General features: G+C 44.6%; 2 protein-coding genes across 7 annotated transcripts in view; both read left to right on the forward strand.

The window, feature by feature from the left end:
- The first annotated feature begins 8,409 nt into the window (after positions 1-8,409).
- On the forward strand, positions 8,410-84,812 carry ANXA4 (annexin A4). Of its 2 annotated transcripts, XM_062209581.1 has the most exons (14): positions 8,410-8,528; positions 47,997-48,050; positions 52,023-52,145; positions 55,184-55,271; positions 59,604-59,698; positions 63,139-63,252; positions 64,012-64,102; positions 66,135-66,214; positions 67,986-68,042; positions 71,548-71,641; positions 76,214-76,309; positions 76,888-76,946; positions 79,135-79,257; positions 83,763-84,812. In XM_062209581.1, the coding sequence occupies exons 4-14, from the start codon at positions 55,259-55,261 to the stop codon at positions 83,820-83,822; spliced, it is 882 nt and encodes a 293-aa protein (XP_062065565.1). In that variant the 5' UTR covers positions 8,410-8,528; positions 47,997-48,050; positions 52,023-52,145; positions 55,184-55,258; the 3' UTR covers positions 83,823-84,812. The 2 variants fall into 2 exon arrangements, with proteins under 2 accessions (XP_062065565.1, XP_062065564.1); XM_062209580.1 differs by lacking the exon at positions 52,023-52,145.
- Positions 84,813-87,932: 3,120 nt separating this feature from the next.
- GMCL1 (germ cell-less 1, spermatogenesis associated) overlaps positions 87,933-143,621 on the forward strand; it is a 59,528-nt gene continuing 3,839 nt past the window's right edge. Inside the window, exons 1-14 of one of the 5 annotated variants that reach the window (XM_062209583.1) lie at positions 87,939-88,403; positions 98,480-98,603; positions 102,264-102,360; positions 103,962-104,059; positions 107,080-107,192; positions 107,817-107,882; positions 110,696-110,780; positions 113,315-113,405; positions 115,991-116,128; positions 120,070-120,139; positions 123,894-123,969; positions 129,216-129,361; positions 132,685-132,772; positions 136,581-137,674. In XM_062209583.1, the coding sequence (XP_062065567.1) occupies positions 88,147-88,403; positions 98,480-98,603; positions 102,264-102,360; positions 103,962-104,059; positions 107,080-107,192; positions 107,817-107,882; positions 110,696-110,780; positions 113,315-113,405; positions 115,991-116,128; positions 120,070-120,139; positions 123,894-123,969; positions 129,216-129,361; positions 132,685-132,772; positions 136,581-136,709 (1,578 nt within the window). In that variant the 5' untranslated portion in view covers positions 87,939-88,146 and the 3' untranslated portion in view covers positions 136,710-137,674. Of the gene's footprint in view, positions 88,404-98,479; positions 98,604-102,263; positions 102,361-103,961; positions 104,060-107,079; positions 107,193-107,816; positions 107,883-110,695; positions 110,781-113,314; positions 113,406-115,990; positions 116,129-120,069; positions 120,140-122,212; positions 123,329-123,893; positions 123,970-129,215; positions 129,362-132,684; positions 132,773-136,580; positions 137,675-143,621 lie in introns of those variants that run through there. The other 4 variants (XM_062209584.1, XM_062209585.1, XM_062209587.1 and 1 more) reach the window with 4 other exon arrangements.

Raw genomic sequence — 143,621 nt, forward strand, 5'->3', positions numbered from 1 at the left:
GGGAGCCATCTGGCCAGGAAGGTCACCACTGCAAGCTTCTCTGTTCTTTGCAAAGTCACTGTCTTGAGGGGCCAAGGGCCAGACTGCAGGCCTGGCCATCCTCCTGAGACTGAGGAGACCAGCCACTCAGCCCAGGGTCAGAATTCCATGTCTTGAAGTGCCTTGTGCCTCACACCGTTTCAATCAATGTTGGGAGGGGAGAGGCAGAAGTTTGGGCTAAACCTCACTTTCACGCGGAAGTGTCCTGTTTGTGTACTGTGCCATAAAATAAGCCTTGAGATTTCATGGTATGAAATAACAACCACCATTTATTACCGTCATCTGCCATGATTCTGGTGAGCGAGGTGGCTCTTTCTGGGATTGTCTCCCTGCTGCCACGAGACAAGGGAGGATGCTGGAGTCACCTTGAAGGCTTCCTCGTGCCTGTGTCTGGCCCTGGTGCTGGAAAAATCCAAACTGCTGGGGGCTGGAACAGCCAGAGCGCCTCTGAGTCTGTCTTGACCTTCGTGGGGGTCTGTCCACATGGTCCTTGCGGCACAGTGGTGTCTGGGCAGCTGCGCTCACACATGACAGAGGTACACATTCTGAGCAGGAGAACTGGGTGGAAACTGCTTCACTTTTCAAGATCCAGCCTTGAAGGTCATGTAGTGTTGCTTTGATAGTGGAGTCACAGAAAACAGTCCAAGAAGCCCACCCAGGTTGAAGAGGGGAGGACATAGGTGCCATCTCCTGATGGGAGGAGGGCAGCACTTTTGGAAGAGTAGCTGGGACTGAACATGTTACAGCCAATTTTGAAAAAAGCCACAGGCCTTCCACAAGTTCATGGTGAACATGCATTATCTTTTTTTTTTTTTTTTTAAGACTTATTTTATTTGAAAGGCCGAATGACAGAGGGATAGGAGAGAGAATGAGAGGTCTTCCATCTGCTGATTCACTCCCCAAATGGCTGCAACAGTCGGGGCTGGGCCAGGTGGAAGCCGGGAACTTTAAACTCCGTCTGGGTCTCCCACACTGGGGCAGGGGCCCAAGCACTTGGGCCATCCTCCACTGCTTTCCCAGCATTGACCAGGGGTTGTATACCCACTAATGGTAATCAGCATTGTCATGGACACTGTAAGTTATCTGGCTCATGGGGCTGTTGTGAGGATTAACTGATCAATGTTGTACATTGCAAGCACTTGGAAGAGTCATTGGCACATAGGAAGTACGTGTATGAATGTTAGCTACAGATAGGAAAATTAGAAATGCACAACTGTCTTGTTAACAAATTACCCTTCCGTACCATTCAGTTTTCATTCATTCTGCTATTCTCTAGTTCTTTTCTTTTCTTTTTTTTTAAGAAAACCTTGGTTTCTGTCCTTTTCAGAGGTACACCCTATCTGAAAGCTTTTTGAGAAGAAGTCCCTGGGAGAGAAATAGTTGAAGGTTGTGCATGCCTGAAAATATCTTCGTTCACACTTGATGGCTAGTTTGGACAGATGTGCAAATCTAGGCTGGAAGTCATTTCCCCCGAGCATTTTTTTTTTTTTTTTTGACAGGCAGAGTGGACAGTGAGAGAGAGAGAGACAGAAAGGTCTTCCTTTTTCCGTTGGTTTACCCCCCCCCCCCCCAGTGGCCACTGCGGCCGGCGCGCTGCGGCTGGCGCACCACGCTGATCCGAAGCTAGGAGCCAGGTGCTTCTCCTAGTCTCCCATATAGGTGCAGGTCCCAGCACTTGGGCCATCCTCCACTGCCTTCCCGGGCCACAGCAGAGAGCTGGACTGGAAGCGGAGCAACCGGGATAGAATCCGGTGCCCTGACCGGGACTAGAACCCGGTGCGCCGGCGCCGCAGGTGGAGGCTTAGCCTATTGAGCCGTGGCACCGGCCTCCCCTGAGCATTTTTAAGGGCACTATTCCATTGCCTTCCAGGTCCATGTGTTGCTACTGAGAAATCTGATGGCATTTCTCTAGGAAACCTCATTTTCCCCTCCGAGTGCTGTTTGTAAGACTGCTGTGGCCGCGTTGTCTGGCATTCTGTCTCATGCGCCTCCCGGTGGTCCTGGTTTTATCCGCTGTGCAGGACTCAGCGATCACTGTCAGGGTAGAAACTCACACCCTTGCGTTCTCAAATAACACAACTGAATAATCTAGTTGATTTCTTCCCCGCTGTTTCCCAGATGTCCAGGACTGGCTTCCTAATGCCCTGACCCTTTCTTACCTCTTTCCCTTCTCCGTGCCTTTTGTCCGTACGTGCCAGGTACTTTCCTAACCTTATCTTCCTACCACCCTACTGAGCTTTGCATTCTTGCTTTCACGTTCTTAATTGAAAAGGGTTCTGTCTGGTTCTGAGTCTTCCCTTTTAAAATTTATTTTCTTTTTTATTTGAAAGGAAGGGAGGAACCGGGAAAGAGAGAGAGACGTCTTCCATCTTCCATCTACTACTTCACTCCCCCAAACGCTTGCAATAGCTAGGCCTAGGCCAGTCTGAAGCTAGGGGCCCAGAACCAGGAGCCCAGAACTCCCATGTGGTAGGCAGGGGTCTGAGTACTTGAGCCATCATCTGCTGCCTCCGAAGGTGGTGGGCATTAACAGGAAACTGGATTGGAAGCAGAGCAGCCAGGACTCAAACCAGTCCCTCAGATATGGATGCAGGTTTCCCAAGTAGCAACCTAATTGCCTGCCCCCCGAGTATTCCTTTTATTAAAGTACATATTTGGCCAGTGCCGTGGTTCACTTGGCTAATCCTCCGCCTGTGGCGCCGACACCCCAGGTTTTAGTCCCGATCAGGGTGCCGGATTCTGTCCCGGTTGCTCCTCTTCCAGGCCAGCTCTCTGCTGTGGCCCGGGAGTGTAGTGGAGGATGGCCCAAGTGCTGGGCCCTGTACCCGCATAGGAGACCAGGAGGAGGCACCTGGCTCCTGGCTTCGGATCAGCACAGCGTGCCGGCCGTAGCAACCATGTGGGGGGTGAATCAATGGGAGGAAGACCTTTCTCTCTGTCTCTCTCTCTCTCTCTCACTGTCTAACTCTGCCTGTCAAAAAAAAAAGTACATATTCTATTTTTAATCTGTTTTTCCTATCTTTATTTCTCAAAGGAGACCTGCAATGCATTTTTCAGTTTTCTTTTTTCCCTATAGTCTGTTTCTTCCAAATATCTTTTATTCTATATATTGGGGATTCTATCTTTCATGTCATGTCCTTCCCTTAAATTCTGGTCACTTTTAGCTGTCTGCTCTCATTTAAGTGTGCCAGATTTGGCAAAACAAAAGACATCTAGTTAAGTTTGAATTTTTTAAAATTAATATTTATTTGAGAGGCAGAGAGAAAGAAGACTTTCATCCACTGGTTCACGCCCTAAATGCCTGCAACCACCAGGCTGGTTCACTCCCCAAATGCCTGAAATAGCCAGGGAACCTGGAACATAATCTGGCCCCCCATGTTGGCAGTAGGTTGCCAAGTATATGGGCCATCACCTGCTGGAAGCTGGATGGGGAGTAGAGGCAGGACTCAAACCCAGCCACTCCAGTATGAGATGCCGGCATCCCAAGTAGTGGCTTAACAGCTGCACGACAATACCTGCCCCCAGATGGGGGACTCTTATTTGGGATCTTAACTTCTAGGCCAAACACCACCCCTCCATTTGAACTTTAGATAAACAACAAACAGTTTTTGGTGAAGTATGTCCCAGGCAATATTTAAGACATTTTTATGTATAGTTAAATATTTGATGTTTATCTGAAATTGGAATCTAATAAAGTGTCCCGTCTCTTATTTAGCAACCCTGGAAGAGTGACATCTACAAGGCTGTGGGACCTGTAAGTGGGTGGGGCTCCATGGGAGAATTCACTGACAGGTTGCTCCAGTTTCATTGAGTAATGGATTAAAGTCCTGTGTTTTTCTTAGATTCCCCTGCGAAGAGTATTCCCAGCTTGCCATCCTACAGCGTCTAATCCTGGCTGCCGGCGTTCTAGGAGCCGAGTGGAGGAAGGATACCCAGAAGCTCAGTTTTTGCCACATTAGTGTCAAGGTGGCCGTTCCAGTTTCGGCACAGTGGCCCTGGTCTTGTGTCAGTCTAGAGCCTTAGATGAGGGACAACTACAGATTCTTTGCACTCCTTTTTCTCCTGTTCAGGGTGGGAGTCTAACTCTCCTTCCCTTGACTAATGGTGTGCATGACCTACAGAACACAACAGAAATAATGTCCAATAGCTTCCAAGCAGAGAATAAGAAGCCTAGAAACTTCTGCCTGGATTCCTTAGCAAATCCTTGCTGAAAACCCTGAGCCTCCACATAGGAATCACCCTGAGCCTGTGTGTGGAGAGGGCCTACGGAGGTCTGTGCTTGGCCGTGCTGGCTGGGACTAGCCTTCCCTCTCCCCTCACCATGGTGTCCATCTGTCAGCTGATTACCACTATGTGACCTTTGTGGGTGCCACAGGGAACAGAAGAATTGCTCAGCCAAGCAAGCCCTGTTCAATTCAGATTCACAAAATCATGAGCTCTCATAAGATAGTCAACATTCTGTAAGTTACCAAGTGTTGGGATAGTCGGTTAGGCAGCCATGGATAAGCAGAACACCTGGACTCCATCTGATGCCCCATCGCAGAGGTCCGCTGCTTTATGCTTTCCTGGGAATGTGCTTCTAGTCTTGTGCCCACGTAGGAGAGCAGTAAAGGCAGCTGTGCAGCGTTGGGGAGCAGGTGGAGGACGCTCTCGTACAGACTTCCAGCAAATGCCCAGGTTTCAGTCTTACCTGTACACCATAGGCACCTGGTACTGCAAGCTCCTTCCTCTCCTGAGAAATTGTACACTGTCGTGTTGCTTCCTGGCTGGCTCCACTCCTGGCTAAGGAGTCAGCTTTCTCGGGTCTGTTCAGTTGGTTACCACCTGTCTCTCTGCTTTCCAGGCTCCAAAGTTTTGTGTTTTTCCCCCCTCCTTTATTTCTTTGTTATTGTGAGAAGTCTTTTTTTTTTTTTTTTTCAAACAAAAACCCAAAAACTCCACTCTTGCTTTAGTTGGATTACAAGAGGGAGCTGAGATAAATGAAAGTGTTCATTCTGGCATTTGTAATTTAAGGCTCCTTTGGGTCTTTCATTCTAGCCATTATATTAATTTTTAAAATACTCTGTGTTAGATCAGGGGTCTGAAAGAAGAGTCTAACAGAGGGATTCTTTTTTTTTTTTTTTTTAAGATTTATTTATTTATTTGTTTGAAAGAGAGAGAGGAGAGACAGAGATCTTTCATCTACTTTGTTTATTCAGAGGGCCACAACAACCAGGGCTGGGCCAGGCCGAAGCCAGGAACCAGGAGCTTCTTCTGGGTCTCCCATGTGGGTGCAGCAGGGTCCCAAGCATTTGGGCTGCCTTCCACTGCTTTTCTCAGGCCATTAGCAGGGAGGTGAATTGGAAATGGAACAGCCAGGATATGAACTGGCACCCATAGGGGATGTAGGCAGCTTTACCCACTGCACCACAATGCCAGCTCCATACGGGGATTTTTGTGTAAGCACTCTAGTGAGGGTGATCTCAAGAGAAAGCTGTGAAGAACTGAGAGAAATGGGATGGGCTGAGGGAGAAGCTGAGCAAAGATCTTGTATCTGCTAAAGTGTTTTTATTATATTAAATTTAAAACTTTCATTTACTTGGGAGAGAGGAAGAGAGAGAGCTAGCTCCCATCAACAGCCCAAATGCCCACAACAGCAGGAGCTGAGAACTCCATTCAAGTCCCTCTGGTGGGTGGCAGAAACCTAATTGCTTGAGCCATCACCTGCTGCTGCTGCCTCCCAGGGTCTGCATTAGCAGGAATCTGGAACTGGGATCAAAGCTGGGACTGGAACCCAGGCATTCTGAATGGGACACAGCTGTCTTAACCATTAGGCTAAATGCCTACCTCTTGGTTTCTGTGGCAGTTTTATTTATTTGAAAGGTAGAGTTAGAGAGAGTGGAAAGAGATCGGTTGATTTTCTATCTGCTGGTTCACTTCCCAAATGGCTGCAACCAGGGAGCTTGGAGTTCCATCTGGCTCTCCTATGGGGGGGTGGCAGGGACCCAAGGACTTGGACCTTCTGTTGGTGCTTTCCCAGGCACATTAGCATGTTGTGTTCCGGATTGCCCAGAAAGAACCAGCGAGACTCACTGAAATGCAAAGAACAAAGGGACTTTATTTGTAGGTCCAGCATGCTGGGGCCCTGGCCTCCTGTGCAACGCAGTACTGGGAGACCAAGACCCCCTATCTTTGTTCTCGGGGTTTTTTTGTTTGTTTGTTTTGTTTTGTTTTTTTGACAGGCAGAGTAGACGGTGAGAGAGAGAGAGACAGAGAGAAAGGTCTTCCTTTACTGTTGGTTCACCCTTCAATGGCCGCTGCGGCCGGCGCACCGTGCTGATCTGAAGCCAGGAGCCAGGTGCTTCCTCCTGGTCTCCCATATGGGTGCAGGGCCCAAGCACTTGGGCCATCCTCCACTGCACTCCTGGGCCACAGCAGAGAGCTGGCCTGGAAGAGGGGCAACCGGGACAGAATCCAGCTCCCTGACCAGGACTAGAACCCGGTGTGGCGACGCTGCAGGCCGCGGTGCTGGCCTGTTCTCGGGGTTTTTATAGTTCCCAGGCAAACGAGTATTACGAGTATTACGTCCGCATTCCTTCCTTCCCCTGGCCCTGCAGAACCAAGGACGGCCCACCTTATTGGTACCCGGTCCTGCCGGATTGGACCAAGGACTGCCCGGTGTCAGGTTTCATCTTCTCATACCAGGCGCATCCTGGGCCTAGTCAGTTCTCTTGTGAGAAACCTGCCGTGGCATGGCTCTGGCCTCTCACAAGCAGGGAGCTGGATTGGAAGTGGAGCAGCTGGGACACAAACTGGTGCCCATATGGGATGCTGGCACCACAGGCAGCAACTTAACCTGCTGTGGCACAATGCTGGCCCCAGCTTTCTGTGGAGGGTTTAACCTCAGTCTGATCCCATGGGAGCTGTGGGAAATGAAGGGTATCACAGATTTACCCCTGGTCTTTTTATCCCACAAAAGTTAGCCTCCGACTGGCTTTCCCACCTGGTCTGAAGGTAGTTGTGGGAGGTGACAGCTGTGAGCCAGGGACTGGGCAGGCCCAGCAGTGAAGGTTGTCTCAGAGGGTGCCAAGAGCGCCTTCCTGGCCTCTACTTTCTGAGTCACTTAATTGTCTTTTTTTTTTTTTTTTTTTTTTTTTGACAGGCAGAGTGGATAGTGAGAGAGAGACACAGAGAGAAAGGTCTTCCTTTTTGCCGCTGGTTCACTCTCCAATGGCCGCTGCGGCCAGCGCATCTCACTGATCCGAAGCCAGGAGCCAGGTGCTTATCCTGGTCTCCCATGCAGGTGCAGGGCCCAAGCACTTGGGCCATCCTCCACTGCCTTCCCGGGCCATAGCAGAGAGCTGGCCTGGAAGAGGGGCAACCGGGACAGAATCCAGCACCCCGACCGGGACTAGAACCCGGTGTGCCAGCGCCGCAAGGCGGAGGATTAGCCTGTTAAGCCACAGCGCCGGCCAGTCTTTTTTTTTTTTTTTTTAAAGAATGCAATAGTCTCTCTAATCTGAGGAAATGAATCATCCTCATTTCATTCTTCTGCTGTTTGCCCTGTTAATTCTGCTTCCCCAATGTTCATTCATAAACTGAAGATCAGAAACGTTTAAGTTAGCACACAGCTGAAAGGGGCAGAACCAGGCCTCGAGATGAAATCATTCTGGATCCTAAAACTCATGATCTGGACAATGTCAAAATGTCTCCTCCAGCTGCGTCTACATGAAATAGCTTCACATTACCTCTCCAGCTTAGGGCATACACACACTTTTTTATTACCTAAAATTGAAATTTGCCTGCAGACTCAACAAAATCATTTCACTTCGATTCCCTGATCACCTGTGTTTGCTGGATACAGTCAGTACTAGATGCAGAAGTGAAAGACGACGTTGACCTGGTTGGCAGTTGGCGGCTAGACCAGCTAGCGGGTAGGAACAGGCCTAGCCGCACTACAAGGCCGAGGCCTCCCTGGGGGCTGCGGACAGGTACTAAACTCAGGTGAAGAGAGAACGGCGTGCTGCAAGGGGTTCCTGGACCCCTTCCTGGACCCCGCACAAGGAAGGGGTGGAAGTGCTGGCAACTTTGTTGGAGTGTGTGCTCCAACTTGAAGGCCACGGGCCCGGCGTGGGCCTGCCGTGGGCCTGCTGTGGACAGGGAGTGCGGGGTGCCAGGAGGAAACTTTGATTCGAGGGTCCCAGAGGCCACAGCGGGGCCGGGCGACTGAGCGATCCTGGCAGAGGGACGAGGCCCGGGCTCGGACACATGCCAAGCGGAGCCATGAGGGGCCCAGGCTGGCCCCTCCCAGGGCTCCCGGCAGGTGCGCTGCTGCTCCCGGGAGGGACTTTCCGGTCCCGTGAGCACAGGGACAACCAGGAACTCGGGCTCAGTCTCCACCCAACAGTGGGGCGGATCCGTCCGGGATAAGACCCGCTGCCAAGCCCCGACGAGGGTGTGATTTGCGTGGAACCGCAGAGGACCGGCGCAGCCCCGTCTCCGCACCAGAGGTAAGGGGGCTGCGGGTCGCGGCGCAGGGCTCAGGGTCTGGGCGCCGCGCGCGGGAGCGCCTCGCGGTGGCGCCCGGCCCGCGCCGCGCCCAGGAGCGGGTGCCCGATGCCGGCCTGCGGGCGGGCGCGGCTGGCCCGGGACTCGCTCCCGCGGACCAGAGCGAGGCGAAGGCGGCTCTTACCCGCGGGCACCGTCCCGAGGCCCCCAGAGCAGCCCCCTGCGCTCGGGACGCCAGTCGGAGAACACAGCGGTTGTTTATTGAGTCCGCATGCTGGGCTGAGGCGTTTGAAAAGAAAGGCTTGCGTGTTTTATATTAAAATCTGTTCTTTGCTCCTGTTAGGAAAAGCACGCCCTCTCCTAGTTTCTACTCGCCTTCACTCCTCCCCTTTTATTTAATGCCTCCAGCCCAGGGCCTGGCACAAAGGAATCTCACTGTTAGGAGGTCCTTAACTTGCCAGGGGAGCCATCTAGCCCTTTTGTCCTGATTTTGATCAGGTGGAGACTTGGGGACCCAAGAAGGTTGGTTTTCAACCCTCTGTCGCCATCAAGTGCTTCCCAAGTGGATGCCTGCCTTCCGTGAGCTGTTTGGAGCGTTGTAGGCCGGGAGTAACTGGCACCATTCGTCAAAACTGGGCGTCTGCTGGCTCCAGCTGCCGGTGGGGAGGATGAGTAGGGTGGGGAGGATGAGTAGGGTGCTGTGTTCTGAGTTATCCACCCCACTGCCTATCCATTCCCAGACACCCACTTCTCTCTTACATTTGCAAGAAACTCTGTGGATGGCTCTTTAGTTGCCAGGGAATTCTCAGATGACAGAGAGCCAAGTGAGAACACCCACACTGCTGTAACTGTTGGGCAGGGCCCAAACTGTGCAGTTTCCTCCTAGGCCTCCTTGTATTGGGTTAGGGAGCATTTTTCTCTGAAAGCAGCTGAGAGAGTAACAGGCACAGTGAAGCCAGACCACACCCATCCATGGAATAAGATGAGCCTCCCAGCTGTCCCCGGGTTCCTGTCCTGTGGCATGTTTTCTTTGTTTATGTCCAGCCACTCATTTATTGTAAGATTGATTGATTTGAAAGGCAGAATCTCACACACACACACACACACAGATGCTCATCTTCCCAGTCTCACCTTGTGGACTAAGCCTGCTCTTCACCAAGGGAGGTCAGGGGGCGTGGCAGGCCCTGGGGATGGTGGATGAGCCAGGGAGAGCCTGAAGCTGCAGAATAAATCAGTGGGGGGGGGCTTTTTCCTAAATATTTGAGGTTAAAAATGCTTCTATAAGTAAAACAATCACAGATATATATGATGGAGTAGAACCCAAAAATTCTATGCATTACAAATCTAAAACGAGAAACTGCTGCAAGTTTTGCGTGGGCTTTGTGTTGCCCTTTGGACCAGACCTAGCCCTTGAGGGTTTGTTTTCCCTGCAATTAGAGTCACAGTGGAGGCAGTTTGATAGGTCCTCCCTGAGGGACTCTGAGTAACAGTCTTCTGGGCACTTATGAACCTTGCCTTACAGAGGAGGATCCCAAGGCAGAGTCACGATCCTTGGTCAAGGTCAGACCACTGGGGAACTGAGGCTTACATCCAGCTGCCGGGCACTGTAACCTGTTCTCTTAGCCTCGCTGTCTTACTGTGACTCCGTCAGTGCTTGGTTCACAGTGATTTGGGATTTGGATTTGTGGCTCTCTGGTTTCTTTATTTATTTGCAGTTAGCTTATTTGATGGTAGGGGGCTGAGGGAGAAGATCTCCTATCCTCTGTGATGGCTGAGCCTAGGCTGAGGCCAAACCTGGGGGCCAGGAGCTCAGTCCAGGGCTCCCAAATAGACGGCAGGAACTCAATGACTTAGGCCATCACTGCTGCCTTCCAGGTCTCATTAGCAGGGAACGGGGCCAGGAGCTGGAGGTTTGTATCAACCAGATGCAGATGACTTAACCAGCGTTTTACCGTTAGGCCAGCCGCCTACCCTGGCTTATTAACTAAAATTTGATCAAATGTTTTTCTTCCCCTCCTTAAATTTCTTTTTGACAAGCCAACGTGTGGAATACGGTTGGAAGAGTGCAGCTGTTTTGACAAGAAAGGGAAGGATGATGGGGAGTGTGGGGGTGCACCTCAGTGGTCCTACATTCTTGAGGGACTTGGCATGCAGGCAAAGAAATGCACTTACTCTTTGTAGTGTTGGGCAGAGCTGGGTAGGAGTTTTTTGAATGGTGGCTTCTAGTTGAATCTGTGGAAATGGCTTTTGAACCCATAGGCTGGGTGATCTTAGTGCTGGTGAGAGCTGTCTTACCAGAGGGGTCTCTGCAGAGCCCCAGCAGCCCTTCTCTTTCTTTCTTTTCAGATGTTTAATTAATTTATTTTTATTTGTTGGAAAGGCAGAGTGACAGATATCTTTCATCAGCTGGTTCATTTTTCAAATAGCCACAATGGCAGAGACTGGGCCAGGCCAAAGCCAGGAGCCTGGAACTGAACTTTGTCTGGGTCTCCCACACAGGTGGCAGGGACCTGAGTACATGGACCATCTTCCACTGTTTTCCCAGGTGCTTAGCAGGGAGCTGGATTAGAAGCAGAGCAGCTGGGATTTGAACTGGCGCTCCAATTTGAGATGCCAGCATCATGAGTAATAGCTTAACTCACCCATACCCTAACACTAGTCCAGCATATGCATTCTTGATAAATCGAATAAAACAGTAGCAAAAACGTGACCTTTCCAAGGAAACTTAGGCCTGTCATTATGTTATACACTCTAAGTAATGGGGTAAGTGCTAAATAAAGCCTTCCAACTCTCAAGAATATTTTTTAAAAAAATATTTATGTATTTATTTGAAAGAGTTAGAGAGTAAGAGATCTTCCGTTTGCTTATTCAGTCCCCAGTTCCTTGCAGTGGCCAAGGGCTGGGCCAGACCATAGCCAGGAGCTTGTTCCAGCTCTCTTATGAGGGTAGCAGAGGCACAAGCACTAGGACCATTCTTTGCTGCTTTTCCTAGGCTATTTTCTTGGTTGGAAGTGGAACAGCTGGGACCTGAACAAACACCCATGTGGGATGTGGATGTTGCAGGCAGCAGCTTTACCCACTTTGTCACAACGCTGGCCTCTGAAGAATAGTTCTTATTGTACTGATTACCTCTCCTTTGTGATTTGATTGACAACAGTTTTTTCTCTCTGCAATTCACTGCATCATCTTACAGTATTTAACACCTCTAGAGTGACAGCTCCAACTAAAGAGTTTTTGTTTGTTTTTTAACTTAAACAGAAACCCCCTTAGGATTTAGGATTTTTTTTTTTTTTTTTTTTTTTGACAGGCAGAGTGGACAGTGAGAGAGAGAAACGGAGAGAAAGGTCTTCCTTTGCCGTTGGTTCACCCTCCAATGGCTGCCGCTGCTGGCGCGCTGCGGCCAGCGCACTGCGCTGATCCACAGGCAGGAGCCAGGTGCTTCTCCTGGTCTCCCATGGGGGTGCAGGGCCCAAGCACTTGGGCCATCCTCTACTGCACTCCCTGGCCACAGCAGAGGGCTGGACAGGAAGAGGAGTAACTGGGATAGAATCTGGCGCCCCAACCAGGACTAGAACCTGGGGTGCCGGCGCCACAAGCCTGTTGAGCCACGGTGCTGGCCAAGGACTTAGGATTTCTATCTGAGGCCTATTGTTGGCGTTTTTTTGGTTTGTTTGTTTGTTTTTAAAATTTATTTGTTTACTTGAAAGTCAGAGTTACACAGAGGAGAGGTGGGGGGGGGGTCTTCCGTCCGCTGGTTCACTCCCCATTTGGCCCCAACAGCCAGAGCTGAGCCCATCAGAAGCCAGTCTCCCACGTGGGTGTAGGGGCCCAAGGACTCAGGCCATCTTCCAATGCTTTCCCAGGCCATAGCAGAGAGCTGGATCAGAAGTGGAGCAGCCGGGTCTCAAACTGGCGCCCTTATGGGATGCTGGCACTGCAGGTGGCAGCTTTACCCGCTATGCCACAATGTCGGCCCCCTGTTGTTGGTTTTATTTTATTTTTGGAATTTATTTATTTGTTTGAGAGGTAGAGATGTGGGCATGGGTATGTGCTAATCTTTCTCCAGCTCTTTGCCTCACACAAAGATAAGCATTCTAAGTGCAGACATATAAAGTATGTACAGTGGTAACAAGATGTATTCACAAGGGGAGAAAGTGAGCACATACATGCAGGAGTGTGGGTTGCCCCACATGGAGAAATACCCATTATAAGGATTGCCCAAAAGGATAAGTGGTGGGGAGGGGGAAGAGAAAGAGCACCTGAATAGAGAATCTCCTGCTGTGGTCCCCTGGGAAAGAGGGGCCTCTCCCCAGTCATTGCCTCTTTTGAGAGGTAGGGGATATGGGCCCGTGCTGTGGCATAGCAGGTAAAGCTGCCACCTGCAGTGCTGATGTCCCATGTGGGTGCCAATTTGAGTTCCGGCTGCTCCACTTCTGATCCAGCTCTCTGCTGTGGCCTGGGAAAGCAGTAGAAGATGGCTCAAGTGCTTGGGCCCCTGAGCCCATGTTGGGGACCCAGAAGAAGCTCCTGGCTCCTGGCTTCAGATGGGTGCAGCTCCAGCTGTTGTGGCAATCTGGGGAGCGGACCATCGGATGGAAGACCTCTCTCTCTCTCTCCCTGCCTCTGCCTCTCTGTAGCTTTGCCTTTTAAATAAACAAATAGATCTTAAAAAAAAAAAAAAAAAAAGAGCGAGGTAGGGGATGGTTACCTCTACATGCATGAAACCACCCGGGAATCTTATGATACCTCCATAAATTCCATGTAGAGCTTAATATAGATATTTTCATTGCATCCTCCCTTGTAGGTCCTGGATGAAACAGTGTATCCTTGGAAAGGGAGTGTTTTGATGGACAGGTACAGGGATAACATTAGACTGAGGGCTTGCAGGGGCTTCCAGTGTACTCTGTCCTACACTAACTACCTAGTTACACCACGTCAGAGAAAGAGAGAGACAGACAGACAAACAGAGAACTCCCATCCACTGGTTCACTCCCTAACTGCCTGCAATAGCTGGGGTCAGGCTCCATCAAAGCTGGGAGTTGAGTCAACCCTGGTGTCCTCCATGGGTGGCAGGAACCCAATCACTTGGGCCATCACTTGCTGACCCCCAGCATCTGTACTAGGAGAAGCTGGAATCAGGAGCCAGAGCTGAGACTCAAACCCAGGCACTCCAGTATGGGACATGGGCCTCTTAAACCAGTGTCTTAATCGCCAGGCTAAACACTTGCCTCTGTTGTTGGTTTTAATGAGAGTGATTTGTTAATGTTTGCTTGTGTTTGGACTGGACTGAGAACTTTTGCTATGGGAACGTAAACCACCACCTTTGAAGAATTATTTTTGAAAGTTCAGGTTGTTTGAAGTCAACAAATTGAGTGCTACTTCTTGGTCCAGACTGCTTGACATGAAAACTAGAGGAGAACAGGTGCAGTCCTGACCGCTGAAGCATCTGGGGAGTGACCCCGTGGATGGGAACTCGTGTGTGTGTGTGTATCTGTGTGTGTCTGTCTTTCTACAGGAACAAAACCTCTAGAGTATGTATTTGAGAGACACAGTTACAGATAGAGAGAAGGAGAGACATCCTCTGGTTCACTCCCCAAATGGCTGCAAGAGGAGCTGATCCGAAGCCAGGAGCCAGGAGCAGGAGCCAAGAGCTTCTTCCAGGTCTCACTTGCAGGTGTAGAAGCCCAAGCACTTGGTCCGTCTTCTGCTTTCCAGGCCATAGCAGAGAGCTAGATCATAAGTAGAGCAGCCAGGACTTAAACTGGTGCCCATATGGGATACTGGTGCTGCAGGCAGAGGCTTAGCCCACTACACCACAATGCCAGTCTCCAGAGTAAGCATGTTATTCACAGTCAGCAGCAGGGATAAAGGACAGCTACAAGGCAGACAGAGAATTACTGTGTAAAAGATCTTCCCCATCCCGCCTCCCCAGCCCCTGTCCCCATGAACTCTTTAGGCCTAGATACAACACAGAGTGTGAGAAGAGTGACCTGTAACAGAGCAGGAGCATCACTCCACCTGACTCACTGTGCAGGTCCTTCCTGTAAGCCCCTTGCTCCCTGGAGAGGTAGCATATCAAACCATGACCAGAAGCTCCCACAGAGGGGCCCTGTGCCTACTGAGAACAAGTTCAAGTTCTCATTGTGTGTGGTTGAACCTTCTCTCCGGGGAAGGTGAGTAGCAGCTTCTAACTTTTTCTTCCTTACTCCTCTCCACGGTGCTCATGAAGGCACTTAATGAGCACTGCTTAGCTTCCACTTCTGCTGTTACTTCATTTTTTTTTTAAAAAAAGTTTATTTATTTATTAATTTTAAAGGGAGAGAGAGAGGGAGAGAGAGGTTCAAACATAGAGACAGAGAAAGATCTCCCATCTGCTGGTTCAGACCCCAGATGCCCTTAATGGCCAGGGCTGGGCCAGGCCAAAGTTGGGAGCTGAAAACATGTCTTTGTGCTTCCTTGTCCTAAGCTTGGCCAACTCACTAACATTCATCTTGACATTGTCTCCTTCCCTGATTGGCTTAACCTGGGTTAGGGGCCTCTGCTACGTGCACCTGTCGCTCTCTGAGATTTCCTCACCCCAGGAACATCCCTTTACTGGTGTCTGATCACGGCCTGTCTCCTCCATTTGGCTCAGTGCTCCCCTGAGGGCAGGTACCATGCCTGCCTATCCTCTAGCCAAGCACTGTGCTGAGCACATAGCAGGTTGCTCACCAAAGGTATGCTGAGCGAATGGATCATCTTCTATAGCCTGCGAATTGTAATCCAGCCTCGGTATTTGTCAGTGCTTCCCAGGTGACTTTTGTATGCTTTGAGTTTGAGAACTTTTCTAGGATAGCATGGTGGGCATTTATTAATTAGAGTCATTTTGAGGCTGTAGCTGCAGACATTGTGTCCTGCCAACATGTAAGGCCAGAAGAAAGGGGGCACTTGGCAGGCTGAGTCTCTTTTTGACCTGAGGGCAATTCTTTCTCAGAAGACTCTTGGCAGGTTTGTTCTTTTCTCTCTTTCTCTCTTTTTAAAAAAAACATTTATTTATTTATTTGAAAGGTAGAGTTAGAGAGATGAGAGAGAGAGAGAGAGAGTGAGGGAGAGAGAGAGTGAGAGAGAGAATGGTTGCAATAGTTGGAGCTGGGTGCAGGGGCCCAAGGACTTGGACCATCTTCTGCTGCTCTCCTGGGTGCATTAGCAGGGAGCGAGATCGGAAGTGGAGCAGTTGGGGCTCAAACTGGTGCCCACATGGGATTCCAGCACTGCAGACAGCAGCTTTACTTGCTATACCACAGTGCCAGCCCCATCATCCTTCATTCTCTTGGCTGGCAGTAGTCACATGGCCACTCTTCAGCCCTCATGGGTGTTGGAATGGGGTTGCCTTGGACTAATCATTATTTCCTCCTAGTGACTGGCCCACCTTCATGGTTTACGAAACCCAATCCCAAACAGAAAGAAAGTTATCCTAAGAAGGGAGGAGATGATAGTGGAGCTGTGATTACTGCTAATTCTCCCAGAAGTCCTGCACAGTAGTGATGCTATCCCAGTTTTGTGCCAGAATAAGCCAGCTCTCCTAGCTTGGGGCAATTCTGGAGGCCAGAACAGCGACTGAAACTCAGCACTTTTTCTGGATTCTCAGCTGGCACCATGACACTGAGTGACCTCCACTGTACCCCATGCCAGCTCCATGTATGGGGACAAAAATTAACTTGGAAGTTGACAGATACTGTAAACTAGCAGGTGCAGCCTGCCCAGAATAATGCATGCTGCAGTGGCTGGTTTTGAGAACTCTACTGCTTACATGACATATGGCAAACACTTTTCTGGAGTCAGGTTGTACTGGTATTTTTACAAAAGTGTTATGAGCCGGCGCCGCGGCTCACTAGGCTAATCCTCCGCCTTGTGGCGCTGGCACACCGGGTTCTAGTCCCGGTCGGGGCACCGATCCTGTCCCGGTTGCCCCTCTTCCAGGCCAGCTCTCTGCTGTGGCCAGGGAATGCAGTGGAGGATGGCCCAAGTGCTTGGGCCCTGCACCCCATGGGAGACCAGGAGAAGCACCTGGCTCCTGCCATCGGATCAGCGCGGTGCGCCGGCCGCAGTGCGCCTACCGCGGCGGCCATTGGAGGGTGAACCAACGGCAAAAGGAAGACCTTTCTCTCTGTCTCTCTCTCACTGTCCACTCTGCCTGTCAAAAAAAAAAAAAAAGTGTTATGACCCCCACCCTCTGATTATGTAATTTCTCCTTCTCTCCCTTATTCCCTTATACTTGATGTAAACTCACAAATGGCAGTCTACACTTATGAAACATCCCTGGGGTGGTTTGGGACCTTTTTAGGCATCAATAGTTGGAGTCTAGAATTCTTAACATAGAACCGGGGTTCTCAAGCTACAGAATACATCAGAACCACCTGGAAGGCCTCCTAAACCCCGAATCACTGGGCTTCACCCACAGAAGTTTTAGATTCTCTAGGCCTGGGTTGGGAGAGAGCCAAGAATTTATTCTTGGAACAAGGTCCCTGGGGAAGATGATGGTGTTGGTGTTGGTCTGGGTAGCACACTAGCATAACTTCTCCAGAGCACATGAGAGTCACGTGAACTTCTCTGGGATTGAAATACTGATTTGGATTTGTGGGAGAGATGATAGGGTTGGATTTCTGTTGTGTGTGGCACAGTTCACCCCTTCCGGGTTCTTTTGTGCTCCCTATTAAAGCTGCCCTACTGATCCCCGCTCTGTCCCTTTCTGGGTGGAGTCACCTGGTCTTCTGTATGTCAGTGCCTGTGGATGGGCTTGGTTTTTGGAAGTGGGAAGGTGGAGGGAGGACTGTGCACCCTCCCTTACATGCCAAGGTTGTTGTCTGGGCACTAGTGGTGGCCCTAAATGTTGGTCTTAAAATCCTACAGTCAGCTTAAAAAGGAGCAAAGTTCTGATATATGGTACAGCATTGGATGACCTTCCCATATGGGAACCAGTTCAAGCCCAGGCTGCTTCACTTCCAATCTAGCTCCCTGCTAATGGCCTGGGAGAAGCAGTGGAAGGTGACCTAAGTGCTTTGGTCCCTCCACCCACATGGGAGACCCGGATAAAGCTTGTGGCTCCTGGCTTCTGCCTGGCCCAGCCCTGGCCATTGCAGCCATCTAGAGAGTGGACCCGTGAACCTCTCTATGTAACTCTGCCTTTCAAATAAATGAGTAACATATTTCAAATAAATAAATAAACAAATCCTTAAATAGATAAATAAATAAATTCTGCTTTCCCTATTGTCTGTCTCCCAGCAGTGTCCTGAAATGTCTGTGTGTCAGCTGTGAGAGCTGATTTTTAATTTTCTAGAGGTTTCTCAAGCTGATTGTTAAATATAGCCATTATTTAAAATTAAATTATGTGACTTTATGATTTAAAAAGTCATATTAAGTACAACTATTTACAAATAAGTTATATTTAAAACAGCTTACCAGGCCAGCACCACAGCTCACTAGGCTAATCCTCTGCCTGCAGCGCCAATACTCCAAGTTCTAGTCCCGGTTGGGGCACCGGATTCTGTCCCAGTTGCCCCTCTTCCATTCTAGCTCTCTGCTGTGGCCCGGGAGGGCAGTGGAGGATGGCCCAGGTGCTTGGGCCCTGCACCCGTGTGGGAGACCAGGAGGAAGCAGCTGGCTCCTGGCTTTGGACCGGCACAGTGCGCCGACCGTGGCGGCCATTTGAGGGGGTGAACCAACGGAAGGAAGACCTTTCTCTCTGTCTCTCTCTCTCACTGTCTAACTCTGCCTGTCAAAAAAAAAATTTTTTTTTCAGCTTACCATTGTCTAATTTTTTTATTGCCTTTTACATGATCCATGCTATGGAGGTTAGTTGTACTATTAGGTCTGTGTAGTGGCAATAGTGTAACGTGATATGTTACTGCCCATCTGTTTTCAACTCCATGTTCAGTGCCAGCCGTCAGCAACTTGAATCAGTCACGATGGAAACATGTATGCCAGAGAATGGCTGCACATCAGGGTTTTCTCTCATGGGAGAGCCGGCTGTGGACGTTTCTCAGTGCACCCTGGCCTGCCGTGTGGTATGCGGTAGGGTGGGTGTGAGTGTGTAGGACTCGGTGCCAGGCACCTGGGATCTACCAGCCTGGCTTTCTGTGATTCAGTTCTAGCCCTCCCCAGCTAGCCCTGCCTCTGGGTGTTTTACCATGTCTAAAAAAGAACAGGCTGTAGCTAAGTTTAGTTGGAGGAAGGGAACAAGATGACTCATGTGTAGCGAGTTACTTCAACCTCATAGGCAAGCGTTTCCTCCATTGTAAAATGAAAGGGTTAGGAGGAAAAACTGGTACAGTAACACAAAATAAGTATTCTAGCAATGGGGCAGAGAGAAGCTTTTTAAACAGTTTTTATGATGGACATTTTCCTATATTCTTCCCAGTGAAAGATTAATAAAAGGAACCCCTGCACGCCTAATCACCACTCAGCTCAAAATTATGAGTGTTTCACCAAAAAAGAGATTTTCTAACCATTGAAGGAATAGGAGAAGGAATACAAAGGGAAAGATATAGAGGTAAGATTTAAAATATTTCTTCCAAATTGAGGCTTTATAGAACTAAAACAAGAATATTAAATTGGAAAACATACTTATAGTTAGCTTTAGATATAAAGTATCAAGTTTTATAATATATGTAAAATTTATAAAAATGTTGGTAAAGCACCAAAATCCTAAAAATGGGCCCCAAATGCAAACCCACAGCTCACGAAGAATACCAGTAGAAAAGGCAGGGAGCCGGTGTGGTGCAGCAGGTTAAGCCGCTGCCTGGGACACCAGCCTCCCGTATTGCAGTGCCGGTTCCAGTGCCTGCTGCTCCACTTCTGACTTGGCTCCCATGAGCCTGGGATGGCAAAAAAAGATGGCCAAGTGCGTGGGATTCTCCCACCCACTTGGAAGACCTGAATGAAATACCAGGCTCCTGGCTTTGTTCTCACCCAACTCTGGCTGTTGTGGTTACTTACAGAGTGAACCAGCAGGTAGAAGATTTTCTCTCTGCCTCTCCCTCTCTCTCTCTGTCACTCTGCCTTTCAAATAAATAATTTTTAAAAAATATTTCCAGGGATGAATCAAAAAAAGAAAATGTCTACAAAGCTAATAATAAAGATTGTGGTCATGGCATAAAAATTCTGGATAACCAATAGTAGGGTCAATGAGGAAATGTTATCAGTATGATAGGAAGAGTATAAATTCAGTGAGATGTTAAATTTGGTGATCGTGAATGTAAAATTAAGTGGAGGCAGTAAAACACAAAAATGTAAAACACACACACACACAAACTGTGGATATCTATAAAGCCATGCTAAACGACTGGAACAGACAGAAAATGAAAGTTAATGGTAAGTTTACATTGTTTTAAAGTTTCCTTTTCAGTATTTAATGTTGATTTAACATTTCACAAAGTAAAATGAAAGGAGGAAATAGAAGATGGCGAAGGCCTCCCAGTCTCTAAATCCTGTGCAAGTCTGTTTTTCTCATTGGTAGATGGGGGAATATGTGTTATTTTTAGCATTGCAGTAGAAAATCCTACGTTTACTAACATTCTGTGAGGTCTGGGAAACAAGTTTCTCCATCACCCAGGCAACTTACTGACAAATGAATTAGCACTAACTGCCAGGGCCCATGCTTCATTGCTAGCATGATAAAAGCCTGAGATTGCTAAAACAGAAATAAAGCCAGATGCTATATAGATCTACATACTCAAGTTGTTTGGAACATCCTTAAATTTTTTTCAGTAACTGACTCAAGTACCTCAAAATAATTTTCTTTTAATACTTGCATTCATTTTGAAAGACAAATTCATTTTTTTGGAAGAATTTGACTTTGAAGCAAAATGTCACTTTTTTTTAAGATTTATTTGAAAGGCAAAATGACAGAGATCTTTGATCTGCTAGTTCACTTCCTAAATGCTTGAAGCAGCAGGGGCTGAGCTAGGCTGGAGCCAGGCTAAAACCAGGAGCCAGGAACTCCATCTGGGTCTCCCACGTGAGTGGCAGGAACCATCATCTGCTACCTCCCAGGCACACTAGCAAGAAGCTGGATGGCAAACGCAGAGTAGCTGGGACTGGAACTGGCACTCCAATATGGGATGCAGGTGTCCTAAGCGGCAGCTTAACTTGCTGCCCCAAAACGCCACCCTAGTCTAATGCTTTTAAAACTGCATTTGTCCAAGTTAAATAAAGTCGCTACCTCCCTTGGCAATTCAGTCTCTTCTTCTTTACTGAGCCAGACATAATGCTTCTGCCATTCCACTCAGTTCCTCTTCAGGAACAAGCTTAGCCTTAATTTGAAAATGTTTCCCTATTTGTTTTTTCTAACTAGAAAATAATTATAATTAAAATAATAAGTAAATGTAATTCCAAATAATTTAGGCAGATAACACTATAATTTATGCTGTGTGTAAACTGTGTTCAAGTTAAACACATTAAAATGTTGCATCTAGGGTGCCAGAGTTGTGCTGCACCAGGTCAAGGCCACTACCTGCAATGCCGGCATGCCATGTGAGCCCCCCTGGAGTCCTGGCAGCTGCACTTCCCATCAGTCTCCCTATTAATGCACCTGGGAAGTCAGCAAAGGATGATCGGAGTTCCTGGCTTCTGGCTTTGGCCTGACCCAGCCCCAACCATTGCAGCCATTTGGGATGTGAACCAGCAAATGGAAGAACTCGTTTTCTTTCTTTTTGTTTTTTCTTTTTCTTTTTTTTTTTTTTTTTTGACAGGCAGAGTGGACAGTGAGAGAGACAGAGAAAGGTCTTCCTTTTCCATTGGTTCACCCCCCAGTGGTCGCTGCGGCCGGCGCACCGCGCTGATCCGAAGCCAGGAGCCACGTGCTTCTCCTGGTCTCCCATGCGGGTGCAGGGTCCAAGGACTTGGGCCATCCTCCACTGCACTCCCGGGCCATAGCAGAGAGCTGGCCTGGAAGAGGGGCAACAGGGATAGAATCCGGCACCCCAACTGGGACTAGAACCCGGTGTGCCGGCGCCACAAGGCGGAGGATTAGCCTATTGAGCCGCAGCGCCGGCCATGAACTCTTGATCCCTCTGTCTCTCTTCTTTCTATGCCACTCTGCCTTTCAAATGAAAAAAAAAAAAAAGAGAGAGAGAGTCTTTAAAAAATATTGCATCTGGGATGGACACTTGGAACAGTGGTAGACAATATTTGGGATATTCACAACCAGAATCAGAGTGCATGGACTCGAGTCCTGGATCCACTCCTCATGCCAGCTTCCAGCTTCCTGGGAGGCAGCAGGGGGTGGCTCAAGGGCTTGGATCCCTGCCATTCACGTGGGAGACCTGGATGAAATTCCAGGCTCCTGGCTTTGGCCTGGCCCAGCCCTGCCTGTTGAGGTTGTTTGGGTAGTGAACCAGCAAATGAAAGACCTCTTTATTTCTGTCTTTGTCCCTCTCTCTGTCTCTGCCTTTCAAATAAATATAAATAAACAAGTTATTGCTTAAACATGAAATAAAATATCCCCTTAGTGCCCGAAAAAATATCAAAGTGAACAAATCTCTTGGCACCAACTAGATTAGTGATTACGTGTAATAGAAAAGCTGCCGGAAGCTTGACATGCATGCTATACACACAGCCATTAAAGTGAAATGTAGCCTTGCCGAAGCAATGAAGTTGTGTGTGTTGTGGAAATATTTTATACTGCACCAACTATAACATTTGAGTTTAAGATATGAAATTTAAAATGCAGTTTCTCAGTCTTTCTATCCATATTTCAGTTGTTCTGTGACCACATGTGTCTCTGTGCTGCACAGTGTGGGTAGAGACTGTCAACAGACAGGGTGAACAAAGCAGCCCGTCCCACTCTGGGCAGCGTTTTTGTGTCGGCATCAGCTTTACAGCAAGAGAGGTTGGTCGTACAGCGCATGCTCTCTGTCTCACTTCCCAGCTTTCCCCTCTCTGCGTCTTTTCTTATTTCAAATGCCCGTTCCTCTGTGTGTCAACAAAAAATGTATATAATCTACTCCCAGCATGCACTTCTGTCAGGGTTCTACCCCTGAGCCCCTCTCCCTGACTCCACTCTGCCACCATGGTTCCCACCCCAACACCTTGTGGCTGGCGAGGGGAAGAGTGGGACCGTAATTGGCCCACCTCCCAGCTCCCATGTCAGACCTCACTGACAGAGAGCTAGAACTCATCTCCCTGCTATCACACACACACACACACACCACACAAAACACACACACGCATTACATTTGCCTTAACTTAGTTTCACTTCCTATTAGCTGCTGATGTTAGCTCAGGCAATCCTAGTCTTTTTGATTTTTGTCCTGATTTCTTCTTTTTCTTCCCCATGGCTTCATGAGGTTTTGAACAAAAAACTGGGCTCACCAGAAGTAGCAAGTTCCCCTAGTGAGTCACAAGTTCCCTGCGGAAGAATTTGAACAGTTGTGTTTTTGTGTTCTGCCAAGGTCAGCCTGCGTTCTGGAAAGATGTGGGGACCAACCCCTGTCCTAGCCCAGTGAGGGAAGAGCGCTGATCCAGGGTGAGGAGTTGCCCACGCAGCTGTGACTTGAGTATTTACAGGGCGCAGGCGGCCTCAGAATAAAAGGAGACACTGATGAGGGCGGTGTTCACTCCTTGCCCCCTTCCAGATCACCGAGGTGGAGCCTGTGTCCATCCGTAGGAAAACCAAGCCACACTTCCTGTTCATCTGGGGAGAATTACTTTTCCTCATGGCTAACAGGGGTGATGGTTTTGTGCATTTAGAGCCAAAAGGAAAGGATAGAGCTGCCTACTGTGTCTACTCCTACGTACAGGCAAAACTGCCGGCACCCCTGGCAGCCGGGTTACTGTCACTTTGTCACTGACTCAGTGCAAATTCCTGTCCTCCTGTGCTTTCTTTTCTTTTCTTCTTTTTTTTTTTTTTTTTTTTGACAGGCAGAGTGGACAGTGAGAAACAGAGAGAAAGGTCTTCCTTTTGCCGTTGGTTCACCCTCCAATGGCCGCTGCGGCTGGTGCGCTGCGGCCAGTGCACTGCGCTGATCTGATGGCAGGAGCCAGGTGCTTCTCCTGGTCTCCCATGGGGTGCAGGGCCCAAGCACTTGGGCCATCCTCCACTGCACTCCTTGGCCACAGCAGAGAGCTGCCCTGGAAGAGGGGCAACCGGGACAGAATCCGGCGCCCCGACCGGGACTAGAACCCTGTGTGCCGGCGCTGCAAGGCGGAGGATTAGCCTAGTGAGCCGCGGCACTGGCCTGTGCTTTATTTTCTATATTTTATCTTAATATTTAGAATTGTAAATGGACAACTTGCAGTTGTATATATTTATGGGTTACAGGCTGTGTTCTACCATACGACCACCATGTAGAATAATTAAATCAAGCTTTTTAACAAATCTATGACCTCAGATACTTATTTTTTCCATGAGAATGTTTGGAATTTATAGTCTTAGTGATTTTGAAGTCTGTAACACATTATGGCTTACTGTATTCACCACACCGTGCAGAAGATCTCAGAGAATAAACCCTGATTCTTCCTGTCTAAGTGAGGCTTTGTGCCTGTGACTTCATCTCTCCATTCTCTCCGTCACTGCAGCCAATCTACTCTCAGCTTCTTTGAGTTGGATTTTTTTTAATTAAAATTTTTTAAAATTTATTTATTTGAAAGTCAAAGTTAGATAAGGAGAGAGAGTGAGAGAGAGAGAGTCTTCCATCCTGTGATTCATTCCCCACATGGTTGCAATGGCCAGGCCAAAGCCAGGAGCTTCATCCAAGTCTCCCGCATGGGTAGCAGGGGCCTAAGCACGTGGGCCATCCTCTGCTGCTTTTCCCAGGCCGTTAGCAGGGAGCTGGATCAGAAGTGGAGCAACCAGGACACAAACTGGCGGCCATATGGGATGCTGGCATCACAGGGAGCTTTACCTGCTATGCTACTGTGCCAGCCCTGTTTTTATTTTTTTAAGGTGAAAAAAAAATCCATATATTTAAAGTTAGCCTACTGGAATAAGTTTGGGTGATCCCGGTTTTGTTGGTGACATCCACAGCTGCATAATCAGGAGCCAGTGGAACACATGCCTTCTTCTCTCCATCAGACCTGACCAGGGTCTCGGCCTTGGCCACATCAGTGTCATAGGGTTTCTTCACAACCTGTTGCATTGGCTGCTTGTTGGCATTGACATCCGCGATGAACAGAAGGGTGTTGTGTTCTGTATTCTTCAAGGCAGACTCAGTGATCAAGGGGAACCTGATGGCATAGCAGTCAAATTCGTTTCTCCTAGGGGCACTCTTCTGAGCATATTTGGGCTGCTTCTGGGGGGTGTAGTTGCTTGGGCCACTGGAAAGTGGGTGATGAATAGATCTTTTTTTTTTCCTATGGATGCCTTTCAGCACTGCCTTCTTGGTCTTCAAAGCCTCTGCTTTGGCTTCAGCCTGGAGGAGGAGCAAAAGTTTCCTTCTTCCCTTCAGTGCCGTCTTGGAGTTGGTTTGTTTTAGATTCCACATATATGTGAGAACTTGAGGTGTTTGTCTTTCTTTGCTTGGCTTACATCGCTTAGCATAGTGGTCTTCTATTCCACCCATGTTGTCACAAATGACACAATTTGTTTTTTTAAAGCTTAATATTCTGTTGTATAGACGTACCAGATTTTCCTTATATATTCCTCTGTTGATGGGCAGTTAAGTTGATTCTATATCTTTTTTTTTTTTTTTGGACAGGCAGTGTTAGACAGTGAGAGAGAGAGAGAGAGAGAGAAAGGTCTTCCTTCCATTGGTTCACCCTCCAAATGGCCGCTACAGCCGGCGCACTGCGCCGATCAGAAACCAGGAGCCAGGTACTTCCTCCTGGTCTCCCATGCAGGTACAGGGCCCAAGGACTTGGGCCATCCTCCGCCACCTTCCCAGGCCACGGCAGGGAGCTGGGCTAGCTGTTATGAGTAGTGCTCAATGAACATGGGAGTGCAGGTATCTCCTAGAGAAACTGATTTCAAATCTTTTGGGTAAATACCCTGTGGTGGGATTGCTAGAACTTAGAGTAATTCTACTTTTAGTTTTCTGAGGAACCTCAGTACAGGTTTTCATGAGGCTGTATTAATTTACATTCTCATCAACAGTGTACAAGGATTCTCTTTTTCCACACCTCCTGTATTTCAGGGTCTGATTCAGAGCCAAGCTATTCCGCGCCCTTCCTGTATCACAAGGATTTTGGAAAGAAAGATGAAGTGGATTTTAATTTCTCTAGGAAAGATTATAATGAAAGACTATATACTAGCTTCAGGATTCTCACTGTCTTCTGTTAGGGTTCTCTCTTTGTCTTTGCTTAGACCAAAGAAGACACTGAGAAAACTGATCAGCTTTGGGATCTGAGTCTCTGGATTCGGTAGCCTGTGATCCACTTGGAGAGACTGGGGTGGCCCAAGTGCAGAGGGATTTGTGAGAATCCCTGCCAATGGAACATACAAGAGCAGGCAGTCAACACCAATAGTTTATGACAAGCTTCTTGGGGTTCCTGTATAATAGTTTCACTCTCCTGCGATGGTTTCTCTACAGGGTTTCCGAAGGGGGAGCCTGGAACTACTGAACTTTTACTTTTTTCTAGAGCCTCTGATTCTATAATGACTATGAGAATGTTGTTGGAAATGTATTACAACCCCATGGCAGAGCCCAACCATGCTTGACAGATTTTCTCTTCAAATAATTGTCAGACCTGAGGAGACATGACTGTTACTCATGATGCTATGCAAATGCAACACAGATTTTTGGATTCCACTGAGTTGGATTTTGCCTCAGAGTGGGTGTTGTTAGAAGGATAACAGCAGTGTGCTTTAGCTGAGAGGCTGCTGTTGGCTACGAAGCTGTGATCTTTGGCCTTGTGGATTGTATCGATGTTTATAATTTAATGAGATATAATATACATATCATAAAATGCACAGATCTTAAGTGGTTAGCTTGGTGGTTGTTTTTTAAAGAGTTCATATTAAAAAAAAAAAAAACCTTTAAAATTGTGGTAAGATACCCATAAGATCACCTTACATTTTTAAGTGTATAGTTTACTGGCATTCAGCATATGCACATTGTTCTCAGCCATCATCTGCATAGCTCTTTTCATCTCTTAAAATGGAAACTCTGGTCCTGTTAAACTTTAATGCCCCATTCTCTGCTTCCCACACCCCTGGCACCACCATTCTACTTTTGATCTCAATGAATCTGACTACTTGCAGTACTTCACGTAAGTAGAATCGTACAGTATCTTTATTTTGTGACTGGTTTACATCACTCAGCCTAAGGTTCATCCATGTTATAATGTGACAGAATTTCCTTCCCTTTTAAAGGTTGAATAATATTCCACTACGTTAATTTATCCATTTATCTGTTGAGGGGCACTGAGTTGCTTCTACCTTTTAGCTGTTGCCAGCAATGCTGCTGTGGATGTGGTGTGCAAATACCTCTTTGAGTCCCTGCTCCTAATCTTTTGGGCATGTACACGGCAGTAGGATTGCTGAGTCATATGGTAATTCTGTTTTCAATTAAAAAAAAATGTATTGGCGCTGGTGTCGTGGCCTAGCAGATTAAGCCTTCGCCTGTGATGCTGGCGTGCCATATAGGCACCAGTTTGATTCCTGGTTGCTCTACTTCTGATCCAGCTCCCACTAATGTGCATGGGAAAGCAGTGGAAGATGGTCCAAGGAGTTGGGCCCCGCGACCCATATGGGAAACCTGGATGAAGCTCTCAGCTCCTGGCTTCAGCCTGGCTCTGCCCTGGCTGTTGCAGCCATTTGGGGGAATAAGCCAGCAGATGGAAGATCATCTCTTTCTTTCTTTCCCTCTCCCTCTCCCTCTGTACTCTTTTAATTTTTTTAAAAATATTTATTTATTTATTTGAAAGGCAGAGTTACAGAGAGGCAGAGGCAGGGAGAGAGAGAGAGAGGTCTTCCATCCACTGGTTCATTCCCCAAATGATCACAATGGCCAGAGCTGGGCCTATCTGAAGTCAGGAGCCAGGAGCTTCCTCTGGGTCTCCCATGCTGGTGCAGGGGCCCAAGGACTTGGGCCATCCTCTACTGCTTTCCCAAGCCATAGCAGAGAGCTGGATGGGAAGTGGAGCAGCCAGGACTTGAACTGGCGCCCATATGGGATGCCTGCGCTGCAGGTGGTGGCTTTACCTGCCATGCCACAGCGCCGGCCCCTCTATCACTCTTTTTTAAAAATATATTTATTTGCTTTATTTGAAAGACAGCCAGAGAGAGAGAGAGAGAGAGAGAGAGAAACTTTCCTACTCACTGCTTTACTCCTCAAATGCCTGCAACAGCTGGGGCAGGGCCAGGCTGAAACTAGGAGCCAGGAACTCCATCTGGGTATCTCGTGGTAACAGGGACCCAACCACCTGAGCTGAACTTACTGCCTCCCAGGTTGCTTATCATCAAAAAGATGGATTGATATCAGAGCTGGAACTCAAACCTAGTCACTCTGATATGGAGGTGTCCAAGTGGCATCCTAACCACTGAGCCACTCACTCATATTTTTAATTTTCTGAGGAGCCACCACTTTTCTACAGAGTCAGCACCATTTCATATCCCCAGCATCACACAAGGGGTCTAGTTTCTCCACATCTTTACCCTTGTATTTCTGGGTTTTCTTTCTTTGATTTTTCATAAAATCCCATTCTAATGGGTATAAATTGAGTTCAGTGAATTTTGACAAACATGCATCTGGGGACCACCATCCCAATCAAGATAAAGAACATTATCATCACTCCCTTTAGCTCCCTCCCTCTGTTCTGTAGTCGATATCCTGTGTCTCACCAGCATCCCCACTCCCTGACCCTACACGACCACTAGAATGCTTCTAGCACACATATATTACATTTGCATGTTCTAGAACTTCTTATAGATAGTTTTGGCTTCATTCACCCAGAATAATGTTTTGGGGGCTCGACCCAAACTCTAGTCTAAAATCATATGTGGATGGAGAATTAAAACCAGTGTGAGTAGAATTCGAAACCATGCTGTGATTGGCTAGAGAGTATCTGGGGGCTCAGAAACAAGGTGAGAGCAGGAGAGCCTGGAGGCTGGAGAAGTAGGGAATAGAGCTCTTCCTGGAGCAGAGGCCTCTGGAGACCAAAGGGGTCAAGGCAATTAATAGCGATTCTCTAGCTATGGGAATAGCCAGCTCAGTTATCTCCCATTGCTTGTATACCCACCATGCGCAATGCACCACTAATTAGAGACAGGGACGTGGAGGCCTATGATGGGCATGTGATGAGCAGAGTCCATGGACTGTGCAGCCTTAGATTTCAGACTACTGTGAGGACAAGGATTTTGTCAGAGGACAGACACACTGAGGACCCCACTGACTTGGTGGCCGAAAGAACCACAGTGGAAATGTCAGATGTTGGTAAATGGGAAAGGCTGAGCTCCGTACACATTCAGTGTTTTAATATAGGCATACTTGATAACCCCACCTTAACCAACTCACTCAGCAGGTTATGCTGGAATATGACAGTACTTCAGAACTGAGGGATAAGTTTATTGGGACCAGTGTTGTGGTGCAGTGGGTTAAGCTGCCTCTGGGGATGCTCATATCCCATGTTGGAGTGTAGGTTCCAGTCCTGGCTATTCTGTTTCCGATAAACATTCTGCGAATGCGTCCTGGGAGGCAGCAGGTGATGGTCCAAGTGCCTGGGCTCTGCTATCCACATGAGAGACTCAGATAAAGCTCTGGGTTCCTGACTTTGGCCTGGCCAGCTCTGCCTGTTGCAGTCATTTGGGAAGTGAACCAGTAGGTGGAAGCATCTCCACCTCTCTTGCTCTGCTTCTCAAGCAGATAAAAATAAATAAACATTACAAAAATAATGTTTCTTTTGGAGAAGAAACATTTGAAATCTATGCATAGTATTTTCTTTTCTTTTTTTTTCCTTTTTTTTTTTTTTTTTTTTTTTTTGACAGGCAGAGTGGACAGTGAGAGAGAGAGAGAGAGAAAGGTCTTCCTTTACCGTTGGTTCATCCCCCAATGGCCGCTGAGGCTGGTGTGCTGTGGCCGGCGCACCACGCTGATCCGAAGCCAGGAGCCAGGTGCTTCCTCTTGGTCTCCCATGCGGGTGCAGGGCCCAAGGACTTGGGCCATCCTCCACTGCACTCCTGGGCCACAGCAGAGAACTGGACTGGAAGAGGGGCAACTGGGACAGAATCTGGCGCCCCGACCGGGACTAGAACCCGGTGTGCCAGCGCCGCAGGCGGAGGATTAGCCTAGTGAGCCATGGCACCGGCCATATGCATGGTATTTTCATAAATGCACTTTCCATGATCTCTTTGAATACCCCTCAGAGGCAGATGTGATGGATAAAGGTTGCTGGGAGAGACTAGTAATAAAAAGAATAGCTAATATTTGCTGAGTATGTGTGTGTGCCATTCTAAGTGCTTTATGTGATGTAATAACTGGATTAATCTTTGCAGCAACTCCGCAAAGGAGCTATTGTGATTATCTCCATGTTACCAAGGATGCAGCTGAGGCCTTGGTCCAAATCGCATGGCTAGATTGCAGACCCAGTGATTGCACCCCAGGACCCCACCTCCTTGGTTTCAGAGGAAGGATGGTATGGTCTGTGAAGGAGGAGCTTCTGCTTGTCTGAATGGACATCATGCAGAATTGCTGACTGGGGTGGGAAGCTGGCTGCTCCATCCTTAGATCTGCATGAATTCTCCTCTCTGAGGGTAAATCTGTGCTTCCCATGACGCCAGCACCTTCCAGATCTTGAGTCTACCGAGAGAACCCAACACGTTGTTACTGTGCAGCTACCCAGAAGGTGGACCCGTCACTCACCTGTAGATGGGGCTAATTCTTATTTACCAGGTGAAGGGGCGGCTGGGTACTCTCTAGAGTCTTCTTTCCCCCTGACAATTCCAGCCGTGGCAGAAGTGCACTCTTTCAGGGGCAAGCATCTCCCCCCTATTTCTACTCCTGCCTTCTTTGTGTCCTTACATTTCAGCCTTGGAATTACTCTCACCTGTGATTTGCTGGACTTTTTTTATTTGAAATAGGGGAAAACCAAATCTGAGTGATCTGAAGCAGAGGTCTGTTTTTAGTTCTGGACAGGTGTTGCCTCTAAATGTAAGTATAAGTGTAAGTGTGAGTAACTGCCCTATCAGACTCTGAATGAAAGCCCGTAAGGTTTTCTGTTCTCAGCAAAGGCTGGAAGAGCTGTGTCTGGCACTTCTGTCTCACTCCTGGTGTACACTAGAGTCTTACTATATTGCTGGTGTTAGATGAAGATAACAAAGGGGGTCATTTTGTCCAATCATTTTGACATGGGATTCGGATCACCCCCAATGGCATGGCATCACTCTCCGAAGCAGGCTGCTCCTTGGGCACATTAAAGCTGTGGTTGGATCAGCCATGACCTCCCCACAGGCACTCAGCCCAGGATGCTGGGCTGTATTATAAGGGGGGACAGAATGTTCCTGGGTGGAACCCTTATGTCCCTCCCAGCTGGAGATGGCACGGCTCTGAGTGTCTGTCTGTTCCGAGGGCTGTGTCACGTTGTTCTCCCACCAGGAAAGCCATGTGGCAGAACTGCGGCAGGGGCATACAGGGATTGGAAATGGGCAGCTCTCTTCCAATGGCCACCTGCCTGGTGTTGACCACTCTGAGCAGGAGCTGCCTGTCTGCCAAAGTGTGGCCCAGTTTCATCAGGTGAGTCTGGGCAAGCAGTGTTGCAGTTGTTTGTTTTGTGTAGCTACTTTATTAGAGCTATGAAGAACAAGAAAGCATTTAGCTCTGTAAGAAATGTGACAGTCTAGAGTCTTCATTCCATTCTTATTCTAAAAGCTTCCAGAATTATCAGCTACTTTTATAGTTAATTACACATGTGTACACACACACATGTATTTGGTATAATATAAAAGTTAGCTAGACTTGTGAAGACATAGCTCCTACCACTGACCTGCGAGTGACCTTGGGCACTGTGCCTAACTTCTCCTGAACTTAAATGATCATGTCCAATACACTGGATAATCAGAGGGCAAAATGATATAATATTATAAAACATCTAAGCATTTATACAATTAAGCACTCAACAAATGTATGTTTAAAAATAAAGTCCTCTGGGGCCGGCATTGTGGTATAGCAGGTAAAATTGCTGCTTACAATGCCAGCATCACATATGGGAGCCAGTTCAAGTCCCCGCTGCTCTACTTCCAATTCAGCTTCCTGCTAATGGTCTGGGAAAAGCAGTGGAAGATGGCCTAAGTAGTTGGGCCCCTGCCACTCGTGTAGGAAATCTAGATGAAGCTCCTGGCTTCGGCCTGGACATTAGGGCCATCTGGGGAGTGAACCAGCAATAGAATCTTTCTGTCTCTGTCTCTATGTCTCTGTCTCTTTCTCTCTCTCTCTCTTTCGTTCTCTGTAACTCTGACTTTAAAATAAGCAAATCTTAAAGTAAATAAATAAAGTCTCTCTAGCTTCAGAGGACAGGAATAGGATCTTTTCTGATGCTCAGAGCCACGTCACAGTGGCAAAGTCTGCCCTACGGATAAGGGAGCCCATGATCAGTGGGAGGATGACTAGAAGCTGGGAGATGACCACTGAGAAAGGCTACAGAGTCCTTGCAAGGGGAAGCAAGCTCAGTCAAGTCGTCAACAGCTTGCAGGATTGCGTTGTTTTAGTGATAGATTTCTCTTGAACAGCATGGGGAGAACGTTCTGTTATGAAGTGTGAGTAGGTGGAAATGAAGCGTGCCTTTTAGCAACTAGCGCTGCATCTGGCATGGCTGATAGGTACTGAGACACTGTTTGCTAAAGGAATGAGGGAATGAATGCATATGAAGCGTGATCGCATTGGTGAAACGATCATTTCAGTCGCGTGATCATAAGCAGTAATCAGTGTTAGTAGCACATCACCTTCTTGTTTCTGTGACTGGACTGAGAGAAGGGAAATCTCAACAGTTTGTCTGCAGAGAAAAGGCAGAGTATTAGAAAATAACAAACAAAGCACACTACCACCGGCAAGGACACAGCCATCCAGAATTCCGAAGTCTCCAGTACACAGGCAGTACTGAGTTACTCTGCTAACATTAATTAGGGAAATCTGAAGCAGTACATGATGCAAGTTGAATGTGGCACAAGGCAGGAGAGTTCCATGTTTATAAAGCTTATTCAAATATAGTTTTAAAAAAGATTCTTTTTATTTATTAGGCAGAGTTACAAAGGGGTGGGGCGGGGGAGAGAGTCTGTCTTCCATTCACTGGTTCACTCCCCAAATGGCCACAATGGCCAGGGCTGGGCCAGTCCAAAGCCAGGAGCCAGGAGCTTCATCTGGATCTCCCATGTGGGTGCAGAGACCCATGCATTTGGGCCGTCCTCCGCTGCTTTCCCAAGCCATTAGCAGGAAGCTGGATCAGAAGTGGGGCACCTGGGTCACGAACTGGCTCCCATATGGGATGCCGACATCACAGGCGGCAGCTTAGCCCACTGTGCCACAATGCCAGCCCAGATTAGAATATACTTTGATGTATGCCCTCCTTTATGCTTGTGCCTGGGGAAACTGACACAAGACATTTAGCAAGGCAGGGTTGGCCTGAGTGTACAGGACCCAACCAGCTTTCTCAATAATCATTTAGACCACCCTGACTCTCATTTTATTTTTATAAGTGTAGATATTTGGGCCGGCGCTGTGGCATAGCAGGTAAAGCTGCTGCCTGCAGTGCTGGCATCCCATGTGGGTCCTGGTTCAAGAGCCGGCTGTTCTGCTTCTGATCCAGCTCTCTGCTGTGGCCTGGGAAAGCAGTGGAGGATGGCCCAAGTCCTTGGGCCCCTGCACCCGTGTGGGAGACCCAGAGGAAGCTCCAGGCTCCTGGCTTTGGATCGGCGCAGCTCTGGCCATGGCAGCCATCTGGAGAGTGAACTAGCAGATGGAAGACCTCTCTCTGTCTCTCTCTGTCTCTGTGTGTGTGTGTGTGTGTGTTTGTAACTGTGACTTTCAAGTAAAACAAATAAATCTTTAAAAAATAAATAAAATGTAGATATTTAACCCTACTTTTTCTACAATATAGAACTCACCACAACTAGTTTTCGTTATTATATCACCCAGCTATTTTTCAAATTGGATAAATTGGGTGTTTTAATCCCCGTCTAGCCATGTGCTAACTGTATGACCTCAGCCAAATCACACAAGTTTTCTAGGCCTAGTTTTTAATTTGTAAAATGGAGAAAATAATCAGGATTCTAAAGTTTATTGGGTAGATTAATTGGGATTGATTAATTAGAGAAATGGTTAATAAATGTTCCTTCTCTCCTTCCCCTGCCTGTTAGACAAAGGAATCTCTGGAATAGAGTAAAAACGTCAGCACTGCCGATCAGTTCAAACTCCGATACTGCTCAAGTGAGAGGACTTTATCTGGGGCCTTTGGAATTGCAGCGTGGGATACAGAGGTTCAGATAGCTCTGAAGCGTTGTTCCAGGGAAGGCAGAAAGAGAGGGAGCCTCTGTGGGCTATTGAGCCTTGAGAAGGAACAGGAGCTACATGATAGAAGATGAAGAAAAGAAAATATAAAAGAGTAGAAATGCCCGTGAGACAAGAGGCCATCCCCTTGTGATAGGCACCTGGAGCCTGTGGGTGCAGTGTCACTGTCACTCCTTCCAGATGCCCGTGGTGGAGGTGACTAAAGTTCATGTTTTGGCAGCAGCTGGAGATGTGCTTAAGTCCTAGTTTTTAATTTGAAAACTGGAGAAAATTATCAGGGTTCCAAAGTTTATTGGGTAGATTAATTAGCAGAGTGTAGAGAAGTATTTAATTCACGTTCCTTCTTTGCTCCTTAATGGCCTCTCAGCCGCATTTTGAGCAGCTCTTTCAGTATTATTTTCATTGTAATTTTCATTTATCTTCACAGTATGCTTTAGCATGATGTGGGGAGGTGGAGGAGGGGAGATGTTTTAATTCTATGTAAAATGCATGTTTCCTTAATTATGTGTGGATGACAGTTTTTGTGATTGTCTCCCACAATGCTGTGAACAAGAGGCTGAGATGTGGACAGGACTGTCAGCAAGTTACTCCCCAGGTGCCCGTGGCGGTGGACGGTGAGTGCTGCCCCACACTCAGGTTTTTGATTCTGCCTCAAGAAAGGGCTCAGCAGGCAGATGTTGTGGCAAAGTGGGATAAAAACGTGCCATTTCAGACATCTGATCTGCATCCCATTCAGGAGTTCTGGTTTGAGTCCTGGCTGCTTCACTTAGGGTCCAGCTTCCTGCTACTGTGCCTTGGGCCCTTGACACCCATGTGGGAAACATCCCAAGTGGGATGCGGTTCTGGGTTTCTGGCTTCTGCCTGGCACAGCCGTTTGGAGAGAGAACCAGTGGATGAAAGATTCTCTCTCTCTCTCTGTCTGTCTCTTCCTTCTCTTCTTCTCTATCACCCTGCCTTCTAAATAGATAAATAACTAAAATCTTAAAGAATTCAGTTGTGAGTCAGAGAACAGTGAATAGCAAGCTACAAAAAAGCAGAAGTAGACACTCTGCAGAGTGTGGGCTTACTCTGAGGGAAGTAGCCTTGTTTCTGAATAGAGTTTAACATTTATATGAGTTGTGTAATTAAAGGGGAGGTACATTCTAATAAAGAGGAGAATATTCATGGATTTTCTTGGAAATGGATGGAGATTTCCCAGAATCTCACTCCTGCCCCCTTTCGCTTCTTATCTGGTCCAATGCTTTCTGTCCTGGCAGCTGGCAGGTGTGTTGCTTAATATGCTAATGTATTACAATGAGCATATAATGAACTGTAGGTAGATCTAAGTGATGTCTTGAACCATTAAACTGTTATGAGCCAGGTCCAGGCAGGGGGTCTATTTAATTTTCAGAGCAAGAGGGACCAAAACCATATCCTGTAGACCTTTAGATAATAGGAACCCCACCCCCAACCCCTGTGACTCAACTGCTCCCTTTATGTCCCTGTCTCACCAGGTTAGAATAGATTCTTACCTAAGATTGCTTGGCAAAAAGATGTTAAAAAACAAACTTTCAGCAAACTTACTTTAAGGTTTATTTAATATTTATTTGAAAGGCAGAGGCAGAGAGAGAGAATGAGAGAGATCGATTGATCTTCCATCTGCTGGTTCACTCACCAAATGGCCATGGCAGCCAGAGCTGGGCCAATCCAAAGCCAGAAGCTAGGAGCTTCTTCCAGGTCTCCTATGCAGGTACAGTGGCCCAAGGGCTTGGACCATCCTTTACTGCTCTTCCAGGCCATGGCAGAGAGCTGGATTGGAAGTGGAGCAGCTGGGACTCAAACCAGCACCCATATGGGATGTGTGCACTGCAGGCAATGGCTTCACCCACTATGCCACAGTTCTGGCCCCCAAATTTAGTTTAAAGACCTAATTGACTTTTATTGGTAATTCATGAATTGGGCAGCATCTCATCTACAAATTAGAGGGAGCTCCAGAGGGCATGGCAGAATAGCTGGTTTTTGTAAGATCCTTTGAGCAGGAACAAACAAACAAAAAAATCATAGCATAATACCAAAGAAACCAGATTGGTTCACATCATATTACTCTCCTTGTAAGACTTTTTTTTTTAAGATTTATTTATTTAGTTGAAAATCAGAGTCACACACAGAGAGAAGGATAAGCATTGAGAGAGAGGTCTTCCATCCGCTGGTTCACTCCCCAATTGGCCGCAACGGCCGGAGCTGCACCAGTCCGAAGCCAGGAGCTCCCTCCAGGTCTTCCCACGTGGGTGCAGGGGCCCAAGGACTTGGGCCATCTTCTACTGCTCTCCTAGGCCATAGCAGAGAGCTGGATTGGAAGTGGAGCAGATGGAACTCAAACCGGTGCCTATATGGGATGCCAGCACTGCCAGCAGCAGCTTTAGCCACTACGTGAAAGCGCCAACCCCTCCTTGGAAGACTTAAATCAGAGGGGACTTCCTCACCATGCAGGCTCAGGTTTACTGAACCCTTCTTGGTTGGTTGCTATAAATCTCCTGATATTTTTGGGAAAATTGACCTGTTTGGGGATTTTTTGTTTTTGATAATGTCTGATTGCATGGTATGTAACACATTTGGGTTTGGTCTATAGAAACTCAGTGCAGGAGCTCAGTTTAAAACAATGACATCGTATACGTTTTATTTTACACAGGTTTCCAAATTTGTCTGTATCCACTTAACATATATGCTTTGCCTTTGAATAAATGTTTGAAAATATTTATTCCTCCTGACTCAAACACTATTTCAGTAACAAAACTTTCTTTACTTTTAGAAGGATCCAAGTTCCAAGAAAAAAAAAAGAGATTTGCGGCCGGCGCCACTGCTCACTAGGCTAATCCTCCACCTTGTGGCGCCGGCACACGGGGTTCTAGTCCCGGTCGGGGCACCGGGTTCTATCCCGGTTGCCCCTCTTCCAGGCCAGCTCTCTGCTATGGCCAGGGAAGGAAGTGGAGGATGGCCCAAGTCCTTGGGCCCTGCACCCGCATAGGAGACCAGGAGAAGCACCTGGCTCCTGGCTTCGGATCAGCGAGATGCGCCGGCTACGGCGGCCATTGGAGGGTGAACCAACGGCAAAAGGAGGACCTTTCTCTCTGTCTCTCTCTCACTGTCCACTCTGCCTGTCAAAAAAAAAAAAAAGAGAGAGAGAGAGAGATTTGCTTTAATTTTCCTCTTTCATAGACAGTTTTGAAAGCCTTGCGTGCTTGGGTGGGACCAGTTACACCCTCCACAAACTCAGAGACCAGGAGTTTAAATTTGTCATCCTTGTGGGATGTAAAATGAAACCACGTACCAAAGAAAAAATGGTCAATGACTCATTCACATGTGACCTTCCAGGGAAGTGAGAATGTGCCAGCCTGGGAGTGTAGCCCCAGGACAGCCAGTCCCTCACAATGAAGCCTCGGGTTGCTTGTCCCGAGACGGGGGTCAGCGTTGTGGATCCCGGCTCGGGCTCTCAAGCAGAGCTCCCTTTCCAGGATGAGCTCACCAGTAGATGCAGAGAAATGATCTTCCTCAGCACGGGAGGAATGGACTCAGCTCTCAGGCACGGAGCCATCTGTGCAAGCACACACGTGCTGCCTATTTATGTATTCCTGTTAGGAAATATATTGTTATTCAGGCAAAAAAAAAAAATCCTCCTGCACCAGTGCAGGTAGACAGGTCCACATAGGAAGCCAAACTGTAGTCCATAGGTTGCTTGGCAACCATGGAATCAGGACAGAGAGTAATTAGATGGATGAAAGCAGTCCTCACAGTGGGGAAATCTCTGACCGCTGGATCCGTCCTTTCTAGAACAGGGCTTTGAGGAATATTTCTGTGATGGCTTTGTGTGGAGTTTGCATAGCTGATGGGCACGATTTTTCTTTAAATATGATAATACCATTCAGCAAACCTGCTTCAGCCCAGGGGCCTTTCTCTCTCATGGAACTAAGTTTGCATATCCTTGTTTTGATGGGTATCTGCTGATTTTGCTAGTCTAATGCTCAGGGAGAAGTCTACTTTGCCTACTTTCCAGGCTCTGCATGAGAGAGGGGAATGAACTCCATGAGGTTGTCTCCACCTATGGCCAACTAAAGGCTTCTGTGCTTGAAATCAGAGGCCCTTGCTCCACACAGCTATGATTTAGATGTGAGCCAGCGTCTGGCTTGCTAATTTCTGGCGATATGTGAGCTAGCATATAATTAGTCTTTTGGACATCTACCTGAAAAACAATAGAGATGTACAAGAGTACTTCAAGAAGCTCATGGCAAAATAATGTAAAAGATGTTTATTTTGGTGAAAAAACATTTTGAAATTCATGTATAGTTTTTTTTCATGAGATGTGTTTTCTGTGAAGTTTTTGAAGATCCCTCAACATACATAACTTTTCTTTATGAATGCATTGTAAATTATATCTGAATTTCTGGAATCTTCCCTGAAATAGGTTGGACTTACAATGCATTTTTCTCTTGTGTAAGTGCTGTTGGGATAGTTCTCATGTGTTTAATTCTCCATGTTTTTTCTGCTGCTCTAAACAGTATCTTGAAAACCTCAGGAGCCCTATCCCAAAGCCTGCTTGTAGAGCTCCAGGATCATGAAGAAGTTGCAGTCCCTTGCCCACTTACTGCATAGACCTGAGGGTTTTTTAGACCTCACTAAGAAATGCCACCTTCAGTCTTCATCCTCCCATTTTAAAGATTTCAGATACTTTCAGGGTTACTTGAACCACCCAGAACCTGTTTTTTTTTTTTTTTTTTTTTTTTTTTGACAGGCAGAGTGGACAGTGAGAGAGAGACAGAGAGAAAGGTCTTCCTTTTTGTTTTTTTTTTTAAATTAAACTTTTATTTAATGAATATAAATTTCCAAAGTACAGCTTATGGGTTACAATGGCTTCCCCCTCCAAAAACTTCCCTCCCACCCACAACCCTCCCCTTTCCCGCTCCCTCTCCCCTTCCAATCACATCATGATTCATTTTCAATTCTCTTTATATACAAAAGATCAGTTTAGTATATATTAGGCAACGATTTCAACAGTTTGCCCCCATATAGCAACACAAAGTAGAAAAAAAAATACTGTTGGAGTACTAGTTATAGCATTAAATAAGAGGTCTTCCTTTTGCCGTTGGTTCACCCTCCAATGGCCGCCGCAGTAGCGCGCTGCGGCCTGCACACCGCGCTGATCCGATGGCAGGAGCCAGGTGCTTATCCTGGTCTCCCATGGGGTGCAGGGCCCAAGGACAGAACCTGTTTTACAGATGTCAAAACTGAGGCCTAGTCGCTCATTATTTTGACCCATCTGCGAGCAGCAAAGTAGGTTTTAAAACTCTAGCACCAACTCTGAGTCATTGTGAACTTGTTCATGGGGTTCAGTTTATGGAATTGTAGGAAGGGCTTCAGAGAGAAAGAACAAAGGAGTCATGAAAGGTGAGTAGCAGAGAACTTCCCACAGAGGCTCCACAGGGAGCAGGTGGAAAATGTGGGAGGGCTTTCCAAGGGGAGCTTGGGGCAGAGGGCCTTTCATCTCTTAAGAGCCAGTTGTTTTCGGCAGCTAAGAAGAGGCCTGCAGTGGTTCTGCATTGGGGTGCAGTTCTTCCCCAAACTCTTTCCTGCTGCCCCCCTTCTTGCCAAGAGTCACTGAGGGCTTACTGATGCCAGGCACCGTGCCAGTTAGCAGCTGTGTGAACTAACTTGACGTGTTTTTCTTGATATCTAAGGAAAGAAATCAAAGACAACCATTTGCTGCTTTAATTTCTAGAATTTATTTAGAAACTCATTCGGTACTAACCAAATTTTTATAAATATACACCAGCTGTCTCGATTTAAATGGATTTATGCTTTGTGCTGTCTGTCCATGTTTAAAAATAATTGTCTGGCTAAAAGCACCCACTGTTCAAGTATGATATATTTTTTTCCCTTTAGTAAAATATTTCTAACTCCTTGAATAATGACCCAAGTACTTTCAGAAGGGTTTGTTCAAGCAGTCTTCCCACTACTCGATGTAGCAGAAAGGAGTGGAACTGTTCTTACTAAAGGTGGCTACTGGGGGAGGTGTCTTCTTCCCTGCCTCCCCTTGTGCCATTTATCCCAAAACTACATGGAGTAAAGGGAGGGCTCTGGCTCCTAAAACCTGAGTCAGCCAGGGTTGTCAGCCAGTCAGCAACAACTTTACTTAACCCACATATAAATTGCATTTAAATAGGGATTTGGGTGCATTTTCATAATCCCTATGATTGGGACAGGGCCTCCAGATGAGGGTGTGGCAAAGGCCCGTGGAAGTCCCAGAAAGCTCTGCTAATGGGTAACTTTTCTATTTGGCTTTTATCAATATTTGTTTTATTTCCCTTATTTCCTAATCATTTAAAAATGTCCATCCTGCTAAGAACAGTTGCTTGCCTCTCTGTGCCTGTCCCCATTCCCTTGTTGATCAACCCCAGGTGTTTTATGAGCTTCTGTAAGATCCATAAGGGGAAGCTGAGAAAGCAAATTTGATAACGCTTCCTAAGCTGGGCTCTGGTTTTGCAGCACTAAGGCCATATGGGTGTTTGTGCACAGGGCCCCCTGTGCTTATTAGGCAGGCACTGACACATTTACCATGAGGAGGTAATGAGCATCTTCAGTGAGTGAATATCCTGATACCACGTGGCTTACCCAGGAAGTAGATCAGCTGCTCCATCTGGGGTGCTTTCTTGAAAGTGGCTCTGGGTTTAGTGACCAAAGCCTAGAATCACTGAGTCTAGCGTCAAGGTCCAACACATTGCTGTCTTTTACTTTCATTTTAGCTGTTACTGATAACAGTAACTGAAGGATTGAATATTTAACATTTTCCTCTTCATTTGTCTTTCCTTATGCATCCAGTGAAACAACTTCTTGGGAGGTGGATACGTATTTATTTTATTTTTTACTTACTCGACAGGCAGAGTGACAGAGAAAGAGACAGCAAGCTTCCATTCACTGGTTCACTCCCCAAATAGCCATAGTGGTTGGGGCTGGGTCAGGCTGAAGCCAGGAGCTTGAACTCCACTGGGTCCCTCATGTGGATGGCAAGTGCTTGGACAATCTTCTGCTGCTTTCCCAGGCATGTCAGCTGGAAGCTGGATCAGCAACAGAGTAGCAGGGACTCAAACCTGTACTCTAATAAGGTATCCCGGTCAGAGAGGTGGCTTAACTCACTATGCTAGCACCTGGATCCATGTTTAAATTCCATTGGTAGCTTTTACCCTGAAGATTTTTAAAAATTAATTTTACATGAGAAGCACACACAGAGAGAGACTCTTCATCTACTGGTTCACTCCCCTAATGTCCAGGATCCCAAAACTGAATCCAAGTCTCTCACCCAAGTGTTTGGGCTTCTGCCACCCATGTGGGAGACCTAACTGGAGTTCCAGGCTCCTGGCTTCGGCCTGGCCTACCCCCAGACATTGCAGCCATTTGGGGGAGTGAACCAATAGATGAGAAATCTCTCGATTCCTCTCTCTTTAAGTTTGCTTTCAAATAAATAAAATAAATCTGTTTTTAAAAATTACATCGTGGCCGGCACTGTGACGTAGTGGATAAAGCTGCCACTGCCATCCTGTATGGGCGCCGGTTTGAGACCTGGCTGCTCCATTTCTGATCCAGCTCTCTGCTATGGCCTGGGAAAGCAATAGAAGATGGCCCAAGACCCTGGTCCCCTGCACCTGCATGGGAGACCTGGAAGAAGCTCCTGGCTCCTGGCTTTGGATCGGCGCAGTTCCGGCCGTTGCGGCCAATTGGGGAGTGAACCAGAGGATGGAAGACCTCTTTCTCTCTCCTCCTCTCTCTGTCTCTCCTTCTCTCTGTGTAACTCTGACTTTCAAATAAATAAATAATAAATAAAAAAGAAACTATTTACATAGGATTTATGCCACCAGTTAAAATTAGGCCCAGGTTGCTTGATGCTGAACAGCCAGTTCACCAGAGATGAGAGCTGATGCAAGGGAACAGATTTATTCCAGAAACCAGCAATCCTGGGTAGAAAGCAAACCTCTTTGGTCCCAAAAGAGCTCTTCCCAGTTTGCAAGTTAACAGGAGGACCTTTAAAGGGGAAAGGGGAATTGGGGAGTGGTTGGGGAAGATTTTATCTGGGTCATGCTGATGCCACTTAGATAGGGGCTTCTTTGATGTGAAATTTGGCTGTTTTTGACTGGTGGTTGTGAATTCCTTCCTTATCTGGGGTCTGCTGTTCCAGCCATCTCCCTGCAGTCAGCTCCTGAAATTCTTAGGTCCACGTCTGTTGAAGAAACATTCTGATCAGCCACAAGATTAACAGCTGTTGTTTGTACTTTTTTTTTTTTGACAGGCAGAGTGGATAGTGAGAGAGAGAGAGACAGAGAGAAAGGTCTTCCTTTTTGCCGTTGGTTCACCCTCCAATGGCCGCTGTGGCTGGCGCATCTCGCTGATCCGAAGCCAGGAGCCAGGTGCTTCTCCTGGTCTCCCATGCGGGTGCAGGGCCCAAGGACTTGGGCCATCCTCCACTTCCTTCCCAGGCCATAGCAGAGAGCTGGCCTGGAAGAGGGGCGACCAGAACAGAATCCGGTGCCCCGACCGGGACTAGAACCTGGTGTGCCTGTGCCGCAAGGCAGAGGATTAGCCTGTTAAGCCACGGCGCCGGCCCCAGTTAGCTGTTGTTAACTAGAATATGAAAAGGAAAGGAAGATGTGCTTTCTTTATGGTTGCAAATGTGTGTTGGTCACAAGGTTAGGATGTGAAAAGGAAAAGGAAGATGTATTCAGTACAGTTGCATTTACGCTGTATAGGTATTACCAGTATTCTAGAAATGGTATGCATAGGTTATGTGAAAATATGGCTACTACACCATTCTGTCTCTCTGGAACTTGAGTATCCTTGAATCTTAGTGTCTGTGCTGAGTCCTAGAACCAAGCCCCCCTGGATACCCAGGGAGACTCCAGAAGCCCTGTCCCAAACCTTACATTCAGGCTCCAGCATTGTTAAGTGGACTCTCAACAAGTCGCTTTTGGCAACATGTAGGAGCAGAAAGGTGTGATACGTTTCCTTACTCATAGTAAGAGTCACAACCATCACTCCTGAAACAAAAGACAGGCGAACAAGAGAAAAACTAACAACTTTATTTAATCAAAGTTTCATGTGACATGGAAGACCTGAGAGATGAAGATCTAAAGACCCAGAGAAAACTGTTTTCATGCTTGGGCTCCACACAGTCGTGTAACAATGTGATTGGACAGAAAGATACGACCCATGGTGAGAGGGAGGCAATCCAGCAAGGCCTGTCTGTTCAGATTCTTGGTCTCTCTGTAGAATTCCTTCCTCCTGAGTGCCGGGCAGGACCCCTTTGGAATGTGTGTCTTGTGAGCTGCTGTTAGACAGGGTCCAGTCGCTCAGAGCATTTCTTTCTGACTAGCTCCTGTACAGAAAGGCGGGGAAGGTGAAAGGAATATTTCTGGGCTTTGTGGCTTGCTTTGGAGGAAAGGGATTTCCATTTCTATGACTTACCTTGGGGAAGAGGACTTCTGTTTTTTTTTTTTTTTTTTTTTTTTTTAAGATTTATTTTATTTATTTGAAAGACAGAGGTAGAGCTAGAGAAAAAGAGAGAGAGAGAGAGAGAGAGAGAGGTCTTCCATCCTCAGGTTCACTCCCTAAATGACTGCAATGGCCAGTGCTGAGCTGATCAGGAGCCAGGAGCTTCTTCTGGGTCTCCCACACAGGTGCAGGGGCCCAAGGACTTGGGCCATCTTCTACTGCTTTCCCAGGCCACAGCAGAGAGCTGGACTGGAAGTGAAGCAGCCGGGACTCAAACTGGCGCCCATTTGGGATGCCAGTGCTGCAGGCCATGGCTTTAATCCACTGCGCCACGGTGCCAGCCTCGAGGATTTCTGGTTTCTATGACTGACTTCCCAGGAGAAAGAATGTGAGAGACAGAAGGGCAGGAGATGGTGAGAGAGACCTTGTCTCTAGCTGCTTCCAAGGCCTTCTAACCTCCTTTAGTTCAAAGTACTCAGTGTGCCAAAGCCCCATGCTGAGCCTAAACAAATGTACCAAGCAATTCTCCAATTCTCTGCAGACATCAACTGGATGTCCCAGAATTTAAATCTGATGCCGTCTTCCTGGAGTTAGTGTCAGACCCCACAGTTAAGGGCTCAGTCCCACAATACCGCCCCCATGCCACATGCAATCCCATGTCCATGCTGTCACTCATGCTTCTGACCTACTGGCTATGAATGTCTGAGATTCACACAACCTCTCCCCTGTTTGATCATTTGCTAGGGTATCTCACAGAACTCAGGAAAGCAATTTACCTGGTGAATTAGCAGTTTATTATAAAAGGATACAGCTGAGGAAAAGGTAGATGTAAGAGAAGTAGAGGCAAGGTATATGAAAGCAGGTGTGGAGCTTCCGTGCCGGCTATCAGGGGCTGATTAAATCGTAGGATTTGGTGATTAGGTTGATCTCCTGAAGGGAAGTTCCCCCTCCACCCAAGTCACACACAGTTAGTTCCCTGGGCAGGAGTGCCCCCTGTAGTTCCCTAAGGGCTTTCCCAAAGTCACTTCAGCGTCAGCTCAGGTGTGGTTGTAAGGGACTTGTTACTGATAACAAAGGATTTCTTTCACCCTCATTGCTCGTATCACTTAGGAAATTCCAAGGGTTTTAGTTCTGTGCCAGGAATGGGCCAAAGACCAAACATCTGTTTCTTGTTATAGGCCACATCACACAGCCTTATTCCATCCTTACTCACGCTGCTCCTGCCTCTGTTCACAATGCTTCCATCAGTCCTCAGCCACAGTAAGCTCATTTCTGGCTCAGGGCCTCTGCCCTAACTGCCCGTTTGCCTGAAAGAGTTTCCCTACAGCCTCATCCCTTCATTCAGGTCTTAGCCCAGATGTCATCTCAGAGATGCCCTTGTGATCCAGGCCAACTCCTTCCTGGCAAGCTGGTCATGTGAAAGGCCAGACAGTAAATATTTTCAGCTTTATGGGCCACATGATCTCTGTCACAACTACTCATTTCTGTTGTAGCATAGAAGAAGCCACAGACAAGATAGAGAGACATGAATGAGGCTGCGCTCTAATAAATATTTATTTATGGAAGCCATTAAAAGCAAAATTACAATAAATCTAGTTTTAGAACTTTGGTTGGTTTTATTTATGATTCTAGAATTGGGCAGCAGTCTAGACCAAAAATGGTTCATAATTTCCCACTCCACTATATGGGCCGATCATATTTATAGCCAAAGAAAAGGAGGAGACATGCAGAAAACAGAAATGAGATACAGAGCCAGCTCGATTGGTTACAGCTGCCATCTGTCTTATTTGGGCATGGTTAGAACAATTGTTTGCTTGTGATTGGCTGAGACTCAGCTACTTGTTACAATAGAAGGTGATAGTCTGCAGAAATCTTTAAGCCAAACTTAAAAGGTATGGAAGCAGCTTTAGGTTAAACTTAACACTGAGGTTAGAATCTCATATAATTTTTTGTGTAACATGAGTATCCTTTTGACTTTTTTTGGTCAACTATTTGAAAATGTGGAAATCATTCTTCGTTTTTAGGCGACAAAGGCAGGACTTGACCCATGAGCTGATGAAGTTTGCTGATCCCTGCTCTGCACTAGTATCCATTATATTTTCCTCTTACTGATAGCTACAGTTATGTATTCATTTGTTTGTGTATCATCTCTCCTGGTAGACTGGAAGCTCCTTGAAGGCAGGTTCTTTGTCTTATCCATTGTGTTACTGTAGGGATTCAGCTTACCCTGACCACAGCCACCACGGACATAACCACCCTGTTGGCCACTACCACCATTTTGCCCTATAGGTGACCTTGGAGGTCATCCCAAACTCTGTGAGGTAAACAAAGCCATTAGGATAACCTTCTCCTCTTATCTGATGCCTAGAAAGGCCCTTATAAATGTAAATATTTCCTGAAAAAGTCCAGGTGCACACCAAGTAGCCACAGGTCACCTTGTTCTACAGGACCCTTTTCCTCCTGCCTTCTGGTGCAGAGATCCATGTATCTTATAGCCACACAAGACCATGCTCCTGTCCTACGTTCCCCCACTCGATTATACTCTGTGGTCTTGGATTTTTCTTCTCCTTTTGGTCTCTCTGCACTGTCCCCCTTTGGTGGCTTATTCTTGTATACTGGGATATGGCCATGCTTTTTGAATATTGGTGATTGAATGAATACACTTATATAGTCCATGAGCTGCTACATCCAACAAAGTCCTGCTTCCAGAGATCTCCTGTGTATCACACTCCAGGCCCCATTCCCTGCCTAGGGCTTCATCTCTACCTCTCTGTGCCTGATTTCTCAAGCCTTCCTGACTCCTTGTCCCTCGCTCAAATCGCCCACATTCCAGTCTACGCCAGAGTACAGTACCTTGGTAGAGCATTTCTTTTATTATGGCTCTTCTTTGCAAATGACAAAAAACTTCCTGCTATTTCCCCATTTAGTATAAAGCCAAATTCTTGCACTGGGCACACAAGGCTCTTGCCATTAGTTCCTCCCAGCTCTCTCAACTGTATCTCTGAGCCTTCTCTGGTATGAGCCTTCTGTTCCTGAAGACTCATCTCCGCTTTGTCCCTGTGTCTGCTGCTTATTCCCAGCTCTGACTTCTGCTCAGCCTTTGTCACAGAACCAGTTGGCTTTCTCTTTGTGAAAGGACTGAATCAGCATGTGATATAACATCAGTCTGCAGTGAGTGGTGGGAAACCAGAAGAATGGAGCAGGGCCTGTGGATAGCTGGAAGATAACAGGTGAATGTGACATACATGATTTAAGTGTTAACAAAGTGAGTTATGTGGGACTTGGCTATCATTGGATTGGTTGCATTGTCTAGGCCAGTGCTTTTCACATCACTGAGCAGACAGATATTTGGGGAATCTTACTCAGATGCAGACTCTGGCAGGAGGTCTGTGATGGGGCCTGTGATTATGTATTTAAAAAAAAAAATCTATTCCTAACTTTTTAAAAAAGATTTATTTATTTATTTATTTGAGAGGCAGAGTTTACAGATAGAGAGAAAGGTCTTATACCTGCTGGTTTACTCCCCAAATGTCCGTAATGGCTGGAGCTGAGCCAATCCAAAGCCAGGAGCCAGGAGCTTCTACTGGGTCTCCCACACATGTGCAGGGGCCCAAGCACTGGGCCATCTTCTACTGCTTTCCCAGGCCACAGCAGAGAGCTGGATTGGAAGAGGAGCAGCCAGGACTAGAACCGGTGCCCATATGGGATGCCTGTGTCACAGGTGGAGGCTTAGCCTACTACACCACAGCACCCAGAGATTATGTATTTTTAACAAGCACCCAGGGCTGCCCATACTTCTGGTTCTAGGATGACTCTTTGTGTACCAAGGATCTACCGAACTGCTTAGAAAAGGAGCCTTGTTTGTATGACTTAGATCTGGGGAAAGAGGCCATTGGCTTGCCCCTTGCATGCCTGTGTATCATGAGGACCCCATAAGAGCCCTGATCTACATTGAAAATATTTCTTGCATTCTGAATAATTGAAAAAATATATGTGATGATTCCAGCCTTCTTAATGCGGCAAAGGGGTGATGCTGGAAGCTGAGTGTATATGGCCACAGCCGACAGAGAAGAAGCATTTTTAATCCTGAGCCAGTGGGAGATGAAAAGATTCTAATGTTTATTGGGCTCCCAGCCTGTCTACACACACACACACACATACACACACACACATGAACATGCACATAAACACACATGGCATGGGTCCTCTCCAAGGGGCACCTCTTCTGACACTATAGCATGTACTTCAGAATCCATGTCTGTCTTCAGTACCCTAACAAAGCAGTAGGAATCCTTTCTCTAGGGTGTTTGTCCAAACAGAAGAGCCAGTAGGAGAGTATTTGGCTGATATGATAAATTTGACTGTTATAGCAGTTTCTCTTTAATGATTAGCCTAGCCCTTGTTTCTTTGGCTAATCAATAGCTGACCTGTTGATAAAATTGTGTGTCGTTTCCCCTTAGCTTATCTTCCTGCAAACTGCAAGCTATCCTGATTAATGATTTTAATGCCACTTCCCTCATTCCAGTAATTTCCCCTCTGCTTTGTTCACAGAGATCTTCTGCTTGGCTGACTGAACTCTGATCTCAGTAGAGCATCATGGCCATGGTAAGCTGCGGGTGCCTCACCCTCCCGGTGCCAGGTGCAGACAGGTACAGGATGTGTACCCAGGGACTGTTGGTTTAAACAAAGGGCTGTTTGCTTAGCTGTGGTGGGGGTGGGAGGCATGAAAAATACAGCTTCTTGTTCTTTTTTTTTTTTCACACTATTTTAATTCTTTCAAGGGTAGTGAGTAACCTGACCCTGAAAATCAGTTCAAAGAGAAAATCCTTTTAATATCCTGAGAATACAGAAACAAGTTACAGTTTTGTCTGTGCAGAATGCTGCACGTTCATTTTAGAACACTTAGGCAAATAAAAAGAAAAAACTCCCACTCCTGCGGCTTCTGCCTCCCAGACGGGACTGCTGGGGACACTTTGGAGAAGCCCATCATGTCAGCCTCTTCCAGAAAGAGGTTTCCTGGTGACGCAGGCTCCTCGGGCCCCCTCCTGCTTCCCACTGAGACCAGGAGTCTCAGATCTCGGCTGTCTGATCTTTGGAATGGGTTTGGAATCAGATCCCTCTGAGGGTTCTGTGCAGCTCGGTGCTGAGATAGAAGCTGGGCCTCTGAGGTGCAAACACAGGTCCTCTAAGGCTGGCCACCTGCTCCCTGTCCTCCCCCCGGAGAAGGCGTCCGAGTAGGCAGCTGAATCCCGACCCCACTCTTTTAGGAAGCAATAATGGAAGTAGAATCCTAGTCCTGGAGAGGAACTGGCCGTCCTGCCAGCCATAGATGCCTTCCTTTTGGAAGATGGATGTGTAAAGTAAACTATGCGGAACAAACAGTAATATACTCTTACAATTTTCTTTTCCCATGAAATACTCTAGATTTTCCTGCACAATACCCGATGGTCAAAACTTATTCAAGTCTGCCTAAAATCTCTCGTGTGTTATTTAAAATCCACCTCTTGATGACTGATTCTCCCTGCACACGAGAAGTTACATTCAGAAATGCTGATGGTGGCCCTACTTGCGCTGCGCATGGGACTAGCTTCTGGGAGCTCAGACTGAATGGGATGCTCTTCCTGACTTCCACAAGCCTGCGACCTCCCCACGTGTGGAGGCTGTGGCAGGGGACCCTGCGGTGTGCTTTCCACGAAGCAGAACCCCTCAGTTGCTCTCCTCTGTCCTCACAGAATCCATTTTTCCATTAAGACAGTTATTTATTGGGACAGATAAAGGACATTTTTTAACTGACAATTTTTTATTTTAGGCAAAAAATGTTTAAGACATATATAAATGGGATCTATTTATGGGGTACAGTGTGCTGTTTTGATACATGTATACATTGCATAATGTCTAATCAGGTTAAATATATCTGTCTCCTCAGACATTTAACATTTCTTTATGGCAAAAACATCCCAAATCCTATCTTCTAATCTTTTTTTCTTTTTTTAAAAACTGAATATTTTATTAGATTTTTGAGATAACATTTTTTTTAAAGATTTTACTGAATTTTTTGAGAGAAGAGTTACAGGCAGAGGGAGAGATGGAGAGAAAGATGTTGCATCTGCTGGTTCACTCCCCAAATGGCCACACTGGCCGGAGCTGGGCTGATCTGAAGCCAGGAGCCAGGAGCTTCTTCCAGGACATGAAGCAGCACCCACATGGGATTCTGGCACCAGAGGGAGAGGCTTAGCCTGCTGTGCCACAATGCCAGCCCCTTGAGATAACATGTTTAATTTATATTATAATCAAAATCTTATTGGCTCAACTAAATAGAGTTCAGTAACGAAAAGGAAAAGGACCATAGTCAGCAGGAAAATAGGCAAGGGCTATAAACAATAATCAAATGAAAAGATGTTCAGCTTCACCCATGTAAACTTTCAAATGGTCATAAAGCCTTCTGACATAGTTGCAATATTGAAATTCCAACTGTTTTCCATCACTTTATTATAGACTCTACTCATAGGTATAATACATTTAAATAGCAGTAAAGAACAGTTTCATGTTCTGCTCTCCCTCTCTCCCCCTTCTTAAGTATAGGAAAATGCTTGGAGGAGCCGGTGCTGTGGCTCAGCAGGTTGAGCTGCCGCCTGTTACACCAGTGTCTCTATGGGCTCCAATTTGAGTCCCAGCTGCTTCACTTTTCACCCAGCTCCGTGCTAATGATCCTGAGAAAGCAGCGGAAGATGGCCCAAGTGCTTGGGCCCCTGCACCCACGTAGGAGACCCAGATGGAGTTCCTGGCTCAGCCCTGGTCATTATGGCCATTTGGAAAGTGAACCAGCAGATGAAAGATCTCTGTTTCTCCCTCTCTCTGTGTAACTCCACCTTTCAAATAAATAAATAAATAAATCTTTTTAAAAATTATTTACTTATTTGAGAGGTAGAGTCATAGACGTAGAGGGAGAGAGAAAGAAAGGTCTTCCATCCACTGGTTTGCTCCCTGAATGGCAGCAACAGCTAGAGTTGCGCTGATCTGAAGCCAGGAGCCAGGAGCCTCTTCCGGGTCTCCCACGTGGTCGGAGGGGCCCAAGGACTTGGGCTATCCTCTACTGCCCTTCCAGGCCATAGCAGAGAGCTGGATCAGAAGTGGAGCAGCTGGGAATTGAACCAGTGCCCATATGGGATGTCGGCACTGCAGGCTGTGGCCCTGCCCGCTAAACCACAGCACCGGCCCCCATTTATTATTTTTATCATTAATAAACAGTGGTATTTTATCAATTGTGATAGATATTCATTTTTAAAAAAAAATACCTACTTATTTATTTGAGAGAGTTACGGAGAAAGATAAGGAGAGGGAGAGAGAGAGAGAGAGATCATCCATCTGCTTGTTCACTCCCCAAATGGCCTCAGTAACCCGGCTGGGCCAAGTAAAAGCCAGGAGCCAGGAGCCAGGAGCTTCTTCTGGGTCTCTCACATGGGTGCAGGGCTCCAAGCACTTGGGCCATCTTCTTCTGCTTTCCCAGGTGCATTAGCAGAGAGTTGGATCAGAAGTGGAGCATCCAGAACTTGAACTGGTGCACGAATGGGATGCCAGTGCTGCAGGCCGTGGCTTTAACCTGCTGCGCCACAGTGCCAGCCCCATAGCTATTCATTTTTGTCTTTCTTTCCCACATCCCCTCTGTTTCCCTTGCCTCTTACCACAATGGGCTTTACTGGGATGGAATGACCTGTCTTCCAAAATGGACAGTAGTAGATTAAGCAATATAGGGTTTGCAAGGTTAACATTTCTTGACCTTTTTCCAGGTAAAAAGAGTCACCGAGAATGCTAATTGATAGACTGTACCACCCTTGCAAATCCCTCTGTTGGTTCATCTTTGTTAGATATTGATTTAAGGCTTCAGCAATGCAGTTGGCTTTAAGTGTTTGAGTACAATCCAAAATTTTTCAGTACTAGAGTTCCAGACAACCTTGTGAAGCATTCAGCTCAGAAAGCTGTCTCATGGCGAGGCCAAAGGCCATGTTGGAATTTTGACAGCAAATCACCAATTTGCTTATTGTAGAGGAAGAAAAGTAAAGTTGCTGCATTCATTTTCCAGGGCTGCTGATCCAAAGCACCGCAGACTGGGTGGCTTAAAATAGGAATTTATTACCTCATGGTTCTGCGGGCCAGAAATCCAAAGCCAAGGCATCAGCAGCGCCATGCCCCTCTGAAAACTCTACAGGAACCTGTCCTTGCTGCTCGCTAGTTTCTGGTGGCTTGCAGGCAAACTTAGGCATGCCTTAGCTTGCTGCTGTATCCTTCTGGTCTCTGCCTTTGTCATCATGTGGTATTCGCCACGTGTCTCTCTTCACACTGCTGTCTTCTTATAAGGACACCATTCATACTGGATTAGAAGCCCACCTGCCTCCTGTGTGACCTCATCTTAACCGACTACATCTCTGCCATGACCCCGTTTCTAAATAAGGTCACATTTTGCAGTCCCGTGGTTTAGGATTTCAACGTGCATTTTGGGGCTGGGGGATATTTTTCAAGTGATCACAGTACCCAGAGAGGTTGAGGTCACAGATCTCTTCCTTTCTCTATCACGAGTAGAGAGAGGGACCACCAGGCACTGAATGCTGAGCGCACCTGCGCGAGAACACTTGACGGTACTTCAGCAGAGAAGGCCCACTCCCCTGCTGTACCTGCCACGTGCATGGGCTTCATGTGGACACAGTGAGTCAGAGACATCCGGGCCACAGTGGACTAATACAGTCAGCTCAAATCCGGCTCACTGGAGGATTGCCCTGAGATGAAAACCCTCCATTCCTTTAGACATCCTTGGATTAAATTAAATCACCAGAATGCTTTAGCTCCATTCTACACTGTTTTAGCCACCTTGTATAAATACCCTCTCCTAGATTCTGCCTTGTTGTAGTCTATCCAGTTGCATTAAATGATATTGTAATAGATAAAAGAATCTCACTATCAATATTTATTATGGTAGTGTGGTTGAACTCATATTTAATGATGATAATGATAGCCATCTAGTTTGAGTTTTTGTTTTACTTTGTTCTGGGTTTTATGCTAAGTGCTTTCCTGTATTATCTTCATTATTATAACAATGCATGCATTGATATCATTAGTTCCAATATATAGGTGAGAAAAATGAAACTTGCTTAAGTAACACAGTTAAAAAGGGTTGAAGTCAGGATTCAAACCCAGGTCTGTTCCACCCCGGTGTCTCTACTCCTTCCAAGTCATCTCACTCTAGCAGGTGCTGGCCACGCCCTCCTTCCCCAGCCTCTGGACAGCACACTGCCCTGGTTTGCCTCTTACCTCCAAGGCCGCTGTCTTCAGTCGTCTTTGCTGGACCTGACTGTTGGAGAGTCCCAAGCTCGTCCTAGGACCCTGTCCTTTTTTATCTTCATTTGCTCCCTAGGCCATCTCATCCAATACCATCCAAATGCTGATGCAGCCTACCTTTGTCATGTAGACTTGACTCTGGATTGTATAACCAGCTGTGCCTTTGATAGCTCCACTTGGATATTCAATAGACTTCCTAAACTCCACATTTGGAAAGCAGAACTTCTAAATCATATCCCCACCACCACCCCAAATCTGGTAGTCCTCCTCCAGTTTTCCCCATCTGGGCAAACGATCCCCTTCTGCACTCAAGCTGCTCAGGGAAAAGGCCGTAGAGTCAGACTTGCTGCTTCTCTCCTCACCTCCCACACCAGTCCACCAGTAAGTTCCGTCGCCTTTGCTCCCAAACAAGTGCTGAGTTTTTATTTCCATCTCAACCACTTCGCCCTCATCTGGCATCGTATCCCACCCCCAGACCTTGGTCCAGACTCTTCTCTGGTCTCTGCCTCTCCCCTACAGCAGTCCAAGTGATCTTTTAAATGTGTGAATCAGGCCCCAATGTCCCCATCTTCTTGCTTGAAATGAATCAGTGGCTTCCTACTGCACTTAGAGTAAAATACAAACTCCTTAACCAGCTTGGAAGGACTGCCTGCCACTTCTCTCATTTTCTTTCTTGCATTATTTTAAAATAAAAGTTTTATCTATTTGTTTTATCTTTTTATTTTTGAAAGGCATAATGTGTGCACACGCACACACATGAGAGAGCACTCTTCCATCCACTGATTTACTTTCAAATGATTATAGCAGTCAGGGCTGGGCTACGTCGAAGCCAGGATCCTGGAACCCAACTATGTGAGCCATCACCTGCTCCTCCCAGAGTGCACGTTAGGAGGAAGCTGTATTGGAAGTGGAACCGTGACTCAAATTCAGGCGCTCCGATATGGACGCCAACATCCCAAGTGGTGTTTTAACTGCTGCACTGCAACACCTGCCCCTCTCTATTTTTAAATTTTCAATTTTTATTATGGAAAAGTTTAAACATATACAAAAGTAAACAGGCCGGTGCCATGGCTCACTAGTATAATCCTCCGCCTGCAGCGCCAGCACTCCGGGTTCTAGTCCCGGTCGGAGCGCCGGATTCTGTCCTGGTTGCCCCTCTTCCAGTCCAGCTCTCTGCTGTAGCCCAGGAGTGCAGTGGAGGATGGCCCAAGTGCTTGGGCCCTGCACCCGCATGGGAGACCAGGAGGAGCACCTGGCTCCTGGCTTCGGATCAGCGTGGTGCACTGGCCACAGCACACCGGCCACAGTGACCATTGGGGAGCGAACCAAGGAAAAGGAAGACCTTTCTCTCTGTCTCTCTCACTGTCCACTCTGCCTGTCAAAAAAAAAAAAAAATTAAGTAAACAGAACTCCTTTGTGTGCCTATCAATAATTATTAACTCGCGATCAATCTTATTTCTTCTTTACTTACCTCTCCTCCCACTTGTGTTAATTTGAAAAAAAGTCAGACATCTTGTCATTTCATCCATAAACTATTTTAAATCTATATAAACCTCTTAAAATATAAAATACAATGATAGTACCATTCTCATACCTAAAAATGTTGAGATTGATTCCTCAATATCATCAAATCTCAACTTGATGTCCAAATTTCCAATTGTCTCATAAATGTCTGTGTTTGATTAAGGATCTGAATACAGTTCACATATGATCATGGAAATGCCTTTTTCATCTCTTTTAAACTGTAGCTCCCTCTGTTTCTTTCTAAATCCCCTCTACAATGTATTTGTTGGAGAAACTGGATCATTTGTTAAATAGTATTGCTTATAGTCTGGATTTTCTGATGGCAACACTGTGGGATGGTTTAACATTTTCCTCTCTGTTTACTGTAAGTGGGTTTTTAGCTCTAGTGCCTTTATTGGATTCCGGTTTAATTTTTTTCCCTTTTGTGGGGGAACTGGATTGCTTGGTAGATGGGGAAGTAACTAATGTTACCACCGCCCTCCTTGCCCACCAAGTTGGGCCACCCTGGCCTCTGACCCACCCGCCGCAGCCATAACTGTCTGCCCGTAACACTTGCCCTGTCTCTGCATGGTCAGCTGCTTCGGGTGGCCCAGCTCCCAGCATGAGGTTCAGTCTTCAGAGCAGCGCCTCTAAGGATCTCTCCATCGGCTTTGCAGCACCTCTCACCAGCAGGCACTTCCAGAGCATTTATCTGTGGCTTGTGCACTGTCTGCCTCCCCCTCAACTACAGCACCTGCTCTCCGGGAGCAAGGTCCTCGTGTCTTGTGGTCACTGAGCACCTCCAGCACCTGGAATGGTGTCTGGGCCGTGGAGGGGCTCAGGGAAGGTTTGCCACCTGGGAGGTCAGATGCTGCTCTCAGTCACCTCACTCTCCATGTACTCAGGCATCCAAAGGAGGGACCATCAAAGCTGCTTCAGGATTCAACGCTGCCGAAGATGCCCAGGCCCTGAGGAAGGCCATGAAAGGGCTCGGTAAGTGTTCCGCTGCAGGTGGGTCGCAGGAGCCCAGGGGAGGCTGCTGTGTCCGTGGGTAGTTGTGAGTAGGGCTGCTTTTAAGAAAACACAGTGGGAACAAGTTGGCTTTTCAAGACCCATTGGATGGGAAGGCACGAATTACATTTTCACTTTAGTGAAGAGCTTTTAATTTAAAGCACCTGTTATGGATTTCCCCAGCTGTTTAAATCTGCTTTGAGTTATGACATCGTGAACCTTCTTAAACTTTAGATTTTTTAGTAGTTGTTTTCCAGTGAGTGCAGCAGTGTGTACAGCTGTGTACACAGCTGTAAGATTGACAGAGCACTTCTGCAAACATCATCTCACCGGATGTGAGACAACCCTGCGGTTTAGTGAACGTGGCTGTTGCTCTGGTTATTTTAGTCTCGTTTTATAGGTGTGAAACAGACCCAGAGGAGCCAAGCAGCTCTCACAAAAGGCTCCTAGTAAGCTGGTCCTGGCTCACAGCAGAGCCCAGTCTCAGACCCAGGCCTGCCGGCTCTGAGTCCACCCTCTTCCCCTTTGGTCCCTCTGCTTTCTGCTGCCATGATGGGCACAGCTGTGACAGCACCTGCATGCAGACGGTGGGATTCTGTGTGAGAAGGGTCTTCCAGGACTCTCCCCCATCAGTTAGCTTCCTAAGGGCTAACGGCCTCCTGCTGGGTCGGCTCTGCAGTCTGCTCTGGCCTACTCCCTGCCTCCAACACCTTGCCCGGGTAGGCCTTGGGCCAGGGAAGTGGCTACTATTTAGAATCTCCTTGAGATTGGGGCAAATACACTTAGCATGAGGCCTCATTTCCCTGTCTTTCTCTGCAGAGGATTTATTTTACGTAGCCTCAATTCTGCTGACACCAACAACTGCAGAATCAATAATAGCCAGCAGTTATTAAGCTCGACTACGTGTCAGGCATGCAGATTAGGTGCTTTTCCGTTGCATGTTTTAACCCTGACAGCAGCTTGTTGTATGCTGAGAACCCAGGTGTGAGGAGAGGGGCTAACTTGCCCAAGGTCTCAAAACTAGGAAGTGGTAGAGCCAGGATTCAAGGTAGCCCAACTCCAGAGCTGCAGCTGTAGCCAGTACCGTGCTATTGCCAACCTCCGAACACAATGCTGCTCTAAATGCTTGCATCCTTCTCATTTTCTCTCTCTCTCTCTCTTTTGTAAACAAAATGGAGAACATATTGGACACACCAGTTGTTTTTATTTTTCTGGTTTTTCCCAATTTTGTGGCCCATAGCAAGGACACTATAATTCCGTATGTATACTACATGGCATTCAGAATTCTCAAAGCAAGAGTCAGGAGACATTTGTCACAAGCAGCCTTCTGCAGTGCCTGCTGTACGTGGGCCGATGTGAGCTGGACTCTAGGAGGAGATGAGGATTGAAAGACCTCATGCTGGCGGTCAGAGCCCACAAGGCAAGCATAGCTAGGACCTGTGCAGAACTGCACTGTGACCTGCTCACAGTGTGATCCTGAGAGGGAGGCACAAACGAGATCCCATTGGGGTTCAAAGAGAAGAGATCACATTTCATTTGGGGGAGTCTGGCAAAACTTCTTGGAGGATTAGAATTTGAGATGGGCTTTGGGAGATGAGTTGAGTTTCAGGAGCTAAGAGAGAATGTATTTCAGGTGAGTGGAATAGCACACACTGAGGCTGAGGGGAGTTGTGTGTATACTTCTTCCTGGGTGTCAGTGGGGATTGGTTCCAGGATCTACCATGGATATCAAAATCCATGGATGATCAAGTCCCTTATGTTAAATGGCACAGTATTTGCATATCACTGGTACAATTCTCCCATATACTTTAAATCATCTCTAGATTACTTACACCTAGTACAAATGCTATAAATAATTGTTATCCTGTCTTGTTTAGTGAATGACGAGAAAAAAAAAAAAAAAACTCTGTACTTGTTTAGAACAGACATGACTATTTTTCCTAATATTTTTGATCCATGGTGGGTTGAATCCAAATGAAACCCATGGATAGGAGGCCAGCTACCGTGCAGTAGGAGGTTCTAACAGGGCAGCAGTAGGCAGCTTGGAGGGTTTCTGAGAAGGCAAATTCCAGAGGGAGGTTGGTGGGGTGCCACTGAGAATGCCACCTACAGAAGCACACAGATGTCCCAGAGGCCTGGCCAGGGAACAATAAATGCCAGAACTGTGACGCTAAGTGGCGGGGTTCAGGCTGCTAATGAAGGCGCTCGGTGGAGAACGGAGGGCAGTACGAGTGGGTAAAGCACCAGGATTCAGGAGCTCAGTCTGTGAATTTGGCTGCCTGGTATCCGTTTATGTGGATGCTTGCAATCAGGAGTGGGAGTCTTGGATGTCAAAGTGCGCGCATTCAGCACAGCCTAGGAAGCCATTGTGCATCTTTGAGCAAGGCAGGCACACCGTGAGAGCTTTCCTTTTTGGGAGGAGGCATCTGGCAGGAATCTGGGCAAACCAATTAGGAGGTAAGAACGTGGCTTAGTGGACTTCCACACTTGTCTAAGAAGAAACCCTGAAACCCTGAACTGGAGTGGATAGGAATTTACAGGAGGCACAGAAAAGGCTACAGAGCAAGATTTTGTAGGACTTGGCAGGAAATTTGAGTGTGGATCAAGGGAAAGGGTAAAAAAATCAAAGCTATTTTGAAGTTCAAATTTGGTTGACTGGAGGAAGGTGGTACCTTTCACAGAAACAGGGTGAGCAAAAGGTCATGAGCCCAGAACCTTCTCCCCCAGCAGAGAATTCTGAAGGAGAAAAGGAGGGTTGTACCTACCCTCTCTCTTCTTTTTTTTTTCATAAAGACAGACAGTAGGCCCCAAAGGTGTGTAAACTTAAAATTCCATAGCCTTCTCCCTACCCTGTACATTTTTCTGTGTCTCTAATTATGGTGAACCTGTGTTTTTTTTCATGTCTCCCAGAAATATTTCAGTAGAACCACTTTAGTCCACAACAGCTTCCCATCCAGCACAAACTCATGTATTTGTGCAGCCAATTGTTAGAAAGATGAGGGCAAAATCTGAAAAATCAGAATAAAGTTCCCTTGGTAAAAGCTGCTATAAGAAACAGGTCAATTTTCTTTCCTCTTCTTTCTTTCTTTCTTTTTTTTTTACAATCTTGCATTTGCCATTTATTTATTTATTGCCAATTTTCATAATTTGTAATTTTGTTTTGGTAGGATGTTGTGTCATGGAGAGTTGCCTGTGGTTATACAAAGGAAACCATCTGAGATAGGGAAAGATACTTGGAGGTGAAAAACACAATTACAGGCCGGCGCCGCGGCTCACTAGGCTAATCCTCCGCCTTGCGGCGCCGGCACACCGGGTTCTAGTCCCGGTCGGGGCACCGATCCTGTCCCGGTTGCCCCTCTTCCAGGCCAGCTCTCTGCTGTGGCCAGGGAGTGCAGTGGAGGATGGCCCAGGTACTTGGGCCCTGCACCCCATGGGAGACCAGGAGAAGCACCTGGCTCCTGCCATCGGATCAGCGCGGTGCGCCGGCCGCAGTGCGCTACCGCGGCGGCCATTGGAGGGTAAACCAATGCCAAAAGGAAGACCTTTCTCTCTGTCTCTCTCTCTCACTGTCCACTCTGCCTGTCCAAAAAAAGAAAGAAAGAAAGAAAAACACAATTACAGATTTTAAAATACTGTGAGTGGAGCAGCCTGTGCTGTCTTACCACGGCATGCCCCCAGACAGTGGGACTTTGCAGGGTCCCCACCAGCTGTGGCCCCCTCAATCTGGGCCTACCGGCCTCTCAAGCTGTAAGAAATACATTTATTTTCTTTATAAAAAATGTCTTAAAGAAAATAAAACACCTATGCATGCAGGGAGCTGCCAATTTAATCTGAAAAGCAGTGAATTAAAGACATGTTTGAGTTGTTTCAAAACTCAGAGGAAATGATTAAGAGAGAACAGGCAAGAAAGGACAAGACAGATGATAGGTGACCCAAAAGACATGAGTAGAATTCCAGGAGTGGGGAAGAAGAATTATCCCAGTCAACATTTATAGAATCTTAATAAGCACTGGGCATTGGGCTAATTCACTTAATGATTTTATTTAACACTTGCAGCAGTCCTGCAGGGAAAGTGCTATCATCATTCACATTTGGAGAAGCTGCCCATGGTACTGTCTGTGGTGGTGAACAGCTAATTCAAGGAGAGATGAAGACAGCCCTCTGGCCTCTGTTTCCCAATAAAACAGACAAGCCCTCTTAGCAAGCTCGCAGCATGTGTTTGGGAACTCCAGTGTCCACAGAGACCCCTACCTTCTCATTCCTCTCTCAGGTCCACTCACCCACCGCCTCCCACTTTCTCACTCTTCTCTGCAGGTACCGATGAGGACGCCATCATTCAAGTCCTCGCCTACCGCAACACCGCCCAGCGCCAGGAAATCAGGACAGCCTACAAGTCCACCATTGGCAGGGTAGGTGCAGGTTCTCCCACCCTGGGTGAGGAATCAGGGACTTGTCCTGACCTCTCCCTGGATCAAGATGTGTGCAGTGGCCCTGTGCTTTGAAAGCTGGGTCCTTTGTTTCGTTTAAATATGTTCTTGAAAACAGAAACCAAAATGATTTCAACACGCGTTGACTTCAGGGAGCTCTTGATCAGAGCCCCTTACCTTCCAAGTCCTTGCAGGGCCTTGTTAATTGTCTGGGTCCAACCAGCACCCTTCTGAGCACTAGGCAAGGCAGGGTATCTAGGGCTACTTCTCTGGTTCCGACGACTTCTTTTAGGCCACTACAGATTCAGACTTGCCAAACTGACTAAAGAAGTTAAATCCAGCCGGCGCCGTGGCTTAACAGGTGCCGGCACACCGGGTTCTAGTCCCGGTTGGGGTGCTGGATTCTATCCCGGTTGCCCCTCTTCCAGGCCAGCTCTCTGCTATGGCCCGGGAAGGCAGTGGAGGATGGCCCAAGTGCTTGGGCCCTGCACCCCATGGGAGACCAGGAGAAGCACCTGGCTCCTGGCTTCGGATCAGCGAGATGCGCCAGCTGCAGCGGCCATTGGAGGGTGAACCAACGGCAAAAAGGAAGACCTTTCTCTCTGTCTCTCTCTCTCACTATCCACTCTGCCTGTCAAAAAAAAAAAAAAAAAAAAAAGTTAAATCCAGTTTGATTTCAGTAGGCTGTCCTAGGATGTGGTGTCTATTCTGACACATCCACATGAACCCATTTGTACATACATTTACTACTTTGATGAGCCTCAACGGAGGGACACCCCTCAAGTCTGGAATGCACTTTATGTGTTTATGAATGGGTGTGTCCTTGCAGGAATGTACATGTGGTAGCTGATGTGTCTGTGTCTGGGTGTTTGCTCACAGGCAGGTATAGATAGTAGCTTAGGCAGTCCAAGGGTGTTCCCTCACCCCCCAGGAACCTTCTGTTTAGTCTCCTGACCAGAATCTTCCTATCCAATGTTTACACGTCACTGAAAACCCATCTGTGTGGTCATTGAGAATCTTTTTATTGAGGAAACCTTACTGGTGAGTGTCTCCAGGTCTTACAGTACAGTAAGTCTATGATAAACATTTTTATTCTTGAAATACTTTACAACCTGTCGGACTAAGGTACTTCTCAGGGACATGCAATAAGCTGCTGGATAGGGGAGGGCCAGCTCAGCTATTGCCCAGAGCACCTGCGTGTAGGTCATGGAGCTCCTAAGATCAGAAATGCTCAGACTATTTGCTGGATATTTTTAACTCTTCTCTGTTCCCAGTGAAATTGAATAAGCACTAATTGGCAGGAACATGCATGTACTACATAAACTAGAGATCTAATCAATGTTGCCTGTTATCTTCAGGATTGCTATTTAGCTTCAGAATTAAAACTAATCTGGTGGAAGTATATTAAGATGGCCAACATTAAAGAACTGAGCACTCATTAGTCATCCATCTGCCCATTCATTAGAAGATAGATGTAACTTTAAAATATGCACAGTAAGTTGCTAGAAAATGTTGTGGAATCAGGTTTATGGGAATCACAGATCTGGATTTGGATAGTAGCTCAGCTCCATTTTCTTTTCTTTCTTTTTTTTTTTTTAATTTTTAGAGAGAGAAAGAGACAGGTCACCAGAGTTAGATCACTCATCTGCTGGTTTACTGCCCCAACTGCCTACAAAAGCCAGGGCTGAGCCAGGCTGAAGCCAGAAGCCTGGCACTGCATCCAAGTCTCTCATGTAGAGGGCAGGAGCCTAAGTACTTGCACTATCATCTTCAGCTCCTTTTTAGTTGGTTGATCTTAAGCAGGTTCTTAAATTCTGAGCTGTCCCAGGAGGAAATGTGAAGTGAATAAATACCTTTACAGGTGAGAGGGAGGAGTGGATGCAGAGAGAATGTTTAATGGGTATAGGAGTGCAATTGGTCAGGAAGAATAACTTCCAACATTCTATAGCACAGAAAAGTAACTGGTGTAAAGCACTTGTATATCTCGAAATTCCCCTAGTGAAGATGATTTTGAATGTTCCCAACACAAAGAAATGAGAAATGTTTGAGTGATGACAGTGCTGATTACTCTGGTCTGATTGTTGCACATAGTGTACAAATATTGAAACACCACACTGTGTACTACAAAAATGTGCAATTATTATGTGCCAATTAAAAATAAAAATATATATTACAAATGTCATTAGAATTTGATTACTTGTCTTAATAGTTAACATTTAATTTTAGGAAAGGAGCCTTAAGATATAATCACAAATAGTCACACAGATACAATTAAATGCCTTGTATACATAACAGTAGAAATAAAGAAACAGGTGACTGGATAAAGAAATTATACTGCACCTTACCTATAGAAACACCTGCAGCTGTTAAAAATGTCCTAGGTAAATACGGACTGGAAAATACATTCAGGATATATTGTTAAGGAAGCAAATACAGGTTTGTAGACAGCATCTACAAATGTTTTGACCTCCGGGCTCCTTTTACTCTTCAATTACAGAGGACTTTTTCTGTTTCATAAATTGTACCTATGAACAGTTACCGTATTAGAAACTAAAACCAAAGACATTTAGAACAGACTTTGTGTTGCAGCAGGGTAAGCCACCACTCGGGATGCCCCCAGAGTGCCAGTTCAAGTCTCAGCTACTCCATTAGCTTCCTGGTCCTGCATCCTGGGAGTCAGCAGATGATGGCCCAAATGCTTGGGCCCCTGCTACCTACTTGGGAGACATAGACAGAGTTCTGGGCTCCGGCTTTGGCCTCGTCCAGCTCTGGCTGTTATAGGCATTTGCAGAGTGAACCGCTGGATGGAAGATTATGTCTCTCTGTCTCTCTGCCTTTCAAATAGATGAAAATAAATAAACATTTATTAAAAGTGGCATTTGCAAATATGTATTTGTTTACTTAAAAATCATAAATGTATTACACGCTGCTATAATATTTTATGAAAAAATAGCTTTATATGCCAAAACCAAAAAAAATTAGTGACAAACTTGGCAGTGTCTTACATTTTGCAAATCTCCTTAATGTCTGGCTTAATGGAAGACAGCTGGCTTTTCATGTCTGCTTTTGCATTCGATCTGTTGCATTAGGAATTATCATCGAGGTTTTTGAAGAAAAGTTTGTCATGGATAGATGTAGAGTTGGAAAAGTGGGGAGTATTTTTGTAGCCTTTTGACTTAATTGTATGTTTATAGATGGTACATATATAGATTTGTTGAGTAGTCTTAGAAAAATTCCACCATATGTGTGGGAGAGAATGAGAGTAAAAAAGCAAACGATGTCTTGGTGTATTTATGAAGACCTCTTTGACCTCGTTGGCCCTCTGGAGGTATTGGAGCCCCAGACGTCCCTGGCCCCCACTTGGGGAGTGGCTGGTTTAAGTCGCCCCAGTGACTCAGCCGAGCGCCTTTCTTGAACCACAGGACCTCATAGATGACTTGAAGTCAGAACTGAGCGGCAACTTCGAGCAAGTGATCGTGGGGATGATGACGCCCACCGTGCTCTACGATGTGCAGGAGCTGCGAAAGGCCATGAAGGTTTGTTGTCACCACACGCGCACACACACCCGCCTCGGGCTGCTAGTGCAGACACGGGAGACCGTGACAACCAGCTTCTGAGAGGCGGGAGAATCAAGTGTAGGAGAGAGCTGTTCCCTCACGTCTGACAGCTTGAAGACGTGCAGTAGTCACGATTTAAACATTGTTTTCCCAAACTTTGTGGGATCATTGGCTCCTTCCTGTGGCTCCATAGTGAGTAATTATGGCTGTACTTTGGGTGCAGTTTCAGAAACTTTGTTGTATTAGCTACTCTGGAGATGTGTGACTTTCTGACTGACACCTTGGGGGTGCCCACGTCTGCCTGAGGCCGAGGCTGGCCAAAGGCTCCGCCCATTTTCAGTGATCCAGTGTGAATGCAAATACAGTTACCCCTCCAAACCATGTCAGTCCTCAGCCTTGCGGGAGGTTCTGGGTAAGACCCTAGAAAACAAGCCAATAGCAAAGCCTCTGCCAGAAGACCCTGCCCCTTCAGAAGAAGAGAACAGGGGAGAGCAGAGAAAGATGAAGGCCCGGGAGCAGAAACCATACTTAACCTGGCTCTGTCACCAAGGCATAGTGAACAGTCTGGACATGTCTGTAAGCCTGTCGGACATGGGCTAGGACAATGCAAAGTTAACAAATCCAGTTGCCAGAACTCAGTGTGTTGTCCTTCTTCCCTGCAGTTGGGGTTACGGCCCTGCTGTGTCTGGGACTTGGTAAACGGGCTCATCCTGCTCTGTCCTCTGGCTTTGTGTTTAGGGCGCTGGCACGGATGAGGGCTGCCTGATCGAGATCCTGGCCTCCCGGACCCCAGAGGAGATCCGGCGCATCAACCAGACCTACCAGCAGCGTGAGTAACACGCCACGGCCCCAGCGGAGGGTTCACTGTGATTTGACAACAATACCAGCAGCAAGTGGTTATTCACGGATCACAGTCTCTTCATAGGAACGTGACCATGAGAGAGCTCAGACTGCTCTGAGGCAGATCCCTCTGTAGGCAGATGCCAGGGTTGGCTTCATTTGTTAAATAAAATCTTTTTAAAAAATATTTACTTCTTGGACTAGAGCTGTGGCATAGCAAGTAATGCTGCTACCTGCAGCATGGTATCCCATGTGGCCACCGGTTCAAATCCTGGCTGCTCCACTTCTGATCTGGCTCCCTGCTAATGCTACTGGGAAAGCAGTAGAAGATGGCCCAAGTGCTTGGATCCCTGAACCAACATGGGAGACTTGGCTTTGGACCAGCTCCTGGCTCCTGGCTTTGAATCAGCCCAGTTCTGGCCATTGCAGCCATTTGGGGAATGAACCAGTGGATGGAAGATCGATCCCTCTCTCTCTCTCTCTAACTCTGCCTTTCAAATAAGTTAATTAATCTTTTAAAGAAAAGCTAAGTGATTACAAAAATAACTTAAATATTTACTTCTTTGAAAGATTGAGACACAGAGAGAGGGAGCGAGAGACAGAAACAGAGCTTGCCATCTGCTGGTTCTTTCCCCAAGTGCCCACAATGGCTGAGAGCAGCGATGAGGGTGGGGGGACAGAGCTGGGATCCTAAAACTCAATCCGACTCTCCCCTGTACGTGGCAGGAACCTGATTACCTAACCCATCCTTGGCTGCCTCCCAGGTCTACATTAGCAGGAAGCTGGAGCAGGATATCAAACCTAGGCATTCTTACATGGCATCAGCTGTCTTAGCTCCTGAGTCAAACTCCCTGGCATGGGTAGGCTTCTTAAGACTCAGGCTACCCAGATAGTGCTTTGTTGTCCTGCATGTTGGAATTTTGTTCCACATTAATGAAGCAAAGAATCAAAGGTGCTTGTTCAAGAGTGGTGGCACCAGCGAGTCTTAGTGTTCTAAGGAACGCACAGGAGGATTGTCTGGTTCAGTTTCTTACCTTCAGACTGGACTGTCTGTCCTCCAACTGTCTCAGAGTAGTGGTCATTTAGTCCCCTTTTAGAAACTGCCAGAGGTTGATACATATGAAGGGCCTTTAAAAAATGCATACTGCCTTTCTGCCATAAGAATGTAACAAAAGACTATTTATTCAGGATTGTTAACATCCAGCCACAGCAGATTGGCTAAGCACAATATGGTACACTGACACAATACTATTCAATTACACAAAGTGATCTGGTGTATGAATAAGGGGAAAAGATAAATCATAACATAGGGTGCTGTTACCCCATATTTTTAAAGAAAGGAAATAATACATATATGTGGAGGAAAATGAGGAAAGATATTTACCAAAATACCATCAGTGATTATTTTGTGTGATTAGATTATGGTGGATTGCTGCCATCCCCCACTTCAACAGTGGTCAACATGTATTACCTTTGTAGGAAGAAAACACAATGGTTGCTTTTTGCTAAGTTTCAGAGCAGGATATCCTAACCTTGGGAATCTGGATTTAGTACCCGCTGCCTGTGTCCACCCAGCTGAGCTTCTCCCGGGGAACCCTCAGCAGCTTTCAAGGGAAGGACACAGTGGAAGGGGCACAGGCTGGGTCCATGCACCTCAGTGCCCCTCTCCAATTCCCCCCAAATGGGATTCACATCTCTGCTCTGTTTGCTTCCGTCCATGACGCAGTAGTGGCCCTCAGTAGCTGCTGTGCTCTGCGTGTCTGACACCCACATCCAGAACAGACCCTGGACGGGAGGAACCAGAGAGGGAGGATTTCAGGCCCAGGACCCCACCCTACGTAAAGGGACACAAACGTCTCTTTTCCACTGTGATGACTTCTCTTGGCCATTTTCCCCCACTTGGCTTTTGTTTGGGGTGTGAATAACCTCCTGACCTTGGAGGGGACAGAACAGTGTGGAGGGTGACCTGGTGCTGGGCTGCAGTCTTTATTCTGATGTAGCTACTTTCACTCTCTCGATAGAATACGGCCGGAGCCTTGAAGATGACATTTGCTCTGACACGTCGTTCATGTTCCAGCGCGTGCTCGTGTCTCTGTCGGCTGTGAGTCGCCGCCTCTGTGGGCTGCTTCTGATGGGGGATGGGTTTTATCAAAGCGCTCACGTTCTGTCCCCTTCACCAGCCTTTCTCATCCTTTCAGGCCCCCACCCGCATGGGGCTATTGCCTAGGTGTTGTCCTTCAGCCTCTCTGCTCTTTTCTCTTATTCCTCCTTCGGAGAATCTGATGAGCCACACACGCCCATTGGTTCCACCTTCATTCAGTATTTGCAAGTACACTATGCCTGCCCAGTGCTCCTATTACTCAGGATATTGAGAGTCATGCAGGTGACTAAGAGGCAGTTCTGGTGCATTGAGTCTCTGTTGTCGTAAGGGAATATATCAAGTACACAGGTTACTCTAAGGCATGGAAAGAGAGGCACACAGGAAGAGGAAGACTCAAGGAGAGATTTTGGGAGCAGAAACAAAAGCTTTTGTGGCAGAGATGCCAGCTCAGAGGACTTGGTGGATTGCTAGGGTTCCATGAGGCAGACACGCGGGTGGGTGCACTCCAAGCAGGAAGAATGACAACAACTGGGCAAGAGGGCAGGAAACCCAGGGTATGTTTAGGAAACAATCGGCTGAACTGGTAATTGTCAAAGCCAGGGGGAAGGATGAACTGGGATTCTATGTTGGGATGCATTCACACTTCACTGGGAGAGCAGTAGGGAACCACCAAAGGATTGGGAGAAGCAGGTGACATGATGGCGACGAGGCGTGATTGGAGCTGTGTTTTCTGCAGAGCCGAATAGTGTAATAGAGGTGGGTTGGCTGATAGCAGGCTCCTTCACGGTTCCAGGTGAGAAATAAAGCAGGACTAGCCAGTGTGGGTGCAGGGCTGTCAGAAAAGAGAAGATGGTTACTCAGAATATTCAGTATGACTTCCCACCTTTATCCCCAACCTCCTTCCTGAAGGGGTGCTCTTGTTTCTCACTGGTTTTCACGTGTTTCCCTATGGATATTCCACTATCACCTTAAATCAGTCCTCTGAAGCTAAACCTGAACTCATTTTTTCTCCCAAACCAGCTCTCCCTGCTGACTTGTCTGTTTCTGTTAATATTGTTGTTGTTCTTCTTACATCCAAAGCAGAACCTTGGAAATCAACTCCAACTTCCACCTCGCTCTCATCTCTGATATTGCCTGCCTGCTTCTCTTATCTCCCTCCCAATTTTCTTCTCCACCCACATTTACCACTCTGATGAGCTGTGCCTTGACCATAGAATAATGAGACTGCATAGCAATGAGAATAGTCTAACAAATCAGAAGTAGCCCATCTTGTCACTCTAGTTCTCCCAAGACTCTAACCCCACCCTCCTGTGAGGGGTAGGTGCACTAGAGGCCCCACTAGAGGCCCCAGACTCTCTTGATTCTCCCATGTTCCCTTTCTTGGCAAAGTTGATTAATGTAGATTGGCCATTTAGGAAGGTGTGAGTCAGCTGGGAAGACACAGCTGTGGACACAAGTGGGAAAGGGATGGAACTAGTGGAGGGAGCAATCAATAGGAAGCATTCATTCTCCTGCCCTGTCCATTGGCAGAGACACCTGAGCAACATTAGGGCCACAGTGGGGCTCATCCTCCAGTTGATCATGCTCTGCAGACATAGATCAGGGCCACGGTGCAATGCAGGCACATTCAGAGGACATAGGCAGGTCTGAAGTCTCACCCCTGTGGCCTCTTGTCTAATTACCAGTACTGGGGTTCTCAGGCCTTCTGTTTTAACAGTGCCCGAAATCCTCCTGCATCCTCTCTCACTGCCTTTGTTTTTCTCATCCTCAGGGTGGCAGGGATGAAGGGAATTACCTGGATGACGATCTCGTGAGACAGGACGCCCAGGTTAGTACAACTGCAGCTTCCTTCTTCCTAAGTTCTTTCTTTTCGCCAGTGAGGTCAGCCTCAGTTGGTGGATATTCTCTTATATTTCCGTGTATGTTAGACAGGCTGAAGTATATCATGAACAAAGTTCCCCCACATGACCTTTGATTTTTTTTTTTACAGGCAGAGTTAGACAGTGAGAGAGACAGAGAGAAAGGTCTTCCTTCCATTGGTTCACCCCCGAAATGGCCGCCATGGCTGGCGCGCTGTACTAGTCCGAAGCCAGGAGCCAGGTGCTTCCTCCTGGTCTCCCATGCGGGTGCAAGGCCCAAGCACTTGGGCCATCCTCCACTGCCTTCCCAGGCCACAGCAGAGAGCTGGACTGGAAGAGGAGCAACCGGGACAGAATCCGGGACCCCAACCGGGACTAGAACCCGGAGTACCGGCACTGCAGGCGGAGGATTAGCCTAGTGAGCCACGGCACTGGCCCCCACATGACCTTTAATAATAGGTTTCTTGTAGAGTACCTTGATCTTGGGGTTAGCACTGGACATTGTTATATCAGCACTTTTGGGATCCATTATTTTTACATTGGAACCCTAGTGTGGCAGTCCCAGAGGACTACTGAGCTTCTCACTTGGAGATCAGTTGGAGGTAAAGCCACCTGCCACTGATTTGGTTGCTGTACATTTTTACTTCCCCAAAGGAACATTGCATAGATCTGTGTAAAATAGCTTGTCATAGGGTTGAGTCACAGGTTGAGTAAACTTATCACCAAACCTAAGAGGCAGTTGCTTCCCTGGTACCCATCTCACTACTGGTTGCCGTGGTACCAACCCTTCCTCTGATCAGCTGTGGCCAGGTAACACTAATCATAAGAGCTTATAAAAAGTGGGTCCTTGGGGCTGGTGTTGTGCCTGTGATACCTGCATTCCATATGAGTGCCAGTTTGAGTCCTGGCTGCTCCACTTCTTTTTTTTTTTTTTTTAGAAAAGATTTATTTATTTATTTGAAAGTTAGAGTTACACAGAAAGAGAAGGAGAGGCAGAGAGAGAGAAAGGTCTTCCATCCGCTGGTTCACCCCCAGTTGGCCACAACAGCCAGAACTGCGCCGATCTGAAACCAGGAGACTGGAGCTTCTTCCAGGTCTCCCACAAGGGTACAGGGGCCCAAGGACTTGGGCCATCTTCTACTGCTATCCCAGGCCATAGCAGAGAGCTGGAATGGAAGTGGAGCAGCCGGAACTAGAACCAGCAGCCATATGGGATGCCAGCACTTCAGGCCAGGGCTTTAACCCACTGCACCACAGCTCCAGCCCCATAAATGTATCATTGAATCCTTGTAATAACCCTATGAGGTAAGTATTGCTATCCCCACTTTACACACAAGGAAATTGAGACTCAGAGAAGTCAAGTTGTTTTCTCAAGCTCAGACATATAATAAATAGCAGAACTGTGCTTTGAACTCAAGCAATTTGCATGTGGACCCTGTGGTCCAGTACACAGCTATAGTGAGGGACTGATCATATTCAGTACCTGAGATATGAACCGCAATGGTGTATGCAGAAAAGAGCCTGTTGCTTTCATTAGAAGGGAGAGGAGCATGTGTGTGGCTTGGGCTTCTTGGAGCTTGGTGATTGGGTTGCAGGAGGGAGCACCTGAAAGCAAGCAATTCAGTGCAACCAGTAAAAACTGCACAAGTGTTTATGACCTAGCCCAGGAACTCATAGTGTCACTTCTGCCATGCTTTGTTCATTGAAGCAGCATGTGATGGCCAGGGTTCTCCAGAGGAACAGAACTAACAGAATCCGTGTTTGTGTGGTGGGGAGAGATTTATTATGAGGAACTGGTTCACAAGATTATTGAAGTGGGTAAGTACCAAGATCCTCAGGGTGCATCTCCAAACTGGAGACCCAGGAGAGCTGAGGGCTTTGATCCACTCTGAGTCTGAGGGCATGAGGACCAGGAGAGCTGATAGTACAGTTCCCATCCGAAGGCCAGCAAGCTTGAGACCCAGGAAGAGCCAGTATTTCAGTCAAGTCTGAGGGTAGGAAAAAGAACTGATGTCCCAGCTCCGGGCAGTGAAATGGGAGACATTCCCTCTTAGTCTCAGGAGGTCAGCCTTTTTGTTCTTTTGAGGCCTGCAACTGGTGGAACGAGGCCCACCCATACCAGGGGAGCGCTTTGCTTTCATCACTCTATGGACTCAATGTCAGGCTCATCCAGGACACTCTCACAGACACACCCAGAATACTGCTGGACCAAGCATCTGTGGTGGCTCCCTCAAGTAGACACACAAAAGAAGTCATAGCAGGGGCCTTCTCTGTGGTAGAGTGGGCTAAGCCTCCACCTGTGGTGCCGGCATCCCATAGGGGCACTGGTTCGTGTCCCAGTGCTCCTCTTCCAATCCAGCTCTCTGCTAATAGCCTGAGAAAGCAGCAGAATATGGCCCAAATGCTTGGGCCCCTGCATCCACATGGGAGACCCGGAAGAAACTCCTTGCTCCTGGCTCCAGATCAGCCCAGCTCTGGCCATTGCGGCCATTTGAGGAGTGAATTAGTGGATGGAAGACCTTTCTCTCTATTTCTCCCCCTCTTTCTATAACTCTCTCTCAAATAAATAAATAAGATCTTTAAAAAAAAGAAAAGAAAAGAAAAGAAATCATCACAAGCATCACAAACCTGCTGAGACTTACAAAACTTTAAATTAGATTAACTCTGAGCCCTTCCACCTGTAAAATTCTGTTTCTATGAATTGACTGTGCAGTAGTGAGGGAGGCAGAGAAAGAAGTGAAGAAACAGAGGAGATGGCATTAAGGCCCAAGGAGTGATGATATGTTTCACTGAAGACCATTTTGAGAAATTGAGCAGGCCAGCTGCCTGCTGTCAGTGAACAGAGAAGTTTTATCAATCATGTAAAGTGAGCAGGATCAGTTTCTGGTAGTCCTACCTGGTTGCAATGTAAGAAGTTACCCGTGGGGTCTTGGCAGTGCTGTGCTGGGAGAACTCAGTAGCCTGAGGCAAGTCACAGATCATTCCGGAGCAGGGCTGCCCATTAGAACCTTCTGCAGCACTGGGAACATTCTATGTCTACACTGCCCTGTAGGGGTAGCCACTGGCCGCATAAAACTGCTGACCCCTTGAAATGTGCCTAGTGTGACTAAAGAAATGAATTTTCAGTTGTATTTAGATTTCATGATCAAATTCAAAGAACCACATGTGGTTAGTGCTCATTGCATGGCATAGCCCCAGTCCGGGACATTCCTTTTAGCTCTTTAGAACCATGTTGTCTGCAGATAGTGAACTGCTGGTGTTTGCCTTGACTCCAAGGAGCACATTATGGGGTCCATTTGTCTGATGCCTAAGGAAAAATCCCAAGTCAAATTTCCACTCACCACTACTTCCTCCACCCCCATTACCAACTAAATAAATCTAAGCCAGCTCAGCTCTTTGCAGGTCTGGAAATGTTTGCCTGTGTCCTGGCACATCCTCTTTGGTGTTTTAAACTTGTGCTTTGTTTGGCTTCAGGACCTCTATGAGGCTGGAGAGAAGAAATGGGGCACAGATGAAGTGAAATTTCTGACTATTCTCTGTTCCCGGAATCGAAATCATCTGTTACATGGTAAGATACTTACCTCAATTCCCAAAGAAACTATTTGAAAAATAGCAGGGGTCCAGCACTGTGGCATAGCAGTTAAAGCCACCACCTGCAGTGCCGGCATCCCATATGGGTGCTGGTTCAAGTCCTGGCTGCTCCTCTTCCAATCCAGCTCCCTGCTAATGTGCCTGGGAAAGTAGCAGAAAATGGCCCAAGTTCTTGGGCTCCTGCACCCATGTGGGAGACCCAGAAGAAGCTCCTGGCTCCAGGCTTGGATCAGCCCAGCTCTGGCCATTGTGGCCATTTGGGGAATGAACCAGCAGATGAAAGATATCTCTCTCTCTCTCTCTCTCTCTCTCTCTCTCTCTTTCTCTCTCTCTCTCTCTTTATAACTCTGCCTTGCAAGTAAATAAATCTTTAGAAAGAAAAAAAAAGGAAAGCAACAATCACACTTCCTGTAATTAACTGGCAGCCTTTTCCTCTCACCTAGTCCCATGACCTGAGTGTACTGAACTGTCTTAGACTTACTGGGAAGCATGAGTCCAGTGATGCTCCTCAGGGCCAATTCTCAATAATGAAAAGTTAGAAGATACAGATAGCCGGTGCCGCGGCTCAATAGGCTAATCCTCCGCCTGCGGCACCGGCACACCAGGTTCTAGTCCCGGTCAGAGCGCCGGATTCTGTCTCAATCGCTCCTCTTCCAGTCCAGCTCTCTGCTGTGGCCTGGAAGTGCAGTGGAGGATGGCCCAAGTCCTTGGGCCCTGCACCCACATGGGAGACCAGGAGAAGCACCTGGCTCCTGGCTTCGGATCAGCACAGTGCATTGGCCGCAGCACGCCGGCTGCAGCGGCCATTGGAGGGTGAACCAACGGAAAAGGAAGACCTTTCTCTCTGTCTCTCTTACTGTCCACTCTGCCTGTCCAAAAAAAAAGAAGATACAGAAAGACGACATCAAATTCTGGCATTCCTGCTTCTAAGAAACTGACTCTAGTTGTCCTTTTAAATTTTGTAAAATGTTTACTTATTTAATTTCATATACTTGAAAGGCAGAGAAAGAGAGAAAAAAAACGAAAACTCTTCCATCTGCTGGTTCACTCCCCAAATGCCCGCAGCAGCCAGGTCTGGGCCTGGAACTCCATCTGGGTCTCCCATGTGGGTAGCACTGGAACCATTATCTTCCCTTTAAAACAACAACAACAAAAAAAAACTATTTATTTGAGAGGCAGAGAGAGAGAGAGAGAGAGAGAACCCCCCCATCTGCTCTTTCCTTACCCAAATGCCCATAATAAAGCCGGGAGCCACAAACACTATCCAGATCTCCCACCTGAGAGGCAGAAACCCAGCCAGCATCTGCATTGGCAGGAAGCTGGGACCAGGAGATTGAACCCAAGTACTCCTGGGTATGTTAACCAGAATCTTAACAATAAACCAAACACTCACCTCATATAGTAGTCCTGTATATTTTTTTAAAGACCTAGTTATTTATTTTAAGCAATTACACAGAAAGAAGGAGAGACAGAGAATGAGAGACAGGTCTTCCCATCTGCTGGTTCACTCAGCAAATGACTACAATGGCTGGGGCTGGGCTAGACCGAAGGCAGGAGTCAGGAGTCTCTGCTGGGGCTCCATGTGGGTGCAGGGGCCCAAGGACCTGGGCCAGCTTCCGCTGCCTTCCCAGGCACATTAGCAGGGAAGTGGATCAGAAGTGGAGCATCCAGGACATAAACCGGCACCCATATGGGATGCCGGCGTTGGAGATGGCAGTTTTACCTGCTACACCACAGCACTGACCCCAGTTTTTTTTTTAAGGCAGCCCCAATTTGGTTATATAAGAAAATAATCTTTAGTACATCAGGAAGCAATAAAAGTGTTGATTGATGTTTATTCTTGTTTAACATCCAAGCTGTAAAGCTAGAAAGAGATTTCTTTTGGGGTTATACTTCCTAAGATGAATAGTGGATAATTTCAAATTTTATTTCCTATGTGTATGTTTCTAATTTGTTTCTGATCATTCTAAACTTTGTAATGTGCTTTTAACTTCTTTTGGGGAAAGACATTATACAATTATAGAATATTTGTTGTTAGGCTTATCTTCTTCTTGCAAACTGCAATAAAGATTTAATAAGATATTTCATATTTTATATAAGCACTTTAGGTCTTTATGTACATCATTATTTTTTAGGTCTACCATGCCTTCCCACCTTACAGATTTACAAATCTTATGGGAAATTTGAAAAGAATGAGTTCACTAATTGAAAACATAAAGTGACTAAAAAGCACAATACATTCTTTTTTTTTAGTGGAAAGCAAAATAGAAGGGTTTATTAGGGTAGGGACATCCGTAAGAACAGATGGGCACCTCTCCAGACAGAACCTGAGAGAGAGTTCCCAGTCACTTAGATTGGGGAAGAGCAAGGTTACATGGTTGAGTGGAGAGACTACACCTGGGCAGGCCAGGCGGGTGGCTCAGCAGAGAGGCAGAGGGCTGAGCACGCAGTCCGGTTGGATTCTAAGTTTTTAAGGGAGTCTGTTACCCACCTCCCCCTCTCCTCTAGGACAAAGGATGCGGAGTCCTGGCAGAAGGGTTTGTTGGGTGAAAATTATCAAATTCCTCCCCAGATTTGCTGGCACCTGGGCAGAGTAGGGGGGCTTCCCTTAGTGCATGTCTGAGAAGATTTTATTGCCCCATGTTATCAGGTAACCCCTTTGGTCCTCAGGAGAGAGAATTCTCCTGGGAGCTTTCCTTGGGGGAAGGGCTGGGACCACCTGGGAGGTCATCAGGGTCTGGGCAGGTCTTTGAAGTGCAAGATGCTGGGCTTCTGGAACTTCCACAGTGGGTACTGGTCTTCAGGCCTTTCTCATACACACATAGGCTCAATTTTTGACTTCCTACCTAACATATCCCCCCTCAAGAAAAAAATACCCATAATTCTTCTATGAAGATAAAGGGCAAAGTTCTGTCTTCTATAGCCACTTCAAAGCTGACAAATAGGTGTAGCGATGGATATGGGTATTTTTCTCTTGCCAACTGTCCTATGGTGCTTGAGAGTGGCATCAGGAAGCATTGTCCTGCTTGGTCCAGAGGGTGGGTCACCTTGTCTGAGATAGGCTGGAAGCCATGTCTTAGAAGCACCCAGAGCCAGATGAAAGCACGATACATTCTAAAGTTGTAGTTATTTCACATATTCCACTGTGACCAAAAAATAGGCCCATACTTTGTATTATGGTCAGACCAACTTCTGACTCAGATCTTGAATTCATTGCCTTCCCTTACCTGATCACAAACAACACAGATCTCCCCCCCTGGTGGCACTTTCATAGAACTGCAGGCCCTCAGAAATAATCTAGTGCATAAATACATTTTTAAAGAATCTTCACTTCTGGGCCCTACTCAATACTTGAGCAGTTGTCAAATACCTGCTTGTAAGTCACTTGGAGAAAATATTTGAATCACTATTTGGGTAATGAAAGCCATCATTTTCTTACCAACTGACCACAATGGAGAGCATTCATAATAACCAAGGTTTTGTTAGTAATTTTCTAAGTGTGTGATAAGCATTGTTTCTGGAAATATGCCAAATAATAATATACTGGATGCAAATTAAGTAGAAACATGAAAACAATATGCAATGAGACGAGGAAAAATGGAAAAAACATGGCTCACTGAATGGCAGGGAGAGCTGAATAATTTCAGAAATAGCAGAAAGCAGGGAGGTGTGGGGGAGCTCAGTAGAAGCCAGTCATGAATTTAATTTCCAAGGCAGAGTTTCTGAAGTGTGGTTTCCACTAAAAATGCTGATTCTTTAACCCTTACTTTAGGTTGACTTAATTAGGAGCTCTGCGGGTGACACCAGGAAGTTGATGGCTTTCCCAGGTGATTCTTAGGTTCTGCAAGGGTAAAAGATGACTCAGTGATGACAATCCCCTTGATTTTTCCCAGAAGGGCAAGTCTAACAGGTGCTGACTAGATAAACTGCTCACTTGTTTGGTAGAAGTTATGTTATATGTTGTTGGGTACAGATGTCCTTTGATTGACAGCCCTGATGGGGGCCCAGGCAAAGAAGAGGATAAATGAAAGAATTATCTGTCCTAGGAAGATTCCAGAAAGAGACAGAAAGAAAGGAAAATATATTCATCACCTCCAAAACTGCCTCACAAAAAAGAAAAAAAATTATATTAAGCTCTATTAAAAAGATGCAACTGGCTGTAATTAACTGTGTCTCAGTTTTGAAGAGATTGAATGGTCTGGTTTTGATGAACCAAAAGGAAGATGAACATGTAAGTGACTGTCAAGGTCAAAATTAGAAAAAGATACATTCTGCTTATTAAGAAAACAATGTGAAAAGCAAGATGTCTCCAGGGGTGAGGAAAGAGGGTCTAGGGAAGGGGAGGGTCTTTCCTGATGTTCCCAGGAATCAGCATTCCTCCCTCCTTACCATGGACCACTCCATTCCAGCTGGCCCCTCACCCACATGGCTAATTAGTTTCCTCTTGCAGTCCACCAAAGAATAAACAGGTGGAGGACCTGGTTCTCTCCATAGACTTGAGTTGCCTCTCTGTTTTATTGTGGTAACACCATCTCGTTGTTGCTTGCAGTGTTTGATGAATACAAAAGGATATCCCAGAAGGATATTGAGCAGAGTATTAAATCCGAGACGTCTGGTAGCTTTGAAGATGCCCTGCTGGCCATAGGTAAGCTGCTTGGGGGAGGGGGGGGGCACATGTCTGTAGACTGTCCTCCTCTGTTATCAGTCTGTTGTCATGGAGATATAGCGTCTTTTTCAGAGATAAAAGTTGTTTGAATCACTCAGGAGGAGACAGGTGCTGGAATTTTAAACAAGAAATATATATAGCCTGATTGCTATCATGCCAGGTGGTCCATATATTTTGTGTCTTCTGTGCTTCTAATATCTCCATGCATGGGAAATAAAATACTGTTAGCTACATCTTGCAAGTCTGTGAGTGCTTAGAACTAATAACTGCCTCAGCTAGTAGAGATAGTCATCATCATTTTGAAACTACATGTCACCCTATCTTTTGATGGCCTTAATAAGTATTTCTCCAGGAACCTGATGATAAAGGGAGGGTACTTTCTATCTGAAAACACCTAGAGCATAGCCTATGTTCAGGAAACATTGTTTGGCTACAATTTCTCCTGCACAGTAACCGAGATATTACTTGATACTTTGTAGAAAGTGAGGGCACAATTGTCACTTTTCTTTTCCTAACGGAATAAACTATAATCTTTTCATTTCTTTTTCTCTCGGTAGTGAAGTGCATGAGGAACAAACCTGCATATTTTGCTGAAAGACTTTATAAGTCTATGAAGGTAAACGGCTTCATTTTGGGCATGTGAATGACTTTGACATATCTTGTGTCCACTTTTCCAGGCTTACTTATATCCCCCACCCAAATTTCCACCTGAATGATCCAATTCAATTCACCAATGACTTCACTGAGTGCCTTGCAGATAATACAAGGTGTATTTATTGAGTACTTGGGGTGTGTGGATCACTTTTTTTTTTTTTTTAAGATTTATTGATTTATTTGAAAGTCAGAGTTACAGTGAGAGAAAGAGAGATCTTGCATCCACTGGTTCATTCCTCAGATGGCTGCAACAGCCCAGGGGCTGGGCCAGGCCAAAGCCAGGAGCAGGAGCTTCATCTCGGTCTCGCAAGTGGGTGGCAGGGGCCCATGTTTGGGCTGTCTTCTACTGCTTTTCCCAAGCCATTAGCAGGGAGCTAGATAGGAAATGAAGTAGCCAGGACACCAACGGGTGCCCTTATGGGATGTCAGCAACACAGGCTGCGACTTTACCTACTACACCATAACACCAGCCCCTGGGTCTCTGTTTTTAATGCTTTATTTGTATAGATTAATTCTTTCCACGCAGCAGTTCTGTGGGGCAGGTACAATTATGAGCTCCTACTTTACAGATGAGGAAACTGAGGCCTGGGGAAGATTCGCAGGTTTCTCAAGGTCCTTGATGTGGAAGTAATGGCGCAAGGATGCACACACTGACAGTCTAGCTCCGGAGCCCATGCTCCTACCCATGTCTTGCACTCTTTTCAAGGACCTTTGCTGAAACCATGAGAGATGCAGGAAAGAGAACCATGTACTCTTGCTCTCAAAAGAACATCTAACCTGCTAGGATGGCAACTAGCACAAAATACCAATAAAAATACATGAGGGGCCAGCACTGTGGTGCAGTGGGTTAAAGCACTGGCCTGCAATGCCACCATCCCATATGGGTGCTGGTTTCCATCCCAGCTGCTCCACTTCCAATCCAGTTCTCTGCTATGGCCTAGGAAAGCAGAGGAGGATTGCCCAAGTCCTTGGGCCCTGCACCCATGTGGGAGACCCAGAAGAAGCTCCTGGCTCCTGACTTTGGAGTAGCTCAGCTCTGGTGTTGCAGCCATTTGGGGAGTGAATCAGTGGATGGAAGACCTCTCTCTGTGTCTCTACCTCTCTCTTTCAAATAAATAAATCTTTAAAAAAAAAAAAGTGAGATGGTAATACAGTAGCTGAGGATCTACACATTATAGGAACAGGGAGGAAAGAGTGTGTTTTTCCCAGTATTTTGGGGGTCCCTTTGTGGTGAAGGGTTTGAAAAGAACATATTAAAAAGCTGATATATTGGCCGGTGCTGCGGCTCACTAGGCTAATCCTCCACCTGCGGCGCTGGCACACCAGGTTCTAGTCCCGGTTGGGGTGCCAGATTCTGTCCTGGTTGCCCCTCTTCCAGGCCAGCTCTCTGCTGTGACCTGGGAGTGCAGTGGAGGATGGCCCAAGTTCTTGGGCCCTGCACCCGCATGGGAGACCAGGAGAAGCACCTGGCTCCTGGCTTTGGATCAGCACGGTGTGCTGGCTGCAGCGCGCCGGCTGCAGCGGCCATTGGAGGGTGAACCAATGGCAAAAGAAAACCTTTCTCTATGTTTCTCTCTCTCACTGTCCACTCTGCCTGTCAAAAAAAAAAAAAAAAAAAAGCTGATATATTGATATTGGAGCAGGACCTACAAGCAAGTTTTGCACCAAAAGCTTTGCCATGGTGTGGGGAGGGCAGGATGACCTCCCAGGGGGAGGAGCTGTTACAGATGAGGCAGGCAGGCTGCACGGCAGAGGGTTTGTCTCCAGAAAGGCAAAGTGGTATTCTGTGGACAGGACATAGGGTGTTGGTAAGCATGTGGAATATTCTGTGTGCCCCAAAAGGACATCTGTGGAGTGGTGCCTCGTCCTGTCCTGCCAACAGTGGGGAACCTTTTTCCTGCTAAGGGCCATTTGGATCTGTATAGCATCATTTGTGGGCCATACAAAACGATCCACTTAAAAATCAGCCTGCTACAGATGTATTGAATTTTGAGTCCTGCCTGAGGTTGCCTTGGCAGGGCCAGACCCATTGATTCTGTGGGTCTTGGACGGCCCTTGGGCTAGACGTTCCCCAGCCCCGAGAGGTGGAAGAGAAGCGCCGTGTGAAACCAATGGGCTCCCCTGTGCGGGGATCTTGTTTTCTGCCCTAGGGCTTGGGCACAGATGACGACACCCTCATCCGTGTGATGGTTTCACGGGCAGAGATTGACATGATGGACATCCGGGCAAACTTCAAGAAGCTCTACGGGAAGTCTCTGCACTCTTTCATCAAGGTAGGTCACAGCAGCCTCGCCCTGACCCACTGAAAGGACAGGGCTCAGCCCACGGCATTTAGCACTTCCTGTCCCCTCCCTAGCAGCTGTCATTGCCTTTCAAAAGGGTGCCTCCTTCAGATACTCCTAGTCTCTCTCCTGTCACATAGACTTTTAAACCTTTGCCGAGTGGGTTAGTCTATTTTCCCCACTATCGCAAAATACCTGGGCCTGGGTACTCTGTACAGAAAAGAAGTTGATTAAGCTCAGTTTTGGAGGCTGAAAGTCCAAACCGCTGGGCAGCAGCCCTTTGGTGGGGCCCCGACTGTCGCATCATGGAAGGTGGCATCACAGCGGGCAAGAGGGAGAAGCCACATGGTGAGACAGGGCAGCACAAGCTCCACCTGAACCCCTTCAGAAGTCAGCCCCGCCCCCTGCCCCAGTTACCCAGTCACCTCCCACCAGACTCCACCTCTTAAAGGTGCCTCTACTTCTTCCTGCCCTATGGATCGAACTTCCAACATCTGAGCCTCTGGAGAACACGCAAACTATAACTCCACATGGGAAGTTGGAGATACTTGCTTTATAAAGACAACAGTGACTTCATGCTGAACCCAGACAGAGACAGGTCGCGTTTTAATGAATACTTGCAAGTGCACAATTTCCTTGTCTGCGTAATTACAACAAAAGATAAGCACCTGAAGCCAGCATGCGGTGCGGGGCCCGCTGAGTGCTGGCAAGGTGGGAAAGCATTTTCCTTGCCCTGGGCCACTGTTATTACCTGGCACCAGACATCCAGCAGAACTAAGGTGGTCTGGGAGTGACGAGAAATGATTCACATCCCTCAGAACCCTTGATTACTGGGATTCTGCTTCTGGAGGAAGCCAGAAGAGTCTTATGAACATGAAGCCGAGAACAAGTTACCTAGAAGCTATTAATTAAATATTCTGAATCCGACTCGTGGCTTGGAGACATGTCTGAGGCTATAGGAACAAACTTACTTTCTCCCATATTCTCACCCAACCACACACTTCTGACCCCAGGTGTAGGTGGGATTTTCCACATATACCAAGCAAGCAATGCTGCAGCAGAAGCCAGCTAGGCATCCTGTACTCCGATTCAGTTCTGACGCTGTCTGCCTGGAGATGGCATCAGATCTCATAGGCTGAGGACCAGACCCACAGAAGTGTTCTCGCTTCCCACGCAGGTTGTGTCACCTGTGTTTCTGACTGGCTGTAAATCGGAATTCCCACAGCCCTTCCTTAGGTTCGATTCATTTTCAGGAGCAGCTCATAGGACTCAGGGGAACACATTTACTGGTTTATTAGAAAGGGTATTACAAGATACAGAGGATGAGATGTATAGGGTGTGGTGGGTGAGGAGGGCACAGAGCTTCTGCGCCCTTCCTGGGTTCCCCACCCTACCAGGAACCTCCCCATGCTATCCAGAAGCTCACTGAATCCTGACCTTTTGGGTTTTAGGGAGTGGCATGGGCGTGATTGATTCAGTCACTGGTCACTGTGATCGGCTCTCCCATTGGCAGTCCAGGCTCCTGACTTCGGCCTGGCCCCGCCCTGGCTGTTGCAGCCATTTGGGATGTGAACCAGCAGATGGAAGGTCTCTCTCTTCTCCCTCTCTCTCTTTCAAATAAATAATCTTCAATAAAGAGAAAATATTAGGTAAGCTAACTAATATTCAGTGGTTTCCAAATAAAAACAAATAGTGATTTTTCACCTAATACCTTAACAACGTTTACAGAGATCATAACCAGCACTGGGAAGGGCTTAGTGAAAACTCACTGTCTGGACTTAGGGAGGAACGGTAAATTGTTATAAACTGTACCTGATAAGGGTTTTACGACCCAGAATATTTAAAGAATGCCTACAATTCAATAACAAAAAGACAATCCAAGGCAGAGTTACAGACAGAGAGGAAGAGAGTGAGAAAGAGAGAGATACAGAGAGATCATCATCCACTGGTTCACTCCCCAAATGGCTGCAGTGGTCAGGGCTGGGCCAGGCTGAAGCCAGGAGCCAGGAACTTCTTCCAGGTCTCCCAGGTGGGCACAGGTACCAAAGAACATGGGCCATATGCTGCTTATTTCCCAGGCACATTAGCAGGGAGCTGGATCGGAAGTGGAGCAGCCAGGACTCCAACCAGTGCCCAAATGGGATGGCAGCATCAGTCATCAGCTTTACTTGTTATGCCACAATGCTGGCCCCAAATAGAAATTTCTCCAAAGAAGACACACGAATGGTCAATAGGTACATGAAAAGAGAGTCATACCACTAGGGAAATGCAAATCAAAACCAGAATGAGATACCATTTCACACCTATTAGAATGGTTATAATTTAAAAAGAAAAAACAAAAACACCCTTTTCCTTCTTACCCCCCAGTAATAGCAAATGTTAGTGATGATGTAGAGTAACTGGGACCCTCATGCAAGTCTGGTGGGATGTAAAACAGTGGACAAACACTTTGGCATTTCTTCAAAAGTAGTTGTTATAATATTATATGATAATACAATTACCGTAAGACTAGGCAATTTCACTTCCAGGTATATATTCAAATGAAATAAAAACAGAGATTCAAACAGATACTTGTACACCAATGAATACACTAATCACAGTAGGCAAAAGATAGAAACAGTCTAAGTATTCAATAGATGAATGGACAGGTAAAATCTGGTCTACGCATACATGAAGAAGAAGGACATTTCCTATACATGGATGGACTTTGAAAATATGCCAAGTGAAATAAATCAGACATAACAGGTTAAACATTTTATGATCCTACTTACATGAAATAGGTAGAATAGTTAAATTCATAGAGACAGAGTATATGAGGGGCTGTCGGGGCTGGGAGAAGTCAGGGAGGAATAGGGAATTGCTGCTTAGCAGGTGCAGTTTCTGTTGGGGCTTGACAAGAGGGTTTTGGAAATAGACAATGATTATGGTTGCTCAGCATTGTGAATGTAATTAACTGTGAATGTAATTAATACTGCTGAATTATACACTTAAAATGACATTTTATATATTTTATTACAATAAAGGTCTGTGAAGAGATTCTGAATAAAAATTTTAATGAAATCTGAAAAAGGACCCTATATATTATACTTTTATCATACCATTATTTATATTATTTGCATTAGTTAATTTATTCTTTTAAAGATTTATTTATCTGAAATGCAGAATGATAGGGAAAGACAGAGACAGAGAAAGAGAACTTCTATCCTCAGTTCACTTTCCAAATGCCTATAACAGCCAGCACAGTTCCTGTGCTGAAGCCAGGAACCAGGAAGTCCACCTGGGTCTCCCATGTGGCTGGCAGGAACTAAGGTACCTGAGCCATCACCTGCTGCCTCCCAGTGTGCACATTAGCAGGAAGCTAGATTGGAGGCAGAGATGGGACTTGATCCCAAACACTACAATATGTTCCAAGTGTTGGCTTAACCCAGTGTACCTGCCTCCTGCATTATTTTATATTATTTATACTTACATAAATAAAATGTTATAGAATAATGTTATGTAATATGTGGAAAAATGGAATTAAAAGATGAGCTTATTTTGATGAAAGGAAATTGAAATCATGCAAACAAGAAGTCTTCAAAGAGCTTATGAAGAGGCTGGCATTGTAGCAAAGCAGATTAAGCCACTGCCTGCAACAATGGCATCCCATATAAGAGAGGGAGAAACACAGAAAGACGGAGAGATCTTCTATCCACTGGTTCATTCCCTAAATGGCCTCACAGCCAGAGCTGAGCCAGGCTGAAGCCAGAAGACAGGAGCGTTATCCAGGCCTCCCACATGGAGGCCATCTTCTGCTACTTTCCCAGGAGCATTAGCAAGGAGCTGGATCAGAAGTAGAGCAGCCTGGACTTGAACAGGCATTTCTATGGGATATGGGATGCCAGCATTACAGTTGGCAGCTTAACCTGCTGCACTACAATGCCAGCCCCCAAACTTATCTTTGTTTGTTTTTTTGTTTGTTTGTTTTTAAGATTATTTATTTGACAGGCAGAATAATAGAGAAAGAAAGAGATCTTTCTATCACTGGCTTACTCCCCAAATGGCCACAACAACTGGGTCTGGGCCAGGTGGAAGCCAGGAACCGGAACTCTACCCAGGTCTCCCACATGGGTGAGAAGGGCTTGAAAGAGTTAAGGGCCGGCTGCTTGCAGTGCCAGCATCCCATATGATTCCCCGCTCCACTTCTGATCCAGCTCTCTGCGATGGCCTGGGAAATCAGTACAAGATGGCCCCAGGTGCTTGGGCCTCTGCACGTATATGGGCGACCCAGAGAAGGCTCTTGGCTCCTGGCTTTGGATTGGCATAGCTCCGGCTATTGGGCCATCTGGGGAGTGAACCGGCGGATGGAAGACCTCTCTCTCTCTCTCTCTCTCTCTGCCTCTGCTTCTCAAATAAATTTTAAAAAATTTTTTAAAAAGTTAACTTAGCTGTTAACTGTGCCGGATTCCACTTAAGAAGGCACTGGTCTAACTGTAACTTTGCTTCCCTCGCCCCAGGGTGACACATCAGGGGACTACAGGAAGGTGCTGCTGGTTCTTTGTGGAGGAGATGATTAGAATAAATCCCAGAAGGAGAGAAGTGTCTCAACACTCTGAATTTTTTTTTAACTTCATTTTTCTACACTGCTATTAGCATGAATTTTTCTACACTGCTATTAGCATGATCTCAGAATGTTCATTTCCAATTAAAACGCCTACGGTTGTCTCCTAGGATATAGCCTGTCTGTATTATTATTCATCTGTAATTAGTCATAATGATGTTTTAAAGTGGTACTTGCATTTCAAAGCTTTGAAACCTATGTGGAAATTTAAAATTAGAAATAAAAGTATACTCCATGTTTTTAACAGATTATTTCCTCATTTGTGTTTGAGAAATTGAATACATTATTTCATGTTTTCTTTCTGGTGAAAAACTTTCAAAATGGAAGACTGTTCTAAAATCACTTTCTTCCCTAATCCTATTTTTTGAGTGGTTAGTAATTTATTCATTTGAAATTGTGAGCATTAGTTATAAGAAAAGCTGTCTAGTTTTCTTTTTTACATAATCATAGATTGAAAGCATCTGTCAATCTTTTTTTAAGGTTTTATTTGTAGTGTTGATCTTTACTAAAATTTCTCTCATCATATGCCATGTTGTGATCGCTGGTTGAAGTACACGAAAATCAATTTACCTGAACAAGCTAAATTGTCGGTGTGGTTATGCAGATTATATACATCTGGTTATCAGACATAAATGCTGTACATTCCACAATATGACAGTTAATGTCTTAATTCAACTTGAAAGGGAATGGAAAAAATTAAAGCTTCAAGTTAGGTATTCTGGTAATGATGAAAAGCTGTGAAGTTACTTTGATATAAAGAAAACTTTTTGAGCTAAAAACAATTTTAAAAATCTTTTTGATTTTGTTGATTTGTAGTAATTTACATCTGCAGTATGCCTTTCCACTCTAGAATCATTTTGACGGTGTATTTGGATTTCATTTAAAAGTTCAGTTTGTATACAACATGGAAAAATAATTTTAATAAAAAATGCTGACTTTAAAATGAGGTGTACTCTTTCTCCAATTGGCTTTTTCACTTCTTGGATTTTTCATCCTGGGCCCTGAAAGGACCTATTTTTGAAAGACTTGTGTTGCTCCGTTTCTATTGGGAATTACAGCATAAAAAAAAAAATGACTTATTTAGTCTTCTGTTTGTCTAATGCTATAATACTAAAGTTCACATATGCCAAACACTTCTCAATGATATAAAACAATGTGTTAACTTACTCCCTGGAAATGAGCCAGGCTCTCTGAAAATGAGCAGTGCTCTCTATTCCAAGTAGAACATTTAAATTAAATATTATCCATGTATAAAGAACATTTCTATTCTTATGATAATAAGAATACTTGCCTTCTTTGTTCCGACTATGATATCTATTGTATTTTGGTGGGTGAAATAATAAGGATTTACTTCTCAGTTTAGTGTTACTTGTCTATTATAAATGCTGGAGCTATTGGTGAAATCTGCTTGTGTGACTACTTGGTTGTTCCAGTTAATGGCAGGAAATAATACTGCTACTTCAATATCTATACAGAACACCATGAAACCCACAAATCAGCTTTGTCTTTGGAAGCATTATGAATTTTTTGGTAGAAGTTTTACTTTTAAATTCTATTAGCCAAACTTAACAAATAAATGTATTGGCCAGAAGCTTTTAAGAAGGCAGGATAAAGCCACCCTAGAGGAATGTTGGTTTTGTTGAACAAACGTGACCCTGAGATAGAAGGAACTTTGTTTTTCTCTCCCACATTTATTCAGTGGCCTAGTTCTCCTGTCTTTAGATATAAATCCAGGTAGAGTATAGGGCTATGACTTTTCTGATCATTTCCATTGTGTGATTTATTTAACAAGTGTCATTTCAATAATTGATATATCCAGTCAAAATTCAAACATGGAGTTCTTGCTTCTTGCCAGCAGGAAGCTGGCTCTGGGGGAAGGGGAGATGATGGGCTTTTCTTTCTCCACCTAGGCTTCCTCCCATCTGCCACTCTCCCCTCAACCTACCTCGCAGGGGCTGAAGCAGCAGGGAGGTAAGAGGAGCAGGAATATTCCTGCTTGAGTGCTATTGCTGTGGTGGTGCAGGATCAGCCCTTTGGAGCCTTCTTAGACACTTAAAGTTGATTGTTGGGGCCGACACTGTGGTGTAGCAGGTAAAGCCACCACCTGTGGCACCTGCACCCCCTGTGGGTGCCGGTTCGAATCCCGGCTGCTCCACTTCTGATCCAGCTCTCTGCTAATGTGCCTGGGAAAGCTAACATGCCTTGGAAGATAGCCCAACTCCACAGGCACTGCACCCATGTGGGAGACCCCGAAGCTCCTGACTCCTGGCTTTGGACTGGTCCAGCTCCAGCTGTTGCTGCCATTTGGGGAGTGCAACAGTGGATGAAAGATTTCTCTCCCTCTCTTTCTGTTAATTTTGCCTTTCAAATAAATGAATAAATCTTTTTTTTTTTTTTTAAAGTTGATTGTTGTGGGCATTTTCCTGGTTCCTTTGTCAACCCCATCACCAGGGAACTGGAGAACCACTTACCTGTGGTTCTGTTGGCAAAGTAAATGCAGTTCTGCTTTCTTAGAAACTAGGAATCAAGACAGTGACGTCTTCAGGTTCTCTGTGCTGGTCTGTTTGCCCCTTTTACCCAACTCTTTTGACAGAATCTAGTATGATCTCATGCTGGCTGTCTCTTCATGGCCCCTACCTACTCCATGGGAAACACCTGCACATCCTTTGTGCTTATAAATTCTGCACATGCAAGCTGATCCCCGTGGAGCTGTCATTCCCTGCTTCCCACCTCCGCCCCCAAGCTGCTCCAGCTAGCTTTTCTCAGTTCAGATTTCTCAGGCATGAATCAGACACTGGTCCACTGGGGCCCCAAACTCCATATACTGACAATGTGAGTGTAAATTGTCACACTGATGCAATCAACCCAGAGAGGAATTTGGCATAGCTAATTAAATTGAAAACTTTTCAGCAAACCCACTTCTGGGGATCTGTTTGGTGAATTTATTTTTGCAGATGAAGTCCATTTCTTCTTTGTAAGAACATTAAAGTAGAAACAACTCCCTCGGTAAGGGAACTGATAAACTATGGGTCATATAATGAGCACTGAAAATTAACTAGAGCCTTCTGTCCAAAATATAATTTTGAGAGATGAGAAAGGGGCAATATGATAGGTTCTGTATGGTTCTATTTTATATATTTGAATATGCAAAGCAAAATATGTTTTCGGGTTTGCATGTAAGGACATGTGCAACAATAATAACATACTATTGACAGGATGGCGATCACCTCTGTGGAGACAGAATGAGATGGAGGGCTGGTACAGAGGGGGCTCCTGCCTATCTATATTCTATTTTAAAAGCATGAATCATCAGTTACACTACAGTAAATCTAGCGGGGAGGGGTTAATGAATCAAAACAAGATAAGATTTTTAAGCCAGTGGGGGGTCCACACGTGTTTGTCACTCTATTTGGAATTCTTCATTATATTGTATTTACAAAGTAGAAGGGAGTCGGGGAGTGAAAGCTGGCTCAAACAGGGCTGCAAACCAGGTCTACAGCTGTAAATTATGCTAGGGCCTCCTGAGGGCACTTTAAGCTGACCCAGCTCCCTATTCAGCTACAGGCCTGGCGCTGGGAGGAAAAGGTACTGAGTGTGGGACTGTGCGCTGTAACCCAGCGGGTCTCTTTCCTGTTCTCAGTAGGCGAGGGTTGACGTTGTAGCCCCCGTGGAGTCCCACGCAGCTCCTCATTCCTGGTCCTCCTCCCACAGGAAGCCGCGCCCAGCCCTGCAAGGCCTCCGCTCCCAGCCTCCGAGGAGCCCCCAGCCCCAGCTGCGTCGGCTTCTAGCTCGTCGCCCGGCAGGACGCCTCGGAGCTCAAGGAACCTTTGTGAATGAACGACCTGCAATCCCAAGTCTTGGCAATACAAAGGGTTGTGTGATCTGCCCCTAATAAAACGACATTTGTCCCAACCCTGCGCTTAGCAACCGGCCGGCCGCAGTACGGGAGCCACCCATCCGCATACGCCCCGCCCACCACGCCCGCGTGTCCCCGCCCCTTCCGGAGGCTCGCCGTGCGCAGGCGCCGCCCGGCCCGCGCTTTGTTGAGAAGGCTAGGGGGCGAGGCCCTGCGGTCCTGGCGCGCCGCGCGGCCGGACGCTGCGGGCGGGGCGGGGATGGAGGTGGTAGCGTCCGCTGCAACGGTTGGGGCTGCGCGTGAGAAGGTGGCAGTGTAGGCACCTGAGCTGCGGGGAGGCCGGCGGCGGCCGGGCCATGGCGGGAGACCCTCTCCTCTGGGATCCCTGAGGTGCGCTCCCTGAAGTCCCGGGGAGCCGTGTCCCATGGGCTCGCTGAGCAGCCGAGTTCTGCGCCACCCTGGGCGAGCCCGAGCCCAGCAGGAGCCGGGGCCCGGGGCCGGGGGCTCGGCCCGAAGGCCCGAAACTGGAGGCGACGCGTCCGGTCACGGCTTCTTCTACTACCCGGTCAGCCGTAAGCGCAAGCAGAGCAGCGGGGCCTTCTACTATCACCCCGACTCCGAGACAGACGACGATGAGGACGAAGGGGACGAGCAGCAGCGGCTCCTCAACACCCCTCGGAGGTGAGTCGGGGCCGGCCCCCGCACCCGCACCTGTTGGGCCTGGGCAGAGCAGATGTGCCCTTGACAGGGGAAAGGGGGCCGCTGGCCCGAGGCCGGTCAGGGCCGGGGGCGCCCTGGGAGGTGCCCCGGGCTCTGCATTGGTAAACCACAGACGCTGCCGGGGTGCTGGGGTAGCCCCAAGATGAAACAGAAACGCCAAGCGAGGCCTGCGTCGCTGTAAACCGCAGAGTCGGGCGGCTGTCCGGCCCTCCCTCGTCACCTCTGCCCCCGGTGAGTAGCCGCAGACCCAGTTGTTTTGCATCCGGCGGCCTTAAATAGTGCAGAGAGGTGTATTTCGTCTCCGAGTTTAGCACCCCTGTGGTCGCGCACGCGGGTGGGGCCGATGATTGTCCGCAGGTGTTTGCCTTCACTGTCAGGGTTCGCAGTGGTATACGTTTGTTCCTCCCTAGGAGCAAACTTTTCAGAGCCTCTAGAAATTGAAGTTGTGTGAAGCTGCACTGTAACTTGCTTAACTTTTTTTTTTTTTTCAAGAGTTGAAAAGCAAAGCGTTTACTTGTACTTGTGAACTGCGACGTGGTGGATAAAAAGGTTGTATTGTCTCATAAACAGTCTGGCTGCTCTTCTGTTTTCACTTGTTTGTTTGAAAGGCAGACAGACACAGGGATCTTCCATCTGCTGGTTCACTCCCCAAATGTCCACAACACTGGATTGGAGCTAAAAGCCTAGAACTCAATCTAGGTTTCCCACCTGAGTGGCAGTGACCCAAGCCCTTGGACCATCCATCACCTGCTGCCTCCCAATTGCACATTAGCAGGAAGCTGGATTAGAAGAAGAGGAGCCAGAATTCGAACCAGGCCCTCCAGTATGGGATGTGGGTTCTGCTATACCAAAGGCCACCGCTTGTTTCTGTTTTTAAAAGGTTATTAGTGGGACCGGCACTGTGACGAGCAGGTAAAGCCGCTGCCTGCTGTGCCGGCATCCCATATGGGTGCAGGTTCAACTCCCAACTGCTCCACTTCCCATCCAGCTCTTTGTTATGGCCTGGGAAAGCAGTAGAAGATGGCCCAAGACATTGGGCTTCTGCACCTGCATAGGAAACCCAGAAGAAGCTCCTGGCTTCAGATTGGCACAGCTCCAGCTGTTGTGGCCACCTGAGGAGTAAACCATTGAATGAAAGGCTCCCTCCCTCCCTCTCTCTCTGCCTCTGCCTCTCTGTAACTCTGCCTTACAGATAAATAAACCTTTTTAAAAAAATTTTTAAAAAATCATTAGTGTGGGCCGGCGCCACAGTTCAATAGGCTAATCCTCTGCCTAGCGGCGCCGGCACACCTGGTTCTAGTCCCGATCGGGGCTCCGGATTCTGTCCCGGTTGCCTCTCTTCCAGGCCAGCTCTCTGCTGTGGCCAGGGAGTGCAGTGGAGGATGGCCCAAATGCTTGGGCCCTGCACCCCATGGGAGACCAGGAGAAGCACCTGGCTCCTGGCTTCAGATCAGCGGTGTGCCGGCTGCAGCGCGCCAGCCGCGGCAGCCATTGGAGGGTGAACCAATGGCAAAGGAAGACCTTTCTCTCTCTCTCTCTCACTATCCACTCTGCCTGTCAAAAAAAACAAAACAAAAAAAAAAATCATTAGTGTGATTACTTAGATATAGTTGTTTAAAATTTTTATTTTATTTGAAATGCAGAGAAAGATGGTCTGTTCTGTTTCACTCCCAAATGCCCACAGTAGCCTGGAGTGGGCCAATTCTTCAGCCATTGCCTACTGTCTCCCAGTCTGTGCATTAGCTGGAATCTAAAATCAAGAGCTAGAGCTGGAACTGGAGCTAGAACTTGAACCCAAGCACTCCTACATGACACCTGGGCATCCCAAGTAGCATCTTACCTGCTGCACCAAATGCTTGCTTTAGAGAAATCAAATTTTTTTTTAAAAAAGATTCATTCAAAAAATTACCACAGGTGTTGCATATCAGTTTAAAAGTTACTGCAGGTTTACACATTATGTAAAAATCTTAAAGACTAGTTTATGAAGCTTTTCATACAGTTTACATTTTGTGAATACTGTTCACTAACTTCCTTGAAGAATCAGTGTAATGTTTTTATTTACTTATTTGAAAGGCAGAGTTAGAGAGGGAAAGACAGAATGAGAGACCTTCTGTCTGCTGGTTCACTCCACAAATGGACTCAACACTCAGGGCTGGTCCAGGCTGAAGCTAGGCTCCCAGAACTCCATCTGAGTTTCCTACATTGGTGGCAGAGGCGCTAGCACTTGGGGCCATCTTCTACTGCTTTTCCAGGCACACTAAGCAGGGAACTGGATCAGAAGTGGAGCAGTTGGAACTCTTAACGAGTTCTATCCTCTGGTTCACTCCCCAGATAGCCGAAATGGCTGGAGTTGAGCCGATCTGAAGCCAGGAGCTTCCTGGTCTCCCACATGGATGCAAGGGCCCAAGGACTTGAGCCATCCTCTGCTGCTGCTTTCCCAGGCACATTAGCAGGAAGCTGTATAGAAGTGGAGCAGCCGAGACTCAAACCAGTGCCCATATGGGATGCCGCTGCAGGCTGGGGTTTTAACCCACTGCACCACAGAGCCAGCCCCCCTTCAGTGTATATTTTTTTTTTTTTTTTACAGTTTACAGACAGTGAGAGACAGAGAAAGGTCTTCCTTCCGTTGGTTCACTCTCCAAATGGCTGCAATGGCCGGAGCTGCGCCGATCCGAAGCCAGGAGCCAGGAGCCAGGAGCTTCTTCCTGGTCTCCTATGTGGGTGCAGGGGCCCAAGCACTTGGGCCATCCTCCACTGCTATCCCAGGCCACAACAGAGAGCTGGACTGGAAGAGGAGCAACGGGACTAGAACCTGGTGCACATATGGGATGCCAGCGCTGCAGGTGGAGGATTAACCTAGTAGCCATGGCGCCGGCCCCCCTCAGTATATTTTTAAGAGTTCAGATTCTGAATTCTTTTCTGTTATTCTTTAGTTAATAGTCTTTTTTTTTTTAAATATTTAATTTTTTGAAAGAGCTACACAGAGAAGGAGAGGCAGAGGGAGAGAGAGAGGTCTTCCATCTGCTGGTTCACTCCCCAATTGGCCACAACGGCCGGAGTTGTGCTGATCTGAAGCCAGGAGCCAGGAGCTTCTTCCAGGTCTCCCACACGGGTACAGGGGCCCGAGGACTTGGGCCATCTTCTACTGCTTTTCCAGACCATAGCAGAGAGCTGGATCGGAAGTAGAGCAGGCGGGGCTAGAATCGGTGCTGGAGGCAGCAGCTTTACCCCACTACACCACAGCGCCAGCCCCAGTTAATAGTCTTATTTTCTTCGTAAGTAAAATAGAGATACTCATACCTGCTTTATAAAGTTTGACAAATAGGAGAGTGAATACAATGCATAGTACTTGGCTTGTGAGCACTCAATAAGTATTATATTTTCTTGATGAATTGACCCCTTTACCATTACAGAATTTCCATTCTACTTTATCACTGCAAATATAGCCACTACCACTTTTTTTTTTTTTAAGATTTATTTATTTATTTATTTGAAAGTCAGAGTTACACAGAGAGGAGAGGCAGAGAGAGAGAGATATCTTCCATCCGATGGTTCACTCCCCAATTGGCCACAACGGCCAGAGCTGTGCTGATATGAAGCCAGGAGCTTCCTCCGGGTCTTCCCATGCAGGTGCAGGGGCCCAAGGACTTGGGCTGACCTGTACTGCATTCCCAGGCCACAAAAGAGAGCTGGATCAGAAGTGGAGTAGCTGGCATTCGAACTGGCGTCCATATAGGATGCCAGCGCTGGAGGCAACAGCTTTGCCTGCTATGCCACAGTGCTGGCCCCAATATAAATCATGCTTATTTGAAGGGAAGAGTTTCTTAATCTCATAGTTAAATGTAATCTTTTTCTTACAATCCATCAGGTGCTTAAAGTTGGGCCCTCTTTTCATTTGTATCTTTTTAAAAAAAAAATTTTATTTGAAAGGCAGAGTTACAGAGAGAAGGAGAGGCAGTTAGACACACACATAGAGAGATGTCTTCCATCCATTGGTTCACTCCCCAATTGGCCGCAACGGCCAGAGCTGTGCCGATCTGAAGCCAGGAGCCAGGAGCTTTTTCCAGGTCTTCCCATGCAGGTGCAGGGGCCCAAGGACTTGGGCCATCGTCTACTGCTTTCCCAGGCCATAGCAGAGAGCTAGATTAAAAGTGGAGCAGCCAAGACTTGAACCAGTGCCCATATGGGATGCCACCATTGCAGGTGGTGGCTTTACCTGCTGTGCCGCAGCTCTGGCCCCTTCATTTGTATCTTACATAAACTGGGCTTGCTTGCTTGCTTTTTTTTTTTTTCTTCCTAGAGTTTTGTACTACCTTTTCTCTCCCTGTTGACAAAAGAATAGTTCATATCTTCAGGTTTTTCTTTTTAAACACACTTGCGTGGAATCCTCAAAGCCTAGCCCTACCTCCTTTGTCCCTCTATCCTCCTCCTGCAGTCTGAATCTTCCTGCTTTTATTCTGGGACTTGATTTTATCCCATCTCTAGGATTTTCTATAGCCCGTATCTTTTGTTTTTCTTTAAAATTTTTATTTATTTGAGAGGTGGGAACACATATACACACAGATCCCATCCACTGGCCTGCTCCCCAGATGCTTACAACAGGCCTAGTTAAGGCTGAAGCCAAGAGCAGGAACCTAATCTCCCGCGTCGGTGGCAGGAACTCTATTACTTGAATCTTCACTGCTCAAGTCATTGTCTGCATTAGCTGCAGGAAGCTGGAGTCAGGAGCTGGTGCTGTCAACCCCAGATATAAGACAAGAACGTCTTAAGCTGTAGGCCTAACACCTGGCCCTGTATCTTTTTCTTTCTTACTCATCTTAGGGAACTACATGTTCAAGTATTTTCCCAAGAAAGTGTATGAAAGCGTGTAGTTTGTGCATATCTAAATGTAAATTTAGTTTCACTCAACTTATCCTTTGAGGGGTATGGTAATCTAATGTAAAATAACTTTCTAATGTAAAATAACTTATCTTTTATATTATGTCATCTTCTGGCCTGCAGCTTTGATGAAAAATTTGATCCTGATCGAATTTTCTTTTCTTTTTAGGTGGCCTTTTTTCCCCCCCTTCCCTCTCTGTAACTGTTTCTTGGTGATTTGGAATTTAGTTGGCATTTGATTAAGTGTGGGTTTTTTAATGGCCTTGGTGTTTGGTGGATCTTACAATCTAGAAACTCAAGTACTACTTTCGTTTTGGAAAATTTTCTTCCATAATTTCTTTTGTTACCTTTGTTTTCTGTTTCCAGTATCCTTTTTGACTGGATTTTGGATTTCTTGGATTACACTTCACTTATTTTTTTTCCTTTCTAGGTCTTTTGTTCTGTGTTTGGGAAATTTCCTTAACGTTTTCATCAGCCTTTTTTTTTTTTTTTTTTTTTTTTTTAATTTCAGTAACCATGTTTTTAGTCTCTAAGAGCTATTTTTTGTTCTGAGTAATCCTTTATTATAACTCCAGTTCTTTTATAAATGTAATAATTTCACATCTCTGGGTGTACTAATCAGAAGTGTTTTTCTGCTTTGTGTTTTTTAAAAGTTCTTTTTCCATGAATTATGTTTTCCTCTGGGGCCAATTTCTCTCCCTCCCTCTCCCCTCATCCCCTCCTCCTTTATGCTTCTAATTTTCCTTTAGTTGACAATTCTTGGTTGTCTGCGTACAGTTAAGAGTGAATATTTCTGTATTTATGTGTGGTAGGTTGTTTTTTGTTTGTTTTAATTGTTAATTATTAGAGACAGAAATCTTCCATTCAAGGTTCACTCCCCAAATGCTTACAGTGGTTGGAACAGGGCCAGACTGAAGCCAGGAGCCAGGAACTCAATTCAGGATTCCCTCACGGGTGTCAGAGACGCAACCACTTGAGCCATCACAGCTGCCTGCCAGGGTTTGCATTAGCAGGAAGCTGGAGGTGGGACTGAATGTGTTTTAATTGAGTCAATAGTTGTAATTCCAATGAGCCTCTTTGAGTAGTAAGACTAATAATTAAATTGGATATGGGTGGGGCATGCTTTGTTTTAGAGCAGAGATTCTTAGTCTTTCTGGTTCACAATACCCTTAGTGGCTTAGTAATTTTTTTCATGACATTCCTGCCAAAAGATGTACTTCGTGGTTAGGTTCAAAACAGCTTAATAGTAGTAAATTGCATGGGATTTGAAAGATATGACTGTTTCCTTCCAATGTGAAATTATTTCACCTGCCTGAGTTTTTGCTGCTGGTCCAGGTTTTTTTTTTTTTTTTTTTAAGATTTATTTATTTGAAAGTCAGAGTTACACAGGGAGAGAAGGAGAGGCAGAGAGAAAGAGAGGTCCTCCATCCACTGGTTCACTCCCCAATTGGCTGCAACGGCTGGAGCTGTGCCAATCTGGAACCAGGAGCTTCTTCCAGGTCTTCCAGCGCGGGTGCAGGGGCCCAAGGACTTAGGCCATCTTCCACTGCTTTCCCAGGCCATAGCAGAGAGCGGGATTGGAAGTGGAGCAGCCGGGTCTTGAACTGGCACCCATGTGGTATGCTGTCACTGCAGGTGGCAGGTTTTACCCATTATGCCACAGCGCAGGCCCCCAGGTGTCTGCACACAGTTTAGGAACCATGATTTAGGGTGAATGGGTTGGGACCTAACAGGCTATATGTTCTTCAAATGCCAGAATGGGGATTGCTTTTTCTGGGGCACCAGTTCCTACACTAAAGCCTCATTTCTCCCTTATAAGTCCCATTTCTATCTGCAAAGCCTTGGCATCTTTTTGCCTGGATGTCTGTTCTGTCTTCATAGAGAGTGAGGGAAGCCGTTAGCGGAGCAAGTTTCCTCATTTGCTGTCCTGCTTTTCACTTCTGCCTTTTATTTCCCTCAGACCCAGCCTTCCTTCTCCTCCAGGGTTGAGATGGGCTTAGCCTGCATTTGACTCTTCATAATGTATTTTGGGTTGTAGCTTTCACTGCTTTTTTGTTGTTGTTTTTAATTGTAGTTTATTTTAGAACCTTCCCATCAGGTAATCAGCCCATCCCCACCATTTTGCTCTTGTGGACTTGTTCCTTTTTATACTTTTAATCATTTAAAAAATGTTTTCGTCACTCTGCCTTTTAGGTAGTTGAAAATAAAGAGAGAAAAAGAGATATCTTCCATCCACTGGTTCACTACCCTAAATGCCAGCAACAGCTAAGGCTATACCAGACCAAAGCCAGGAACCAGCAGCTCCATCCAGATTTCCCACATGGCTGGCAGGACCCCAAGCACTTAAGCCATCATTGGATGCCTCCAAGATGCATTAGCAGGAAACTGGATTGAAAGCCTATATGGGATGTGGGGGTTGCCTGCTGTGCTAAAACACCTGTCTCCTTGTACTTTTAATCTTTAATGTGATTTGAGGAGAGATGGGAAGTGACCATGTGCTCATTCTGCTATCAGGAACTGGAATCTACACTGTCTCATTTATTTCTCAAAATAACTGGGACTCAGACCCAAGTCTGCCCACTACCAAAGCATGTGCATTTTTTTTTTTAAGACTTTTCTTTTTTGAAAAGCAGAGAGAGCACGTGAGCTCCCGTTGTTGATTCACTCCCCAGATGTCTGCAATGGCTCAGCCTGGACTATGGTCTAAAGCCAAGCCAGGAACAGAATCTAGGTTTCCCATCACTGCTGGCTTCTAGGGTCTGGATTAACAGGAAGCTAGAGGTAGGAGCTGGGCCAGGAATTATTATTATTATTTATTTTTTTGACAGGCAGAGTTAGAGACAGAGAGAAAGGTCTTCCTTCCGTTGGTTCACCCCCTAAATGGCCACTACGGCTGGTGCGCTGCGCCGACCTGAAGCCAGGAGCCAGGTGCTTCCTCCGGCGCCGGCCAGGAATTATTATTTTTTTAAAGATTTATTTATTTATATATGGAACTTGTATAACAAAATTTAGAAGAAAAGATTTTTTTTTCTTGATTTGAAAGTCAGAGTTATACAGAGAGAGGAGAGAGAGAGAGAATGAGAATGTTCCATCCACTGGTTCACTCCCCAAATGGCTGCAACGGCTGGGGCTGGGCCAGGCCAAAGCCAGGAGCTAAGATCTTTTTCCAGGTCTCCCACATGGGTGCAGGGGCACAAAGACTTGGACCATCTTCCACTGCTTTTCCCAGACACATTAGCAGGGAGCTGGATCAGAAGTGAAGCAGCGAAGACTGGAACCGGCCCCTATATGAGTTGGCAGCACTGCAGGCAGAGATTTAACCTTGTACGCCACAGTGCCAACAGGGACCGGGAATTGAACTCAAGCACTGATGTGGGAGGGAGGCTTTTAACCAACATGTTAACCGTGAGCCACATGCCTGCCTCAGCATATGCTTTGTTTAATGTTTGTTGGGAGACCAGACACTGGTTCAGGATACCATCTGAAGCAGTCACTTCATTTTTTAAAAAGAGATTTAAAAGTTTTAACTACTAGGAAAGCTGTCACAATTGGTTAGGAATTTGAGATATAGATTGACCTCTACCAGAATAGTTTTTTCATTTATAGGATCATCTTGAGCAGTGATTTTTCCAGCTTTTTTTCTTTAATCATTTCTCTTCTAAGTTAAATTTTGTGGGAGCAGGCATTTAGCCAAGAGGTTGACACCAGTTAAGAGGCCGACGTGCCCCCACCCCCCAACTCTTGCAATGTAAAAATAATTAAATCTTACACAGAAATCCAGTATATTTTTATATATAATAGGTGGTATTGCTCTGGCTGGAGTTAGGTGAGCTGTTCAGAGTTAATGGCCAAGCACTCCCTGGTGGTCCCTAAGGTGCCTCTCCTTGAGCATAGTTTTGAAACCTTTGGTCTAAAACTGCAAACCATTTATCCAGTGAAAGTGGGTGGGGTAGGGTTGATTGATTAAAAACTCATCTTCTCGCCGGCGCCGCGGCTCACTAGGCTAATCCTCCGCCTTGCGGCGCCGGCACACCGGGTTCTAGTCCCGGTTGGGGCGCCAGATTCTGTCCCAGTTGCCCCTCTTCCAGGCCAGCTCTCTGCTGTGGCCAGGGAGTGCAGTGGAGGATGGCCCAAGTGCTTGGGCCCTGCACCCCCTGGGAGACCAGGATAGGCACCTGGCTCCTGCCATCGGATCAGCGCGGTGCGCTGGCCGCAGCGCGCCAACCGCGGCGGCCATTGGAGGGTGAACCAACGGCAAAGGAAGACCTTTCTCTCTGTCTCTCTCTCACTGTCCACTCTGCCTGTCAAAAAATAAAAAAAATAAAAAAAGAAAAACTCATCTTCTCATCTTACTTACTTTGGTACTAAAATAAGATTAAATTATTTTAAAATTACTTGGGTGGATGAAATTTTTACTCATGGTCTCCATTTTCTAGTTGCATAGCAAATTAGTACAGTTATACTGACAGCCTCCATAAGGTTGGTTTCTAAATAAGCAAAAATCATCTGACTTCTTAATCTGTTGAAATGCAATCAAATTCAAAAATAAAAAGTTGCTACAAAGTGTCTAGTGAGGTGTTGGCGCTCTAGAGTAGCCAGTAAAGCTACTGTCTGCAGTGCTGGCATCCCATATGGGTGCCAGTTCAAATCCCAAGTCCCGACTCTTCCACTTCCCTTCCAGCTCCCTGCTATGGCCTGGGAAAATAGAAGATGGCCTAAGTATTTGGGTCCCTGCACCCTTATGAGAGACCCAGAGCAGGCTCCTGACTTTGGATCAGCCCAGCTCCAGCCATTGTGGCCAACTAGGGAGTGAACCAGTGGATGAAAGACCTCTCTCTCTCTCTCTCTCTCTCTCTGCCTCTGCCTCTCTCTAGCTCTGCCTTTCAAATAATAAGTAAATAAACCGTTAAAAAAAAAAAAAAGTGTCTAGTGAGAGATCTCCCTCCCATCCTGCCCCCATCTGTCAACTCCTGGGAATTGAGTGCCCCAGAAAGCATTGTCCTCGTGAGTAGGCTTTCAGATAGAAGCAAATTTCAGTTTATAATGTCCACAATAGATAAGGTGACTATTCAACAGAAATTGAACAAAGTGTATTTTGAAATATCCAAAATCGGTAAAACATTCCATTATATATGTAACTTTTACATTTCTTTTAACAGGAAAAAATTAAAGAGTACATCCAAATATATTTACCAAACGTTATTTTTGAATGGTGAAAATAGTGACATTAAGATTTGTGCTCTAGGAGAAGAGTGGAGCTTACACAAAATATATTTATGTCAAGTAAGTATTTTATTTTTCTGTTTAGATAACCATGGTATATATTCTTCCTGACCTGTAATAACTAATAGAGCACCTAAAAGGTAATCTATAGAAGTGAAATTGACACTTTGAGAAGTAATGACTTTGAACAGCCCTTGTCTCAACTATTGAGGAAACAGGGTTTTTTTTTTTTTTTTTTTTTTTCATACTATTTATTGAACTCTTTACTTAACATAGTTAATCATATGTGTATCAAGTTAATTGAAAATAGATCTTAGTAAAAAATAAGAATGGGAATGAGAGGGAGGAGGGAGAGGGGTGGGAGAGCTGGTGGGAAGAACCACCACATTCCTAAAATTGCAATTATGAAATGTGTGAAGTTTGTATTCCTTAAATAAAAGGTTTCTGGGGAAAATAAATAAGTAAATAACCATGGTAGTCAATTACAAAAATGCAACCTCTTTGAATTCATATTCTTTCTTGTTTCTATGTGTTACAGTAATATTTTACATGGAGAATAGCTGTTAAGTCCTTCATTTGATAAAAAAAAAAGTCTTTTATTAAAAACATGGTGAACAATGTTAGTGAAAATTTAGTTTTGCTTAGAAAACAGATTTTGAAATTTCATTTCATATGAGCTGAGCATTACCTGTTATTACTTCAAAAAGGTGCTTATTTTGATACTTTCTGTTGATAAAGTGGAAAAAATGAGGGAAAATGATTAATATTAAAGTTGAGAATGGTAAATTACTATGTATATGATTATTTATATTAGATAAATTCATTTGAAATGTTGGCTTTGCAGCTTAGGCTGAATGTGAATGGAAAGTTCTTGAAACTCTTCCTTCTCTCCTAGAAAATCCAGTTACACTAAAGACAAATATATAGACTGTCACCTAGCCAAATACATATTTAGTTTCTGTGCTGAAAATATTACTGTCTGCCACCCCATTTTAAAGATTCAGAGCTTTCAAAGCAGAAGAAAATGTTGCTGTAATGGCTCAGCTTTTTTTGTGTGTGTGTATATATAAATAAATCAAATATGTATGTAAGGCATTGTTTTAGGCACTGGGATAACACAAGGAGCAGTTCTTATCCTTGTGGAGATTGTCTTTCCTCTCTGCTTTACCATTTGAGAGTAATTATGGGGGCTGGCGCCACGGTTCACTTGGTTAATCCTCCATCTGCGGCGCCAGCATCCCCTATGGGCGCTGGTTCTAGTCCCGGCTGCTCCTCTTCCAGTCCAGCGCTCTGCTGTGGCCCGGGAAGGCAGTGGAGGATGGCCCAAGTGCTTGGGCCCCTGCACCCGCATGGGAGACCAGGGAGAAGCACCTGGCTCCTGGCTTCGAATTGGCACAGCGCTGGCTCTCTCTCTCACTGTCTATAACTCTGTCAAAAAAAAAAAAGAGTAATTATGCTACTAAGATGGTATAATATAGCATTTTTCATTAAAAGCGTTAGATCAGCAGTTTTTTCTCCTACATTTTAGTCATGTTCTTATTTTGTGTAAGTTTGACTTGAATTATGTAACTCATATATTAAAATACTGATCTTAGCTTGAAGATATGATTCGTATCTTTCTAGTCTCTGAAAGCAGTTTTTGAGTTTGAAGGTGAAGAATGCTTCTGTTAAAGCATTGCCACTCATGAAAACTGGACTGATGTTCAAGCCACATGCTCAAATATAAGCCCCTTGAGGACAAAAGTAATGTCTGCTATATTCACAGTGCCTTCTCCTACAGTTAGCCCTCTGTATCTGCAAGTTTCGAATTTGTGGATTCAACCAACTGTGGATCAGAAATATTCAGAGAATAGAAATCTGTCTGTGCTGAATGTGTATACACTATTTTTGTTATTATTCCATAGACAATACAGTATAGCAACAATACAGCATAGCATGGATGTTGCATTAGGTATTATAAGTAACCTAGCAGTGATTGAAAGTATACAGAATATGTAGGTCATATGTAATACTGTGAGCATTCATGGTTTTTAGTGTCTGTAGTGGGTCTTAGAACCAGTATAATTAGTAAAATTTAAAATAAATTAGTTAATATTTGATCATTCCAAAGTACAAATTCTGAGAGGTACTGTCTGAAAGGTAAATAGTGATTTCATCCATTCTAGTACCTTTTCAAGACTTCAAGTTTGTTTGTTTGTTTGTTTTAAATTTTTGACAGGCAGAGAGGACAGTAGAGGGAGACAGAGAGAAAGGTCTTCCTTTTTGCCGTTGGTTCACCCGCCAATGGCAGCCGCGGTTGGCGTGCTGCGGCCGGCGCACCGCGCTGATCCGATGGCAGGAACCAGGTTCTTATCCTGGTCTCCTATGGGGTGCAGGGCCCAAGCACTTGGGCCATCCTCCACTGCACTCCCTAGCCACAGCAGAGAGCTGGCCTGGAAGAGGGGCAACCGGGACAGGATCAGTGCCCCAACCGGGACTAGAACCTGGTGTGCCAGCGCCGCAAGGCGGAGGATTAGCCTACTGAGCCGCGGTGCCAGCTTAAGACTTCAAGTTTGATCTGGAATTTTTTAATTTGATTAAAACTAAACATTAGATTTTCCCCAGTGCCTTTGGGGATCATCCTGTTAGTGCTGACTTTGGACTGATCTGGACCCTTGTGTAGCCACTGAAATACATTAAACATCCAGCAGTTTGAGGACTTTTAGTTTCCTCTTCTCTCCTTCTCATTACATATTGTGTCTTCATCTGGCATGTTTGTGAGAGACACTTAAGCATATGACAGCTTCTAATTGAATTTAGAACCTCATTGACGGCCAGCTCTCTGCTATGGCCCAGGAAGGTAGTGGAGGATGGCCCAAGTCCTTGGGCCCTACACCCGCATGGGAGACCAGGAGAAGCTCCTGGCTTCGGATCGGCACGATGCGCCGGCCACAGCAGCCATTGGAGGGTGCACCAACGGCAAAAAGAAAGACCTTTCTCTCTGTCTCTCTCTCTCTCTCACTATCCACTCTGCCTGTCCAAAAAAAAAAAAAAAAAAGAACCTCATTGAGAAGGAAAACATGTATAATAAACTCGGAAATTGTTATGACTAAGTAAAAAGCTAACCAGTTTCAAATAGTAATATAAATTCAATTCAGATAGTAATAAAGAATTTGGTTTAATTTTTGTTAAAATACTACTAAACAAAGTAGGTTTTTAAAGATTCATTTATTTATTTGAAAGAGTTACACAGAGAGAGGAGGAGAGGCAGAGAGAGAGAGAGAGAGGTCTTCCATCTGCTGGTTCACTCCCCAGTTGGCTGCAATGGCCGGAGTGTGCCAAGCCAGAAGCCAGGAGCCAGGGGCTTTTTCCAGGTCTCCTGTGCAGGTGCAGGGGCCCAAGGACTTGGGCCATCTTCTGCTGCTTTCTCAGGATCATTAGCACGGAGCTGGGGGAGAAGTGAAGCAGCTGGGTCTCGAACAGGTGCCCATATGGGATGCTGGCACTGCAGGCAAGCGGCCTACCTACTACGCCACAGCGCTGGCCCCAAAAGTAGGTTTTGATGTACTTTTTTGATACAATAGTGTCTTTGATTTCTCTTCTTATTTAGACATATTTGGTCATTTTTTTTCCCTTGAAATAATGAATCAGTTTTGATAGAATATTTGCTTGGAGGTATGGTGGGAAAATAATTTGGAAGATCAAATGCTGGATAACAATTGTTTTTGTTTTGTTTTTAAGTCTGGCTACTTTTCTAGTATGTTCAGTGGTTCTTGGAAAGAATCAAACATGAATATTATTGAATTGGAGATTCCTGACCAGAATATTGATATAGAAGGTAACTACCACCATAATTAATATTATGCAAAGATAATTAAATCATACCTTTAAATTCTTTTGGTAGAAAATGAACATTTTATTTTAACCTTGTAGACTAGAAAAAAAAGCTCCATTTAATACCCCAAGGCAATAATTTTATATTTATTTTAATCCATAGTTTATCAGTTCTGCTTTTCTTCTCCCTAATCTGTTTAGTCAGGTGGATCATGTCAGTCTATTTGCTGTCAGTCTGTTGACTTATCTGTGTAAATCTGTCTGCCTGGGATGTGGAAGATATATGGGGCAGGAAGGAGAAATATGACTTTAAAAATACATAGAAAATCTGGTAAATAATACTCATTGATTATCCCTTGTGTGAAGATCTTTTCAGGGAACAGTAGGACATAAATCATAGTCAAGATTATTTTAAATTTTTATGTATTTGAGAAGCAAGGAGTCAGAGATATTCTCTAGTTTATTCCCCAAATGCCTACAACATCCAGGGCTGGGCCAGGGCCAAAACCAGAATTCAATCCTGATCTCCTATGTGGGTGTCAGGACCCAAGTACTTGAGTCACCACCTGCTGCCTCCCAGGGTGTGCATTAGTAGGAAACTGGAATCAGAAGTGGAGCAGGGACTCTAACACAGCACTCTGTTACAGAATGCAGTCGTCCCCACTGGACTCCTAGCCATTTAACCACTGTGTCAAACACCCACCCTGTCAGTGGTGTTTTAGAACTGTCCTTAGTTAACTGAGGTCCAGAGAATTTCAGCGACTCATTTTGGATCTCAGAGCCATTCATTGAGCCTGCATCAGACTACAGATTACCTAGTTCCTATCCCAGGGCTCTTTCTAGTCCCCTCATTGATAGACCAGGTGGACATACCTGGGGCCTACCACATAGGCAAAGAGAAAAATTAAGAATGTTTACAGAGCAAACTTTGTAGTACGTTCTTCAGAGTGGCAGAAGAGAAAAAGATGTGCAGGCTTAGATAGCTGTGGGGCTTAGACATGAATCAGGACCATGAGCTATAATACAGACCCAGTGGTGAAGCATTGACAGCAGCAAGCTTAAGATTATCATTGGTTCTGTGTGCTTATACTTAATGATCAGTCCACTCAGGAATGTCATGAAAATTTTTCCAAGGTGTTTTGATTCTGACCACTAACTAATGTCAAGAAGGAGTATAAAAATGTACCCTAACTATAGTCAAGATGTGTAAATGTATAAGAAAACAGCTAGATTTGGTAGAATAAGTAAAAGTTTACATTGTTACTAAATTAACACTAGCCTTATTTATAAAATAAACTGAAAGTATCTCATTGTAAAAATTAAAAGAAAAAATAAGGAAGGTAGGAGCATGGGCAGGAAGGAGGGGAGGGTGGAAAGTATCCTTATGCTCTTAAATCTTAAATTATATGAAATTTGTTCACCTTATAGAAATAAAAACAATTTTAAAAACTATCCTTTATAATTAGTGATACCTGTATTACCCTTTTATTTATGTATAATATTTAGACAAATGTCTTTGTGTGAAGACAGTCATTATTATTTTTGTAATACTATTATGGATGTGATTATTATTATTTCATTCTACATGTGTACTTTTGCTTTCAGCACTGCAGGTTGCATTTGGGTCATTGTATCGAGATGATGTCTTAATAAAGCCCAGTCGAGTTATTGCCATTTTGGCAGCAGCTTGTATGCTGCAATTGGTAAGTCTGTACCTTGTTTAAGGAAAGGATCACAGCAATATTTCTGTTTTAAAGAATCTCTTCCAAAAACAAAAAGCTTAGCTTTTTATAATTGTTAGAATTAAAATTGTATGTATAAACATGTAATTTCTTAGAAATTATTTAAAATGCTTGACCAAAAGCAATTTATTACAGCTGAGGTCATGATGTCTGTGTAAAATGAATGCATACTGCTTCCTAGTAGATATCTTAGTATGATCACAATGTGGAAAACATTTGCTTGATTTCTGTTCATAAGTAATCTATTGTGACTCCAAGGCAGATGGCTTATGATTACTAAATGGTTCCTGGGTTCAAAAATACTGAGTACTATCTCTTCTTTTTAAGATTTATTTTATTGGGGCCAGCACTGTGGTGTAGTGGGTAAAGCCGCCACCTGCAGTGCCAGCATCCTATATTGGTGCTGGTTGGAGACCTGGCTGTTCCACTTCCTATCCAGCTCTCTACTATGGCCTGGGAAAACAGTAGAAGATGGTCTAAGTCCTTGGGTTCCTGCACCTACGTGGGAGACCCGGAAGAAGCTCCTGGCTCCTGGCTTTGGATTGGCCCAGCTCTGGCCGTTTCAGCCAACTGGGAAGTGAACCAGTGGATGGAAGACCTCTTTCTGTGAACTCTTTCAAATAAATAAATAAATTTTTTTCTAAAAAATCTTTAAAAAATAGATTTATTTTATTTATTTGAAAGGCAGAGTTAGAGTGAGAGAGATATCTTCCATTGCTGGGAGGGTTGGTCCTGGCCAAAGCCAAGAGCCAGGAGCTTCTTCCAGGTCTCCCATGGGGTTGGCAGGGGCCCAAGCACTTGGGTCGTTGTCCACTGCCTTCCCAGGTGTATTAGCAGAGAGCTGGGTCAGAAGTGGAGCAACCAGAACTCAAACTGGCACCCATATGGGATGCTGGCATTGCAGGCTGCGGCCTAATCTGTAACATCATAATGCTGGACCCTCAACTTTTTCTTAATTAAGAAGTAATTATTAATCACATGTATTTTAATCTGTTGGTACAATGAGATTCCTTCATTCAGCAGAAGTATATTGAGCAGTGTGTCAGAGGAGGCATAGAGTTCCAAAAGTAAATTAAGGTGTAGACTCTACGTTCAGGGAACTCACAGTATAGTGTGTGTGCGTTGTGTGGGAGGGAGGGTTAATAACATAAACCAAAATGTAAAGAGATACCGAGTATTTTAGGTATGAAAATGTAGTGGATGCATAAAGAAGGGAGTGATCAGTTCAACTGGCAGGTTTCATAGAAGGAAGTTATGTTTCCAGATTAAGTCTTTAAAGTAGAAATTCTGTTTACTGAGAAAGCGAGAGAAAAGAAGAGCATTTCAGACAGAGAGAACAGAGTAAGACCTGGCTAGAGATGTGAAATAACAGAAAGTTAGAGAATCTAACATGGCTCTAGCATAAATATGAGGGTTGGAGAGACAGAAACCACATCTCAAAGTCCCCTTATACATTGCTAAGAACTTTAGCCACTGCATGTAAGTATCTTTGGAGTGCTGGAAAAATTATAATTAGGGAGAAGACAAATTATATTTTATGAAGGCTACTTCAAAAACAATATGAAGAATGGATTGAAGGAAAGATAAGTACATTAGAGATAAAACCCTATTGTAGTAGTCCAAGCAGGAATCTAAATTAGGAAAGTAGCAGTAGGCATAGTAACAAAAAAAAGGGATACCAAAACTATTAAGTAGGAATAATCCGTGGACTTGGTGAAAAATGAGATGCTAAGAGGGTAGAGGAGGAATTTAGAATAACTTCTAGGTGAGTATAAAATCCTAACAGAGCCGGCGCTGCAGCTCAGTAGGCTAATCCTCTGCCTTGCGGCGCCGGCACACCAGGTTCTAGTCCCGGTCGGGGCACTGATCCTGTCCCGGTTGCCCCTCTTCCAGGCCAGCTCTCTGCTGTGGCCAGGGGAGTGCAGTGGAGGATGGCCCAAGTTCTTGGGCCCTGCACCCCATAGGAGACCAGGAGAAGCACCTGGCTCCTGCCATCGGATCAGCGCGGTGTGCTGGCCGCAGCGCGCCTACCGCGGCGGCCATTGGAGGGTGAACCAATAGCAAAAAGGAAGACCTTTCTCTCTGTCTCCCTCTACTGTCCACTCTGCCTGTCCAAAAAAAAAAAAAAAAATCCTAATAGTGTTTTAGTTTGATGTTTCCAAAAAAAATTTAAATTTTGTGTGACATTTATCCACTGATTTGTTTGAAGTATTAGTTAATAGCTTACTAAATATCATTTGTTGAGATCATTTGGTTTCTAAAATGTTTTGATCCTTTCAGTACTTACTTCCAATAAATATACTATTTTTCTACCCTTGGTCTTAAATCCACTTTCTATGTTATTTTTTATGATTTACTAACTCTAACTTAATATATTTGAATGATGAATGTAGTTCAGTAATTTGAATGAAAAGTGACAGTATTCTTTCTATACATTAAAGTTCAAGTTCATTTGAAACCTCTAAGCATTTTAGATTAAAATTTTAATGTAAGTTGTTTAAAACAATAACATTTGTTTTAGGTGCAACTTGTAGGTACCGATAGGTGTTTTAAACTTTAATAAATATTTTCTGATAATTTATATTGTTTACTGATTGAGCCCATCACATGGTTAGCTAACTATGAAGAGTTCTTGATTTAAAGAGAATAGGCAAAACAGATAAAATGCTGCTAAAGAAATTTTAAAAGTTCTCAGAGAAAAGGGAAAAAGAAAGAGAATAGCAATGTTCATTTCTACTTTACTGCTTTCCCCCTACCATTTTTCAGTTCCAAGTATTTAGTTGAATACTTGCTGGATTTTTTTCAGTGTTTTTATTGGACTTAAAAAAACTTAGGCTTGCTGCACTTAATGAGTTTTCTTTCTTTTCTTTCTTTCTTCCTTCTTTTTTTTTTTTTTTTACTTTTTAATATGTAAAAGCACATATCAGAGCTAATTTTTCCCATGTGAAATGGGCCTTTCCAGTGCTTATTTATATTTACAGGATGGTTTAATACAGCAGTGTGGTGAGACAATGAAGGAAACAATTAATGTGAAAACTGTGTGTGGCTATTACACATCAGCAGGGACCTATGGATTAGATTCCGTTAAGAAAAAGTGAGTGACCTTTTCTTTATTTTTCCTCCCATCCCACTTTTGGGAATTTGATTGCTTTTGTTTCTTGAGAATGTATAGCTATGTATACAAAGAATCAAGGAAAAAGGGGGTGGAGAAATAGTTTTATTATATTAAAAAATATCCATTTTACTTTTTGACTATTAGTAAATTCCTCAAATGTTACTTTTTAAAATGGCTATGGGTGTGTTATACATGCTTATAAAGGCTTTGGTCACTCTTTACAGAGCATTTTCTGATGAACTTACTTAAGGAGCAGGCATGATAGACATTGTTTCAGTCCAACTGTTCCTGGTCCTTTTAACTCTTACTTAAGCTATTTTCAGATGTTAAAGAAGGTTATAGAAATATGCAAGCTCCTTCATATACCATTTAACAGAAAATTGAAGTTATATAGGTTAGAAATGCTGTTATTAATATCAAGGGAATATTCCCTTAATAACTACTGACAAAGCAATACTAAATTTCAGATTATTGTCTGAGCTAGAGAGTTTGAGCATGTCCCAGCAAGATTAACATGCTGTTTTTGTCCTATTAAGTTCTATTCAATAGGTTATAAATAATGTAGTAATATATAAATATAATAATTACATGTTTCAATTTCAGGTGCCTTGAATGGCTTTTAAATAATTTAATGACTCACCAAAATGTAGAACTTTTTAAAGAACTCAGGTATTTACATTTTAAATAACTTTATAATTAATAATCCTAAAATAATGTTTTTCTTTTTTCTAAGATTTATTTATTTGAAGAGCACAGCATCAGAGGGGGAAAAAAGGAGAGAGAGAGGAAAAAAAAAGATCTTCCATCTGCTGGTTCACTCCCCAAATGGTCACAATAGCCAGGGCTAGGCCATGCTGAAGCTAGGAGTCAGGAACTCCTTCCTGGTCTCCCGCATGGGTAGCAGGGGTCCAAGTACTTGGGCCAGCTTCTGCTGCCTTCTGGGGCCCCGTAGCAGAAAGCCAGATTGGAAGTAGAATACCTGGGATTTGAACCAGCATTCTGATGGGGGATGCTGGTGTTGCAAGTGGTGGCTTAACACACTGTGCTAATGTCAGCTCCAGTAATATTTTTCAATTATTGAAGTATGCAAGATATTTTTGTAGAACACAGAAATATATAATTTATGAAAAAGTGAACAATTTAATGAAAGGTGTCTTGACTGTATCCATGAGCTGAAGAAATGCTATACAAGTTTGTTTTCTGTTATAAATGACAAAATGTGTATTATGTCAAGTAGTTCAGTCAATTTTAATAGAAGAATGCATTGCTGCTGTAGGACTTTAGAGATATTTCAAGTGTTACCTGATTTCCGGGCTCTTAGACAATCTAGAACTTGTATGTGTATATATCTACATATAATACAAAGTTTATTTATTAGAAAGATAGGACAACAGAGAGGAAGGGAAAGACAGATCCTCTATCTACTGTTTCACTCCCCAGATACCCACAACAGGTGGGATTGGGCCAGGCCTAAACCAGGAGCCCTGAACTCCATCTAGATCTCCCACATGGGTGGCAGGGACCTGAGGACTTAGTCCATCATCTAATGCCTTCCCAGGTACATCAGCAGGAAGTTGGATTTGAAGCAGAGGAGCTGGGATTTGAACCAGCACTCTGATATGAGGTGGGGACATCCCAAGTGGTAGCTTAACCTGCTGTGCCAAAGTACCAGCCCCTGTCTTAAACTTCTTGCTAAGCCTAATGATATTAAATTTACAATTAGGTTGGCCTTCTAAGTCCACTTCATTCATTCATTCATTCAGCAGATACTTCCTGAATGTCATTATGTATAATGATACTCTGCTAGGAGCTGTGACATATGCAGAGCTGATTATGTCATGGTCTCTGTGGTCAGGAATCTTCTTTGCAGTAATGGGACTGAAGTATCTGTAATAGATCTGAGAAATTCAGGTTGGAATGAAGGTTTAAAGGCTAGGAGGTTTTATAGTCATTTTTAGGCTTTCTATTTCTATGACAGTGGTCCCACTGAAATAAGAGACAAATATCCCCAGAGTATGTGGCATTTTGATGGAAATGTACAAAACTAAAGACTAAACATCGCATAGCTTTCTGGGATGTAAATTTTACTGATTTGGGGAGGGACTATCTTTCATCTTTTTTTTTTTTTTTTAAAGATTTATCTGTTTGAAAGAGTTAGAGAGAGAGAGAGGTCTTCATCTGTTGGGTCACCCTTTAGATGGCTGTAATGGCCAGAGATGAGCTGATCTGAAGGCAGGAGCTGGGAGCTTCTTCTGGGTCTCCCACGTGGGTGCAGGTACCCAAGGACTTGGACCATCCTCCACTACTTTCCCAGGTGCATTAGCAGGGAGTTGGATTGGAAGTAGAGTAGTCAGGACTTGAACTGGTGTTCATATGGGCTGGCGTTGCAGGCCAGGGCTTTAACCCACTGTGCCACAGTGTCGACCCCCTTCTCTTTCATCTTAATAGCTGCTTTTCTTTAATAGCTTACTTTGGCAGAAAAGTTTGAAAAGCATTCATCACTTGGTTGTGTCAAGGCACAAACAGATTTTGGTAGTATATTTGTTTGAACATTGTAAAAAACACTTTATTTCTCTTTTATAATTTCTTCTTGCATTTTCTCAAAAGGAAGCTGAATCAATGTGGGGTCATCTTTAAAACTCAGAAACCCTTTGGCTTTTTGTGACTTGAAGGAAGGAATAAAAAAGGGAAAAGCAAAACAGACAACGGGCAGTAACTCCATACTAAATTTGAACTAACACACATTTATTGATCTTATTCTTGAGAGTAATAAAACCACTTTTTTGACTAAGCAAGTCTTTTTTGCCTGGAGGTTAAAGATTACTTTGAAGCTATAGTTGTTCTATGAATGTTGATAAGTATTTTTTGTTTGTTTTTACATAGAAGTGGGGGTGGTATAAGGCAAAAGAAAACTGCCACTCTTGGGACATTGCTTTAACTTGATCAAGCAGATCAAAGCTCTTTGTTTCCATATCTCTTTGAGAAAAAGACCTTTCACAGCCCACTCTGAATTAAAAGTCTAAGGGTAAGCATTTGGCCTGGTGGTTAAGACACCCATCCTTGTCTCCCTGTTGGAGTGACTGGGTTCAGTACTGGTTTTCTGACTCCAGCTCTGTGCCATTGCAGATGGTAAAAGGCAGCAATCATGGCTCATGAGTTGGGTTCCTGCCACCCACATAGGAGACCTGGCTTCAACCCCTGGCCCAGTCCTACCCATTGCGGGAGTTTGGGGAGTGAACTGGTGGTAGGCAACTCTTTCTCTTTGTCTTTCTCTGTCTCTCAAACAAATACTTAAAAGTAAAAGTATTATTGTGTACAAATAGGTTGTTTTGTAAGATTCTTTGCCTTGGACAAAATAAAATGCTGTAGTTTTTTTAAATTCAACTTTTTTTTTGATAAAGACTTAAAAATGGTAAGTTCTGTTAGGATCCTTCAACCTGTGCGTAAAAGTAAGCTCACTACCTTTGTTTTATCCTTCCCAGTATAAATGTCATGAAACAGCTCATTGGTTCATCTAACTTATTTGTGATGCAAGTGGAGATGGATGTATACACAGCTCTTAAAAAGGTATTGGTATAATGTAATGTATATACGATATCATCTCAGCATTGCTTATAATAGTGAAAAGTTGGAAACAGCCAGTGTCCAGTGAAAAAGTGATAGATATAAACTAAAGAAAATACAAATGCACCTTGATTTACAAGGTTATATCCTAAGAAAACTGTAAGTTGATAATACTGTTCAGTCAAAAATGCATTTTAATACACCTAACCTACCAGAAGTTATAGCTTAGACTAGCATCCCTTAAATGTGCTCGAACACTTACATTAGCATACATTGAGCAACATCATCTAATGTAAAGCCTATCTTGTAATAATATGTTGAAATCACCTTAATGTATTGCATACTGTTCTGAAAGTGAAGAATGGGATGGTTGTATGGTTTAAGTTAAAAAGCCATCATAACTTGATAACCATTTGCTAAAATGTTAAAAAGAAAAAAAAAAGTTTGGTGCCACGGCTCACTAGGCTAATCCTCTGCCTGCAGCGCCGGTACTCCAGGTTCTAGTCCCAGTTGGGACACCAGATTCTGTCCCAATTGCTCCTCTTCCAGACCAGCTCTCTATTGTGGCCCAGGAAGGCAATGGAGTATGGCCCAAGTGCTTGGGCCCTGCACCCGCATGGGAGACCAGGAGGAAGCACCTGGCTCCTGGCTTTGGACTGGGGTAGCGTGCTGGCCTTAGCGGCCATTTGAGGGGTGAACCAACAAAAGGAAGACCTTTCTCTCTCTCTGTCTCTCACTGTCTAACTCTGCGTGTCCAAAAAAAAAAAGTCCTTATATTTAGGGATATGTGGGTGATTTCACCTTCATTCATTGTACTTTTCTACCTTGAGAATGTTTCTTTTTTTTTTTTCAAAGAATTTTTTTCCACAATTAACATGTTAATATTATTTACATAGTCAGAAACTTTTTATGTAGAAGTTACTGTTTTAACAGTCTTAATGTTCTGTATATTTTCAAAGTTTAACCTGATTAAAGTTAAAAAATTATTTCATGATGAAATTTTCTTTTTTTTTTTTTTGGGACAGGCAGAGTGGATAGTGAGAGAGAGAGAGACAGAGAGAAAGGTCTTCCTTTTTGCCGTTGGTTCACCCTCCAATGGCCGCTGCGGCCGGCACATCTCGCTGATCCGAAGCCAGGAGCCAGGTGCTTCTCCTGGTCTCCCATGCGGGTGCAGGGCCCAAGCACTTGGGCCATCCTCCACTGCCTTCCCGGGCCATAGCAGAGAGCTGGCCTGGAAGGGGGCAACCGGGATAGAATCCGGCACCCCGACCGGGACTAGAACCCGGTGTGCCGGCGCCGCAAGGTGGAGGATTAGCCTGTTAAGCCACGGCACCGGCCATCATGAAATTTTCACACATGCATTTTCTAGAAAATGCTGAAATTATTTTAAAGGCCTGTTTGTACTTTCAGCATGTTTTGCTTCTTCCTTTTGAAAGATTTCAACTTTTTTTTTTAAAGATTTATTTATTGGGGCTGGTGCTGTGGCACAACAGGTTAACATCCTGGCCTGAAGTGCCAGCATCCCATATGGGCACTGGTTTAAGACCCGGCTGTTCCACTGTTAATTATTCCATAGATAGTCTCAGTAGCAATCATCCTTTCTCCTATGGTCATTATTATAATTTCACAGTGTATTTATTAAAACTAAGCTAATCAGTGAGTATGATTAATTAGTATAAAATTACTCAGTAATAAATATATTGTTTTACCTTTAAAAAAAAAAGATTTATTTTATTTATTTGAAAGAGTTACAGAGAGAGGTCTTCCATCTGCTGGTTCACTACCCAGATGGCCACAACGGCTGGAGCTGTGCTGATCCAAAGCCAGGAGCTTCCTCCGATTCTCCCACGTGGGTGCAGGGGCCCAAGGACTTGGGCCATCTTCTGCTATCCCAGGCCAAAGCAGAGAGCTGGATTGAAAGAGGAGCAGCCAGGACTAGAACTGGCATCCATACTGGATGCTGGTGCTTCAGGCCAGGGCTTTGACCAACTGTACCACAGCGCCAGCCCTGCTTTACCTTTTTAATACAGTAATTTAAGATAGGCTTGTGACCTAAATACTTCTCATGGGTCAGCTTTTTTTTTTTTTTAAAGACTTATTTATTTATTTGAAAGAGTTACAGAGAGAGAGAGAGAGAGAGAGAGAGAGGTCTTCCATCCACTGGTTCACTCCCCAGTTGGCTGCAACGGCCAGAGCTGTGCCAATCAAAAGTTAGGAGCCAGGAACTTCCTCCAGGTCTTCCCTCATGGGTGCAGGGGCCCAAGGACTTGGGCCATCTTCCACTGCTTTCCCAGACTATAGCAGAGAGCTAGATCGGAAATGGAGCAGTTGGGACTTGAACTGGCGACCATATGGGATGCCCCGCCATGCCACTGCGCTGACCCCCCAGCTTACTTCTTAACATATGCATCTGGTTTCTCTCACTGGACTGTGATTAGTGCAATGGTGAATTTAAAGCTTAAGTTGGGAAGCAGGTTGAAAATGTAATCATAGAATAATAAGTCATATAATTTTACTTTTTTTTTTTTTTAACCTAGTGGATGTTCCTTCAACTTGTGCCTTCGTGGAATGGATCTCTAAAACAACTTTTGACAGAAACAGATGTCTGGTTTTCTAAGCGAAAAAAAGGTACCCTAAAATTTTTATTGAGAATCTGTCTTTATTTTAATGGAATTTTATTAAAATTATGGTTGGCTTATTTATAGGCTTAATTTTAGAGCTGGAGAGGAATGTGGCAATTGTCTAATTCAGCCCCTTGTATACAATGAGAAAATTAAGGCTAGATAAGAAAAATGGGTCACCTAGGATTATCTGAATCACTACTCATTGAACTGAAACCATACTCTGATTGCTAAAAACTGTTTTTCCCATTTTATTATCAACAAATTTGGTGACTAAATTTATTCTTTGCTCAACCATGTGGACTTTCCCCTAATAAACTATAGCTTGTTTATCAGGCCACAATTCTTAGCATGGGGGCCCATGGACACGCTTCTGTGTCGCTACCCCACGTGTAGAACAGAATTTTACGTGTATTTGTGTGCTGCGTTATTTTTGAAGACAGAGCGTTCTTATTTTTTATCATATTCTCAGTGGCAATTCATCTAAAATTGGTTAAGTGGCTGGGCATCTAGCCTAGTGGTTGTCTCACTTGTGTTGCTCATCAATTGCTGCCCTTGGCTCCTGAGTCAAGCTTCCTGCTAATGCAGATCCTGGGAAGAAGCTGGCATGGCTCAGGTGTTTGGGTTCTTGCCACCCACGTGAAAAACCTGAATTGAGTTCCAGGTTTCTGTTGGTATAGGCCTCTAGTCAGTGACAGCCATTTGGAGAGTGAGCCAGCAAATAGGAGCTCTTTGTTTGTCTCACTAAAAAAAAAAAAAAAAATTTAAACTCACAGTGACTCTTCGTAGAAAGAGTCACTATGAGGTAAATATTAACATAACCTCCTGCTCATTTGTGCCCCAGGTAGATCAGCCACAGCAATCCATGAAAAGAGAAATTGGTCTTTAGCCTAAGTGGCAGGAACAAATTAGGAATCTGTAGTGCACTTCTTATTTCCCCAGTCTGGAGTCTATCCCAGCCTCTGAGTGTAAAAGCACACGGTTTAGGATAACTTCTCGGGAGACATTTATTGAATAAAGCACAATATGTCGAATGCTCTTATTTTTCTGTGAGGACTTCATGGGGTTGTGGGGTCATTTCAAACAGTATAAACATTATCAACAGTATGCAAATTCAGGAAATAGAGAAACTACTTGTGGTCTCCTTGCTCATTATATTTTGGTGTATTTCTAAAAGTTTCCTATATTTGACTTTTCAGATATATATGGATCAAAAGAAAAAGAATAGAAACTTTTCTACACAGTTTTAAAGATTACTGTTGAATTTGGCTGATGCAATTAGTATGGCCACATGTTAGCCAGCAAGAAATTTGAAACATATTTTTTTTGGATTCCATGAATTCTTAGAAAAAAAAAAAGCCAATTTGTTCTACAGCCTTGAATAAAAGCTTTTATGGATAACTATCAGATTTCTATGAGATAATCTAGAATTTGATTTTAAATTTGCTCATGTGACAGAAAACTGCAGGAACATAATGCCAGTGTGAAATTGGCCATTAAATTCAACCTGTGAACTAGAACTAGTGTTATTTTAAAAAAAGGCAAGAGATGTCCACAGTCAGAGAAAAGTTAACTATTAATTTTTTAATTGACTTTGCTGCTTTCTTGTTTGCTTTTTGCTTGACTGCAGGCAGGCACCAGATGTATGAGATAAAAATTTCAAAAATTCATTTCCTTAACTTGTTTGTCTTTTCCCAATTTTCAAGAAAAAATTGTTTTATTGGGGAACCCTTCTCTAGAACAGAAAACCTGTTTTCCAGGTGGAGCCTGATATGAACCATATATAGGACTGTAATGGCAACACTTACCCTTTTCTTCCTTGTCTTTAGTAACAACAAGACTGGGTATACTCCTGTGAGTATACCTCCGACCAGGGCTTACATGTGAATTTCTGTTTGATAGCAGTAACTAGGGGCATTTCCTGCCTATTCTTGGAACACGTTGGTGTGTAATTGAGGACACTAGGAAAAACCTTAATTCCTTCTTAAAAGATGAACATTATTCAAATACTTCATAAACTTGAATCATTTTAATAACTGATATTACCCATGAGTTACAAATCTGTGGCTACAATGTCCTTCTTATTTTGTATTTTAATGGAGAATTAATATGTTAACCAGTACTTACCAGCTAAAGCATCAGAAGAATCCTGAAATGTTCTGTGTCCTATGTATCTTGTGAAGACCATTGAGTGAGGCTTTGGGACTCTCGAGTTCCTCTGAGTATTCAGTCCTTGGGAAAGGAGATTCTAGAGAGAGAGCCTAATTCTAATACTTAGCTCAGGTTCCTTCTCCATTTTGCTGTACTGTAAGTGTTCAACACCAGAAGGGTTATGCATGAATTCCCAGCCCATGAGTCTAATTGGGACCAAAATTAATTTCCTGTGGCTTTTTTCTAAATCTGAGTCTTTATCCACACACTTGAGGTTTATAAAGTTCTTGACAACTTTGAAGTGATCTATGCTTATTCTAAAGGAGTGTGTGTGTGTGTGCGTGTGTGTGTCTCCCCATCCACAAAAACCACTTAGGAGTAAAATGAAGTAATAGCCTTAAAAAGAATGGCTATTTAATTTAAACTTTTCTTTTTTAATAGATTTTGAAGGTATGACCTTCCTTGAAACTGAGCAAGGAAAACCATTTGTGTCAGTATTCAGACATTTAAGGTTACAATATATTATTAGTGATCTGGCTTCTGCAAAAATTATTGAACAAGATTCCCTAGTACCTTCAGGTAAGAGAACATGATGAATTTATGGTTTTAAGTAACATTTTTCCAATGACAATTTTCATATATCATAGAAAATAATGATGGGGGCAAGCATTGAGTACAGTGATTAAGATGCTCCTTGGGAAGATTTTATACCATATTGGAGTGCCTGGGTTCAAGTCCTGGCCCACTCCTGGTACAGGGCGTGGGGGAGGGGCAGTAGGTGATGGCTTAAGTAATAGGGTTCCTGCCATCTATGTGAGAAACCTGATTTGAGTTCCTAGCTATTGTAGACATTTGGGGACTGAACCACAAAATGGTAGCTTGCTCTCTTTCTCTCTGTCTCTCAAATAACATAAATTTTTTAAAAAATTTTCTTTGTAAGTATAATGTAGGGGCAAGTGTTGTACAGCAGAAGGTTAAGCCACGCTTGGGTTTATCGCATTCCACACTGAAATGTTGATTCAAGTCTCAGTGACTCCATTTCCAATCCAGATTCCTGCTGATGCATCCCGGGAGGCAGCAGATGATGAGTCAGATGCTCTAGGCCCCTGCCACCTCCCTGGGAGACCTGGATGAAGTTAGAGGCTCCTGGCTTTAGCTTGACCCTGGCAGTCGTGGACATTCAGGTGGTGAACCAGGGCATGGAATATCAGTCTCTCTCGTTCTCTTTCTCTCTCTGTTACTATGACTTTCCAGTAAATGAGAATAAGTAATATTTAATAAATTTTCAAACTGCATATGAACTTTCTTATTTAAAAATAAGATAATGAAGGAAAAAAATTGTCCTTAATCCCAAAACAGTATATAGTTTTATGCCAAAAGACATAGGTAATTTTCTGTGCTCACATTATATATTGTGGGTATTTTTTTCAAATCTTATTAAACACACTGCAGAATATTTAAACAGTGGTCTAGTATTCTATAATATGGATGTTCTTTAATTTGATTAACCAGTACACTATTTTGGATCAGGCTTCTTTTCCCTTAATTTTTATTAATATAAGAAGAACAGATTTCATGTATTTCATAGATAGAATTCTGAGATGACCACTTGGCTCTCCTCTTCGCTTCCTCAAAAGCCCTTCCTTCTTTCCTCTTTTCTTACCTTTAATTTTTGCAATAACTTTTTTTTGTATTTCATATATATAGGTTTTTTTTAAAGATTTATGTATTTATTTGAAAGGCAGAGTTACAGAGAGGCAGAGAGGTCTTCCATCCCTGGTACACTCCCCAAATGGCTACAGTGGCCAGAGCTGGGCCAATCCGAAGCCAGGAGTCAGGAGCTTCTCCCAAGTCTCCCATGTGGGTGCAGAGGCCCAAGCACTTGGGCCGTCTTCCACTGCTTTCCCAAGGCATAGCAAAGAACTGGATCAGAAGTGGAGTGGCTGAGACTTGAACTGGCGCCCATATGGGATGTTGGCACCTCAGGCAGCAGCTTTACCTACTATGCCATGGTGCCGGCCTCCATATACAGAGTTTTAAGAGCATATAATACGAGCCTGGCACCGTGGCTCACTTGGCTAATCCTCCGCCTGCGGCGCCGGCATCCCATATGGGTACCAGGTTCTGGTCCCGGTTACCCCTCTTCCAGGCCAGCTCTCTGCTGTGGCCCGGGACGGCAATGGAGGATGGCCCAAGTGCTTGGGACCCTGCACCCACATGGGAGACCAGGAGGAGGTGCCTGGCTTCAGATCGGCGTAGCACCGGCCATGGTGGCCATTTGTGGGGGTGAACCAACGGAAGGAAGACCTCTCTCTCTCTCTGTAACTCTACCTGTCAAATAAATAAAAATAAAGAACATATAATACTTCCCACCATACCCGCACTCACTCATTCTCACCCTCCTCCTTTTCATATTTTTAAGTTTTACAATGATATACTTTCAATTTTCTTTATAAACACAAGCTTAACCAACTCCACTAAATAAAGAATTCAACAAGTAGTAAATAGAAGAACCACTTTTTCTCAAGAGTATAGATGAGGGCTATAAACAATAGTCAAATCTCAAAATGTCAACTTTGCTCATACATAATGGTCTCCAGTTGCATCCATTTTGTTACAAAAAACAGGATTTCATTCTGTTTTACAGCCGGGTAGTATTCCATCGTGTATACATACCACAGTTTCTTTAAGGATCAGACTTTTAAGAACTACTTTTGAAGTATTTAAAAGTTATAACTGCTTTTTCTGTTAGTATTCATTAAATTTACCTCTTTTCTGTTTTTTTAAGATTTATTTGAAAAGCAGAGTTAAAGAGAAAGAGGGAGAGAGCTCTTCCATCTTTTTTTTTTTTTTTTTTTTTGACAGGCAGAGTGGACAGTGAGAGAGAGACAGAGAGAAAGGTTTTCCTTATTTTGCCGTTGGTTCACTCTCCAATGGCTGCTGCAGCTGGCGCATCGCGCCGCGCTGATCCGAAGCCAGGAGCCAGGTGCTTCTCCTGGTCTCCCATGGGGTGCAGGGCCCAAGCACTTGGGCCATCCTCCACTGCACTCCCGGGCCACAGCAGAGAGCTGGCCTGGAAGAGGGGCAACTGGGACAGAATCCGGCGCCCCGACCAGGACTAGAACCTGGTGTAAAAAAATAGTGTTAAGGTATGATTCTCACAAATGAAAATTAATATGAGCTGTGAAAAGGAAACAAGTAAATGCAAGAATATATTTTTAAAGACTTATAGAGCTGCAGAGAGACTGAGAGGTCTTCTATCTGCTGGTTCACTACCTAGTTGGCTGCAATGGCCAGAGCTGAGCAGATCCAAAGCCGGGAGCCAGGAGCTTCTTCTGGATCTCCCACGTGGGTGCAGGGGCCCAAACACTGGGCCATCTTCCACTGCTTTCCCAGGCCATAGCAGAGAGCTGGTTCGGAAGTGGAGCAGCCAGAAGTCAAACTGGTACACGTATAGGATGCCGGCACTGCAGGTGTTGGCTTTACCAGCTATGCCACAGTGCTAGCCCCAAGAATATATTTTTAACTAAGGATTTTTAAAAAATATTTATTCATTTATTTCAAAGGCAGAAATAGAAAAAAAAAGAGAAGAGACAGGGAGATCCTCCATCTGTTGGCTCTTTCCTCAAATGGCCACATGGCTGGGGCTTGGTCAAGTGGAAGCCAGGAGCCAGGAACCTCTTCCTGATCTCCCACGCAGAGGCAGGGGCCCAAGCACTTCAGTCATCTTCCACTACTCCCCAGGCGTACTAGCAGGGAGCTGGATTGGAAATGGAGCAGCTGGGTCTGGAACCAGCACTCATATGGAATGTAAGCACTGCAGGCAGAAGCTTAGCTTAGCCTTCTAGGCCACAGTGCTGGCCCCTAACTAAAGATATAAATTCTAATTTAAATATATGTAATCTAAGTAGATTTTCCTGAGGCAAACCTATATCATCTTTACCACTTTAAAGATCATTGAACCATACTGTTATAGCATGTTTGTAAACTATAAGTAAGCTACCAGTTGTGTGTTTTTTTTTTTTTTAAAGATTTCTTTATTTGGAAGGCAGAGTTACAGAGAGGCAGAAAAAGAGAGAAAGGGGGTAGGGGGAGAGGTCCTTCATCCGCTGGTTCACTCCCCAGAGAAAAAGGTCTTCCATTCTGCTGGTTCACTCCCCAGATGGCCTCAATGGCCGGAGCTGCGCTGATTTGAAGCAAGGAGCTTCTTCCGCATCTCCCATGTGAGTGCAGGGGCCCAAGACGTGGGCCATCTTCTGCTGCTTTCCTAGGCCATAGCAGAAAGCTGGATGGGAAGTGGAGTGGCTGGGACTCGAATCAGCGCCCATATGGGATGCCTGCACTGCAGGCAGCAGCTTTACTCACTGTGCCACAGTGCCAGCCCCTAAGCTGTCAATTTTTTTTGGTTGCTATTTTACATTTGAGTTTAGGAGGGTAGCAGTCTTATCAACTGCTTAGAATGTGTAAGTCCTTTATGTTTTTCCATCTTAATTATCAATTAATAAACATTTACATTTTAGAATGGCTGTCTTGTGTGTATAAACAACAGTGGCTTGCCATGCTCCGTGCAGAACAAGACAGTGAAGTGGGGTAAGTATATTACATCATGTCATTGTTTATTAAGAGAAAAACTTTTGATAGGAATTTTTAATGTATTAATTATAGTGAAAAATCAGTAATTATATCAAAAAACAGCTATTAAAATAGAGAAAAAAGTCATATAATCAATTTTATTATATTTTTATAACATCAATTTTACAAATATTTTTCTGGTCAATCAGATAGTATAACAATGTTTGAATTGTCAATTGCTATATTTTAAAAATTCAGTAATTTGTATACTTTTTATACCTTGTATTATAATTTTATTTCAACATATGGAATATTACTGACAGCAATACTTTCATAAAGTGTATTTCATATTTTTAGGTAAAGCCAGTTTTCTTTGTATTATATTGTCAAATTGATTAATAAATAGGTTTTGAAGATCTTTGAGACTAAAATAAATTAAAATCATTTGATTACAGATGCCTTCCTCAAAATCACATGACCCCTACAAAATATTTGCACACTTTGTTCATTTTAAGGGAAGCAAATAAATCTATTCTTTCAACATATTAGTGATTTCTGTTTCACAAAAGTACTTTCACACATTGATCCTTACAATAGCTTCTTTTTTTTTTTTTTTTTTTTTTTTTTAAAGACAGGCAAAGTGGACAGTGAGAGAGAGAGACAGAGAGAAAGGTCTTCCTTTTCCCATTGGTTCACCCTCCAATGGCCACCACGGCCGGCGCATCGTGCTGATCCGAAGCCAGGAGCCAGGTACTTCTCCTGGTCTCCCATGCGGGTGCAGGGCCCAAGCACTTGGGCCATCCTCCACTGCACTCCTGGGCCACAGTAGAGAGCTGGCCTGGAAGAGGGGCAACCGGGACAGAATCCAGCGCCCCGACCGGGACTAGAACCCGGTATGCCGGCCCTGCAGGCGGAGGATTAGCCTAGTGAGCCGCGGTGCCGACCACAATAGCTTTAAAAAAAAAAAAAAAAAAAAAGATTTATTTATTTATTTATTTATTTGATAGAGTTACAGAGAGGGAGAGACAGATCTATGTTCAATTGGTTCACTCCCCAAATGGCTGCAAAGGCCAGGACTGGGCCAGGCTGAAGCCAGGAGTTCATCCTAGTTTCCCACATGGGTGGCAGGGGTCCAAACACTTGGGCCATCCTTCGCTGCTTTTACCAGCCATTAGCATGGAGCTGGATTGGAAGTGGAGCAGCTGGGACATGAACAAGCGCCCATATGGGATGCTGGTGTTGCAGACAGCGGCCTTATCTGCTATACCACAACATCTGCCCCTATGGTAGCTTTTTTTTTTTTTTTTTTTTTTAAGACTTATTTATTTATTTACTTGAAAGTCTGAAAGAGTTACAGAGAGAAAGGGAGGCAGAGAGAGAGAGAGAGAGAGAGAGAGAGAGAGAGAGAGAGAGGGGTCTTCTGTCTGCTGGTTCACTCCCCAGTTGGCCACAATGGCCAGAAGTGTACCCATCCGAAGCCAGGAGCGTCCTCCAGGTCTCCCATGTGGGTGCAGGGGCCCAAGGACTTGGGCCATCATCTACTGCTTTCCCAGGCCATAGCAGAGAGCTGGATTGGAAGTGGAGCAGCCAGGACTTAAATCAGCGCCCATATGGGATGCCAGCACTGCAGTTGGCGGCTTTACCTGCTATGCCACTGTGCCAGCCCCTGCTCCACTTCCGATCCAGTTCTCTGCTATGGCCTGGGAAAGCAGTATAGAAGATGGCCCAAGTCCTTGGGCCCCTGCATCCATGAGACCCAGAAGAATCTCCTGGCTCCTGGTTTCAGATCTGCACAGCTCTGGTCTTTGTAGCCATTTGGGGAGTGAATAAAAGATGGAAGACTCACATTCTTGCTCTCTCTCTCTCTCTGCCTCTGCCTCTCTTTAACTCTAAATCTTAAATCTTATTTATTTAAAAGGCAGAGTTACAGAGAGAGGTAGAGACAGAGAGGTCTTCCATCCGCTGGTTCACTCCCCAGATGGCTGCAACGGCCAGAGCTGCGCCGATCTGAAGCCAGGAGCCAGGAGCTTCTTCCAGATCTCCCACGTGCAGGGTCCCAAGGACTTAGGCCATATTCTGCTGCTTTCCTAGGCCACAGCAGAGAGCTGGATCAGAAGTGGAGCAGCCAGAACTCAAACCAGTGCCCATATGGGATGTTAGCGCTGCAAGTGGTGGCTTTATCTACTATGCTACAGCGCCAGCCCCTGGATATTCAGTTTTTAAGTTTCAGATATTTTTTATTTTTCAAGATGTTTCTCATCTCTGTCTTTATTGAGGTTAATATAGACCTTCATCTAAAAGACTAGAATTATTGTCTTGTTTTCCTGCCCTCAGAACTACAATTCTGTTGCCACTAGTCAGTGTTCTATTCCAGATACTGAACATGTGCTCACTGCTACAGGGCTGCTAAAGGGAGGAGGACAGGGTATTCCCTGGAGACTGGGTTATGGTCTAGTGAAGTTCCCTCCAGGGTTCTCCTCATCATTGCAAGAGGGTTCCCTTTCTCAAACAGAAGAATAATTGTGTCCCTTCCTTGCTTAAATATTTAGGGACATTTGCTCACAGTTAAAGGATTATCACTATTCATGATTATTGAAGCTAGATAGAAAATTTGGCTCTTTATACTGTTTACTCCAATATATTTGTAATTTTTCATAATAAAAATTTAACAGAACAAATATCTGGCAACTTCTGTTACCTACAGGAAAAGCTGGAACATTTTCAGCATGGCCTGTGGGGATCTTCAGTGGTCTGTCCTTAAATGCCTTTGGCTTCATCTCCTCTCATATTTGTCTTGTGTTCAGCTGTACAAAATTCTTCATGCATTTCAAATTCGCATTATTCACCAGTCCTTGTTTATCTCCTGTTCCTTCTGTGTGGAATACTCTTCACCCTGCCCAGAACTCACCACCCACCTCCACTTCAGCAAACTCTTACTAATTGCAAATAACACTTAACCCTATGATGCTACCCAATCGCATACCAGACAGTACTTTTGTGCCTGCACATCACAGCTCTTTCCTCAGGTTTTTAGTCATTATTTGTGTCTAGTTCCCAACTAGACAGAGCTATTGGCTGTCAAGGACTTGCTTTGTTAGTTTTATATACATTGATTTGCCATTATTTTATTATGTCTTCAGCTTCTAGGCACTTCATGTTGTAAATTAATGAATAGATGAATGAATGTTACTTTTATCTTCTAGGATTACCAAGAAAATAATAATGTCATTAATTATTACAAGTTGATATAACACTTTCTCTTAGTTGATTAAGGTTTTTAAAGTAAGGAACCAAGTAGACTAATAAAAGTCTACAGTTGTTTTCTGTTAAATATTGATTTTGTAGAATCAGACTACATAAAAAATGATTTGCATGTGAAACTAGTAATATCAAGCAGTAGGTGATACCAAGTCACATCTTACAGAAATGAAAGATGTTAATGACTATTACATAGTAGACTTGTAAGTATTATATTTTCAAGATAAACAGAATTCCTCATTTCTTTCTACCCCTTCTCTAGTTTGGCTGAGCCCTAAGGAAAGTTATCTGTAAGTCAGGGCAATAATTAAAACATTAATGATTTTAAATCATTTTTATTTAACAAAGGCAATGGGATAAATTTAGTCAGTAACAATGTTATTTTCATCTACACCAAAAAAAATCTATTTTTAAATCTAGTATGAAGATTTTCTGTTCTTTTTAACTCCCAGTTCTTTCTCAATTATTAGTGCCCTGTTTTCTTTGCTAGTTTATGTCTTCTGTATACTTTTAGGCCTCAAGAAATCAATAAAGAAGAGCTAGAGGGAAACAGCATGAGATGTGGTAGAAAGCTTACAAAAGATGGTGAAGTAAGTATGGGCTGTGACTGTTAATACGTGAGTTGTTGCAGGAGTATTGTCAATGCACAGTGCACTTGAAGAAACCATCATGATACCTATAATGCCTCAGGAGAGTTCATTTGATATTATGTGTGTATTGCATGATCCCCTGGGTAGGGAATTGGTCACCAACATGCACGCAGTGGTAGTGGAGTACTTGGCCTAACATGAGACTGTTGGACTTAAATTTGGGGTCCAGATAAGAGATATGAAAAGAGGATCCTTCAAGGAATCCAGAAATTAAGGTAAAGAAGTTATGTGGGAGCTGTTCCATAGTCTTTAAAAGAGATTCTCTTTTGTACTCTCCCTAAATCAGACATTTCAAACTTTTTGATTGCTACCCATATTAAGAATTACTTTTTTTTGTTAGTACTCAATATAAATATATATAAGTGGAAGAAAAATATTCAAAATAATACTGCTATGTCCAAAAAGCCTACTTTTTTTTTTTTTTTTTTTTTTTAGATCTTTTTTGTTTGAAAGTCAGAGTTACACAGGGAGAGAAGGAGAAGCAGAGAAAGAGAGAGGTCTTTCATCTGCTGGTACACTCCCCAACTGGCCGCAACGGCCGGAGCTGTGCCAATCCGAAGCCAAGAGCTTCTTCCAGATCTCCCATGTGGGTGCAGGGGCCCAAGGATTTGGGCCATCCTCTACTGCTTTCCCAGGCCACAGCAGAGAGCTGGATAGGAAGTGAAGCAGCTGAGACCCAAACCGGCACCCATATGGGATGCCGGCACTGCAGGCAGCAGCTTTACCCGCTATGCCACAGCGCCAGCCCCCCAAAAAGCCTACTTTGTATTTAATTTTTTAAAAGTTGGTTATGGGGGCGGGGCCGGTGCTGTGGTACAGTGGGTTAACGCCCTGGCCTGAAGCACCGGCATCCCATATGGGCTCTGGTTCAAGACCCTGCTGCTCCTCTTCAGATCCAGCTCTCTGCTATGGCCTGGGAAAGCAATAGAAGATGGCCCAAGTCCTTGGGCCCCTGCACCCACGTGGGAGACCTGGAAGAAGCTCCTGGCTCCTTTCTTTGGATCGGCGCAGCTCTGGCCATTGCAGCCAATTGGGGATTGAACCATCGGATGGAAGACCTCTCTCTCTCTGCCTCTCCTCTCTCTGTGTAACTCTGACTTTCAAATAAATAAATCTTTAAAAAAAAAAAAAAAGTTGATTATGACCCATTAAATTGATTTTACAACCCATTAATGGGACATGAACTACTTTTTTTAGATATTCTACCGTAACATTGTAATTTTTATTAAAAACTTTTTTCAGCCTACTTTAAATATGCAGTTACTTTTCTCCCAGATTTTCCCTCATTTTACTTTTATTTTTAATTTTTAAAAGTTAATTATTTTATATTTGTATTCATAATCGTAGTTAAATGTTCAGATTATGAAAGAGGAAACATCTTTGTTTCCTTTTCCTATTGCTGCTTCCAGATCTTGTTCCTCTTTTGAAACTTTTTTTTTTTTTTTTTTTTTTTTTTTTGACAGAGTGGACAGTGAAAGAGAGAGAGAGAGAAAAAGGTCTTCCTTTTTGCCGTTGGTTCACCCTCTAATGGCTGCTGCGGACGGCGCATCTCGCTGATCCGAAGCCAGGAGCCAGGTGCTTCTCCTGGTCTCCCATGCGGGTGCAGGGCCCAAGCACTTGGGCCATCCTCCACTGCCTTCCCGGGCCATAGCAGAGAGCTGGCCTGGAAGAGGGGCAACCGGGATAGAATCCGGCACCCGACCGGGACTAGAACCCGGTGTGCCGGTGCCGCAAGGCGGAGGATTAGCCTGTTATGCCACGGCACCGGCCTGAAACTTCTTCTCTACCACCAGTCATGGACATCATGCACTGAGCTCATTATCATTACTCTCATCAGCAGGCCTGGTGGCTTTAGTGTCTCTGCTCCTTGACCTACCTTCTCCCCATGACCTTGTGTTCCCTCTGCCTCAAGCACCCATTCCCCAGGGCTGGGCCAGGCCAAAGCCAGGAGCCAGAAGTTTTCTTCCTGGTCTCCCATGTGGGTGCAGGGGCCTAAGCACTTGGGCCGTCCTCTACTGCTTTCCCAGACACATTAGCAGGCAGCTGCATCAGAAGTAGAGCAGCCAGGAATTGAAATGGAGCCCATATGGGATGCTGGCATTGCAAGTATCAGCTTAACCCCGTGTGCCACAACACTGGCCCCAGAAACCCCAATTTTTATTAAATCTTAATTCTTATTAAATATCTTACTCTAGACAGTTGAATGTAACTGAAGATAAAACACCATATCCCAGTGGGATTCACTTAAATGTTCTAACCATAAATTTCAAGCACATCTTCAGTGCTGCATGGTGATCCTCCTGTGTTTCTCTTATCCTTATACTATCTGAGGTAACATACGCCTTCGCAAAAGGACAATGCTACTGCCCTATTCTTATCAATTGGTGTGGTTTTTATTGCATATCCTCCTACCCAACTGTTTTCTAGTCTACCTGCATCTGTAGCTGTGTGCTGTGGGGCTGCTCATATTTGTATAGATGGATTCTCTGTTTCTGTCCTGGTCCATCTCCTCCCCTTGTACTGGATCCCATTCATTTTCACTATTCAGAAGCTTTGCTCCTATATTTATCATCTCCCCTCTCATATCATCAGTTTTTTCTCTTCTATTAGATCATTTTAATTTAGCCTATAACATACTACAGTATCACCCATCTTAATGTATATCTTGGCCCCGTGTTCCCCTTTTAAGTAACTACCACTCCATTTCCTCACACCCCTTTAGGTAAAAATCATAAAATGTTGCCTATATTTGTTAGTTATATTTCCTTTTTTCTGATGCCATCTTGAAACCACTCCAACTCATTTGCTGAAACTACTGTACCAGTGTCACCAGTGACCCCCATGTTGCCAAACTAAGTAGTCAGTTTTCAGTCTTCTGAAAGTGCTTGGAAATGTTGACACAATTACTTACTCCTTGTTGAAAGATTTTTTTCCCCACTTGAACTCAGGACAGCGTACTCTGCTGGTTTTCCTCCTATTTCATTGACTGCCCCTTTTAATTAATTAACAGTATTTTATTTAAAACGCAGACAGAAAGAGGGACAGATAGAGATCTGTTTACTGCCTGCAAAAGCTAGGTTTAAGCCAGGAGCCAGGAACTCATTCCAAGTCTCCCATGTGGGTGGCAGAGACCAAATACTTGAATCATCATCTACCTCCCAGAGTGCACATAGCAGGAAGCTAGAATCAGGAGCAAAGGTGGGACTTACTTGGACCCAGGTACCCCCATAAGGAATACAGGTAGCCCAAATGGTATCTTTTTTAAAAAATTTTTAAAAGATTTATTTATTTGAAAGGCAGAGTTACAGAGAGGCAGAGGCAGAGAGAGAGAGGTCGGTCTTCCATCCCTGGTTCACTACCCAAATGGCCACAGCTAGATCATAAGTAGAGCAGCTGGAATTTGAACTGGCATTATATGGGATGCTGGCACTGCAAGCATCAACTTTACACATTACACCACAGCACTGGCCCCCCAGATGGTATCTTAATTACTGTGCCAGTTGCCTGGCAGCTCCTTCTGTCTTTGCTAGATTCTTTTCCTCTTAGTCAACAACTGTTGTTGTGACTTGATGCTTAGTTCATGGACTTTCCCCTATCTGTGCTCTCTCGTAAGTGATCCCATTCAATCTCATGACTTCACAGCGCATCTGCACACTGATGACTCCCAACACTGAATGTGTGTATCCAGCTACTCTGTTGGCATCTTTCTTGGATACCTAATAGCATCTCAGATGTAACAATCCCTGGAACAGCTCTTGATTTTCACCCCTAACCCTCCTTTTTGCCAAGTGTTCTCCAACACATAGATGGCCTCTCTTTTGATCCATTGCAAATACTCCAAACTGGTTTCATTTGGATTCTTTATTTTATACCACTCTTTTTGTGCATAAGAACTTTCTCAAGGCTCTACTCCTAAAATATATTCTTAGTGTGTATACTACTTCACACCTCTCTCACCTGGGCTATTGTAATAGCCTCATAACTGCTGTCTGTGTTTTATTTCCATTCTATTTTCCACACAACAGCTAAAGTGATCTTTTTAAAATGCAAGTAAATTAAGTCACTTCCTTCCCTGAAGTCCTCCTCCCTGCCTACCACACTTAGAAGGCATCCACCTAGACTCTTCCCTACCTTTTCTGGCTCCTGGCCATCTCTATGAACTCTTCTCTAGCTTCTACACCTGTCAGTCACTGCCAAAGCTACAGAGCCCTTCTTACTTTTCCTCAGATAAGCCAAGGTTACATCTCTGGTGCTTTGTACTTCCTGTTCTCTCTGCCTAAGATGCTTTTTCCCCAGACAGCTTCCTGATCTGCCTCTTCAGTTGATTCAGATCTTTACTTACCTAGTATCTCCTCTGAGAGGAGAGACTTTTCCTGAGCACTTGTCTAAACCAACAGGCTCCCCTCCTCTACCCTGTCACTGACTCCTGACATTCCTGTTGTTCGCTTCATCCCGTGGGTATTAATCATCTCTTCTCCTACCACACAAACTTATACGTGTATTAGAATATAAATTCTACCGGGTAGAAACTTTATTTACCACTCTCCTCACTGTCTAGAACATTGCCTGGCATGTGAAAATAAATATATATGTGCTCAATAAATACCACTTAAACCTTGAATTGCTGATGTAATTCGGGGAATCAGCCATACACTTGAAGCCCTAATTTCCCTAAGTTATATCACCCTCCTTATGTAACACTCTCTCAGTAACTGTAGGCTGAGGGAATAAACAAACATGTGAGCCTCATGATAATATTTAAAATAACCCAGTTGTGTGTCTGTTGGTTAATTACTTAAGGTATTTGATTAGAGTATTTTTAAAGCAGGGTAGGTTTTAATGGTGGTTCTTATTCTATCTAGACTCCTGGTGTCCTACTCTATACCTTCTTAGAATTGCTGTGACAAGGTTATTATTTATAATAGGATTGCAGTGTGTGGGAGAGATCTGGAGAGAGATCACAAAGAGTCAATACTAGGAAAGTAGCTGATGATCATAAGGACTGCTTTTCTTGCCGGGATATGTAGTTCTGTGTGATAAGCCTTAAGGGAAAGGAACTGGCAAAAAGCAGAGAACCCAGGAGAGAAACAGGTAGAATGAATGGGGAAAAAAAAAGACTCTAAACTTCTTATTTTTGAATTTCTAATATGATAAACTGAAATAAGTCTCTCCTTTCTATTTCCTAGTACTGCTGGCGGTGGACAGGTTTTAACTTCGGCTTTGACTTACTTGTGACATACACCAATCGATACATCATTTTCAAACGCAATACACTGAACCAGCCATGTAGTGGATCTGTCAGCCTGCAGCCTCGAAGGAGCATAGCATTTAGGTAGGATGAGATTTCCCCCACCCCACTTCTCACTCCCCATAAGAAAACAAAACTGATAATTTACACCAACAATAGTAAAACTTTGGTAAGATATGATTTATATGAAAATGTTAGGAACTGATAAGTCTCCATTCCTCTAAGATATATTAATCATAACTGGTATGTCAGGGAGAATGAATAGACTGGAATATGATTGATATATGAGCTTGAAGTGGTCAACTCATTATTCCTAACAAATAAAATGTCCAAACTAGAACAGGGCAAGGCATTTTTCTGGGAATACATGTCTGGTGCTATCCTTAACTTTCTACAGGATTGGATATGTCCAACTTTGCCTAATAGTTGGGCTGGCGATCTTTTCTGGAGAGGATATTATAGGCTGGCAAATTCAAAGTAGTTGAATGAACAGATCATTTACAAGTCACATAGTTTACTTGTGCTACACCATATACAAAAATTAATTCAAAATATATAAAATATTAAGTATAAGAGCTAAAACCGTGAAATACTCAGAGAAAAATGTAGAAGAAAAGGTTTATAAAAAAACATTTGATTTGTCAATGATTTCTTTGATACCATACCAAAAGCACAGGCAACAAAAGGAAAAACAGAGAAATTGGACTTTACCAAAATTGAAAACTCTAGTCATCAAAGTCACACTGTCAGTAGTGAAAAGGCAAACAAACCATGGAATGGAAGAAAATATTTATGAACTATGTATCTGTTAAGGAGTTAATATCTAGAATAATAGAGAACTCTTAAAACTCCACAACTTAAAAAAATGATTGAACATGGACAAAGGACTTACATAAACATATCCCCATATATAAATAGCTAGTAAGTACATGAAAAGCTGCTTAATGTCACTAAGCATTAGGGAAATGAAAACAAAAACCACAATGAGATACAACTTCACACGTACCAGAACAGCAGTTACTAAGAACAAAATGAAAAAAGAAAGGGTTGGTGAGGATGTGGAGTAATTAGAACCTTGTGCACTGCTGGTGGTATGCTAAATGGGATAGCCACTGTAGAAAATGGTAAGGGTATTTTTTTTTTAAAGATTTATTTATATTACTTGAAAGTCACAGTTACACAGAGAGGAGAGGTGGGGGGGGGGGGAGGTCTTCCATCTGCTGGTTCACTCCCCAGATGGCCGCAATGGCCAGAGCTGTGCTGATCCAGAGCCAGGAGCTTCCTCCAGGTCTCCCACACGGGTGCAGGGGCCCAAGGACTTGGGCCATCTTCCACTGCTTTCCCAGGCCACAGCAGAGAGCTAGATCGGAAGTGGAGCAGCTGGGTCTCTAACCGGCACCCATATGGGATGCTGGCACTGCAGAGGCAGCTTTACCCAGGTATAATGCTGGCCCCAGGTATTTATTTACTGGACAAAAATGAAGCCTGCTATTACCTATGATCCAGCAGTTCCTTTTCTGGGTATACACCCAAAAGAAATGAAAGTGGGGCTTGTATTTACAACTGCCTTATTCACAGTATCCAGAAGCTAGAAGCAACTTATATCCATTGACAGATGAATGGATAAATAAATACTTAAAACCACAACATCATTCAGCCTTTAAAAAAGGAAATTTTGACACAGGCCAAGTGGATGAACCTTAAAGACATTACACTGAGTGAAATAAGCCAGTCACAGAAGGACAGCTATTGGATGATCCCACTCTTGTGAAGTACCTCAAGCAGACAACTTCGTAGTGACAGAAATTGTTGCAGAACAATGTGAATTTATTTGACATTTTAGAACTGTGTACTTAAAAATGGTTAGGGGCCCACAATTGGCCTAATGAGTAAGAAACCTGTGTCCCATTTCCGAGTGCCTGGGTTCAATTCCCAGCTGTGACTTCTGACTCTAGGTTCCTGCTAATGTGCACCCTGGGAGGCAGCAGGGATGGCTCAAGTTGGGTCCCTACCACCCACATAAAGACCTGGATGGAGTTCCTGGTTCCTGGCTTCCACCAGCACAGACCCTATAGTTGTGGACATTTGGATTGTGAACCCATGCATGGGAGGTACCTCTCTCTTTCCTTGTCAGCCTCTCAAAATTTTTTTTTAAAGATATATTTATTTATTTGAAAGATTTACACAGAGAGAGAAGGAGGGGCAGAGAGAAAGGTTTTCCATCCGCTGGTTCACTCCTCAATTGGCCGCAACGGCTGGAACTGTGCCAATCCGAAGCCAGGAGCCAGGAGCTTCTTCCTGGTCTCCCATGTGGGTTCAGGGACCCAAGGACTTGGGCCATCTACTACTTTCCCAGGCCATAGCAGAGAGCTGGATTGGAAGTGGAGCAGCCAGGACCTGAACCGGCGCCCATATGCGATGCCGGCACTGCAGGGGCGGCTTTACCTGCTACACCACAGCACCAGCCCCTCAATTTTTTTTTTTTTTTTTGACAGGCAGAGTGGATAGTGAGAGAGAGAGAGAGAGAGAAAGGTCTTCCTTTTTGCTGTTGGTTCACCTTCCAATGGCCGCTGCGGCTGGCGCGTCGCGCTGATCCGAAGCCAGGAGCCAGGTGCTTCTCCTGGTCTCCCATGCGGGTGCAGGGCCCTAGCTCTTGGGCCGTCTTCCACTGCCTTCCCGGGCCATAGCAGAGAGCTGGCTTGGAAGAGGGGCAACCGGGTTAGAATCCGGCACCCCGACCGGGACTAGAACCCAGTGTGCCGGCGCCGCAAGGCGGAGGATTAGCCTGTTAAGCCACGGCACCGGCCACCCCTCAAAATTTTTAAACAATGATTACAATGGTAAATTTTATGTACATTTTACCATTATAAAAAAAGTCAAACTATTTTTATATCTCAGTTAAATATAAATAGCACAGGGGCTGGTGCTGTGGCAGAGGGGTAGGGCTGCTGGCTGCAGTACTGGCATCCCATATGGGCGCTGGTTCAAGTCCCAGCTGCTTCACTTCTGATCCAGCTCTCTTCTATGGCCTGGGAAAGCAGTGGAAGATGGCCCAAGTCCTTGGGCCCCTGCACCTGCATGGGAAGACCCGGAGGAAGCGCCTGGCTTCAGATCTGCACAGCTCCGGCCGTTGTGGCCAATTGGGGAGTAAACCAGCAAATGGATGACCTCTCTCTCTACCTCTCCTTCTCTATGTGAAACTCTGAGTTTCAAATAAATAAATAAATCTTTAAAAAATAAATAAATAAACATAATAGCACAAGCATGTAAATATGAATGGAATCAGTTTATAATTTGAAAAGACTAGCAAAGAATATAGAAAAGAATAAATTTTAAAGTGAGGAGAAGGCTTTTTAAAATCCAAATGTGGTTTAAAAGTGTGTTTATTTTTTATTTTTAAATCCTAGATTACGTTTGGCTTCTTTTGACAGTAGTGGGAAATTAATATGTAGTAGAACAACTGGCTATCAAATACTTACACTTGAAAAGGATCAGGTATGTTTGATTACTGTTGTGTCATTAAATTATTTGTCTTTTGAATACTCTTAAATTCTTAAGTGAAGATACTTGATTTGTAAGATTTTTGGAGATAAAGATTAAACCACTATGTTTACTTACTTACCCGATTCCACTAGAAACATAACTGGGGGAAGAAAGAGAACAGTTTGATTTGAGGGGCAGGGAAAAGCTGATAATAAGGAGATTATTATTTATCCTGGATATCATCTTTAAAAAGTTAGGTTTTAGCTGGCGCCGCGGCTCACTAGGCTAATCCTCCGCCTTGCGGCGCCGGCACACCGGGTTCTAGTCCTGGTTGGGGCACCGATCCTGTCCCGGTTGCCCCTCTTCCAGGCCAGCTCTCTGCTGTGGCCAGGAAGGCAGTGGAGGATGGCCCAAGTGCTTGGGCCCTGCACCCCATGGGAGACCAGGAGAAGCACCTGGCTCCTGCCAACAGATCAGCGCGGTGCGCCGGCCGCAGCACGCTACCGGGGCGGCCATTGGAGGGTGAACCAACGGCAAAAGGAAGACCTTTCTCTCTGTCTCTCTCTCTCTCACTATCCACTCTGCCTGTCAAAAAAAAAAAAAAAAAAAAAAAAGTTAGGTTTTAAGTACTTGATACACTGTGTACCTAAGCACATTTATTTATATATGAACAACAGACATTTTGTCTATTGTGCATGAATATTAAGAGAACCTTATTCTTTAGCACATTAGATTTGTAAAATAATAAACATGTTCCCAAGATTATCTCTAAAGCCATTTTTTTCTTTAACATCAAATATATATATAGAAGTTTCAAAATGTTGAGAAAGTAAGCCATTTTCAAACAGTAAATGAGAACTATTAAATTTTTTTTTAAATTCACCACCACTCCAGAGAGCATACTATTTTAATAAAGGATTCAGAACTTACATAGTTCAAATAAGTTGTGAGAAGTTACCAGTTTTCTTCAGACAGAAGAGACTTCATATATCTTTAGCATTGCAAGGAGCTTTAGTGGGGATAGTTGCTGTTGTCTTCCTGCCCGATGTGAGAACTCCATTAGCACCATCCTCAGAGTCCTCCAGCCATTGCTGGAGCTCTGCTGACAGATGACCATTTCATGTGGTGGAAGTATGTGAGAATGTCCACTTTAAGGCAGATAGATAATGAAAAAGTCCAAATATGACTCCACTGCTATTCTTCATTGGTCTTACATGCTTGGAGTTGAATGGGCAATAACCTTCTCTACCTTCTACCAAAACCTCATTAAAAATATACATTGTCAGGGCTCAAAGCAGCTAGAGATTTAAAAGTACAAGGGCAAGTTAATTCTGTTCCATTTGTTCACTCAGCAAGTATTTGAGTCCCTATGATGTTTTAGGTGTTTTGCTAGGGGCAGAGGAAATAGAGGCAGACTGGTGTTAATATAGCCTTAGTACAGAATAAATCTAAAGCCATGTGCAGCATTGAGGGAGAAGTCTGTAACCCGTACTGTGGGGTCGGGGAGGAGAAGGGAAGACATCTCAGGAAAAGCTTTCTCAGAAAACGTGAAGAATGGATATCCAAATCCAGCCTCCAGCTATAGGGTGGAGGCGGTGAGCACGTGGGTCACTCAAGGAGCTGAAAGACAGTTGCAAGAGTTTTCAGTACAATTAAAGCCAGGACAGTGTCTGTGGATGGAGTTCAGGAGGATTTTAGGTGGGTGATTGTATGTGAGTGTTTTCCATAGATGTTACAGGTTATAGATGATCACAGGTTATAGTTGTTTGCTGTACTAGAAAAATAGAAAATGTAGGGGCCAGCACTCTGGCACAGGGGTTTAAAGCCCTGCCCTGCAGTGCTGACATTCCATATGGTCTTGGTTCAAGTCTCAGCTGCTCCTCTTCTGATCCAGCTCCCTGCTAATAGCCTGGGAAAGCAGTAGAAAATGGCCCAAGTGCTTGGGCCCCTGCACCCAAGTGGGATACTAGACCAGGGTGACTAAAAGTTAGCTGTGTTTGGGTATCATTCCTCTCTGAGTAGTGCCATCATCTGCTTAACACGATCAACCTAGGTGATGGCTTCACTTGATTTTGTTCATTAGGTTTGTTTTTTCTTTTTTCAATAGCACTTTCCCTCTTGGGGGTAGAGGATGGAGAATGTTTGGGTCACATTTATATTTCCTACCTTCTTTATTTTTTTTAAAGACTTATTTATTTATTTGAAAGTCAAAGTTACACAGAGAGGAGAAACAGGGAGAGCGGGGTCTTCCATCCAGTGGTTCACTCCCCAATTGGACGCAACAGCCAGAGCTGCGCCAATCTGAAGCCAGGAGCCAGGAGCTTCTTCCAGGTCTCCCACGTGGGTTCAGGGGCCCAAGGACATGGGCTATCCTCCACTGCTTTCCCAGGCCATAGCAGAGAGCTGGATGGGAAGTGGAGCAGCCGGGTCTTGAAGTGGCGCCCATATGGGATGCCAGCGCTTCAGGCCAGGCATTAACTTGCTGCGCCACATTGCTGGCCCCTCCTACCTTCTTTATACAAGCAATTTATCTTGCTATTCCTTTAACACAGAAGCTGTGTTTAGTTGAGCCTAATTCAGTCACTCAGATATTCTAGTATTACTGTTTCTTTTCATTACAGGAACACATGTGTTGGTTTAAAAGTAAAACTCTAGGTCTAAACATTATTTAATAGTATATTCTCCCAAATGTATAAAATTAAGAAAAAATAATGCATACTCTTGTAGAGAATGTATCCCAGATATTTCAGGGTTGATTCTTTAAGGATTTACTTTCTTCACCAAATACTGCTGGTAAAGGATAGGAGAGGCTCCAAACAGCTGCGTAGTGTAAGTGCTTCTTGAATTTCTGGTTCTTAGGTGGAACATCAACTCCTGTCTCTGTGGAAGTCTGGAACATTCTCACATGTATTGATGTAACTGAAACTGAATTGCTTTTGCATGATTATGTTATGTTCCAGAAGACATAGCATGTTTGTCATAGGAACAGTGAGAAAAAAAATTTTTTTTATTTGACAGAGTTAGACAGTGAGAGAAAGACAGAGAGAAAGGTCTTCCTTCCGTTGGTTCACTCCCCAAGTGGCCGCTATGGCCGGAGCTGTGCCGATCCGAAGCCAGGAGCCAGGAGCTTCTTCCTGGTCTCCCATGCAGGTGCAGGGGTCCAAGGACTTGGGCCATCCTCCACTGCCCTCCCGGGCCACAGCAAAGAGCTGGACTGGAAGAGGAGCAACTGGGACTAGAACCTGGCGTCCATATGGGATGCCGGCGCCACAGGCGGAGGATTAACCAAGTGAGCCACGGTGCCAGCCTCCGAGTTAGAAATCTTAAAGAAGAGTATAGGCCCCACTGGTTGGTGATGATGATGACTCCCCACCTTCATCCTGATTTGGTCTCGCTAAGGGCTTTCAGAAATTAAAGCCATGTGAGAAGGTTGTGTATTTTTGGACACTGTATCTGTTCATAAATATGTACATAGTGGTAAAAATTTTTGCAATATTGAAGAAAACTACCATTATTGAGGAAATAATGGATAGCTGGCTTTGCTATACCCTCTGTTCCTTTTCTGATTTAATCCTCAATGCAGTTCTGTAAGATGGGCACCCTTAGTGTCCCCACTCAAAGCAAGGAAGCCGCAACTGACAAGATCACACAGCTAATGGGTGGGAGTTTTAAGATCTGAGCTGCGGCTCCGACTCTAGATGCAAGTTCTTAACCCCCCATTACTCCTCTGATTCACTAAGTTCAACAGTTTGGTTTATTCATTTCATTTTTTGAATACTGTTACTTAGTTGTCATTAAACTTAAAAATCTGTCTTTATAGGAGCAAGTGGTGATGAACCTGGACAGCAGGCTTCTGATCTTCCCTTTGTATATCTGCTGTAACTTCTTGTATATATCATCAGAAAAAAGAACTGAAAATAATCTTCTCCCAGAAAATACAGAAAACTGAGGATCTCATCAGATGGAAATAATAGCACTTTGAAAACTTACTAGGCCAGCTTTAATTTAATGGCCCTATTGATATTCACACCTAAGGTGACTAACAATGACAAAGGCCTTATGAACTGTGCAGACAATGCAGAAGATTATCCCTACCCTCATTACATTTCTATGCATATATGAAAAAGCATTTTAAAACCAAGAAAACATCTGTCAAACCATTTATGTTATAAAGATGTCAAGTCATCATTTAGCATCAGTAGAAAATTGCTGTAGGTAAATTTCACATTTCTCTGCAACAAAGTAAAGATTTAGTTTTTAACTTAAACTCTTCTTGCCTAATGTTGATGAATCTCATTTATACATCCATAAATTTATTTTTATTGGCTAAAAGAATGATAAGGGAATAATTTGGCAAGCTAAAAATACACTTTCAAATGGTGCATTAGAGCTCTCCTTTTTCAACTCTTCTTTATGATTCCTCCTTTTAGTGTATTATCTTTCCAATATGTTTTTATTTGTTAAATTTTTTCACCATTTTTGGAGACTAAGTGGAGGAACATTTTTTTAAAGTTAAGCATTTTCATGATTTTTTTCCCTAGGATTTTAACAATAAAAATCAGCTTCAGACCTTCAGATAAACTTGAATGAGGGAAAAATCAGTTTGATTCTTAGGATATTCCTTTGCCTTATATGGTCTTTTCTTTTACATTCTGTATAACTATTATTAGGTTATGAGTTATTTATGTAACAGATATCACACTTTTTAATGTTTTCATATTCTGTGATCTTTAGAATTATTTATGTTCAAGTTTTAGTTGGGAACCCTATTTCCTACTTAAGCTCAGGACTTTATAACCTCTGAATTGAGTGCCTTTGAGTTATACATGCTAATAGAAATTTCATAGTAAATGTAAATAAGGTCAGAGGATCTAATGTAGAAGCTGATAATAAAGCATTAATGTAAAAATAGGATTTATTTTTGTCAAAAATGGTATGTACACATGTCCTGATTTATATATGTTGGTTTCTTTTGTTTATTGCTGTTTGAAAATAGCCATGCTCATTTTCTTTCCAGCCAGAGTAAGTACTTTTATGGTTAATGTATATTTTTAGTATGTTTTTTAAAATGGGAATCATTTTTATGTATCTGTGCAAATAATAAATGTTCATTTGGAAAAAATAAATAAGCTGTTATATAACATGGATCAGAAAAAAACTTGATTGAAACCAGAATATTTTTTATTTCTAGTTAGATTTTTTTCCAACTACTTTTAACTTTTATAATTCATTGATAGTTTTTCTTTCCCAGTAATATGTCAATAGTTTCAAATATTGCTTTTATCCTTTCAAAACTCATTCACTTGTTTTAACTCAAAGGAAGCTTAAATGCCAGCCTCTCTACCCCCAGAACTGAAACTTAGATATTTCCAACATAATTATTTGGCTATATCAGGAGGCTATACTTGTTATTTTTTATATGGTTATAATTTTATCTTCTTCAAGAGATGTTTTCTTTCTTTCTCATCACAGCATAACAGGTTGAATAATTAAGTTTATAAATCTTAGAAATAAAGATAATAATAAAGCTGGAGTATATTAATAAGTAAAATTAACTACTTCATTCCACTTATGTAAATCAACTGGCCAGACTGGAATTATATATAGCATCTGTCGGGTCTTTTCTAACCAAGTTGCTTATGTCATCCTTAGACAATTATTTCTTTAGTTACGGGTAGGTAATGTTCTCATTTGAGGAATCAATAATTGTCAGCTAGTATTTCACATTGATAGTAAAGATCTGTTTTTGTTATCAGATCCTTTTATGTGTTTTGCATACTGTTTGTTCTATTCAATAGGAATATTTTCAAGAAAGTGCTAGAGTGTCAGCTTAAGTATCATAGAAACTATTGTATATGAAAGCTTTTGCTTTATAGCTTCTATTAGCTACCTTTTTTTTTAACTGCCAGGGTTAGAAAATGTTTACCCATTAACTGTTTTTGCTTGTCAGTGAAGAAGTCCTTAAGAAAATATGTTCTAGAGTTTCACGCTAAGTTATTTTAAAAGAATATTAATATTTTACTTTTTTTTTTTTAAAAAGATTTGGCTTGAAACTTAGCAAGACAGGCAAAATTAAGTGAAAGACAGTGGTAGTCACTGGCTTTCTTATCAAGTGTTTAGTAGTTAACATTTTATCTTATTTCAAGTGGTTCAATAGGCTCACCATCATATGTGAACAGTTTTCCACATCCAAGCAAAAACAGGGCTACCAGGGGATCATTATGGCTATTCAAATTGAATTTAATTAAAATTTTTAATTAAAAAATATCTGACAGCAAGTGAGCGAGCTCTTACCTGCTGGTTTACTTCCCAAATGCCTGCAATGGCTGGGACTGGGCCTGGCTGAAAGTGGGAGTTGGGAACTCAATCCAGGGTCTCCCACATGAGTGGAAGGAACACAATTATTTGAGCTATAACTGCTGCCTCCCAGGGTCTGCATTAGCAGGAAGCTGGAGTCAGGAGCCAGAGCCGGGTATCATATCCAAGTACACTAAATGGGATGTGGGTATTTTAATCACTAGACTAAATGTCTGCCCCAATTAAAATTTTAAAATATTTATTCCCTTGGTTATACAGATACCTTGTAAATGTTCATTATGTAACTGATGGATAATACAGATACAAAATATTTCCATTATGGCAAAAAAGTTCTGACAGAGTTGGTTTAGAATATTGGACTGTTAATGTTAAAACTGTGTTTAAAGCTTTGTTCCCATTAAGATAACTGTAAAGAATAGGAAAAAATCAGAGAGCCAGAGGTACAGATGGTAAACATAAATGATTTGTGAATCACTTGAAATGACATGTTCAAGCAGTATGGACCCAATCACTTAAATGAATTTTTTTAAAAAAGGGAGGGGGACTGGTGTTGTGGCACATCAGGTTAAGCCACCACCTGCAATGCCAGCATCCCAAATGGGCACCATTCTGAGTCCCACTTCCAATCCAGCTCCCTGCTAATGCACCCGGGAAAGCAGTAAAGGATGGCCCAAATGCTTGGGCCCCTGCATTCATGTGGGAGACTCAAATGAAGCTCCTGGCTCCTGGCTCTGGTCTGACTTAGCCCTGGCCATTGAGGTTATTTGGGGAATAAACCAGCAGATAGAAGATCTCTCTGTCTCTCCCTCTCTCTCTCCGTAACTCTGCCTTTCAAATAAAATAAGTCTTTTTTTTTTTAATTACTATATAATTCCCTTCCCAATTAGAGTTTATAATCTCCCCAATATACAAAGGTACAAAAATTTAAAAAGCCTTAAATGGTATCAATCATTCTTAACTAGTGGTCAGATTATATCTAATTAGAGGGCAAATTAATAACATGCAACCCATATCCATATGTAATGACAGTGTAGGATGCTTTTGTAAAGGTTCATAATTTTATATGAAATAGTTCTAGCACAGGTAAAACTTCCTGGGTTAACAAAGACCATGCTAAACCCTGTAGGCCAAATGACTATCGCTGCCCTTAGAAAACAGCCTTCTCATACTTCTGACTTCACACTCACCTGATTTCTGTTTCTCTAGCCACTCTTTGGTCTCCTTTTGAGGTTCTTCCGCCGGCTGTCTCTAGGCCCTTTTCTCTCCTGTGTCCGCACTGTGATTGGTTTTATGCACTCAAGCCTTCAAATGAACGTCTATATTCTGATGATGCTTTTTTCTGTAGTTCCAGCCCAGGTCTCTTCCAAGCTCTAGAAGCATACCTAGCTGGCATCTCCTCTTAGGCATCAACAAGCGATTCTACCATCTATTCACATGGGCAAGCCAGAAACCTAAATGTCATTCTTGAGTCTTTTAACTCCCTGATGTTCTACATCTAGCATGCTTCAAGTTCTTCCAGTTTTACCAACTATATGGCAAACGAAGTCACTTCTCACCTTGCCACTTGCTACTATTCTCAGGCAGCCACTGTAATTTCTAGCTGCACAGGTTTGACTGTGTCTCCCAAAGTTCACCTGTTGGGAACTTAATCCCCAAATGCAACTGTGTTGAGAAATGGGACCTTTAAAAAGGGAGTGAGCAGGAATGACCTTTTGCAAAGGGTGAGTTCACAGGTGATGACACGGCCAGAATGCCCTCGCCGGATGCTGGCACCTTGATATTGGACTTCCCAGCCCCCAGAGCTGTGACAAAGTTATTTTTAAATTACCCAATCTTTGATAGTCTGTTGTAGCACAAAACAGACGCCAACCTAGATTAATGAACTAGCCTGTGTGTTTTCCCTTCTAATCAAGTCTCCATATTACACAAAGTTTTCTCTGAATAAACTCAAGTATGATTCTCCTCCATCCTTAAAGCTCTTTTGAGCCTCCCCACTTGCCTTCCAGATAACACTGCCTTTACTGTGGCTTTTACAAGTCCAGTTTAGCTTTTTTTTTTTTTTTTTTAAGATTTATTTATTTATTTGAAAGAGTTACACAGAGAGAGGGAGCGGTCTTCCATTCACTGATTCACTCCCCAGTTGACTGCAACGGCGAGAGCTGCACCAATCCAAAGCCAGGAGCCAGGAGCTTCTTCTGGTCTCCCACGAGGATGCAGGGTGCCAAGGACATGGGCCATGCCAGAGAGCTGGGTTGGAAGTGGAGCAGCTGGGATTTGAACCCGCGCCCATGTGGGATGCTGGCACTGCAGGCGGCGGCTTTACCCACAGTGCTGGCTCCCTGCCTTTTCTTTTGATCTCCTTAGGTAACTGCTGTGCTTTTCTTCGGTTCTCTAAAGAGCACACTGCATCTTGCCCTTAAAATGGAGGCCCTCTACCTCGACAGTCTCTTCCAACCACCACCACATTACCCTACATTACCTGGCTAGTTTCTATTCATACTTTTGAACATTATTTCTTTCTGGAAACGTTACTTGATGACCCTCCCCCACAAGTCCAGTTAGGTAATTATCATATGTGGTCTCCTAATATCCTGTTCTTGCCCCATCAACTTCCACATGTTACTTGTTTATATACCTCACTGGACTTCAAGCCACTCGAACAGAGTCGTATCTTCTTCCCTCTTCAATCCTCTCATACAATCAATGTGTGAATACAGCTATTAAATATGCTCTTTTTTTTTTTTGACAGGCAGAGTGGACAGAGAGAGAAAGGTCTTCCTTTGCCGTTGGTTCACCCTCCAATGGCTGCTGCAGCCAGTGCACTGTGGCCTGCGCACCACGCTGATCCAAAGGCAGGAGCCAGGTGCTTCTCCTGGTCTCCCATGCGGGTGCAGGGCCCAAGCACTTGGGCCATCCTCCACTGCACTCCCTGGCCACAGCAGAGAGCTGGCCTGGAAGAGGGGCAACCGGGACAGAATCCGGTGCCCTGACTGGGACTAGAACCCGGTGTGCTGGTGCCGCAAGGTGGAGGATTAGCCTATTGAGCCACAGCGCCGGCCCTTTTTGTATGTTTTGACAAATGGCTCCTTGCTGAGACTGTCCCTCTTAGCACTAGGGAATTCCTAGAGGTAGCAAATGAGTCCTGGTGGCATGTGCCCTTCCAAATTATGTCTCCAACCACTTTCAATAAATTTGGCTGCAAAGTCCATCAAGACATTGGTGTCTGGTGGCGGCCCACTTCCTGGTTCAGAGCTGCTGTCTTGCTGTGTCCTTGTATGGTGAAGAGCTCTCTAGGGCCTCTTTATGAAGACACTACTATTCTTGAGAGTGCCACCCTTGTGACCTAATCACCTGCCAAATGCCTCACCTCCTAATACCATCAATTGATTGGGTTTCAACACAGGAGGTGGGATGGGGTAGGGGAGTCTATAGCAGGACTTAGCCTTGGCAAAAGTTTTTAGGCATGACACCAAGAGCACAATCCATAAAAGAGTCAGGAAATGGTACATAATCAAAATATAAAATTTTTGCCCTGTGAAAGACTTAAGAGGATGACAACAGGAAATAATTACAAGTCGTATATCTGAGAAAGTCATCTAGAAAATATGAAGAACTCGATAGTTAAAGCAAAGAGAATGGACAGACAGTTCAACAAGGATATATGGATGGCAAATAAGAACATGCGAAGATTAGGGGAATGCAAATTAAGCTCATGATGAGATACCATGATAGAGAGGTCACCCTATACCTAGTAGAAGCTGTAAACAATAGTGACAACACCGAGCACTAGTGAGTGGAGAAATGGATCTCCTGTATTGCTGGTAGGCGTGTAAAATGGCATAGCCATTCTGGAGAACAGTTTGGCAGTTTCTTTTAACAACTAAACATGCACAGCCTATATGACCCAGAAATCACATGTCTGAGCTTAGATCCCAGATAAATGAACACTTACGTCCATTCAAAAAAATCCTAGCTGCTTTATTTGTAATAGCCAAAAATAAGAAGCAATATGTCCCAAAGTGAATGATTAAACTCTGGGGCATCCATACTATGGAATACTACTCAGCAATAAACAACATTTTCATGATGGGAAAATGACAGAGATGGAAAAAAATTAATGGTTGCCAAAAGTTAAAGGTAGAGGAGAGGTGCATGAATGTGACTATACAGGCCAGCATAAAGGAGATTTTTGTGGCATGAAACAGTTGTGTATCCTGATATGGTCATGCTTCCATGAATCTACACGTGTGATTAAGTGACACAACTATACACATATATTGTACCAATGTCAGCTTCCTGGTGTGATGTACTCTAGTTTTGTAAGATGTAATCATTGGGTGAAGGGTACACATGACCTCTCTGTACTGTCTTTGCCACCTTCCAGTTAAACTATAATTATTTCAAAATAAAAAGTTTAAATTTTAAAATGAACTTGATTAATCACTGTTGATGGTGGGGTTTCCTCAGGAACTATGAAAGCCATTCTCTCCCTAGCAACCCAGTTGAGACTATTAAGTTCTCCAGTTTAGCTAAGGTGAGTTTA

The sequence above is a fragment of the Lepus europaeus genome, chromosome 13, assembly GCF_033115175.1.
Source record: "Lepus europaeus isolate LE1 chromosome 13, mLepTim1.pri, whole genome shotgun sequence".
Lineage (NCBI taxonomy): Eukaryota > Metazoa > Chordata > Mammalia > Lagomorpha > Leporidae > Lepus > Lepus europaeus.

Excerpts from the sequence above, each read along its gene's own strand:
- ANXA4 (XM_062209580.1), top strand. Across the intron at positions 55,272-59,603 it reads GAAGGCCATGAAAGGGCTCG|GTACCGATGAGGACGCCATC; the intron begins GTAAGTGTTCCG and ends TCTTCTCTGCAG. Across the intron at positions 79,258-83,762 it reads CTCTGCACTCTTTCATCAAG|GGTGACACATCAGGGGACTA; the intron begins GTAGGTCACAGC and ends CCCTCGCCCCAG.